Source organism: Falco peregrinus, chromosome 9, assembly GCF_023634155.1.
Source record: "Falco peregrinus isolate bFalPer1 chromosome 9, bFalPer1.pri, whole genome shotgun sequence".
Lineage (NCBI taxonomy): Eukaryota > Metazoa > Chordata > Aves > Falconiformes > Falconidae > Falco > Falco peregrinus.
Genome location: NC_073729.1, coordinates 24,009,425 through 24,152,665, shown reverse-complemented (window position 1 = coordinate 24,152,665; position 143,241 = coordinate 24,009,425). Strand labels below are relative to the sequence as shown.

At 49.1% G+C, this 143,241-nt stretch overlaps 2 protein-coding genes and 1 long non-coding RNA gene across 5 annotated transcripts; 2 read left to right on the top strand and 1 right to left on the bottom strand.

Moving 5' to 3' along the window:
• Positions 1-21,313: 21,313 nt before the first annotated feature.
• On the top strand, positions 21,314-22,358 carry NPBWR2 (neuropeptides B and W receptor 2). The gene has a single exon (XM_005239942.3). It carries the CDS (start codon positions 21,357-21,359, stop codon positions 22,353-22,355), a length of 999 nt encoding a protein of 332 aa, XP_005239999.1. The 5' UTR covers positions 21,314-21,356; the 3' UTR covers positions 22,356-22,358.
• An 11,446-nt stretch (positions 22,359-33,804) lies between these two features.
• OPRL1 (opioid related nociceptin receptor 1) lies at positions 33,805-129,374 on the bottom strand. 3 transcript variants are annotated; one of them, XM_055814180.1, is made up of 9 exons: positions 129,029-129,374; positions 99,304-99,395; positions 98,213-98,299; positions 50,475-52,547; positions 47,524-49,275; positions 47,003-47,314; positions 46,316-46,569; positions 36,948-37,303; positions 33,805-36,677 (listed from the first exon to the last, which is right to left on the bottom strand). In XM_055814180.1, the coding sequence occupies exons 7-9, from the start codon at positions 46,540-46,542 to the stop codon at positions 36,154-36,156; spliced, it is 1,107 nt and encodes a 368-aa protein (XP_055670155.1). In that variant the 5' UTR covers positions 46,543-46,569; positions 47,003-47,314; positions 47,524-49,275; positions 50,475-52,547; positions 98,213-98,299; positions 99,304-99,395; positions 129,029-129,374; the 3' UTR covers positions 33,805-36,153. The 3 variants fall into 3 exon arrangements, with proteins under 3 accessions (XP_055670155.1, XP_055670157.1, XP_055670156.1); XM_055814182.1 differs by lacking the exons at positions 47,003-47,314; positions 47,524-49,275; positions 50,475-52,547; ... (1 more) ...; positions 99,304-99,395; positions 129,029-129,374 and adding an exon at positions 43,900-44,146 and having other exon boundaries at positions 46,316-46,449; XM_055814181.1 differs by lacking the exons at positions 46,316-46,569; positions 47,003-47,314; positions 47,524-49,275; ... (2 more) ...; positions 99,304-99,395; positions 129,029-129,374 and adding an exon at positions 37,924-41,106.
• Positions 129,375-129,479: 105 nt separating this feature from the next.
• LOC114012854 (uncharacterized) lies at positions 129,480-140,267 on the top strand. Its single transcript, XR_008748733.1, has 4 exons — positions 129,480-129,589; positions 130,127-130,234; positions 136,620-136,940; positions 138,725-140,267. It is a non-coding gene; the product is annotated as an uncharacterized LOC114012854 (long non-coding RNA).
• The last annotated feature ends 2,974 nt before the right edge of the window (positions 140,268-143,241 follow it).

Here is a 143,241-nt window from a genome sequence, read left to right as displayed (position 1 = left end):
TGCTGATTTTCCTCTTCCTGGGGAAGCCAAGTCGCCCTAGTTACTACAAGCAATATTTTCTTCCTCCTCCCTGCCAAATAACAAGCCCCTCTTGGCAAGTGCTCCCGGCGTTACCTAATGCTCATCGCACCTGTGTTAAAAGGAAGAGCACAGGTTCATTTATCGCTTATTACAATGATTAACTTCCCCAGCTGCTGTGTTCAAGAGCCCTGCGATGCCTCAGGTTACAAATGATTGCAGAAGGAAAAAGCTCTGCTGAATTAAGCCATGGACACACCAGTCCTCTTTGCCTGTCAAATACACACGGCTGCTCTTTCACTGCCTTGTGAAAATCCCCTATAAAATCCAATTTATGAAACCCCTCAGCACCCCAGGGAGAGTGCAGCAGGGTGCTGCTTCGGTCTGCATCACACCACTGCACGGAATATCTGTGATCTCCCCTTGCAAAGGCAACATCTCCAGAAAACAGAATGTTTGGCTTGTTCCTCCCAGACCTAAAATTATATCAAACTTATCAACAGGCTCAGAGATATATTTCTATTAAATATCTACATTTTTCAAGAAAAAGCATATAGTGAACCCTCTTTTGTTTGCATCCAACTCTTCACAATCCACACAAGCTCTTCAGAAAGGGCTGCCACCCCCTTTACTTATTTTTCTCCATTTGGTGGAACATTTTCTTTCTGTTGTTGTTTATAGCAGTATATTTATATATCTGGCTGAGGCAGCTTAAAATAGTACGATGAGATGCCAGGGTGCTAGGGATGGAAAACTCCACTCTTGCACATCCAGTGTTTCTGTTGTTGGAAGCCTTAAATCCCACCTTTCTGGTGGGATGAAATAGGAGCTACTAATCCGATTTCTAAAATATCAGGCATCGAGCTGACAGTATTTTAAGACCGAAAAAAGCCAATTTAATCAAACCTCTGCTATTTTCCCTTTTCTCTGTTGCACGATTTATGACAGAAGACAGGAGAAGGAGATTGTTTAGGGAACAATGTTTTCAGAACTCCAGAAATATTACAGAACTGCTCTGCCACATCCTGGGCTGTTACAGCCCCGGCCCCAAAACTGCTCCAGCTGTGTTTGCTCGGGGAGCTGCAGCAGTCATGGTGCGACCCTACCCAAAGGTACCAGCCCAGCGGGCAGGTTGCTGCTTCCCAGGAGGCAGCAACTGCATTTGCACCTCCCCTATGACATCGGAAGGGGCAGAGAAAAAATTGCCTCACCTTTCAGATCTGAACCCCCAAAATCTCCCAGAGGCACACGTGGAGTCAAAAAAGCAATCTTCGAGCCTCTGCTGAAATATTCATCATCCTGTGCCACAGACTCCCACTCCATCACCACCGTACTCCTGTTTGCACGGAACATTGCAAAATCAGGTTTCTGCCTTCATTTAGTTAGCCACGGCACACTGTTCATAGATCTGCAAGGACAGAAGGTAACTGGAAGCTAGATACAGGGTGGGTATAAAGCAGAAAAGAAATTGTGAGTGGCAAATAATTATTTAATAGCTGGTTTCATTGCTGACAATGAGAAAACGCAATGGAGCTCCTGATGTGATAACCAGGGTCTTTGGTACACCTCATGTGGATACCACTGAGGTTGAGAGCAAAAAAGCCACTGGTTTGAAAGAACTGGGATTTGCAATTATGAGCGTGTGGAAGAAAACCCAATTAATTCTGACTGGATGTAAAGTCACAGCCCCTGGCCCACGAGCAGCCTTCACAGCAGCCCAGGGAGGCAAGCCCAGCACCTTCTGGCAGTGGTCCATCGATACCCAGGTCAGAGCTCCCCGTTCCCCCTCTGACAATTTATTTCTAAAGGACTTTTGCTGTACTGATGTTGGCCCATGAAGGCAATGATGGGAGCAGGTGGGAGGGTGGCGTCGGGGGGTGCAGAGCCACACTGCGATGAGGGGCTGTCACTGCCCAGCTCTTTGCAGCACCTGGGTGCTGCGTGGTCTGGTACGCTCAGAAACATCAGCAGGGAAACACACGGCCTCATGTGCGGCTGTGCATTAATTCCTCCTGACCTTTGCAGCTTTCAGGACTGGGATTTGTCTCTGAGGTGGCAGAAGGGTTGGGGGCATAGTGGCCACTACCAGATTTTGCAAAGCAAGAATGGTAACACCACCAGTCTCAGGTCTGGGTGCATGGCCAGGAGCCCACATGGAGCTTCACCCTCCCGAAGAGGAGCTGTAATCTCAGGAGGGTGGCAAGCATCCCTGAAAACCAGGGCCAAGCATGGGGAATTTCTGCAAGTAGAGACTGTGGCAATTCATGAAGATTTAGCTTGCTCTCGTGCACCCATCCAAATAGCAAGCTCACAAAGAAAAGTTTGCTTTGAAATAGACTTTTCTAAAAACAAAGAGCTAGATTTTGGGAGTTGGGTTGAGGCAGGGACTGCATGCTTACTGAGCAGGAGGAAAAAAAAAAAAGATAAAAAAATCAGAGACTTTGGCAGCCACAATTCTCCCTGCAGGACTCACCATCACCCCATCCAGTGATGCAGTTGCCGTGATTTACAGTGTTGGCAGCCACAGTCACCTGGGGTCCTCTTTGTCCCCAGATGTATCCAGCTTCTGTGTGACCACACCAGTACCTGTACATGGGAGGTTACTATGGAGCTCCCACGGGATGGTCATTTGTTGTTCTGCTGTGAATAACTACAGCACTTCTGTGGAGCAAAGCAAACACGAGCCTGTTTTAATGGCCCTTGAAATTGGGTGTGTGAAATGAGGTACATGAAATCAGAGGCCAGCTGAATCTGTGGTCTCTGAATAAGTCTTCACATTCCTCCCAGGAAGATGAGTTGAAATCTCTGTTTTCCAGACGAAATCGCATCAGCTGGGAATCTGGTTTATAAAATGTGCTTTCTGCTCCTTGCAGAGCCAAAATTCCTACAGGTTTCTCATCCGGTTACACGAGGATCATGTTTGTCTGAGTGACAGTGAAATAAAATGACAATCCAGGAGTATATTTTTCTATAGATAGTATCATCCATATGCATGATTCATTACTCACAGGCTCATGTGAGTAAGGGGAGGAACCCAAACGCATCGCCGTACATAAATAAAGCCATTTGTTGAGGGGAGAAAGAAATCTTGCAGACAGACTGGGAATCTCCCATGAAGACCTGATTCAGGGAGAGCCTGGGCTGTTTCCTCATTCTGGGGGTGAAGATGCTCAGGACCTTCCATGGATGCTCATCAGCCAGCAGGATTGTGCCCGAATCTCACTCTGGAAATACCAGCAGCTCAACCAAGAGCTGTGGGAATGATTTGTACTGCACTAAGAGGTGCCGAGGACACGCAAGAGCCTTTCATCAGAGCAAACAGCTGTCTGGAAGGTGGTGAGCACTGATCCAGCCCAGCCCATACCCACCTTCACCCTCACGCGGAGCCGCCGCAGCTGGGGCTACCGTTCACCCCCGGAGTCACCATACATCACTTCTTGTATTTCTCTTCCCATGTTTATTTTTGAGCAGCTGGTATCTACAGCTTTTCATGATGATCCTGCGGGAAGCAGCCATTCACAGGCTGCAATACCCACACAATTAATACCAACACCTGATTTATTTATTTATTTTTTAAAAATGACTGGTGAGGTTTACACTGCCAAACTCATGAAAATGTAAACCAGGCTTGAATCACCAGAAATGACTTTTGGCTGGATTTAGCTGCAACCCCAGGTATAGCCAGGCTCAGGATCACCAACGTATTCGCAGTTTTGCTCTAGACCATCAGCCTGCCCTCTCCATCTGCGCTCAGCACTGCACAAAAGGAGAGGGAGACAGACATTGCACTGAGCTCCTTTTCAAATGGCAAAACCTGGGTCAGCACAACGGCAAAAGCAGGAAGAAAATGACGATAATATTAATCAGCTCAGAGCAGAGAGATCACTGCACCAGCTGCCCCTCCACTTTTATTAATTTTAAACATTTTGAGTCACAACCTGGGTCTAACGCTACCAAGTGTCCTTTCAGTTTCCGATACTATTTCCCACCCTCCAGCTTTGTTTCCCACTGATGTAACTCACCGCTGCCCACATGGAGCACTGGAAAAGCCCCACCAGGTCCGCCATGGACCGAGTCTCCCTTTTAAGCCCACCTCTGTCACTAGACTCTGGTACGAGCATAACACAACTTGATCCTCCTAGTTAAAGGTGCGAAGTTAATTGGCATGAATGACTTTATACCACAACAAATGTCCCTGCTCAGGCACCAAAACAGATGAACCCCCTGGCACTGCTTTAATTAGCACTACCTGCAGACAGCTACAGAACACACCACCAGCTACACAGAGAAAGAAAATACTTTGCACTGATAGTCTGGGTCATAGCTGAAACCAAGGAGAGAGTATTTTAACACCAGGGAAGGAGTTTTTTTAACGCTGAATTCATTCACCAAGAACAGTAAATGTAATGAAAGCTTTAGGTGTCCTCATCTGCCATGAATGCGTATTGCAAAGGTTTGCTCCTGAATCATAATTGACTCTTATTAGTAGGTTCGGGACTCTAATATTGTTCCTGGTTAAGATGCAGAAGTAATATTTCACAGCAAGATGAGCTCAGCATGGCTTCTGTAACACACAGTGTGAATTTTCAGACATTTAGGCCGTGCAAACTGATACTTTTTCATCCCAGTGTAAAGATAACGCTTTGGATGTCACCAGCGTGCCATGCCCTTCTCAGAGCTGTCCCTTCTGCCCAGCTCTCCCAAGTCCCTTCACAGTTCTTGCTCCCAGTCAATGACTGACAGCATTAATTAGCACATGGCATTTCATCCCGGCTTTTCTCCTTCTCTTCCTGAGCCATCTCCAGGCATGCTGTGTGGGCACTGCCCAACAAGCCAGCAGCAGCAGCATTAAAGCATCTCCTCATTGACACCAAGGTGTGTGTCACAACTTTTCATCAAGAGCAACAAACAAACGATTCGCACGGGGTCACACGCAGCCCCGTGGGGACCTTGCGTGGCTGCAGCTCCAGCACAAGCCCCGGTGCATGGGTGAAACCCACCCCAGGGACGAGGGGGAGCCTGGCCCGAGCACAATGCTGCTGGGATGAGGCTTCCACTGGTAGTGCAGCCACCCTGTGGCACAGAGCCGGAGCAGCTGGTGGTCTCCTGGGGGAAACAGCAGCAATGCTAAGTTCTGCTGGGGTTCCTGCATCTCACACGCTTTTATATGGTTTTACCTACTTTTTAGCAAACCGTTATTGGAAAATAAGTGAATAATAATCAGATTTTGGAGAGACTAATATTTCAAGAAACTTCCAAAATGATCAGCTGACCCAATTGTCCTTTCTTGGTTTACTGTCCTGAGAACCCTGCCAAGGCCCAAGGAATCCACTCAACGAGAAGTACAGTTACAGTTACAAACCCCCAATCTCACAGAGTCAGATCTGACAGACTAGCTAGAATTAACCTCAGTGTTAAACTACTGCTTTAGACTGAATTACACTCCGAGGCCACTTCCACCAAATAGCTTCACTACAGCCCAGTGATCCTCCTTCAGGAGCTGCCTCTGACCCGGGTCCTCACTTGGCACCAGTGGCTTTCCTTGCTCTTCTGCCACCTCTCCTCCTGCCTGGAACCCCAGGAGTTAGTTGCTCCTGGGCTGCTCCCAGGACAACACCTTTCTCCCAGGAAATATTACTTTTGAGCAGCAGAATAGAAAATGCTTGGCATGCAAGTAATCTCTGAACACAGGGAAAGAGATCAAATCCACAACAGTTTTTCCATCATGAATTATTTGACCAAGCCGAGATGCAGCTCTTTAATGAGACCCCTGCAGCACCACAGCTCTGAGCTTGGTGCACGAGCCAAAACTCAAGGCAGCACATCCATGGGATGCTGCGTCTGAACTCAGATCCATGACAAGGAGATGAGTTCAATTACAGCACTCTTCCGACCTAGACTAACATCTGAGCAGAGTTTCTCTGCATGACATGCATTAGTTCAAGCAGAGCTAGCTCAGAGCTCCCCAGCACAGCAACTTACACCCACCCCAGTTCCCCAGGACTTAAAAATACATTTATTTCCTTTAAGCAACTCCTTGCGACTGCCCAGGGAAGCTCCTCAGGGAGCAGAGCTTGGGGACAGGAGCACTGCAGTGCTTTGTCCTTGATCGTTTGTCCCCAGCCCTTCTGCCGCAGGAGACAGCCTCATTGCCCGGCACAGCCACCTACAGCTTTCAAAAATCAGCCAGTGACGGGCTTGTAATGACAGGTAATTAGCGGGAGCCTGAAGTGCCCCAGCAAGCTCCGGTCTCCAAAATGGCACATCTCAAGGGGTTTGCTATTTGATACCAGCAGAACAAAGAGCTGATTGCAAAATGTGGGATTTTTTTTTTCTTTTTCCAAGTACTGGAGACAAAATACAGCCATCTAGCAGCTGGAAATTGCCCTGTTCTCTGTGTGGAGGAGGGGGCTGTTCAGCAGCATGAACCGCTGATGCAGGGCACTGTGGCTGCAGCAGCAAGGGGCAACAGCAGGGACCCCTTCGGAACTCTGGTGCAGGGTCCCAGCATACTGCCTGCTTCAGAAAAAGGATGACAAGACTCCAAGACAGGCAGTATTTTCACTAAGAAGAAAAAGTTATGCCAAAAAGGTCAAGTAACTCTTCATCTGCAGAAAAAGAGCCAGACTTGCTCTGGAATAGTTCCCAGGATGAGCTGAAAACAGCCCAGGTATTTTTACCCATTTAACATTTAGGTATTTCAACTACTTTCCAAAAGGAAGGATGCATTAGAGGTACACGGGCAAGGGCAAGAAGGTGGTAAGTCTTTAAACACACCAGGCTCAGGAGATGCTCCTCCGTGCATGCAGGATTTCATCCTTACACCAGGCTGGGAACATCTGCTCCTGGTCACCTTCGGACACAGGGCAGGGACGGGCTGTGCTGTTCATTGGGCTCAATTCACCACCTGCGGTAACGGTAACGCACTCACATCCCATTGCCGTTTACGTAGGAATTTCAGGAGGAGACGGCACAGGAGTCACCAATTCACGGAGAAAAGCAAATCCCCACAGTGGCTCACACTCAGCAACCCAGGTGCTGCATTCACACTTTCACCTCTGTGCCTTCCCCCCCAGACCCTGACATCACCATCAGCTCCCCCCATGCTCAGATTCCCAAGATAATTAAAAGCAGCATTAGGAACAAGGATGGGCAATGTGTGCACATCCAAGCCTCAGCAAAATTTCTCTTCTCAGGGCTGACGCTTCCAGCCAAGGAGGGAGGAAAAGCCTGTATGAAAGGTGTGAAGTCAAAGCAATAATCAAATTTAGGCATAATGAGAGAAGCTGGAGAGGTTTTCAACGTTCAGAACAAGATTAGCAGCTCTGGGCACAGGAGGAACACTGCATTTCCCCACTTCAACGAGTCTGGAGTGCAAATTACATCTCAGAACCTTATCCCCAGTTCTGGGGCCCATTCAGCTGCCAACGGGGTGCTGAATCTTTAAAGCGAAGTGAAGGCTGGTAGGAAAGACGGTTTGCAAACAGAATAAATCCAGAGGACAGCTTGGAAGCACAAGCCAGTGCAAAAAGCAGCAGAGCCTGGGCCCTGGGGTGCAGCACAGCCACCAAACATGCCTGAAGCTCCAAGAAATTAAGGGCTTTGCCACTTGTTTCCCCTACCGAGGAGATACAGAAGGTGCTTTACAGAATCCCTGCTTCCTCCAGGCAGCATCAGCATGCAAGAGAACACAAGGATGAAGCGTAACACCATCATCTGCTGCTGCTTCCATGTCCTGCCTCAAATATCTCCCAAACCTGACACTACCAAGTCCTCCCAGAGGCCCAGGTTTGCTTGGTCCTTACAGGATTTCGGTGCTGAGCATCACGGGAGGGGGAGGCACTTGCCCAGACCAGAGAAGCAATTGCTGCTTTAGGTGCATTTCACCACCCTTCAAAAGAAGGCCTCTAAAATCACTAAAATCAACCCCTTTGACAGCATCAAGCCAACATCAGAGCCTGCAAATGGTTGGAAATGTTGTTACTTAACAATTCTATCCCAGTGCCCCATTCCATGGTGCCACTGCAGGGGGTTACCCCATTACTCGGCAGCTGCAGCAGGGCTCAGCGATCGGCTTCTGATGGATTTTTAGTGCCGAGCAAACACGGGGCGATTTTACTCAGTTCACAATGAAAGAAATTTCAGCTAAATCAGGTAACCTCTTTGCTCTGAAGCTGGCCAGGCAGTAATCGCTGCCAGGTCCCCGTGCCAAAGCTGCCTGGATGTCAAAGTGCCATAATTTCATCCTGAAGTGGAGCCAATGGTGTCACTTACCAGCCTGACCCAGGCGCTGGGCTCTGAGGGAGAAGGTAGCCATGCCCCTGGGCACAGCTCCTGCAGCAAGGGGGGACCACGGCAGGAACAGCCAGCATCCCTCTCCTCCTGCAAACAGGAGCTCAGCAAATTGCAAATCCTTCCTTTTCTCTCCATGAAAGGAGCAATTCAATCCTCTAGTTTTCCCTCAGATTCAGCCCTGCCTCCAAGGATGATGGGGACCCGCCGGGGAAAGAAAGGAGTGATTAATAAGCCTGTCCCGAGTGGGATGTGGACAACAAGGATCCAGCTGCGCTCACTGTCAATCACATCCAGCCACAGCACGTTTACAGCCCAGCGAACAGGCATGGCCCAGCAGGACAGCTGATGCCAGGGCATCTCGGCAGGCTGCTGGGGAGCCGGCAGCCAAGCAGGCACCATGCCATTTAAACCAGGCCAGGAATTGCTTTTCCAATCTTTTTGTCTCCTTCCTGTGCCACCAAATTCTCTCTTTTCTAGATGATTTTCATGCATGGAGAGCTCCCTTCCAGCAAATCAAAGACTTAGCATAGAAGCAGGTTTGTTTGATCCTCAGGACATGCTGATATCTCCTTGATCCCTTATCTCACCAACAAACAGGATATAACACACACAACAGGGGCTTGAAAACTTAAAAAGAAGCATCAAAAGAAGCGATAAGTCATTTACGTAAATTCCATCCACTCCAATAGCTCACACACTGGCAGAGCCAAAGCGCAGGCAATCTTGCCATAGATATTACTTCCACCTGGATACCCTTCCTTAATATGCCTGCTCCTTCCTCTGCCCTCCATCCGTGTCTGTTGGGCTAGAAAACAGATATGGAGAAGGAAAAAAAACCCCCAAAGAACACAGCTCAACTGTTGGTCCTATGGTACAAGGAACAATTACTGAGTTACTTTGCATCATGCTTTTCTTCCAGCCCATAGCTGCAGGGTGACCCAAGTGATAAACACCCACTCAGAAAAGAGCATCCACTCATTGCTGAGCCCTGCAACTCCATTACCAAGAACAAATCAGAGGGCAAAGGCTTATAGCCACAAGGATGATGGGCAATGCCTCACCCTCCATCATTCTGTGCCAGGGAAGGATCTGCTGGGCACGGTAGTTTTTGTTTGTTTAAATAAATGACAATAAGGGCATGAGGCAGGAATGAAAACTTGCCCAGTTAAAACTGGGCAATCCCAAACATTGTAAGTTTTAAAAGCGACTTCAAAATACTTGGAAGGTTCAATTTGTTTGATTTTACATACAAGATTCTTCCATGTGAAAATAATTAGGAGCCATATAATTGCATCTCCAAGCACTACATTCAGACCAGCCACAAAGACCACGAGCACAGAGGCATAACAAGCAGGCAGGAGAAGAAACAAAGACAACAGGCATTGTTACACAGGTGGAAATTGAAGTCTGGGTTTCCCAGCCATTGTAGGAAGTTCCATAAATTATCACCTGCCAACTCCTTCCCTTCACTTGTGTGGCCATCACTGAATACACTCAGGACTACAATCACGAGATAAGAAAATGGCTGGCTAGCTGAAAACTGGGGCTGGAAGCAAAAAAAGTTGCTCAACTGAATTAAAGGACAACATTATTCGGTGAGCTGCCTTACAACAGAAAGGTATGATGGACAGCAGGAATGTCTGAAGCCAATAGATAGAGGAGTACGTGAACTATTCATGCTACAAAGATTTCTGACAAAACCCCCAATAACCCAAAGGCAACATTTTGTCCAGTAGAGCTGGTAGTAACCACATGCTATAATTCGGTCGTTGACAGCAAGTGAAGATCAGCTTGGAGCTCATTTGGTCCACTGCATCTTTTTTTTAATTTTTTTTTAATCAAAAACTATAATTACATCTGCTGTTTGGAAAAAAACTACTGCTTTGAGTGGTTCGAGGCAAAGAGTTTCATTCCATATTCACTTACAATCAGTTACCAAGAGAAATATTTTCTCAAATAATTTCTTCAGATTTTTGGAGGGTTTTTTTAGCATAAATAACTTTGTTATTTTGTTCCAAATAAGGGAATTCAGTTTGGCTCCATTAGCCTTTAAAAAAAAAGTGTTTCTTCCTGCTTCTTCAGAGGAGCAAAATGCTTTGTTGCAGAAAAATATGAAGGGAGGAAGAAGTTTCTTTCCCCCTGAGCTGCATGATACCGGGAGAGAGCAAAAACCATCCAATTTTCAGTTCTTGTAGTTCAAGGGGGAAAAGTCTGACAATCAGAGCTGTGGGAGAGCAGAGTGGAGGCACAGCGGGTCTGCTGGGGTGTTTGGGGGAGCAGACTGGAGAAATAGCACTGTGTTCAAGCAAAACCAGTGGGAACTCAAGACTCCCCCCCCCCCTCAGAGAAGAAACGCATCAGTTTGACCCCAGCGCCTTTCAAATCTCAGCAAGTCAGAGAGGCTGGGGTACTTCCCCACAAACTAAACCATCCCTGTGGGGCCAGACCTGCCGCCGGCTGGGCAGCAGCTCCCTGGCCATGGTGCAGGGATGCTCCCCTGGGAAGATGCCTGCATCAGCCGTGGGACTCAGGAGATCTGTGTCTACAGCCCCCCACAGCCAAAAAGCTCCACCTTAAAAGGCTTCAGTTGGGATTTCACGCCTCCATCTGCCTGATGTCACTGGGCAGCGGCTCCATGTCAGCACCCTTCTGATGGGCACGAAGTTTCTCTTTGTTTCCAGCCTAAACAGCAAGGTACTTCCATTCGTTCTTCTGCAAATATTGGGGTGTTTGCACCTAATTTGCTTTTCCTTTCCCTGGCACACGTTTGTATGCACAGGGTGCCAAGGCCAAGAGCATTTCATTGCTTAAATTATGCCATTTCTCCACATTATTTTCTTCCCAGATCATTGTATGGATTTGGTGCTGGCTCAACATGCAGAGACTTGACACCACAAAGTTGACAGTTTTCCTACTGATCTCCCCAGTCTTTGGATCAAGCTCATGAAGAAGAAAATACAGCAAAGAAACTCCAAATAGAAGCCCTGAAAAAACTAATAAAATGCTGCATGCCTGCATTTGCTGCAGGGAAGGATCAGCTTCCCTGTTTAAAGCTGCTTATTAAGTCATTACAAACAATTAAAGCAGCAGAGGGGAGGAAGATGGAGCTATCGTTTCCAGCTCCCCAGCCTGCCTCTCTGCCCCCCGGCATGAATTTCATAAAGCACAAATCTCTCAGTGGAAATCCCTCAGCAACTGATTTCCTCCTCATGAAATACAGCAGACAGGCTTCCTGGCTTTCCTGGTGAGAAAGGGAGATGAAAGGGAAAATTTGCCTCCATGTTTTTTCCAAGCCACGTGGCTGCGATGGCAGATCTGCCCCTGCCAGGGGGTTCCTGCAGGGACACATTTCTGTGGGGTGACGACCCTCTGGAGGTGCATGAGAGCATCATGTGAGCGTAAGTGATGCCCCCGCACCTCCCTGAGAGCAGATCCCCACTCAGGCTCCATCTTTGCTCACAAACAAGTCCCAGAAGAAACTTGCAGTGACCACGTTTGCCCAGAACAGGGAATTTCCAGCCCATTTTTCCCTGTGGCTATCCCACCTTGGACAAAGGCAGCACGCCTGGCATTGCTTCGGAGCAGAGCAAACAGCCCCATCACGGGTAGGGGTGCTGGGAAATAACAAACCACCCAACAGCCAAGACAACACAAACCCACTTACCAGCCCATCCCCACATCCCCTGGACTCATTTGAATGCCCAAGGGACTTAAAAAAGCCGACCTATTTTGGAAGAACCGGCTGTGCTATTGAAACATAAGTGACCAGCGCAATCAACCAAAACGCAAGCGCCTCTTGGCAGGCGAAGGAGCAGGCGCGGTGGCGATCAGAGATGCTCCATTACTGACAATGACACCAGCTCAATTGATGCTCGCTCACTATTTGGGTCACTTTTGTTGCTTTTATGTTAACGATACATCACACACACCGCAATTGCAGCCACATGAAAAGATACGCTGATCACCCTCTTTTTCTAACCACTGTCTGCCCAATACCACTTTTCCCTTATACAATGGGCAAAATAGAGCTTGTTTTCACACTGGAAACAAGTCCATAAACTGTTCTACCGATTTCAATACAGACAACAAAACTACACCACCTCCATTATCCAGGTGCCCTAGTGCGGCAAGGGAGGGAAAAACTGAGAGGAGTGGTGGGAACACCGGCCAGGGGGTAACGGTATCATACTCGGACTCTCTCTTCAATGTTTTTCTTTCCAGCTCAAAAAATCCCCTGCCCCTTGCAGGCTGTAGAAGTGTCCTGGCTGCCCCACACAGAGAGGAGCAAGCCACACAGGAGTGCTGCACGGCTGCCTGAGGAAAACAGGGGAGATGCTACTACAAGCCCAAAAACTCTTCTCACCTTAAATCCTGGCCAAATAACAGGGAGATTCAAAGTCTCAAAAATAAAAAGCACTTCTATTCCTGCACAATCTGGCTGCTGAGCATGGTGTTATTCTGCTGAGCCCATAAACATGCCAGAGGATGGGGACTGCCAGTGTCTGGTTGCAGAGCAAGGAGTTCGTCACACCTTCCCTGCAAATTGGGATGTATTGGAGATACATAATTCATTGCCACGTAACCTGCAGAGACACGCAGCTACGCTGCAGTTATCCAGGACTCACAAAGCAACACAAAAAGGTTATTGATGCAGTTGGGGAGTGTTTCTGCACAGCACGTGCTCCTGTACCTCCTGACATCCAAGGCGGGGAAATCCATCACTTATCATTTACAAGAAGAAAGCAACTCTTGTTACCGAAAAATAAAATAAAAAATAAAAATCAACTTTGTGGCAAGCAGCCTCAGTGAGAGTTTGCAGAACTCAGTGGAAATGGGCCATTTACAAGGAAATCATTTTCCTCTGTCTTCAAGTGGCATCGAGAAGCAGGTAGAGATCGAGAGGTCTCACAGAGTGTGAGTGTGCTCCTTATTGATAAAATGACACTGATATTACCGAGGATCGCTGGCATGAGAAGTGGAAAGGCTTACCTGGTCATAACTCAGCCCTGCAACACAAAACACCTTCCCCACTCGGTCAGCTCTTGTCTGAAATTACGTGGCAGGAGGCCCTGCACAGCGTTTTGTGCTTCAGAAATCATTCCTAGTGGAAGATGCAGGAGGTATGCATTTATTTCTTTTCCTTTTTCTGCTGCTCCTCCACAAGCATCTGAAATATTTTCTCTATGGCGTGGCTGTCTGTAATTAAATTTGCATCAATAGGGTTTCTGACGGGGACGTCTTTTTCCCCGGCACGCTGTGAAAACCCCGGTCAGCAACCTGGCAGCTTCTGTTCCCCAGGGAATTAAGTTTTGGGGCTTTGCTTTGGGGTCCAAATTAGAATGTAAAGAGAGAAGAGCCAGGTCCTGCTGACTGTTGCTGCTCTTTTGGTTATTTTGGTGCACACACTGAACCTGCTACACCCCTGACCACGGGGTGCAGATGAGCAGGCAGCACCAGCCATGGACCTCGCTGCAGCAATGCCTTCCCTTCCTTTTCCCTTTGATTTTTTCCTTGGGGTTTCACAGCACACCATTTCCTACCGAGTTCACCTCAATTATCCAACTTGCATCTTCTCCATCACACTGACGCATCCAACAAGGATCATGCTTTTAAAAACTGAGTTTTCATTAGCAGGTATTTGGCCACAAGAATTGTGATGGCTTATTTAAGTAGGTCAGGCTGGTTTTAATTACAAAAGTGAGCTGTAATAAGTGATTGCAGTCCAAAGCCACAGAGTCAAGTTTCACTTTGCTGAAGTCTCCTGCTTTTCCCTTTTTTCCTTAAAATGGCCAATGGTATTGTAAACCTTGTACTCTGCTATGTTTGTTGGCCAGAAGAATGTACGGAGAAAGGCGCGAGCTCTGTGTATTGGCACTAGAAAATGTGCCAGAAGACAGATTTCCTGTGTTTTTTTTAAACAATGAACATTGTAGAAAATATTAAAACATTTTTTGAAAACACGATATTAAGGTGAAGATGAGTCATTTCACTGTCATAACAGAGGAAGGAGGGGAAACTGGAGTGAACAAAGCAGCAAATTCATTCAGCAGCAATTTGCACTCCATAACCCTCCGATGATTAGGCTTTTAGGCCAGAGGAGCTCTGCTACTTAAGCAGACGAGGTGACACATTTAGCTGTTGCTTAGAGATATTGGAATATATTGCACAGAGCCTGCTCCCCAGCAAGCATCCCTGAAGGGCTCCGCACTGGTTTTCAGAGGATGCGTCCCAACCCTATCACAACGCCCTTGTTTGCCAAGCCTTGCAGCTTTCAAGGCAGGCCAAGCAAGGACAGAAAGGGTGACTTCTCAGAAGCAACAGTTCAGACGCCCTTAAAAAAGTCCAAGTGACAACGTGTGTCACCTGGAAGTGGCACAGATACCAAGGGCTCTTGGCAGCTGTATAATAACCAGATTAATGGCAACTCAATAACGTATAGGTCCTGCATGGGAGGCCAGTGGGTTGCAGCACTGGGCAGCACGTGTGTCCTGCCCAGCCCTCATCTGCCAGCAGCACAGCACCGGGAAGCACTGTGTGGATGGGGAGCAGGAAAGGAGCAGATCTCTGACCTGCTGGCTCATGCCCATTTCTTTTCCACCCAATTAGAGCAAGGAACATCCTTTTCTCTTTTACTCTGATCCTTTTCAACCAGGATTCTTCTTCATGTCTTGCTTGCCGGATTGCAGAGCTAACAACTGTGCTGGAGAACTCCCTTGCAGAGGTGCCATACACACCTACTAAAGGCAACCAGTGGGGAAACAGAATCCTATTAACAATGCAATGGTCATTGATAGTCTCAAGAGTTAACAGCATTCCAAGACAGCCGCAAAAGCAAGCAATTGACTGTGCCCTAGAGTACTGCAGCACAAGGTACTGTCACACACAATGTTTGTTCCTCACAGGCACAGGTCCCGCAGGCAGATTACACGAAAGCTGTGACTCACCTGGGCTGATGGATAGGGATGAGACGGGGCACAGTGCACAGCGAAAGCTCCAAGCACAAAAAACAAATCAATCCATAGATCGATCCAGATTAGTTTCCCCTGCTCCCAGATGGAGTTAAGGAGGAGGAGGCAGCAGCATCCTGCAGCAGTCGGAGCCCTCAGAGGACAGGCTGTGGGGCAGCCTTTGCCCACTGCTTGTGGCAGCACCGACACAAGGGGAGCCCCAGGCTGCTCCCAGCACCTCCAGCTGCTGCCCCGAGCCCCACACCCCCCGCAAAGGAGGTGAGCGGCACTGAAACGGGTGACAGTCCCCTTCCAGAAACCTCCCCCTCCCAAGGGGCTCTGGGCTGGCTCAGGGCAGAAAACAAACCTAAGCACAGGCTCACTTCCAGCCCTGGGGAAGAGCAGGACAAAATGCTGGAGAATAAAAACATCCTGGACTCAAAAATCTATAATATCTGTATGGAACAAGGCTGTTCAAAGCAGACCAACAGCAACAGAGGGGAGAATGAAGGCGTTCAAAGAAGCTGCATAGTGTTTTGCCTGCACTCTCTAAATTCTCATAGGTACATATAAATTGCAGCAAGATGGGCACTGTGTCCTTGCTCATATGGCCATGGGTACACTGCCAGAGCTCTATTAATTAACACGCCACTACCAGCACAGCAGAGGCACTCTGATAGCACAAGATCCTTGCTGGGAGCCAGGCAGCTTCTTGCAATGCCATTCACCCTCCATGGGTGGGTTACACCTCTAGGAACATGACCAGGCCAGGGCTGTGCCAACACCATGGGGCTGGGGATGTCCTCCAGAAGAGCCAGGGTCTCCAAAAGCTGCTGGGAGTGAGGGCTGACCTATTGCAGGATCTTCACAGCCTCCTTCCTGGCTCGCAGGAAGAGAGCAAACAGCTCCAGCCATGCACCCATCACCTCCAGGTGCTCCAGCTTTATCCTCATCACCTCTGGTCTGAGGAAGTTACTGGCATGGCAATTGTCTGGATTGCTCCCCTGCAGAGGTGCTGATAGGGCAGTTATTGATACATCCCTTGCCTGACAAAACCAGGCTGTTTATAATACTCTGATTTTCTTTAAAGCATGTCCAGTGCCACTTTGCTTTCACTGCAGCTTGTGGCAGGCTGGATGCGTCACTGGCTGCTGGGTCCATTGCAATTGGTATTATCGTTCAAATGCACTTTCTTCACCCACAATTCGCCAGTTCACTGATGGAGACATCTGCTCTACCCTCACCCCCCCGAAAAATCAGCTCCTACTTGCCTGGTTCCCAGGAGTGTCCCACAAGGTGAGCACCATCATCTGCCTAAGCCAAACTGGCTCACCGCAGCTGGGAAGGGTTAGGAAGGAGGACATGTCCCAGCTTGTGGCAAAGGGGGAAGGGCCCAGCACAGGGGTAATAAGCTCAGGTTTCTCCTCTCCAGCTCACCCAACACCCACCAACTGTTCCTTTACTGAGCCAGCACCACGCAGAGGCAGAGCAGGTTTTTCCTGGGGGATGCAGTGGCCAACCTCCGCACATCCTCAGGCTGGGACCAGAGCAGCAGCTCGGGGGGATGTAGCCCCAACGCAGAGGCTGTGGAATGGTGAATGTTATCCTACAATAAATAACCTGACCACGTACACTGGCTTTACTCACCAGAAGCTATCACTTACAGACCGTTCGACATAATCAGCTCTGGATATTAACCTGCAGTGCTGTGCCACCTTTTGAAAAGCCTGAACACCTCATACAAATAAATCACCCTAATAACCAGCAACTGCAAGACAGTCAGCCAAGAACATTTTGTTTTGGTGAGCAAAGAGTATTGACTGTGTATCTGTGTCCTTGAGATGAACTTGACTATTTGACAGCAGCAGGAGCCCAACAAAACAGGGTTATCTCCTCTGCTAATCCCTGGGGGGGGCAGGGGCAGGGAAGCAGTGAAGCAAAGAAGTTTTATCAAATTGGACCCAGTCACAGGACTTATCTGGTGGCTATCTCAGGGGCTGATCCAAAATAACTCCTCCTCTTTCATTGCCCCTTGGGATTACCAAGGGAGGTGAGGTGGGCTTCACTCCTAAAGACCTGGTGAGATCCTCACTGGAAGGACTGACACCTGGTTAGAGGCGGCAGCTTTCTGCCTTAGACAACATGCCCTCACCAGAGGGCTGAAGCATCTCGGAGGACTCAGGCAGCATCATTGTTGGTGGGAAAATGATCCCCGCATTCAAGCAGACATTTTGCAGAGCTCTCCAAAGGCAGCTCAAAGTCAGCTTCTGCCCTGCCTGTCCCCAGTGAGGTCTGAGCTGCTGCTGGGGCTCAGCCCCGCCAGTGCCAGGCACCCCCGATGCCCCCTGGCACTGCCAGCAGCACAGCTCTCTCTAACACCAAAACGATGGATGGCCTTTTTCTGGCATCAGCAGCAGGTTGGCTTTATGAAGGCAGTAAAGCACCATTGATTTAGCATTGCAAAGGATTTTCCCCTCCCCAATATACTGCCTCTTCTTTCTGTTTGCACAGCTGACTTGAGCTGCATAGTGTGAACGTGAGTTTCAAGAGGCAAAGTCCATCTCCACGGCATGGATTTGCCAGGAGTAGAAGTTCATCCCTCTGGCACAGCGCTGGCGACGGAGCTGCTCACACAAGGGTAGGTCCAAGGGGCTCAGAGGGAAAACACAGCTCACGTCCTTTGGATCAGCAACTTCAAACAAGCCCTTGATTTTCAGGGCTTCGTGCCACCATAGCATTTATAATCAAGTGCGAGGGACACCCAGCCACAGAAAACAAGATGAATAAAACATCCTCTCCACCTTGCCTCCGGGCACTCCCCTTTTCACGTCATGCCAATACACACAACGAGCATCTTCGGTGCTCAGCCACTGGCTCCAGTCCCATCCAGAGCCAACACAAGGGAGAGATTTTCTCTTTGTTGATGGAAGTGCTCCTGCTGCAAAGCAATTTCATGCACAAGTTTAGATCTGTTTGCAACTGTTCTTCCCAAAGCAGGTGAGTTTTACTGCAAATCTGTTAGAGGAACTAGGCGAGGAGCACAAGGCAGGTGCTGTTAATTTGTCTGGGGGATGTAAGAGAAACAAAAGCCCCTCTACTCACACCAGGCAAAATTAAATTCCTGGTCTCCAGCTCATCTCTGACAAGGTTGTTTTAATCAAACACATCCTAACCACGGCACGCAGGAGGCCGTGCTCACTACAGATAATGAGGAGCAAGGCAGCACAGGCAGGCAGGGAGGGACGAAGCCCCAGCGCTGCAGGGTGCCACGTGTGACCCGCAGCAGCGCAGCCAGCCCTGCAGACCCAGCCCCTTCCAGCACCTCCCTGAACACACAGCACCCGGGTGCTCAGCCACCAGCCAAGGCAACCAGCTCCAAGATAACCTCGTTTGGGGAGCAAGAGGACAGCTTCCAAGCTCTCCCAAAGAGCCCAGAGATTGTTTCAGCTTTAAGCTGAAAAACAGAAAGCCACCATGGGAGGATTTTCAGTGCAAAATACTTCTACACCCTTTTGCCCTGCGGAATAGTTACGGATCAGCGCATTTAATATCACATTCTCCTGAAATCCTGTATCTTCCAGTAGTTTCTTCTCTTTGACAAAGACAACAGCAATTCCTGGAAAACTGCCTTCCCCCCTACAGACCTATCAAAACCTTGATTCCCTTACAACTGCTTACAAACTGTGCCAGCTTTCCCAAAACAGGCGAGAGGAGGGCTCCGGCAGGTCTTTCATCTAAAGAAATATCATCCACATCATTCCTATGCATCTTCTTGGGCAATCTTTAATTTCTGCTTAATTTTGCTTAGGCCTAATGGCTGGTCAGATTTTGGGTGGGATACAGAAAATACCTGGAAGAATTGTACACTGGGCTTAAAATAATTACCGTCTGCTGAGAAGTCAGTTATACCCATGGCCTTAAGGAGTTACAACTGAGCGCAACGAACTGTTTTATTCCCACCCAGTCACCGGTGCACAGTAATCTTGCCAGAAAGGGGTAGACGCCTACAGAAGAGCTAAATCAAACAGCTCTCAGCGACACGGCTCACACCGTGAGCTGACCCGCTGGGTTAACTGACACTGCACCCTGGCAGGCACAGCGCTGACGGGTGCCCCCATCTCCCCTTGCCTGGTCTTGACACAAAGGTCAGGCAACCTGCAGGTGAGCGATACATCTAAAAGACTAAAGGAAAAATGAAGAGACCCTTGATTTCCCTTTTCCTCTTTTTATAGGAACATGAAGGTAAAGCGATCTGACATTGCTGCCAGGTTTGCTCTGTAACCTGGGGTGCCTCTCTGTCAGGCTTCACAGGACTCCTGCATCTTGTGATGCACATCTGAAGGATGTAGCTGCATTTCCAAAGCTGGACCAGAGACTCAGCTGGGGAAAACCAGCTGAGCTCCCCCAGAACAGCTGAAACCAGCCCAGATCTGGCAAGGTAAGTCTGTTTATTTGTTCGTTTGGAGCACTGTAATGTTTTGTTCCCTCCTCCCACTCCCCCCTCCCCCCCATTTGCGCATCTTCCTTTGTTAAAGCCAGCCAGTGTTCTCTATTGAAGCAGTTTAACCCCCCCGTTCCCACTGTTTCACGCATCCCTCATGCAGCCAGGCACAGCTTGCCAGCCCTGGGTGCTGCCTGTGCCCCTCCACGTCTCCCTCATTCCTGAGCAGAGCAGCCCTGGAGCACCAGCTGCTCGCCAGCACCTACCTTCTTTACTATTTCTATAGCCCTGCGGAAAGAAAACTTTGTCCCCCCCTTCCCTGGTGTGAACAAGTGCTAATTGCTCAGCCACGCGAGGCGCACACAGAGCCACCATGTTGATATGTTTGCAGAGCTGGGTAACGTCAGCATCCCAGAGACCCTCCTCCAACTCGGATTAGAGAGAAGAGGCTCAGCAGTGCGGAGCAGCAGGTGCTGGCGGAGGCAGCGGAGCCGCTCACCAGGTAAGGGATGCTGCAGCCCTCCAGCCAGCCCAGTGCCGGCGGTCCCGCTCGCTCCGCAGCTGCGTGACAGCAAAGCGCAAGCCAAGCGAGCTTCTCTGTGCCGAGCTTGGGGAACCAGGTGCCCAATCTTTGATCTTCACAGGGGGTGGTGGGCTGGTCGCTGCCCCGCAGAGGAATTCCTGCAAGTATGGATCAGGTGATAGTGAAGTGATGGATGTGGCGACTGCTACAGATGTAAACAGATGGGCTAACTCTGGCGTTGACTCTGAAGTGGATTTGTTTTCAGGGTACTCCTCCCCCCTGTCTCCCTGAATAACCCTGAACTTTTGAGATTTGCAGGTTTGGCCATCCCTGCCAAGTTCTGTGTGCTGACACCGTCGTTTGCAAGGGGGATGGTTTTCGTATTGAATAAGTTGATAACCTACCCTTGCTTAAAGGGTGACTTTAATTGGGGGTTAAGCCCCTTTAACCCTTAGCTTTGGAAATACTCCTTGAACTCTATTTCCCCCCCTCCCCTCCTTCTTTTGCTAGGGAACCCTGGGAGTGGGGAATAGCCCTGTCGGAAACTTCTTCATTGTTTGTGAAATCTCACTCAATGAAAAGAGCCTGAACTCTGACACAAAGGCAGGCACTAATTAAACACTGCAACGCTTCTGCTCGAGCACGGGAAAGCCAGCGCTGTGCGAGTGAGGCAGCAGCCATCCCTCAAGTCCTCTGAGGGCTGCGAACAGCCACCCAGGCACAAAGCATCCTCTGCCCAACCTGTTCCCACCAGCCCCAGGACTCCTGCTGCGGACAGTCAAACTGAAGCCACTTGTCTTCCCCAGCAGAGAAAAGCCAAGGCTCACCGGGATGCTTCCAGAAAGGAGAGCCTCTTGATTTACATAGGGAGTTATAATTCTCTTGTTTGCTTTGTTCATGGAACTTTATCTGTCTTTCAGTCCCCCCCATCCCCGATCACTTCAGAATGTAACTTCTCCAGTGGTGGGGGACAGGGGAGGTAGGTTAGATTGTTCCTGCTGCCTCACAGCTCCCTCTTTGGAAATAACCCACTGCTAAATGAGATAGCAGCTGCTTCTCAGGAGAAAAGGCTCTTCCTTCTGGGCTAGCGAGGCTTTCAATGACATCTCAGGGTAGTCTGTGACCAGCAGGCATGGGAAACAGCTCTCTTTGGGATGATCCGAACAGCACCTGCAGCAATGCAGGCAACAGCTGCTACCTGGGCAGCAGCCTGAGGTTCAACTTAACCTTCCAAGAGCAGGCAGCCGATTTCTACGTTGTCCTCCCCGTGATTTACTCCGTGATCTGTGCTGTTGGGCTCACAGGCAACACTGCTGTCATCTATGTGATCCTCAAGGCCCCCAAGATGAAGACTGTAACAAATATGTTCATTCTAAACCTTGCTATAGCTGATGACTTGTTCACACTTGTCTTGCCCATTAATATTGCTGAACACCTCCTCCACTACTGGCCCTTTGGAGAAGTCCTCTGCAAGGTCATCTTGTCCATAGACCACTACAATATCTTCTCCAGCATTTATTTCCTAACAGTGATGAGCATAGACAGGTATCTGGTAGTACTGGCTACGGTCAGGTCCAAGAGGATGCCACATCGTACCTACCGAGCAGCCAGGATCGTCAGTTTGTGCATCTGGATCCTAGTCACCATCATAGTCCTCCCTTTCATCATCTTTGCCAATGTCTACATAGATGATCTGGAGATCAAGAGTTGTGGTCTCAATTTCCCCAAGCCTGAAAGGTTTTGGTTCAAAGCCAGCAGGATCTATACCCTCATCCTTGGCTTTGCCATTCCAGTATCCACCATCTGTATCCTCTACACCATGATGCTCTACAAGCTGAGGAGCATGCACTTGAATTCTAATGCTAAAGCCCTGGACAAAGCCAAGAAGAAAGTCACTATTATGGTCTTCATAGTCCTAGCTGTGTGTCTTTTCTGTTGGACCCCCTTCCACTTGGCCACCATCGTGGCTTTGACCACTGACTTGCCCCAGACCTCCATGGTCATTGGTATATCCTACTTCATCACCAGCCTAAGCTATGCCAATTCATGCCTGAATCCTTTCTTGTATGCCTTCCTGGATGACAGCTTTCGGAAAAGTTTCCGGAAGATGCTGGAATGCAGAACTTCTTGAACAGTGGGTTGAGGGTCACAGATCCCTTCCCTCCCATGGCTTTGCAGGGGCAACTTTGCAGACTGAAGGGGTGGCTAATGAATGCACAATGTTCTTTCTTTCATTTACATTTAATATATGTGTCTGTATATTGTTATCATTCACATGGTTTGTCCTGCTTACTTGCAACTCCTGTGTTTTCCCCTCTGTGCACCTCCCAACTTCTCAAAGTTGCATTTCTATATTGTGATTACACACGTTGAAGCGTTAAGGACAGAAAACTTCCTTTTCAGAGGTGTACTTCTACTGCACAGTGGTCCTTTATTGCCATCTGCTGTACAGCACAGACAAGCTGCAGACCAGTTTTCAGATTAATGTAATGCTCAGTTCTTAATAGCTGTGTTATGTGGAGGATTGTTAATGCTCAGTTCTTAATAGCTGTGTTATGTGGAGGATTGTTTCACGGAGCAGATCTAATGAGCACTTTCAATGAAATGCCAATAAAATGGACAGAGGATGCAAGATGAGCATTTGGAAGACAAAATGAACCATTTTCATGTCCATGTATGTGCATATGTGTTATGGCTTTGGTTTTGATTTTGAAGGATGCCTATTTTCCACCTCCACCCCAAACTCCTGAGCAGTTGACACAAGTTAAATTTAAACCAAAAGCAACATGTGAGTCTCAGAAACGGTGTGAAACAACACACCATACAAATATTAAGGCAACTGTGGGAATTTGTGTTAGAAATTATTTTTAACCAATTGTTCCTGTTTTGTGTCAAATATATATTTATTTAAGAGTGATTAATGAAATAAACCTCATGGGGAAAAGAGAAAAAGACTGGTCCTTCTTTCACCAGAAAAGACTTATGCTACTCGCCCCATCTCTTTGCTATATATGTTACATTTTACCTATTGTAAAATAAAATATTGTAGATTTGTAACAAATTTAAGGTGTTTTGTAAGCTACAGCGGCCACTGCAGATAAAGTTCCTTCTTTAACAGGTAAACAGTAAAAGCACTTCAACAGAACCAGAACTTGTGAGGAAGAATATGGAGATCAGAAACACCACACTGCAAGCTTTGAGAACTACCAAAACCACGTTGAAAGCTCACCCCTCTCCCAGCAAGGGCCCCCCTCCCTCACTGATAGGCAGTGGGATGAGCACACCACATCCCCCAGCCTTCACAGCCACGGAGAAGTCTCACCTCCACCACCCACCTGCAGAGGTGAGCAGGGCTGGCGTGGCCGTGTTTGGTATTTACTAGCAACCCACTGCAGCCTGCATGTGTGCCACAGCTCGGTTATCCCGGCTCTAGATCCCACAGCTCAGTTATCCCGGCTCTAGATCGGCTGCCAAAGCACCTTGTTCCATGTGGGTAGACATTTTTGGTCAAAGCAATGCCAAAGGCTAACTCCCCTCCACCTCCACAAAACCCAAGTGCTCCCGGCCCTTGCCCTGGAGGGGGATGCCCAGCACAACACAGCAGCAGCCTGCCCTGTAGGGCTGCAGTAGGTGGGAGGCTGTGGAAAGCTTGTTCCCACACCCCTGTAGGGTGCACGTATTACTGGTTTAAGGAAGGCTGTCTCAGCTAAAATTTTTCTCTCCAGCTTTTCCCAGAGCCACAGGCACCAAGCTGAGCTCTTACCTGTCCACACTCCACCAGGGAAGCACAGAGCAGGTAAAACAAAAGAAAATGAGGCTAGCAACAGGACTAGACGCCAGCTACACCGCACATGCCAAAGCCCCCCCCAGGAGACAAGCTACTTACAGTGGTCTTCCAAGGTCGACCCAGAAACCGGGGCTGAGGACAAGGCTGCACCATGCCACAAGGTCCATCCAGGAGGCAGGCCTGGAGCCAGGTCTCTCTCCAACAGAGCGGGGCTGGAAGCTGCAGGGCTCAGGGTGTGGGGGGAGACCCCAGGTGAGGCCACTTGGGGCAATTCAGTCCTCTCAGTGCCCTTGGAGCCCTGCCAGCAAAATGAACAACCTTCAATACATCACAATGACAATTTCATTTTTCCCTTTTAGAAAACTGAGAGGGATTTGTGAATACAAGATCACTTGTGTTGCCTTCTCCCTATCAAAGTTGTTAACTTTGGAAGAACAGTGAAGGAGAACATGTTCTTCCAGATGAAACTCCTCCAGGAATTTCATTTTTTTATACCAATTGTAACAATTTGCTGTAAGGACCGACAGCTGAATCCCCAGCCTCAGCCAGAGAACAGATCACAGCAGCAGGTCCTTAATCCCATGATCTTAAAACCCCAGACTTAGTGCCCGTGAGGTTCCCTGGGCCGAGTTGCATGGTTGGTCTCTATTTCTCATTAGCTGCACCTTGCAACTATTAGCAAACACGAAGATTTTTCAAAACCTGCTCCTGACAGCATGTGTGTGTGTTGGCATGTGCAGGTGAGTGGGGTGATGCTTAGCAAGACTCAGTCACAAGGGGAGGAAGAGGGAGGCACCTAGAGAAGAGATCAGCTCCACTTAGAAGGCGCTGATGGCTCTCAAGAGGTACCAAATGACCCGAAGAATTTGAAGAGGAGGAAGAGCTGGTAGATCAAGGACCGGGGGCCATAGGAGTGGTCGATTCTGGAAGAAAGGCTGGGTGCTGTGGTCCTGGTGGGTCCTTGATAGGGAAGGTGGCAGGTGCCAACAGCAGGTGATGGAGTGCAGAGGTGCTGCATGATCCCTTGGAGCAGCCCAGGCTCCAGGATCCCTTGGAGCAGCCCAGGCTCCAGGAACAGAGAGCAGAGTGCCAGGCACCCTGTGCCAGGGAACAGGGGCGGCCCGGCAGGTGGGCACCCGTGGCTTTACCATGATTGCCACCTGCTGGCCATGGGCTCCCCAGGCGGAAAAACCTCTCTGAGTGCAGAAAACTGGCTCAGATGATGCCACCTCACACACAAACCGGTTAGCTGCAACACCACTGTTCACTCCTGTTAGGTCTGCAGGAAGGGCAATATATTTTAATAAGTGGAAAACTTAATAGATTTCATTAGATGGAAAGGATCTTTTGAGTGTAAGTCACCCAGTTTCAGACCTGACAGTCATTGTTGGAGATTTTCCCATTTGAATCAAATGTCACGATTGTCACAGAATCAGAGGTTGGAGGCACTTCCGGAGACCACCCAGTCCAGCCACGTAGAGCAGACCTCCCAGGACCATGTCCACTTGTGTTTGAATGTCTCCAAGGCTGGAGGTGTCACAGCTCCTCTGAGCAGCCTGTTCCAGTACGTTGCCACTCTCACTGAAAAAGTTTTTTTCCTGTGTTTAAATGGAATCTCCCATATTTCTGTTTGTGCCCCCTTTGCTGCCACTGGACACCACTGAAAAGAGTCTGCACCCTCTTCTCTGCCCCCTCCATCAGGCATTTACAGACACTGCTTACATCCCCCTGAGCCTTCTCTCCCAGAGAACAGCCCCGTCCCTCAGCATCCCCTCCTACGACAGCATCCTACTGCATCTATTCTCTATTTGGAATGCTTAAGACGGGAGCATCGGCTCCTCTTTGCTCTTGTGGGGTGCAAGGCTGCAAGGAGGAGGGGGCTTGCACTGGCCGAGGTCTCCGCCGGTGCTTCGGGGGGGTTCTGGCTCTATGGGTGCATGGGGCTGGCCGGTGTGCGGGCCGGCAGTGGCCGGTGGGGCCGTGTGTTTCAGCCTGGCAGCACTAAGGGGCACTCTCTGCTTTCAGCTCAGCATCTCCTGCAGCACCGCTCAGGCTGGTACCCTGCTGCCGCAGGGAAGCTGGCAGGCTCGGGCTGTCAGACCCTCTGAGAGCGGCACCTGAGGCCAGGCTGCTGCGGCTGTTTCTGGGGGAGCATAAACCACCTCTGAGGAGACACTTGCCCACTCGTTGCACAAGTTCACCCCAGGGAAAACCTGCACACCGGCTCATTCGTTTGAATTTCATCAGGCTGCTGGGGCTGGCTTGCTGTGGATCACACCAGCCCACGTCAGCCACATATTGAAGGCTGGAAGTGGAGTAATAAGTCCCCCAACAACTCAACAAATAAATCCCCTTCTAAACCAAGCATCCCTTCCCAGGTCTGCAGGGTCGCAGGAGGCTGAATTAGGGACTTGTACCGCTCCCTCCTGTCCTAACCCCCTTCCCAGCTGGCCATGCATTGAGCGCAGAAGCCAGCTAAGCTACAAAGCCAGGGAATTTCCTTCCAGGGTAGTCTGGGATGTCTCAATGAGTGCAAAGGTGCCAGGTGAGCTGGCAGCTCCCTGGTTACAGCAGGAGCAGAAGGCTTGCTGCTGGCTCCTGCCCACTGCAGCAGCACGGGGAACCACAGGCTCCTGCCTGCCTCTGCTCCAGGAGGGACATCACCGTCCCCACTCCAGCTGGGCCTGCGAGGACATGCAGCCCTAGAGGACTTTTTACAAGGACATGTAGCTATAGCACAAGAGAGAATGGCTTTAAGCTGAAAGACAGTAGATTTCAATCAGATACGAGGAAGAAATTCTTCCCTGTGAGGGCGGCGAGGTGCTGGCACAGGCTGCCCAGAGCAGCTGGGGGTGCCCCGTCCCTGGCAGCGTTCAGGGTCAGGCTGGACGGGGCTGGGGGCAACCTGGGCTGGTGGGAGGGGTCCCTGCCCATGGCAGGGGGGTTGCAACTAGATGGTCTTTAAGGTCCCTTCCAGCCCAAACCGTTCTATGATTCTGCTTCATCATCCCTGGGAGAGGTATAAGAAGCTGTTTTCCACCCCAGAAAGAGGAATTAGGGCTCACCTAGGACTCATATTCCCACGGCAGGCTTTAAATGCAGGCATCTGAGATAAGAGGCGGGGGTCGGAAATTACTATTCCTTTTTAAGTCTTCATGCTGCAGCAAGTAATAATGGCTGTTTCAATCAATTGTCCTCATCCGAGCTGTGCTGCAGTTTGTTCCCCCACGAAGCCGTAATCCCCTGGTACTTACACAGTCTCACACTGTCTCTTACTGCTGGTCACGACTTTGGGTGAGAAAAGAAATAATACGGCACTGAGGGATGAAGGCCCAGCACTCAGAAGCATCTTTAGATGGGAAAAAAATGAAAAGACAGAATAAAAATGGATGAGAAAAACTTGGAACGTAGAGGATATGAAGCAGAAGGGTTTCTAGAGGATACTGTTAAAAGCAATCCCAGGGAGAGAATTTGTCCCTTTTCTGTACAGCCTGACTTATCTGTAGCACTCGCCTTGTCACCTGCGGGATGCCGAGAGCCCCTGGTGTCATCTCGATTAGGGATGATCGGTGCTAATGTGCCAGTGATGCTCATGCTGCAAAGCCGAGGAAGCGGTGGCCTCTGTCTTTACTGCTACCTCTGGGAGAAGCCAGCCCCATTTGGTGCCCTCAGGGGGTCTCAGCACCTCAAGGTTTGACATTCCCACCTGCTGCTGGAGAGAGGGGGACTCCCCAGGCTGGGGTACCTTTCACAGTGAGTCAGGAGGTCGTCTGAGGACCTTCTGTGGGACGTGGGGACACGGCACTGGCAGCTCCCTGTCCCATGTCTGGGGCAGACCGTGTTGGGTCTTACCCCACCTGCAACACCACTGCAGCCGAGGCTGTGCCTGGAGCCAGTTTTGGGGTGATAAACTCTTGGTTTGGGGCAGCTCTGAGGCCTCCAAAGGAGCTCTGCACTTGCTGTCACCGTGGAGTGACAGGACACCAGGCACCTGCTGAAAAAAATGTATCTTTCCAAAGAAACCCCTCTGGAAAAGCCACATGCCACGTTGCCACACTTCTCTGCCCCCACCTCCCTTTTGCTGGGAGGGAGTAAGAGGAGTTAAAGTTAATTTAAAGGCAAATACCATGAATAGTGACAGTAAATATTGCCAAGAGCTTCACGTTGGCATTTGTGTTTGGTAAGTGAAAATGCAGAGGGAAAGATCAAAGCTGTCTGAATAGCTTTTAATTACAAGCCTCAATTGCTCTGTTTTCTCTCAGAAAAGTATTACAATTATCTAACAAAGCTCTTCGAGTAGAATTAGACACTAGCCCAAAGCTTCAAGGGCTGTTCAGTGGCTATTTTCCCTTTTTTAAAAAAAATAATATTTGATGTCTAGATAAAAAACAGGCACTCCCATAAGTGCCTACAGCCAAGTCTGGTGCTCACTGGATGAACTGGGAGAGGCTGGAAAGCTTTCCCTGGGAGGAGGGGAGCAGCCCGGGCTGCACTGAAGGCTCTGCTATAGCCCCCCACTCGCTGGACAGGGCTGGGGGCTCTGGGTGCCTGGGGAATTCCCAGCAAGGGGAAAATAAACTAGAGTTTGGAAGTAAGACATCTGTCAGCGAGGAATTTTGCCCATTTTCAGTTTTCATGAGATGCAATTTCTTTCTCTGTCTTTCACCAAGACTTCTGTGCACCTCCATCATCTCCTTTGCTCCGCCGCTTCCCCTGCGCCGCTCACGCCTGAAGAATAAGACACAGTGGGAGTTTCCAAGGTCCAAACCATACACTGTACAAACCTCAATAAGGCAGCTGAATAAGGAAAGCAGAGAAATAAGGATTCAGTTTCATAAACTTAACCCTCAAATGAGATCAGAGGCTGGTAATTAATAAAGTCAGATTTCAACGCAATGAAAAACCTCCCCTGAGATTCAGCCTGCTGCTGCCTGGGACTGATGGAAATGCTGCAGAGGTAATTACATTGCTCTCAGCCCTGTGATGGAGACAGCGGGCTCCTCCGTGCCCTGGGTCACTCCCGGCTGAGCTCCTTCCTTCCAAGCTGACCAGAAGCTGGGTAGATGAGACTGAGGCACTTTTCCAGCCAGGCACATCCAAACTAAACCTCAGTGCAGATGCCAAAGCAAACTGCAGGGAGAGCAGCCCTGGTCGGCTTTCCATACCCACCTCTCAGCTGCCGCAGGAGTGCCGGGAGCAAGGATAAACACCAGCACCAGAGACTGGGCTCATTTTCTGCTCTTTTAGGCTTAATCCCAGAAGACAAGTAATTATGTTCAGGAATTTTCTCTGTGGTTAAGCAAAGCAAAAGCAGCGCAAAGCTGAGATGAGGGAAAGTCCAAAATATATGAACAAATGACCTGGGCACGTGGAGAAGTTGCTATTAATGCATAACATTGAATAAACATTAAATAGCCAAATCACAACACAGGATTCATTTCTGGCAGAGGAAATCAAACCGAAAAGCCATTAATCTTGATTTCATAATGACTACATAGCTTGTGTTCTTATTCCCCCTCACTGAATGAATCAGCATGGCCTGAGCTTTTTGACGCACTCACTGTACATGGCAGGCTGACAACACCCAGAGAAATCGATGTTGATAGAATGGACAGAGCCGGTTCAGACTTTGCCTGGTCTCCTCTCTGTGCCCAGGAGAATGGTGATCTGGTGCAACCAAAAACCAGACTGTGGGAAGATGTTAATTCTGTCAGTGGTTTCCTTAAAAAAACCCCAACCAACCCCAAATTTCCTGCTTAGTTTCTTGCAGATTCATCCTTCATTACGAGGAAAATCTGCTGTTTGGCAGGGCTGGTGCTGCTCAGCTCTTGGCTCAGCCCATCCTGCCTGGCTGCAGGCCCACAGGGAAGAGGTGGATGCTCTCCCTGACCACTGCAGGCAGGCAGGACTCCATCTGCACAGGAGCTACATCCCCACGCAGCAATGACATACACTGAAGGATAAACACCTTTTGCTGCAAGGCTGGGCTGGTTCCATAGGTTACAAGCCCTCCTGGTAATAGCTGCCTGCACGGGCTCTGTGGGTAGGATTTCCCACCCAGCACCTATATAACTGCAAAAGGCACAAGGATCTGAGAGCAAAGCAGGAGTAAGAGGCAAGGACACATGTAACACCACACTATACCGACCCACAAATGAGCCAACCTACTCGTTACTCAGGAAGATCCCAAGTGATGCCACATGCCAGCACGGAGCAGTGGGGTTTGCTCCTGGGGGCTCTTCCAGCAGCTTAACCACAGGAGGATCAAATTCCCAAGAATCTGAACATGAGAGATGTTCTCCAGAGGGGTGAAGGTGATGCCAGCTGGTGTTGGATATTACTGTGCACCTTCTACCCCAGGGAGCATTCAGCGAGTGTTTGGGTTGCCAAAGCAGAGACCTGGTGTGCAGGAGGAGGCAGCAGACGGGGAAAAGGTCTGTTTGTGTCCCCTAGCGCTGCAGAGAGCCAGCATCAGAGGTCAAATGGAAAAACCTGAACCTTCTAATAATGGGATGATTATTACAGCTGCTTTTAGTACTACCATAGTAGTTCAGTTTGTGCAGTCATTTATCTTCAACAAACATTGGATTCTTTTGTTTTCTGGTTTCTGAAATTTTAAGCAGATTGTAAGTGCAACCCTGAGGGCTAGAAACATCCTACTTAAACTGAGATCATCCCATAACATCGGACTCCTTTACTGCAGCCAGCTGGGATTTCACTGCATTAAGGGGGGGAGAGAGAGCAAAGTCAGTTTACATGGTTGATTAGCACCGTCGTTGCCGAGATACATAACCATGTTGCTCTATTTATTGATTATTTCATTCTGTCATGCAATTTATCCAGGCCTCAGTGTACCAAAAAAAAGGAACAAAGGGAGTTCATGAGCGGTGGGGCTTTTTGACCTTAAGTGCGCCCACCCCACCAATAGCAGTCCCTTTGCTGGGAAAAATCCTAAAATTACTTCTTTCAAAATGAGTTATGACCTTAACACATCTGTTATCACGTGTTTTGAGCAAAGGCGGCATGTAGTCCCAATGTGAACGGGCAAGAAGGCAGATGCACGCAGCCGCTGTGGGCTGCTCAAAATAGATGGGTGTCAGCCCAGCCATGGCAAGGAGGGGCTACAGATCCTGTAACGACACATCCCCATCCCCAAAAAACCTTTCTGCCAAACACCCATTAGCATCACAGAGCATATGCTCTACTTTCTCATAGTCCACCTTTGTTGCTCACACAAGACCCTGACACTTGGGTTATGGGCTGATGCTGACGCCTCAGGACCACCTTCTATTTTCTTGCCCTTCTTCCAGCCTCAGCACCTCACAAGCCTTTTTCACCACAGGGATTGAGGCAGCTTTCTTTCCTGCAGCAGTGGCTGCCAGGTTTCTACCCTCTATCCCTCCTGTCTCGGCTCCGTGGCTCTCCTCAGCACAGGGGAAGGCCAGGGAGTAAAAACTGGCCCTTCAGACAGCCCAGGGCAGGGCTTGGGAGCTGAGGAACAGGGATGCGAATCACCAGCTGATTCTGCAAAGTCACAGCCAGGAAGCTCTGCCGACACCGCACTTCATGTGGAAACAGCATGAAGCCATGAATGCACAATCAGGGCTACAGCTCGGGATCTGTCCAGAGGAGGTTCTCTCTGTTGAAGGAAGGAGAAATTTGCTTATGCATAAGTATCCACAAAAATAGCTGAAGGAAAGCACAGGGAAATGAGTGGGAAAGCAAACTGGAGGTTTTATGGCAGAGCCTGCTCTGCTGCCAGTCTAAGGATCCCTCTTCTGAGCAGCCAGGAAAGGCTGCACCAGCACCAGCAGCTTCTGGAGCTCCTTCTCATTTAACATAGAGGCTGTAACTATGGGGAGCCCCCACCTTCCCTATAGAGCACTGCAGGGTGAGAGGCATCCCTCTCCAAGCACACATTGTCCCACCCGGCAATAATATCCCAAAGTACTCAGGCAGTCATCAGAGCCCAGTTACAGCTCTTTAAGGAGTTAACAAATCAAAAAAACCCCCAAAAAATCAAAAACCAAAAACCAAAAAAAGGACAGGGCGGGGAGGGGGGAAGGACATATTTGCATTCTAGCTGCTCACAAAAACACCTTGGAAAAATAGATGTGGAAACTGCTCAGCATCAGATAGTGGCCTCAGCAGGGCAAGTCCCGAGCTGCAGGGCAATGAGCACCGCGTGGGGCAAGTGCAGCTTTTGCCTTTCTGCAGTGGGGTTCCTTCCACCTGCTAGAGCTGGCGTCAGCGCTGGGCGCCAGGCTCAGTGCAGGGCAGAGGCAATTAGAGTGGGTTTTCTTGTTGGTTTTTTTGGAGGTGGGCTTTTTTTTTTTTTGTTTGTTTGGGGTTTTTTATGTTCCTATGAGCGGCAGGCATGAGGAGGGTGGTTTCAACTGAATACTCACCCAAACCAACTAACCTCAGTCTGCCCTGTAGCACAGTGAGAGGATAACTCAGAACCTCCCTGGGTAAGTTCTTCCCATGGCATAAAACCATCCAAACTTCAGTGAGGGTGTAAGTTCTGCACCTTATTTCTGATTGTAGAAACCGTGATTTGTGTTGGGGGCAAGGTGTTGGCAGAACAGCCTGGGCAGGGGGAGAGGAAGGGAGATGCGGCACTGGCAGAGCCAAGCATCCCTCCAACGCTCAGCCTGCCCAGAGGTGACAGTGCTGTGAGCCACGATGCTCCTCGGGGAGAGCTCAGCCCCTGGCTCATCCTTTCCTCGGCCTTTCCAGCAGTTTTCTCCAGCCAGCAGCAGCAGGGAGAACACTTGGTACATTAATAAATCCCATAATACTGAATAAAGCACTTTGGTTTATGGCTTTGTTATAGGAATTCACCCCTGGATACTTATAATTAACTGAACTAGAAAAGAAATAAAGATTTCCATTTTTTTCTCACCGATTTTCTTTCTCTTTTTTTTTTCTTTAAAAAAAGCAGAAAATCACCACTGCTAGTAAAAATCTTCTCCTGATCTTTACCTGCCTGGGTAGGAATATTGTTCTCTGTGCAGAGAGAAGGTGCTTTCCTTATAGTACATTTCACTGGCTAATCCATCTTTCCTGGCTACACAGTGTGGCTTTGGCTTCATTTTCAGAGCAGTTCTGTAATTCATGGCTCTCCAGGATGACGCCCAACCCCGTAACCCCTGGGAGGTGTTGGGAAGGCATGTGGGAACACCTCGTTTTCATCCTGCATCAAGTTTCACCCCCAGCAGCAGGCAGCTGCCGGCACCGAGCCCCGGGCACTGGGGAGGCTGGCACAGCGCAGGCAGCTCGTCCTCAGCCCCAACCACCGGTTTTCCAGCATTTTCACATCTTCCCTTCCCTGGCTGCCTGCAAAGTCGCCCATATAACCAAAGCTCCCACTGACCACAACAGAGGTTGGATGCTTCGATGTTACTGCACGTGCTCAGCAGCGGGTTTAGCTGGAAAACAGTGCCGCTGCTGAGACACCCCGTCACCCTTGCAGATAAGTCTTTCAGACTCCACATCATTCAAAGTCCAGGGGGGGTTATTTTCCTTTATTAAAGCACACAAGTAGCCACCTAGGAAATTGTCATGTACACTGCGGTAATTGTAAAATCATACCAACACAACCGTTTCAGAAGAGAATTAAAGAGCCTGCGCTTCAGCTGGCCAGCTGATCGCAAGCCTTTAACTCCATAGGCACAGCACAATAAAGCTTTTGCTTTCAGGTTTTTGTTGCTTTTCTTATAACAAACTCCACTGAGCATTGAACAGAATGCCTAAACACATTCACTGCAAGGGCCACAGAATTACCCAAAAGCTGAGTAAACACACATTTATTGAGTACTTGATTATGTAAGATCGTTGCAGCATAGTCATTATAACCAAATCCTTATTTAAAAAATGCCAAACACCGGTATATTTTTTTCAGAGGACATGAATCTATTTAAAAACCCAACCAAGAACTACAAAGGGAGGTGGCTGGTCCTTAGCCCACCACTAACAAACACTCTCCTGCTCCCTAATGGCACTGCAGGAAGAGCCCAGCAGCTGGTTCCCAGCTTCATGCTCAACCATACCCACCACGGGTACATACAACAGCCCATGGGCTGCAAAGACTCAAGGTTGCTCAATGACCAAAGCTGTTATTGTGTCCACAAACACAACAGCCCACCAAACTCATTGTTTCAAGGGCACGGATGCAGCATGCCAGCAGTGCAGTTCTTGGGGAGTTTTTCTTAGCATGCTTGGGGGTTGTGTGAGATTTCCTGGTGAGTGCTTGGGGACAAACATCCATTGCAAAGTGCTTAAAGTGCCGAGATTTCCTCTTCCTCTTCTGTTATTCAGGGGAAACGTAATGGCAAAGTTTGCTCTGGTATCCCTCCAGATTCCCAAGCAAATGCTAATCAGCATAAAAATGCCCCCAGCTTGAGCAGTTTACAAGGGATCTGGGTCCTAGATGCAGGACACTGGAATTGCACCTATATTTTAAGCCCAACCATAAGGGAAACACTCTACATAGAAATATAACATTGAATTCTTTTTTACAGCATATATAAAGAACATGACACCATTAAAATATTGGCAAATCAATACATTAAAAATACAGATTTTCATAGACCAGAGCACAAGAAATATATGCACATGGAATCTGTACAGTCCGGACGACGCTGCCAGTTCTCGCATCGGAGTTGCCCTCCCATCCCCAGACGGAGGTGGCCGCCTTGCTCCCCCACCAGCACCACTGGCCACCACCGCCCCAATTCCCCGGGGCTGTTGTGGTACAGGGAGAATACCAGTCTGCTGTCCCCGCCAGCACGGAGGGCACTCCGTGGTTAAACTCCTTGGGAATGCTTTTGTTATCAAATGAAATGGCAGGGCATTTCATTTTCCACAGAGCTCTGGCCTACTGGGAGAGGAAAATCAATCTATGGTTGGCAGGAGGGGTGGTACCCCAGCAGCATTTCCCCAGTGCTCTTGGCATCATGGATCTCATTCCATTAAAAAGAAAAAAAAAACCAAAACAAAAAACTGGGAAAAAAAAACAATCAACGAAACAACAGAAAATGCCTTTTGTGATGTTTGCACTGTTTATCTCGTGTGGAGCAGATGGGACTGTTTCAGGCTGCCCTTCCTATCAGAAATGTCCGTGTCTTCTGGAGGAGCTGCTGTTCTCCAGAACAGTTTTCCCCTATACATAAATACAAGTATATATAGGCCACTTCATTTCCTTCCTCCTCTCACCGAGGAAGATCCCCAAGGCATGCTTGGCAAGATGAAATCCTACAGTATAGCTATACCTATAGCACTATAGAGATGTGTATATAGAGACACATTCTGTCCATTATTACAATGGAAATACAAGGTTAAAAAGAAAAGCAATAGCAGCATGTAAACAAGGATAGGTGTTCCTTTCGTCCATCTTTTCCACTTCCTCTTCTGAGCTACATTCATCAGTTTTGACAGTCCCTTCCCACCCCCCTGCTCCCCCCGCAAGGCGGAGGGGTTTACCACAGACCCCGTCTGCAGGAGCCAACGTTGTCCTCCCCAGGCTCCCAACCATGGGGCAGTTTGGATTTCCTTTTCCACCAGCTCCCTCCTCATCCTCCCCGCATCCTTCCTTTCGTGATGACTCATCCTGGAGATGATCTGGATTTTTATCTGATGGCTGCTGCCCACTTTGGCTTCAGCAGAGTCTAATTTCAGAGCGATGCCACAGGAATAAAACCTGCACGCGAGTGCCTGGTGAGCCACATGAGCTGTTAGCATCTTAAACAACTCAGGGAGGAAAAAATAAATAGAATAATTTGCATTTTCTCTGTCTGCCAGCAGCAAAACTGTAAGTCCCAGGAGCAGTGCCTGTTTTAAACCCTTAACTCCCGAATTCTCAGTAACGTTGCAAACCACCAGGGTTTCGCAGGAATCAAAGGGCTGATTTCAAACACGTTCCTTAGGACAGGTTGCACTGGAATTAAAAATGCATCAAATGGGCTCACTTTTTTTGCATGCTCTTGCAGTATCCAGTTTTCCCAACCCCCAAAATTGTTTCCTCAGTTTCTCACCTCTCAGTTTTAAGGTCCTGCTAAAGGGCCGTTATCTGAGTTAGCTCTGACGTGGGGGTGGTTGGACTCTGCTGGGCGACAGCCACCATGGGAATTTCCATGCCTAGTCAGGCCGGATTGTTAGTCCCCTCCGAGTTCTTGCAAGCATAGGCCACATCCTTGGCGATGCTGCACATCCTGTTGGACATCTGGAGCTCGGTCCTGAAGGCAGTAGGGAAGCAGAACTTCTTGAAGCACGCCTTGAAGTTCTCATCTAAGAAGGCATAGAGCACAGGGTTCAGGCTGCTGTTGGCATACCCCAGCGCAGTGCAGAAGCAGGAGATGGCCAGCTCAAGCTCGCTTTCTGCCTTGGCACCCAAGCACTGGACCAGCACAAAAATCTGGATGGGAGTCCAGCAAATGATGAAGACTGCCACCACCACCAGGACCATTCGGGTGATGCGCCTCAGGTTTCGGTCCTTCTCCTTGGAGCCCGAGAGGACACGGACATTCTTGAGTCGTCTGATCATGAGACTGTAGCAAATGGTGATGATCAACACGGGGATCATAAAGGAGAAGAGAAAGACACAGATGCCAAACACTGGATCCCAGTAATCCACGGGTGAAGGGAGTTTAATTAGGCAATCAATTTCTGCAAGTAAAAAAATAAAATGCAAAGGAAGATCAGCAAACCTGTATCGAGAAGAAAAGCAGGTGCACATTCAGTTTAGTTCAGGCATGATTAATACTGGAAGAGCAGTAGCAGTGATGGAGAGAGGCACGGGCAGAAAGGGAAGAGCTGGCTTTACAGCAGAGAGCTCACCACATTGATGACACTGGTACCCCCATCCAATGGCTTCCCAAGCCCACGGACTCTCCTGGCCGCCACCACCTCCCACCCGTTGGATGCATTTTTACTGACCATTGTTTTCATTCTCTGCAGATCCCATCACCATCGCTGGGATGCCAAAAACAGAAGCCAGCGCCCAGATGCAGACATTCACCACCTTGGCCTTGTGGGGAGTGCGGATGTCTAGTGCTTTGATAGGGTGGCAGATAGCAATGTAGCGGTCCACACTCATCATCGTCAGGGTGAAGGTGCTTGTGAACATGTTGTAGTAGTCTATGGAGATGGCAACCTTGCAGAGGACATTGCCAAAGGGCCAGAAGCCCAGGAACGTGTCTGTACCCTGGAAGGGTAAGGTCATCAGACACAAGGTATCAGCCAGAGCAAGGTTAAAGATGTAAATGTTGGTTGCTGTCTTCATCTTGGTGAATCTGAAACGTAGGAACGAGCAACGGTTAGAGCTCCACCTGACCATGATGGGTGAGACATCGTAGTCTACTGCAGAGGGCATTCTGCCACCTCAGGAAGGAGATGCTGCATTTTTCTTACATAACAAGATCGAACACCATCCTTTCCTCTCTACCTCCCATGTGCTTATCAACACACAGCTCAGCCCAGCTCCTGCAACAACACACATGGTGCCTTCACCATCAGTTTCACGGGCAGGAGAAGCTTATGCCCTTAGACTGCAAGTGAGGACCGTGAAAGCCTGACGCTGCCAACTCAGACCGTGCTGTTTTAAAAATGACTTCGGGAAGGCCAATCTAGGATTCCATGGCATACAGCTGCATTATTATAAATATTGCTGAGAGTTTCACCCAGTAAGCTGATTCGAAAGGCATCAGATGGTCCAGGGGTCAGCTGGTTCACCATTTTACGCTGGCTCATAACCAAAGACTGTGGCTAATGTGAGCTACCAAAGCAGAATGGCAAGATGGCCAGTGGCAGCTAAAAACGGGTGAGGAATGGGCTTTGTATCAGAAATCAAAATATCACAATGCATCTTTTTAAAGAAAAGGGTAGTTTGCAGATAAAGTCAAACTTTACTTACCCTTCACTGCAAAGGAGTTTTGCCATTTCTACATTACTTTATCGCATGGACTGACTGCCTGAAAGGAAGGTTCACCTTGCTCTAACGGTACTCATCTCCTTTTTACACATGGGAAATGATGCAAAGAAAGATGTGATCACTGACCCAAGGATACACGCAGAGTCTGCAGAAATGAAACCCAGTGGTGACCCTGTGACTGAGTCTAACATTTCAGCCCCAGGATGTTCCTCTCATGGGCAAAATAAGAGCTCAAATAGTATAATTCTAAAACTGCAGCTCATCTATCATTTATGATCCTAACAGCCTTTGCAGAAATGTTGCCAGAAATGGCAGACAATGATGTGTGTTATTAACAGAGGGCAAGTCCATCTGAGGGTAGCAAACCCATAAACTACTGTGCTACTTTCAGCTTAATGTGTTAGAATATTATGAGGTCTTATTTGACCTAAAAAGCTCTTTTTGTCAAACTGATTCAGAACAGCAGACCCACGACTGCACTCCTCAATGCAGCACCCTCCCCTGATGATCCGAGCTTCAGCTCCTGATAGATGATCTCAGTGCTTGGAGGAACATTGTCACTGCCACGCTCTGAACTCTTTTGACACACATGGTGACATAGCCAGCTTGGCAAGAATGATAGCCAGGAGATCTACAACCCAGAATATAAAGTCGATTGGTTTTGCCCCTCTTAGAGCTCTAAGTTGTGCTTGTAGTAGAAGTCAGATGTTTGAAAGTGGCTTCAGAAAGCCAGAACAACCCACCCTACATTTGACCCTGAGAGCCAAAGGAAGCTTTTGGAGGTGAATGTTGATGGAGACACTTGAGGTCCCCACATCAGCCTGAGTCAGGCTCCTCCTGGCCCAGAAATCACAGCAGCCAGGCAAGACAGTGGGTTCTTAGAAAGTCAGCCCAGGTCAGATAAACTACATAAATAAAAGCAGTAGAAGAAAAATACCAGTGTCTTTCCTATTGTGCAGGGATGAAAAAGCAAAACACATTGCAGATCCAACACAACCAGGCAGCTGCCAGGGCTTTCTGGCTTTGGGACCTTCTAAGCAGAATTAGGCAACCCCCAGACTCCAGTGCTGTGAACCCCAGAGCAGCAGCACCTCAGGATGAGCGAGTTTTGCTTTTTTGTTTGAATTCTTGCACTTGGCATAGATGAGGCAATGCACACAGGGGGCATGAGATGGGTCTGTGAACGTGTTCAGACACTTCCTCCTTTAGGTCAGCAGAGGAGAAATTAAAATTAAGAAATGAAATCACTGTTCTTTATCAGCCCACACAACAATAAGTATTGTCATCTCACGCTTCAGGAAATTATTCAGTCACCTAAGACTGTTAGCAAAGGTCTCCTGAGAGCTGTAGTCTTCCTCTGCAAACCACAGACCTGGCTTGCTCAAGCTTCCCAAAGTTCAAGTTTGTTCCAGTCCACCCTTCCAGGAGGACTGGACTCAGAGGCAATTCATCAACATGCCTCTAACCCCGACTGATTTACTGATGTTATAACTTGAGGGAATAACAAGTGCATTTTTGAACAGCAATGAGCAACTTTACTGGGAAACAGAAATAAATTAAAGGTTGGATGTTTTTTTAGTGACTAGTGGGAGAAACAAGTAGCAATGCACCCACCTCTGCCACCCATCCAGCATCCACAGGGGACAACGTTGCCTCCATGCACGCACCTGCGTCCCCAGCACAGCGAGATGCTTGGGGCATCTCAGTTAACTCTGAGCTTTGGGCGTGCAGACTGCAAACCTTCAGCTCCCTCCTGCACCCCTCCACCCCAGGAGACATCCCTGGACCCTCTCCTCCAAGATGCTTCTCAGCAAGATCTCAAAGTCCAGGTGCAATTGCTCAGCCTGGCCCTGCCAAATCTGCTGTCCCTCGATGCACCGATCCCTCTCTGCGGCCTCTTTCCTCACCACCCCCTTGAGATGGGGGACCCACCCCATCACTCCCTCCGATGCAGGGCTTACCTCCTGCAACCCACCCACAAGTGGATTTTAAAGTTGATTTTTGTGCTCTTGAAAGGTGGGGAAACTAATTTACACCCAATTCATTACTTCTAGCTCCACTTTTTCTGCATACTGAGAGCTAAAGTCATTATCCCCACCAACCAATGTTCCCAAACATTTCCAGAATGTTCCGTACAAACCAAAATCAATTAATCACTTCTCTGTGGATTAACCTCTTTTTCTTGTCCTCTGGGAACTGAGAGTGTTCTCTTTCTTAACCTGCACAAAAGAGAGAAATTAAACTCTCAGGCTTTAGGAGGCACCTCAGGTCCCCCCCCATGGCACAGCTCCGATGCCGATAAGCCTCCATGGAGGACATCAGCTTCCCGCTGAGCCACTTTCTCGTGCTCGGTCACGGAGGCAATTTCCTAATGGAGCATCTCCCACAGGGCAGTTCTCAGCTCTCCAGCCAGCTCCACCTTTGTCACGAAAGTAATTGCTTTGCTCTGCTCTCTGGCTGCCGAAGCCTAAGAGGAAAAACGTCTGGATATCAGCCCAGCACCGTTTCCCCCTCCTTTTTGCTAAGCAGACCTCAAGCAGCGTTACCTGGAATGAAGCTGCGCTTCAGCAAGGGGAACCTGCAGTTTGGGAGAGGAGGAGATGGGCAGGGAACAGCTCATCCACATACTGGGCTTTGAGGTCCTGTTTTTCACCAGGATGGATTCTGTCCCTGGCTGAGCAAACCTGTTGCTTTAGCAGCACTCCCCTTCCCACCCCGCCACGGCGAGGCTGCAGGGCAGCAAGCAGCTCCGATGCCCCAGGGCTAAGGGCCAGCGGGCTGCAGCAAACCTACAGCCTGAAATGGGGCTGTAGGCACCAAGGCAGAGGGACCAAAGCAAAGCCTTCAGCCCTGGAGAACTATGAGTACGATCTCCAGGAGCTCTCTGCCTCTTAATTTTGATATTCATAGCTCCAGCTAATTGGGATGCAGACAGTGCTGTTCACCTTGAGCAGCTCCCTCCGTCCTCGCGTCATGCCCTGGCATCCATGACCGCCTTTGCCGCTGTCCCTGGACACACACAGGGAAGCAAAACAGCAGAAAAGGCTCAGGGGGATTTTTGCTGAGCTGCTCCCACCCTCTGAGAGTGGAAATCAGTGCTGGTTCACCGGCACCTCTGCTCACAACCTGCTCTTGGCCCACAGGTTGTATGAAGCTGATATACAATCAGCAGGTACCCACCGGGATGTGTGCCCCCCCCCCAACATACACCCACACAGTGCTCTCCCCATTCCTGCAGCTCTGATCACCCTCTCAGAGCCCTCCCCCCCCCCCCCCCCCCCCCGAAATTTCTACCCATTCAGGATGGTTTATTCTTGACAGTTCAACAGGACATTTAAAAAAAAAAAAAAAAAAAAAAAAAAGAGACAGACTCAGAGAAGAACAAATTTAAATCACTTGGGATTATGAGGCCAGGCGCTACAGCAACACCAGCACATAAAAGCCTATTAATTACCTGGCAGAATGGTGACTGACTAGCAGGGGTTAAGGAGCGTGCCGCCAGCCAGGGCAAGCACTGACACTGTGGGACAGATTATTTTCTCGCCCTTTCAGTCCCACTGTTGAGTCGAGGTGACAGCTATGAAAAACGAGCCCTGCTCACCCTCCCTTCTCCTGCTGCTCTCTGGGGACCAGTGTGGATGGGGACATTGCATGGCCCTGATTGCTGCCACACCAAAGGCAGAGGGTGGGTGGGTGCTGCTGCAAAAGCCTCCGCAACGCACCCAGGGGCTCGCAGGGATGCTCACACATCCCTGAGCAGGTGCCTGGCTACCAGGAATGGTGCTTTGGTCTGAGGGCATTCGTCAGCATCCTCCCTGCAGCAAAATGCTCTCACCCCTGTTCATGTGCCAGCTCTGCCTCTGCTGAACTGCTCATGTCCTAAAAGCTGCTGGGAATTGCCCAGTCCCTGAAAATAAAAATCAAAATCACTGGGTACAGACTCCCACATTAAACACCACAGAATTACAGCTGCACATGGGTAATTAACTCCCTTTCACTCGCCCAACTAAGGCCAGGGGGAAGCAAGAGCCCTCCAGCACACACTGGAGCTGCAGGACCTGTTTCCACGGGAGCCAGGCACAGCTACCATGAGCCGTGTGGCTGAGCCCAGCTCACCTGGGCTTGCAGGGGATACCCCCCTTGCTCACCTTGCCATCCTCCCCCAGCTCCGATCGCTCTGCACGGCACAAAGCCCTTGGCATAGGTTTCACTTCTCTACAAATTGCAACAATTACCTTTTTTCTGGCCAAAAAAATCCTAAAAGAGATGAATCTGGAAAGAGCTGAGGTTTCAGATGGCCCCGCTGGTGTCCACTGGATCCACGCCACATTAAACACTCACTTGATTTTAGCTCTGAGCCACATAGCTGGTCAAGGTTCTTCACTTAGAAAGCTTTCTATTAAGAAATCAGTATCTCTGCAATGTCATAATTAACTTCATTTTCCCCATCTCATCACAGCCAGCTGCCCTCACCCCTGTTCTCAGGGACTGATGCAGTTTTCAAGCACAGTAACAGCTGGCACAGCCATACCCAGGCAGCCACCCTGTGCAGGCACCTCCTCACCACATCCCTTCTCCTAAAGCTTCACCTGGAAGCCGAAAATGGAAGGGCAGGGGCCTAACAGCACTAATCTACTTAGAGATGCTTAAAAAAGCGTTCTTCAGTAGGGAGAGCCAAGCATTTCCAGATCTTGCTGGGCTCCCAACAAAGAGCTGCCATGGCTAAGAGAAGTGCCCAAGAAACAAGGCATCATTCCCGTGTGGGGCTGATCCAGGTGAGCAGAGCCAACACTGAGGGAGGGAGGGAGTCCTCCAGAGCATCAGGGCTGAGCATTGCAGCAGCATGATGGAGCTGGGGACAACAGGGGACCCCCTGGACCCAAAGCTGCACGTTGCCCTGGTCCCTTCCCTGGCACACCAGTGGCTGGTGGAAGCTGGGGGGTCTCTGTCACACCCCATGCAGCAACACCTGGGTCAGCATCACCTACGGTCCCATGCGTCAGCCACCCCCAGGGCCATTGCAAGTACAATATATCCACCTTCCCCTTTGCTTTTCTTCCTAAAAACAAAGCTCTTGGGCAACTGGCCTTGCAGAATTCGGTTAATGGAGAAGAGGGACCTCTGCAGCCCTGTTCCCCAACTCTCCCCCCAAACCCTCTCTGCCTCGTGCTGTTCAGCTCCTTGTTTTGCATTCATTAACAAGCGGTACAGGAAATATATGCAGAAGAGAGCAAGCAGCAGAAGGAGGGAGGGGAGGCGTTATCTCCACTGGCAAGGAACTCCACAATGAGCAAGCAGAACAAAGCCGCAGACAAGGCAGGTTTCCACAATAGGCCCTTCACTGTCCAGGAAATAGCGTTCCTGACGAGAGCCCTTCCCGGTTTTATCCAATTAGTGCTGCTCTGCACTAGAAGGGGATGGACAGTCACATGATGACTGTCTCTGTAAATTAATCATTCCAAATGTTAAATCGTTCCAAATATGATAGAGATATAGGCTGGGTTCTACAACAGAGGGGGGAAACCTAGAGGAGGCTTTGAATTTGTATTTTTGTGTGAAATACCAGGAGATTTTAAACTTTTCCCTGGGTGCTGTAAAACACACAAAAAAACCAGCCTTCCTGATGCCTCCATTTTCCTCGAGTGCTGATATTAGAGTCTGCATTTCCCAACTCCCCCAAAAACAGGAAACAATTACTGCCTACATGACTATACCATTCTTTTTTTGGAAGATACACCATTTCCTTACACAACTCAGGTTGTGTAAGATGCTGAAGTCTTGTTATCCCCAGTGAAACGTAAGTATGGAAAGAAAAAAAGAAACCAAACACTATAACAAGCTTTTGTAGGGTGCACCATATCTACAGATGACGGGGTGCAGCACAGTGGATCTGCCAACCTTTTCCCATTAATGCAAGAGACATACCATAAAGAGTCCCAAAACCCCATGTTGACTTACCAGCAGACAACTTTCAACCTACTTAAAAAAGATGTTGTTTAAGGCATAAAGACCAGAAGCACCAATGCTCCAGTCTGGGGAGAAAGACCTGTGCTTGAGAAGTCACCAACATCGTCCTCGCGTGACCACTCATTTGGCAGCTCTGCATGAACCTGCCTGCATGGCCAGGGTCAAGGGTGTGAGGTGCTGAGTCCAGTTTATCACCACATCTGCTCCTGACCACAGACAGGGCAAGGAGAGGAAAATCCTGGGCAGAGATAACAAAAAGCTGTAGTTACTCACCAAACCAAGAAGGGTCATGTCCTTGGGTACAACTCAGTGTTGAGCTCCCAGAAAACACTGATGGGGAGAACGAGGGGGAAAGAGCAGCTCCTTCTACACGTGCTCTAGCTCAGGTAGAACTTCCCCAGCACATATTATTCAAGGGGCCCCTCTGGGCTCACATATAAGATTTTATGAAAACACAGAGGTGAATCCCCAAACTCGATTTAAATTCTCTTGGCTTTTTTGTACATACGAGGGTTTCTGGATAAAGGGGAAATGGAAGAAATGGAAAAGACCTGGGGGAGATGGGGGTGAAAACTGAAGACAGGTGTCAATTGCTTAAAACCAGAGGACACAGGAAAAGTTACATTCCAGGAGAAACTCCAGTGCCAAATCCCACTTTCTTTTCTTGCATTCCATTTATCCAACTGGAAGGTATCAAAGCCAAAAAGGAGCAGAACAGAACCCACCATTTTAAAAGCACGGCCCTGCACAGGCACAGCACATGTCCAGCCTGCCAGGGATGCTGGTTTGGGACATGCCTACCCTTGGTGATACACCAGCCACAGCCCTGGGCAGGTTTCTGCTGGCCACATCCTACCAGGCATTTGCAGACAGGGGGAAGATTTCTGCCAAGGCTTCTCCTCCTTACATGCATCTATGGTTCATGCATGGGGCACGGAGTCCCTTCCCCTGCATGCACACTGGCTGGCATTCCCAGGGAGCTGCATCATCACTGTGGGACAAGGACTTCTCACTCGCAGAGCCTCACTACTCATTACACTTACATGCACCCACAAACACCATGCCTACTCGAATGATTGCTACTACACTGAACAGAAACATGAGCTCGCTCTCCAAACGTGGCACTGGTGCACTACAAGCCTCCTCTCTGTCTCCAGACTCCCCAGGGCTAACGTGATCCCTTCTCCCTGCCATAAACTCCTCGGCAGTAAGAGCACGAACAGGCGGCCTGATGAACAATCATGTCACTTTGCCCTTGTGGCAGAGATTTAACCGCTGTTCACCGACTTGTGATACCAAAGACTTAATGTTGCAGCATCTTCCCCAGCCAAGTTGTGTATATTCAAGGCAAAGACGCTTTGGAAGCAGCAGGGCTCCTGGCAGGAGCGAGACTTAATCCCATCGGTGTCTGAATATCTGCTAAGCATTTTCATCCTCTGTTGGAGGTGAAAACAAATTCAATGTCTTTTCTGTGCTGGCAGCATCCACCTGCACCAGAAATCTGCTCTGAGACGTGTATAAAATGGAAGCTCACTCCTTAACATACAGAGTACACAGATCAGAAGGGGGATGCTGGCATTTGAGATGGAATCACAGCCTAATTTATTCTGTACTTAATGGGGGGGACAGGGTATCTGATTCCAGGAAACAGCAGGGTTTGAACCACAATAAAAACCAGACAGGGCCACGTAAAATGCCAGCAGCATGCAGGAGGGCTGGATGGTGCTGCTGGAGTGGTGCATGCTCTGTCCCCCTGCAAAGGTCCCCCCACTCTGACTTCAGCACGAGGAGCCAGAGAAGTTGCCCTCAGCTCCGCAGCATCCTGTCACATCTTATTTACGTCTGTAGCCTGCGAAGAGCTGCAGGAGTTACATTTGTGATTCTTCCCCGTAAAAGTCAGGCTGAGCCTCCCAGCAGGCTCTTTCCCTTGCAACTAGTCAGCTCTGGAAAGCGCCAGCTCCCAGATGGAGCAGCACCTGCAGACACAGCTGGGGTGCTGGACACAGCGCAGGAGGGAGAGGTCCCGTTAAAGATGCAGCACCCTGGCAGCAGGATGCTCCCGGCACATCACCCTCCCCAGGGCCACCCAGCTCCCTGCCCAGCGCTTCCCAAGAAAGCCCCAATTTTGGAGCAGAATCTGATCGCTCTGTTCCATTCTCTGGGTTAAACTTTAGGAGGCACCAGAGGGCAGCTGAAAGCTGGTGGGAACCTTCATCACAGCCTAGGAAGGGGGAAAAAAACCCAGATAAAACCAAAACAATAAAACGAATACCTCTAAAGCTCATCGCAGTCCCTAGGGAAGCGCCTGGCTGCTTCACCCGCAGCAGGGATATTTAGCGGGGGGGCAGCGTGCCCCACTCACAGCCCCCCCTCCGAGCCACCCTGGGACGCTGCCTGCGTGTCCTACCTGACGATCACATACATGACGGAGCAGTTGCCCACCAGCCCCACAATGCACACAATGGAGTAGACAACCACGATGGTGATCTTGATGCTGAGCGGCAGGAAGCTGTCCCCCGTGCCGTTGTTGAACCAGTTACTGGGGAGAAAGCTCAGGTTCAGCATGGAGGAGTCATTCAGCAGCTTTCTCAGGTCAGGGTCTTCCAAAATATGGGCAGGGAAGAGCGGGTCCATCCTGAAGCACCAGCCTGTGCCAAGGACCTGGGGCACCAAAGAGACAGGTTTAAGATCTGCTGATCAAATAGGTGGCGTGGGACCGCAGCAAGGCATGTGCACGAGAAACGCTGGGGGAGAAGGATGATTTATTGCCAGGGAGAGCACAGCCTCCCCCCCAGACATCCCCCAAGAGCATTTCGATGGGATGCAGCCCCGAGAGCTTGGTGCATCCCGAGCAGTGGGTGACCTCACGCCTGTCGCCACCCCACTGCACACCGCCAGCCCCTCCAGTGCCGGGGCTCCCACCCGCCTCTCCAAGCCCAGACCCCCCCAGATATCCTCCAAAACCCGCCGCAGCCTCCCACCAGGGCTGGGGGCTCGTCCTGCCGCTGGAGCAGACCCCCTCCCCGTGGCCCCTACCCAGGTAAAACGGCAGGAAAAGCCCAAAGTTGGGAAAAATCCCCCGCTGGTTGCTTACCTGCGGCGGGGGTCTCCCCTCTGGCAGGGGTCCTGCCCCGCGGCCGGGCACCCCGGGCCGGGGGGGTGGGGGTGGGGGGACGGGCAAAGCCGGGCTGCGGGCACGGCCGGGGGCTCCGGTCCGGCGGCGGCCGGTGGAGCGGGGCGGGGGGCTGCTCCGCACGAGCAGGGATGCTGCCAGCGCGGGGGGCTGCACCTCGGAGCCCACGTTTTTAACGAAAAGGGAGGGATGGGGGAGAGGGAGGGAAGGAGGGAGGGAGGGAGGGAGGACGGCGGCTGGGCAGAGCCAGCCCCGGCTGCCTGGCTTCTCCCACTGCGTAATTGAAAAGCCGGGGGTGGGGGGAGAAGAAGGAGGAGGAAAAAAAATTAAATAAATAACCAAACGGAAAGCGAGCCCACGGGCAGCGCCCCCCCCCCCCCCCAACTCCGCCCGCCCCCCAACCCCGCGGCCCTCCCCGTCCCACTCCCGGAGCGGGGAGGGGGCTCACACCGCCCCAGCCCTGCCGCAGCCCCCCAGCCTACCTGGGGTGGGCTCCCACTGCTGGGGAGCAGGGATGGAGTGGGGCACTGGGAAGCAAATTCCTCCCTCCCCTGCAATTGTGCAACCTGAACGCCGTGCTAGCGCAGGAGCGGCAGGATGGGGGATTTGACCTAGAAACTGGCAAAAATACAAGGAGTACTGAGAACTAGGGGGAGAAAATTGTTATTATTTCATATTCTTGTAGTGGCATTCGCTAAAGGTCATTTTTGTAATCCAAGACATCCTGCACTTTGGATCACAGCAGCACATTTATCTCTGGAAGCTGCAGTGGAAAATTCATTACCTTCGGGTGGGGTGATGCACGCAGAGCCCACGGGTCCCTGACATTCCCAATCCCACCATGGGACATCGACTCTGAGAAACTCAGTGCCCAAGAGCTGCAGAGCGCGTCACCCCCAAACAGGGTGCAAAGAGGTTTTGGGGGTCCGTACCCAGTTTGATCCCAGATCAGGAGCACGTTGGCTGCCGAGAGCCACAGCCTCATGGTCCGGTGCCCCCGGCTGCCTATGGCACCTCCCTGAAGATGCCATTTCCCAGCAGTTTGTGTTGGGGACATCAGCAGCCACACACAGAGGTCAGATCCAATTGGGGGCACATTGCTGTTGCCCAGGAGGTGGAAAAACAGAAAGTGAGCTCTCAGGCAGCAAATACTCCTTTCTCCAGAGCCCACAGAGAGCCCACCACAGCTTGGGCCCAGCAGACACACTCAGGGCTAGCCCTTCCTGCTCCAGCTCTGCTTAGATGGATGACAGGGATATTTAGCACAGAAGCTGCACCTTCTTTACAAGGAATGTAATGGCATGGTATGGTAATGCATGGTAATTTTCCTGAATGCTTCCATGAGCACAGGTCTCAGCTCTAACAGGGAACAAGAAAAAAAAAAAAAAAAAAAAAGAGCATGACCCAGAGGTACAGCCTTCTTGGTGCTTGAAGAAAGTGGTGTGGGTTTTTTTTTTTTTTTTTGGACAGTCCATCAACGAGAGAGTGTGAAATAAATACTAGACTAGACATTACTTTAATTGTTAATGCATTGATTTTCAAAGGCTGAAGGAAGGACAGCAGTTAATCAGCATGAGACCGTCTGGCTGGACAGCCCAGGAGTCTACAGAAGAGTGTTTGCAAATTCAGCTTTGCTCCTCTCTGCTGGCTCCCACCCCAATAAATGCACTTAGCCCTTCACATACACATTTTATGTTAATTCAGTGCAGCAAATACAGCATGTTCATCTATTTATCTTGTTGCAGCGCTTGTTTTGACTTGACACAGCCCAGTGTTTTGGACTGCTGTGAAAGGGGATCAGGATTGGCACCTTGAGCTACTGACAGCCAAGGCATGTTCTGTCCTAGGACAAAAACTGTTCCAAACACTTTCTTCCCCCATCCATCTAGCATCTTCACACTGTTCAGCCCTGTCCTCTTGCACAGGAAAAAGCCCAGGATGTTCATGCTGCCCCTTCAGTCCCAGTCCTGCTGTTTGACATCATTTCCCAGCAATCCTAATTCAACCATGAAGAGATCTGTCCTTCCAGAACATCTTATGGTATGTCATCTTCTGCTCTCCTCAGGACCCCTGGGGTGAAAGGAGGACAGCCAGCCATCTCAAGGGCAGGAGACTTGCCAGATTTCTTCCTCAGAAGTTTTCCCTCTGCCCATTGGGGTCTATGCACCAAGGCTGAGAAGGAAAGCCACCAAAATTTTATCTGCGTGACCCAAAAGGACTTCTCAGCCTTTTCCCTGGGGAAAAAAAAAACCCCAACAAACAACAAAAAAACCCAACAAAAAATCCAACAAAAAACACATACCAAAACACCACAGCTCGGCTCTTCTGCTTGAAGGTTTCTATGCAGACAGCAAGGTAAAAGCCAAAAAAAGAACAAGCCAAAACATGCAACCATTCTTCCAGGTGATGATTGTCCAGAAAAGCACACGTGAAGGCAGCAGGTGACACACCAATAGATGCTGGATTTACAAGAAAATGCCCAGAGCATCAACATGCAAACCAAAAACATATTCGTGGTGCAAATATCCTTTTTTTCAACGCCATTTTCCATTCAGTATCCCCAAAACAAGATTCAAACCAAAAACATACCAAAGTTTTCAATGAATTGGGTAACTACTTAGAATATCTATTAAAAAAATTAAAACTTGTCTGAAGATGAGCTTTGTGCTTATTTGGAGTTTGCAAATTTTCAGAGGCTTATATTAGACAGAACCACAGCTGGAGCCCAAACAGGCTTGTTCTCCTCCCAGTTAGTGGATATACGTTGCCAGAGGCAGGACCCTGGGCTCTCCCCACATACCTATAGCACATTTATCTCCAGACTCCTGGAGCACCAGTACAGTCTATCCAGCTGTGGATGAACACACCTCATCTATTTCAAGCTAATCTAGTTCAAGCGTCAAAAATTACATCTACAGCTATTTCAAACAGGTTAACTTCACAGACACTGTTCCTAAATGTGGAGAATTTTTGCTGCTTTTGCAGAAAACAGCCCACAGCCACCTGCACTTCATAATAGGAACAGCCCACAGGGTTTTTTGCCTTTCAGGAGGTGAAGATGTCTGCATGTCAGAACTGTTTTGCCACCTTTAGCACAGTTTTCCAATCTGTTTAATCAAGGCCATCATGAGCAGAGAATTAATTTTGCAAGACGTGAAATCATTTCTTATGCAGGGAACAAGTGTCTGGGCTGGAGAAGAGAGGGAGGAAGGCTGGGGGGGATGTGGAATGTGCTGGAAAGGCTGGAAAGCAAAGGTTCAAAAATGCAGCCACCACTCCTGGGATGATGGGCACCTGCCAACCACATGCCAAAGGCTAATTAGCTAAATTTGTACCACAGCCACTGGCAGCGGGCAATATTTGTTCTTTGGATATTAACGATCACACATTAATTTAGCAACCAAGAACAGGCATACAGCCTCATTTCTCTCACCGTTGTCCACACCATAAACACCAAGAATATCTCTGGTTAATGCAGACATCCTCTGTCCATCAAAACCAATGGTGCTGGCAGTGCATTATCACTGGTGAACCTCTTCATTCAGGTATCCTAGCTCAAGCTGTTCAGTAGGAGGAGAAACAGATATGACATGCAGGTAGATTCATTATTTGCTGTTAAACATTTATGCAAAAAAGCACAAAAGGTCTTGTACCCCGATCAGCGTCACGCTTTTCAATAGTCAGCTGTTGGCAGCTCAACACAACCCCCCCCCCCCCCCCCCCCCCCCGATTCACTCCTCCAGCAAGAACTGCACCCTTGGAGCATTCCCTCTGGTTCCCCATTCCACCCTCCGTGTCACAAGTGCTCCTCTGAGCTCTCTGGTTTGGTTACGCATCTGTACCAGTGAAGGAAAGCCCAGCAGTGGCTCGGGCTAGCCATGGCTACCCCAAGGCCAGTGTTACCAACAAGCACTGGGAGGTCCTTGAGCATTGCTGCTCTCTTCACTGGGTCAGGGCTGAGATGGGACACTGTCTGCAGCTGAGCAGGCAGAGCAGCACCAGATATGCTGCATCTTCCGGCAAACCATTAAACACCAGCCAGAGCAAGTACTGGGTTGGGTTGGAGGTGGGGGGAAGGAAGGAAAACTGCATTACAGGTACAGAAGTCACAGCAAGAGCTCTTTGCCAGAGCTCGAAAACCTGCAAAACAGACATGGAAAATGATGTCTAGGATGGTCAAGCCATGGAAGAGCATAGAGAAGTCACTGCTCAGCCCTGCACCAGCACCAGAAGAAAGGACAAGAGATGCTGGGTTCAGTGTATGAACACTGACTGCTTTACATGGTATCACAGACCTGTGGCCAGAGAAAGTGGCAGGAAGGAATAAATTAAAAGTCATAGCAAAATGAAAAAAAAATTGTCTTCTGAGCCCCAAAACCCACTTCCCCAGAGCCCTCTCTGCAGGGGCATTCAGTGGTACTTCAGAGCAGTAACAAATCCTGTTCTTTCCATGATGTTATAAATATGTAACAACACAAGGCGAGATAGATTCCAGAAGTGGATTATCTGGCCTCCATTGCCGACAGACTGGTTCAAAGAATGAGAAATAACATCTCTTAAGAAGGGGGACATTGGCTTCTTCAATATTTGCAATAATACATATTCATTGTAGCTCCTGTAGCTGCTCTATCGGACTCCTTTTAGAGATGGCAGAAGTCTCCACAGACCCTTTTTTGCAGTGCTGAGCACCAGAACAAAGAAAGAAAAATGGAATAACTGTTCACAGGAGCAAACAGGGGCCTGGAACAAACACACTCTGGGGGAAAAAAAAGATTCCTGCCAACTTCAGCTTGCATTGGGACTCTACTTAAAACCCAGACCCACCGAAGGGAGTGGGGTTAGCAGGATGTCACAGGCCACGTCCCCACCTCTTTCAAAGTCCCCGTTTCCCTTCCATCATCATTGAACTTCTCAGGAAGAGCACATTAGAGACGGCAGGGTGATGGTGAGGGTCCAGTCCATATCACAGGTGACTGATCCCAGTACAACCCACCGGCTTGTCGAGCTAGCCATAAATATAAGCCCAGACACTTCCCACAGCCTTTAGCACAAGACAGCAGAGAAAGGCAGCGGAGCTCATCCATCCCCACATCCCTGAAAGGCAGCTCCACCTGCCTGCTCTTGATGCTTGTTGTGCCAGAGCCGAGGGGTCAGCACCTGCTTCCCTGTATCCTGAAACCCCAGCATCACTGCTGGCTGGGTACCTCCCTGCCAATTCCTGGGGCTTCAAGCAAGGAACTGATCCATAGAAACAGGCATATTAGACAATGAAACAATTTCCTGCAAGAGACAGCTGATCCCCAGGGGCACCTAGCTAACACAGCCAGAGTCAATTGATTCCTCCTTCTAAAATAGCAGGACAGTGAAATAAGTATAATTCACACCCATTTCAAGCACAAATCCAAAGGAAATCTCTTCTACTCATCTTTTTCCTTCAATTTGCTCTTCAGCTCCCAAAGCCATGGAGTTACCGTGCCAAGAAATACATCAGCACCCGCTACATTCCCTGGGAGCATGCGATGGGAGAAGAAAACCATTTAGCTCCCCAAACCGGAGCACAAGTTCACAGGAAGAGTTGCTTCAGCCCCATTCCACTTTCTCCCAAATTTCCATGACTTGCTCATGCCCTTCAGTAACATCCAAAGGACAGCAGCCTGGTCAGGGATCCTACACCCCCTTAAGCTACCAAGTCCACAATAAGGGGAATAACCAGCTGCAGTTAATGCCAGCAGCTGCCCACATTTTAAATAGTAGTGTGCAGTGGTGAGCCTGATCCTCACGACTTACAAATAATTAGAGTGGATCCTGCTTTCACCAAAAATTCATTTAGAGCAAAATCCCTCAAGCTCTAACAGGAAAAAAAGAAAAAAAAAATACATGATGCTACCCACTTCACTGATATTTTATTGTTTGCCATCATTATTTGCAATTTTCCAGGGACTGATCATTTCAGAGGATTGTGGATGAGACCATTAACAACCCTCTCTGCAACATTAAATTCTTTTTTATTTAATAAGTATAAGTAATAAGTATAATAAGAGTCCTATTCCTCTTTGCATTTCAAGCCCATCTACCTTAAAGCCAGCAAATCCCTCCACTCTTACAAGACAGGAACCCCACCTCCCCTTCCTATCCCCTCACCCAGGACACTTTTTTCCTCCATTCTGGCAGTGGGCACCCAGCGCTTACTGTCTGGGCATCCCCACAGCTCAGATGCTGAGAGGAAGGGTCTCTGATTTAGGGAAAAGCAACGTCAGTTGCAGGATTTACACAGGTAACTCCGTAAGAGAGGCAGATGATGAGTTCAGGTCCTCCAGGCTCCATCCCAGCACTTTAACCTCTTACCCTCAAGGAGGAAAACATCTCTGTGCTTAGTGATTTTCACAGAAGCCTTTCAAAGTAAGGATCTGCTTATCACCTCTGTGCTGCAGTCATTTTACATAGCGAACAGCTTTAAGAGCAACAAATTCACTGCAGAAAAAGTCTAGCACAGAGATAGTCAGCGTCCATTTGCTATTTGCTTCCCTCTGAGCTTGCTTTCCCCAAAGAGATGTCACTCGAGACCTTGCTGTTATTTGGATCGATAGCAGCTGATGGCTGATAAACTGCCCAAAAGCAAGCTGTTTTCACAGTTTTAACCCACCTAAACAGTCTCAGAAGCCTTCTCTTGTTCCAGTTTCTAGCAAGAGGAGACAATGGATGTTGACTGAACATTTCAAGCAACCGTAGAGGGAAATATATTCCCATCAGTTTTTCAAAGGCTTGAATACCTACCGTGAAAAACCTCCAGTCTTTAACAAATCCGTAGCTAGGAAGAACCATCAGCTAGGTAGAGGGTATGTATGTAAATAATATGCAACAAGCAGCAGATATGTAATGCCTCCTCACATATGCTATTTATGCAGCTGTCATGCTTGTTCTGAAGATGTCATGCAAAGAGCCATGCCAACAGCATACACTCCGGCTCCCCATAATTTTATGTGGAATTGAGAGTCAACTGCCCTGCTGGGATAAGCTGGTTCCAGCAAAGCTGTGCTGCTTTACAAGAGCCAAAAACTAGGGCCTGCAGGTTTGACAGAATAGGAAAACACCCCTAAGCATGTGTCACAGAGATGCCAATGACTGTGCCTAACCATGCCTGCCCACAGGCACTCATGCACCGAGCATGCAGAGGTGCTCCAATAACCATGAGAGGGGCTGTCCAGCACCCTGAGATGCTCAGCTCTCACGCCCAGGTAGGCAAATTGTACCATTCCCCTACAAAATTAATATTTAACCTCCAGCAAGGACCTCTCCTGCCTTTCTGCAAGCCAAAGCCTTACCCAAGAAGCTGCTCAGCCCCACCGGAGCTGATCTGGCCCCACACACCTCTCACCCTTCACAGTACCAAGCCCCCAGCCCCACAGCCCTTTAACTCACTCACCCAACCTGCATCACCTGCACTCATCACAGGATGAAATCGCACCACCTGGGGCTGACCCTCTCAACGGGCCCTTCCAGCCTCCACAAAGTTTGTCACACAAGTGACGCAGCAGCTTGGGAACTGGGAGAGGTTTTCAGACCTGGTCCAGCAAAAGCACCGATGCTGGGACTGAACGTGTGTGACTGAGCTAGGCTGCTGGATGTGAAAGACTGTGTGAAAAGACCCCGAGAAACACAGACCCTACTACAATTTCCTCTTCTGAACTTGAAAACTTCAGCGAAAGGTCTTCAAGAAATAGATATCCTACCACCATTTTCACTACCAGGCTCTCAGAAACACAAAAGGAACAAATCTGGGGCTGGTTTAAGTGTTTTCCAACCAGGAGGCATAAAGCTTCTCAGAGGTCTTCTTGTGACGGGGCAGCCCTCAGCACAGCATTGCCCAGCATCCAGTTTGCAGTGGTTGACTCGAGGGCTGGGATGAGGCGCAAATGAGAGCTGGGCACAGCCATGGAGCTGGGACATTATGGGTGGCATGGGAATACCTTGCTTCTGGCATTAACGAGCACAGCATTGGTCCTTCACACAGATGTCCAACACTGGGCTCCCAGCATCCTTGCAAAGAGATCTGGACACTTTGGGGTGGATGTAGGGACCCAGCTCCCAACTCAAAGGGAATTGGGAACCCCAACTGAAACCCTTCGGTGTGTGTCTGCATTACCCTGGGTCAGGACTCACGGCTCGGGTCCCTGGTGCAGCTCCTTCCATGCTTTCATGGGCAGCCCGCACAGAACGAGCATCTGCAGGACCAAGGGGATGCCAGCGCCGAGCACAAACAAGCCTAGATGTGTTGGCAGAGCTGGTTAACCACCAGGTTAGGGATTTGAGAGACATGGCTGTGCAGAAGGGAGAGGAAGGCAAGGTCCCTGCCTGCGCTCGTGGGTGATTTCTTTGACAGAGGGGCAGGGATGAGGGACAGCTCTGCCCCGATCAGATCTGTGCGTGAGTGTGCTGGGCTGCAGGTTAGCACTGGAGGAGGGACAAGAGGCAGCAGAAGGGATGAGAACAGTGCTCTGGAATTGTTCCTGGCAGTGGGAAGGGATGGACGAGCCCCTGGCATTGCACCCAGCTCTTGGGCATCAGCCATTTCACACCTTACTCTGCTCCCCACTGCTGTCCCCTGATTCCCCTTTGGCTCAGCCCAAGGAGCAGCAAGCAGTTGAAGAAGATGCTGGAGGTGCCGAAGATGTGCCTAGTCAGAGCAAGGCAGCCTCAGAGAGGAGTTGTAGCACATGCTTCTCAGAGGGGAAGAGACTGAGACCTTCCTGAGGAGTGACCCACTGCAGAGATGGTTGGATCTGTCACTAACCATCGCCTGTCTCAAAAGCCACCCCAGGTGTTTGGTGGGGTACAGATGCACTTTGGCACCTCATCCCCTCCTTCAGACAGAGGGAGTTGCTTCAGCCAGGCCTGTCCCCAGCTCAGTCCCAGTTTCTGAACCTCTCATTACTTCCCCTAAATTGCCCTCAAGACCATTTTGCTTCATATCTTCTGCTTTTTCCAAACTTGCACCCTCCATCACCTTCACTGAGGCAGTGTTGGGTTGAGTCTGTCTCCCAGAGCAGCGTGAGCTCAGTGCCGGAGGCAGGATCTGCCAGCTACACTAATCACAGAAATAAGGATTGACTTTTTACACCATGCTTCTCCTGCAGAAACCCAGACAGTGCTGCAAACTCTGCAAACTCATTTACAAGACGGATGGAGTGGGAGAGATACCAGGAGCCTGGGGCTATAACGCAGGAGGTGAGAGTAAAGGAGCATCCCAGAGGTAAAAATGTCTCAGCCTTGAGAAGTGCTGTTGCCATGCCAGAGGAGCTGCAGTCATGAGAGTTATCCAAATCGAGGGCACCCTCATTTGAAAGCACCATCCCACCAGGGACCCGGACGGACAACAGCACCCACCCCCAATGGCTTTCCCACCCACCCCCTCACCAGCACCAGTGCCAGCACCAGCACAGCCCTGAGGATCCCCAGTGCCTGTTTATCACATCCCCTGCTCAGTTCACATCACAGCTTTTCAAGGCATTTTTATTTGCTCTGCTCGAAATGGTCCATCTCTAATACAAACCTGATCAGATTTCCCCTGGAAACCATCCCAGACTGCTGAGAAGTGCTGATAGCATCCTCAAGTGCTAAAGCTTTCTGAGACCACAGACATGCCCAGATACCATGTGGCTCAGCTCTCAGCAACATCAAAGGGTGGAACAGCTGTGACACATGAAACTGGGAAATTTCACATGTTTTTGTAAAATCTCACTGTTAATTTGGGGGGTTTTGCACTACCTAGAAGTGTCTAAGATTCTGTCCACTAAGGGAGGCTTTCTAATCATTCAGCATACTGAGTAGGAGAGGAAACCTCTTCTCTCCCCAGGTCTTATCTCACCATCTGAGCACCAAATCTCCACATTTTGAATTGATAAAGTAGGGTCACGGCTGCCTTGGAGAATGCAGAAACGGTCTTAGACAGCTAATTCCTCTGGGATCTCACTGAATTAATTTCTGAGGAAACTTTGGGAGGCCTTTGCCACATGTCTTTTATATTTGATTATTATTATATATGTTGAAGGCTTCCAGCTACTACTCCTTATGTGTGATCGAAGCTTTCTACTTCTAACATCATAAAAATGCTGCACAGGTCAGGGACAATCCCGGGAACAATTTTTCCTCCCTGCCCTGACACCCTCTGTCTCATGACTTCTGGATCAGTCAACACGTGCTGCCTGACTTACACTGCGTGTTCACATAGCAGTATTTCCCCAGGACTGGCTGTTCCAGAAAGATGTTCCTACAAATTCTTCCCACGGTTTCCCCGTGGCTGAGGTTTGATGCAGATGGATTAGGTCCCCATTCTGCACTGAGGGTCAATCCAGGTGAGAAGACAGACTTGAGAGAAAAAAAACTCTCCAGAGTTTTCAAGAACTCTGAAATAATACAAAAAAATCTAAAAATGATAAAGCTCAATTGAGATCTTATCTTTGTATGAGATCACCCTACAAGCAGGAGCATCATCTCATGCAATCAATTGGTTTCATTAAAATCTGAATCAGGGCTGAAGAAAGGGAAAAAGAAAGGGAATGGCATTTTTAATATTGCTTCTGGAGCTCAGGGGCAATTCCACTTTTGGAGGTTTGGATTTGTGCTTTTCTGCAGATGTTGATCTTTCAGACAAGATGGGTTAAATTTTACAATATATTTGGAGTTGCTTTTACTAACTTTAAACTAGATACTAAAGCTGTTCAGTGCCACAGTCACCAAGGGTGGTTGTTAAATTTTGCCCGAGGATGCCTTTTATTGCCTCCTCATTGTGAACCTCGGAGTACAACAGTAAAATGTAAATGATTTAACAAGCCTGCCTTATTACTGTCCTCCTTGCCCTTGTTTTCTTCATTTAAGTCTTTGAGTAGTGAGCCATTACACAGCAGTGACCACATCCCAATAAAAATCTCAAAGCCTGCAGAATGGGCCAGTCTACACCTCCCGCCCAGCACCTCTGAGCTCTTTCATAGGTTTGCAAATCCCATTGGAACCAGCAGGTGATGCTGAAGCAGAAAACATGGGACTTCATTCTGCCTTCTATTAGGCTTTTATTTTCCTTCCATAAAATTCCAAAGTGAGAAAAATACTGTGATCTCGGTGGGGGATTTAGAAAGTGTAGGATATAAATGATGACATGTAGCATATGGCTTTGTTCTCACTGTCTAGTCAGCTCCTCAATCCCAGTGAATACACAGTGGCTTCTTCACACCTAGGATGGCGCAGGGAACACCTGGAAGAAAAGGAGAACTTTTCTCTAGTGGAAGGTTAGCAGGGTCTAGGCTTTCCTTGAGCTGACCTCGCAGCACTTGCAAAGCTCCAGAGCTGCACTTTCCTAACCTTGCTTTGGCATTCCCAGTGTGTGACAGACGCCACGTGTCCCCTTGCAAGGTTGCAGGTGTCGGAGAGAACACTGCAGGAAGCAGCGGTGTTGGGAGAGGAGGATCGTGCTCAGCATCCCACCGACTGCTAGGGCGCTCCTCTGCAATCACAGGGTGGCACAGCATGTGACCCCCTCTAAAGCAAGAAGAGATGCTTTTTTCCTGCATCAGCAGCAGTTTAAGAGAGTCACACTGATTTGCAAGTCTACCTGGCATATCATCTTGATGGTCTTCTCTTGAAGCTTCACCATCGCAAGGGTTAGCAGAGCTGCAGATGCTCTGGGTTGATTCTGACTTCTAGTGCTCAAGTTAATTCTGCATCTAAATGTTTCAGCTGAGATCTCTGCCTGTGAGAGAGATCATGTTTATTAGACAAACAGAAGAAATGGGTACGTCATTACTACACATCAGCAGAATCCCTCACTGTTGCCAATGTTCCCTGAGAGACATAAACGCTCCACTGTCCTTCTCCAGCATCCCACCACTGAGGGGGAGCCTGGATACCTGAACAAGCCCCTGCTTACCTCCCATCTCCAGCCAGCTAGGGCACACAGCTGGTCAGTCCTGGCGCCATCCAGATGTGCAGCCACCCCCTCATCCTCCCCATTTCCATGGCAGTTGATACCCACCAGCTGCCACCAAGGGCAGGCACAGCCGATGCAGGGGCATCCTCACCCTGTGAACATTCACTCCTACAACTGGGGCAGAACCCATCCCAATGCCTTACTTGTCATTCACCTTCTGTCACTGTCATCCCTGATGTGCAAAGCAGGATCACATGGACCAAATGGCTTTTGCCTTCTCTGCTTGGTCTGCTGATGTACCCCCAGGAGGGATAACTTGGTTTATTCCCCTGACCATTCCTTGGCTTTTCGCTCAAGCATGTGATGTGTGCCAATTCCATTCAGACAAAATCTAAAAATCAAATCAGTACTTTTACCAGAAACATTAAGCTGCGGAGAAGAGACACTTGATAGGCAGCCTCCGCTCCAGGGGATGGGAAATGCAAAAGATCTTCCTGACAGGCAATGACACTTACAAGTGTTGCCAAACTTCAGTAGCTGAAGGGGAAACAATAATCTTCATTACTTCAAGGGAAGAGTTTGACACCTTCAGTCCTGCCCCACTCACCGTGGGGACCAAGACTCAAACATCCAGGAGAGCGTGGAAGTGGCCACCAGCAAACTGACCAGTGGCTCCACAACACCCCAGTTTCTCTGTACTATATTTACAATGCTGTGTGTAAATTGGGAACGGGGGGCTGCAACACATTGATCCGAGCATGCTAAGATTGTGCACACCAGTGGGCATGCAGAGGGTATATGCACACGTTTTCACCCCGTCCTGCTGGATCTGATGGATTTGCACAGGGGATTTTCAAGTACCTGCATCCCTCATTGCTTTGCCTCCATACATCCTCTTGTAAGGAAGTTCACTACTGTACCCTGTTGCCTTTCACATCAAACTAACCGTAAAATTTGGTAGTTTGAGTCTGGGAGTCTGTAGGATACCTTTATTTCCAGCATGGAAATGTACTGGGCTTAAAAGTTTTGCTTGATGAGTATTTTTCTAAAAAGGTTTTAGTTCCTTTTACTTTCCTTCCCCTGAGGATTTAGCTCAGTTGATAGGCAGTCATTGCCCTGAAAGCACATGCAACACGAGGAGCCAAACAGAACAAAGACCACAAGTTCAAAGCAAACTTCCATACCCCCTTTTAATTTCTAGCTCAATCTGAGATGAATTTCATCCAAATTGTCAAGCAATTTCACTCAACCTTGCACAGCATTTTTTCCCAGAAAGAAATGACGACACTAACATAGTCTTGAGAGCTCCAGCTGAAGAGCCAAACCCTGGGTAAGAGACACAGTGACCTTGATGGAAAATAAATAAATGTGAAACAGAAATGCTCAGAATCCTCCATGGCATCCCCCCATGACATCGGCTACCTCGTTGTGGAAAATGTCACCTCTGGCAACCAGATGGCGTGACTGAAAATTAATTTCTAGGAAAAAAGGAATAAACAAAGAAAAATGTTTGCTTTCATTCTAAGAAATGTACAGATGCAGCTGCTGCCCTCAAGGAGAGTGCTGAAAAATCGTTTCCTAGTGAGCTGGAGGGCTATTGGGTTTTTTGCTCCTTGGCAAGACACAGCAAAACCTACGGAGGGACCCGAACGAGGCACCGGAGCCCTCCGGAGCTGGAGGAGAGCTCTGCTCTTCTGGCCCTTGAGCAGCAGGGCTGGCAGCTGCCTGCTCTCGGAGCGTGCCCGTGCCCATGCGATGCAGCCAAGGTCTCTCCAGAGCCAGCCGTGAATTCCTGAGTGCTGGAACTGTTTATGGCAGCTGCAGAAGCCGGCAGTAAACACGTGCTGCTATAAACCTGAGCCCTGCTGGCACTGCCATAAACACGCACAGCAGTGACTTCAGCTTCTTCCCCCTGCAAGCCGACATTCATCCACCTTCTCTAACCTGTTTGTAGTCCATCATTTGCTTTGGGCATCATTTGCCAGCACCATCTTCTTCCTCCCACCCCAAAATGACAACAGGGACCTTTTCATCCTCAGCAATCCCCTTGCCACTGCTGAGCCTACGCACTGGTGCAAGCACCAGCCAGCTCTCTGCTTCCTCGCAGCCCTAGGCCATGGGGCATATTTAAAAAGCAGAGGAAATCCTTCAGGAAGTCATTTAGGAAATGAGGTTTCTCAGTTCCCAGGTCCTCCTCAGGCTGTGGATCAGTGCCAGGAGCAGCCAGTGTCCTCCTGGCTCCCAGTGGCATCTTCAGAAGGGTGCAGCTCTCTGGAGATACCAAATGAAGCCCATTCCCTGCTGTGGCAGACCTTCATGTCTGGGAGGAAACACAAGCAGTTGTACAACCCTGTAGGAACAGCAAAAGCCCCAGGAGCACCAAGGTTCAGAGAAGCCCCTGCATGTACATCGGTAACACCAGCCACATGCAGCTGCCAGCCCTCTCGCTGGGTCAGGCTCGCTTGGGCACCCCTAAGCCTGCAGGAAGAAGCTGGCTTGGCCCAAACCTTGGAGCTCCCCTGAAATTTTGCAAAGGCGCAACCCAACACCACCCAGTGCCTTTGCATGGGCCACAAAGGAGCAAGCAAGGAGCAGTTCCCCACCCACACCATCTCAGAGCCAGTTGGGGACCCTGGGATGTACCCACTGATGGCTCTGGCCCCATCCAGCAACTCTGACTTGCTGCCCTGGGAGCTCCCTTACCCTTGGAGGTGAGCAGGACTGTTGTACTGACTTACCTGGGATTCTACCGAGGGATTCAGGCAGAGATGAAGATGCCCAAGATGATTCCTCCTGGAGTCACGCATTACATGCTGCCCTGCTGAGGGACATCTCTGAGCTTTTCCCAACCAGCTGAGCAGCTGCTGCTCTCAGTTTGCTATCCATCCCCTCAAGGGCATCATGCGCTTGAAATGTGCTACATGTCTTTTTTTCCTGGTTAACTCCTGGGTTTGTCTTTTATGTGTAAAGTGAATCGCACTCAGCTCTGAATCACAGACTCACGTTCCCTTTTCCAAACCCCTGTCTCTCAGTGAGGCCAGAGCACATGTCTCAAGGTTGTTCTTCAGATCATGCATTTATGTGGCTTTGGGCTGAATATCTAGATGGGCTTTTTGGAGGATTTCATCCTTATGTGTTAAGATGTAGCTGCATAAATACCACTCCTAATTTTTATTTTTTTTATGTGAAAACATTAATGTCTGAGGACAGCTGCTGTCCTTATGACTGACCCATTTTGAGACTGCAGCTGTATTTTTCTGGCCTGTCTCCTTTTTGCCTCCTCGTGCAGTATTTGTTTCCTGAGAGAAAACAACAGATCAATTTTGCTTCATTATGTTTACTACACATATTAAGAGATTTCTTACAAAATTCACTGCACTGTTCCACCCTGTTTATCTGAAAAGTTGTAGGAACTTGAAGCGTCATTAGATCCTTGACAGGAATAATTTTTGCCTACGATTTACCATCCCTGCTTAGAGAAAAGCCTCAAATCAAAGGCAGATGAGCTGCCCTGGAGCTTGTTAGCCAGAGGAGGCTATGCTCTTTGTGCGGATCACCAAGGACTTCCGCAACCTCCTGATGTTTTGCGAAAGAAACCTCCACCCCCGAGCTCTGCTACAGGATAGTCCTCCCTCTGCTGCCCACACTTTGCTCCCAAACCATCTTTCCCCAGCTCATCTGCAGCAGCTTTTTTTCAACACCGAAATCCCGATGGAAAAAAAAACTTTCCTTTGCATCATGATATCCATTTAACTCCACGTTTTACATAAAAGCTTCCCAAACCCAACTGGATATGAGCATGTCCAATACCACTGATGAACATAATGGCTCATACTTGGCCACGGATTCCTCAGGCTCTCCCACTCCTCTCCCTTCCATCGCAGAGCCCCGGGCACAACGCGCTGTTTGGTTTATGCCTCTGCAGCCTCCACCACGGTGTGGCCTGCAACTCGTCCCCTGGGTGCTGCCGCCGTACAGCCAGTGCTGGGAGCTGTATCCCATCACCTGGGCTTCAACCACCACTTCACCCCTCTGATGCCTGTAATGAGGGGAAACAGCTTGAAAACATGATGGTTTATAATTTTTTCTACTTGGCCAGAGAAATTCACTAAAAGTTTCCCTTTACTTTGCAGTATGATCTTAAGAGAGAGCACTTAGACATCGAAATCATTGGCTACCATGGACCAAAATCTCTCTTCTTTGTCCCCTTGGAAGAAATGACCTTAAAAGACTTGTTCATCAATTCACCCCTAAAATCACCAGGCCACTGCCAAAAGAGCATTTAACCTGAGATCATGTCTTACGTGTGAAACCACAAGGAAGATAAACCAAACCACTTTTTTATGTTACACTAGAACTGTCTTTAACTTGAAAAACTAATTAAAACCCATGGAAGTCCACAGAAACGTCCCAAGTATTCCTTCCCTTGCACACCCAGAGGGGTCGATGCCTGCAATCCCAGTCCTGGCTGCACCTGGAGCAGGTTACGTCACCTTCCTCCCTGTATCTCGCTCTCCCCATCTTTACAGCTGGGATGAGAAAGGCTTCTCAACCCTCCAGGGACAGTGCAAAAAAATTCAGAAAAGGTCTTTGATAGTCAGCCAAGGAGCGCTGGCCAAGAGGCACACCTGTTCATTGCTGCTGCTCTGGCTTGTGTGCCAGGAGCAGCCTTTGGCAGGTGACTGGGATGCTCCCTGGGGCCAACCCCAGCCCCATGGGAAAGGTCTGCTCTGGGGACCGAGCACTTCCAGGGTGGCAGGAGCCTCTCTCAGCCACCCACATAACCCACTGCTCCCAGCAGGAATGACTCAATAAGCAAGACCCAAGTGACAGCATTTGTGTCCAATGGATGTGAAGGAGACGCATTACTCATCCTGGGAGCTGGCGGTACTGGGGGATCGTGCCCCGAGGGCAGCAGTCACCTAGCAACTCCGGGAGGCTCTGCCTGCACTGATCAGCTCTCCTGGTGCATCTTTCACAGCAGCATTGTGTCCTTTCAAGTGAATGGTAGAAACGAAGCGCAAACACAAGAATGAATAGCTTGGGTCCTGTTTGGGGGTGAATTTGTGTTTCTCCTTGGGTTTCATGGCTTACTTCTGAGTTATTGCTACTAGCCAGGGTGATGCTGGGAAGAAGAGCGAGGTTTGGGCAGCATCGCACCCTGCTTCCAACGGTCCACAGCCGGGAGCAGCCTTTCAGCAGGCAGAACCGCTCAGGGAGGGACGGCTCTGAGCCAGGACTGAGCCTGCCTTGGCAGGGTCAAAGCGACCCCGCGCAGAAGAACTGCAGGTTTGGTTAATCGTGGGCACGCACGAGGGGAGCCCTGCAAGGACCATCAGCAGGGCTGGGGGAGAGGGGGCACTGACCCCTGCAGCAAAGCCCAGCATGCCCAGCAGAGCCTGGCTGAGGAGCCAGAGGGCTTTACTCCAGTCAGTGGGTACGTCTCGGTCCCCAGAGAGCCACTGGGACGGTCGGGCAGGGCTACTCCAGCACGCTCCGGCAAGGTCCTTCCTTCCAATGCACAAACACCATCCTTGAGGTGTCAGAAAACAGATCGTGAGATGAAAAGCTCTGATCCAAGTCCAAAGATCTCCTGACCCACCAGAACCCTGAAAATTTCAGCTGATCCTCTTGTCCACATGGAGCCCTCAACATCTTTGGGAAGACCTGTGTCCTGGCTTTGGAAGATGCTGTCTGGGGTGCTGCTCTGGTCACTGTAATGAAGGTACTGCTGGACACAGATCCTACAAGAACGCTGCTATAAATACATGGGTAAGTCGGGTCCTGAGAACTTGTCCAAGTGCCTTCTTGGATGGAGTATAGTCACCTGTGTAGACTATACCATTATTTTTTTAATAATTTTTTATTATCTTTCAAAAAAATGCTCCTTTCAATTGGATTACATCCTCACCCACAATTCTTACAGATTACCATGTCGTAGGAAAAAACAAACAAACAAAAAAGAAAAAGCTCGATTTGACAACAAATAGCACAGCTAGAGGCTTTATGACCTGAAAAGGCCAGTGCTGGACCTGGTGGAGGCACATGCCAAGCCCTCACCTCTGCCAGTCCCCCAGCAAAGCCCCCACCGTGGGGTAACGGGCCCCCTGCCCTGCAGTGACCCACTCCCCCCACCGCTGCACTGTGCCTGCCCGCGTGGCTTCATCCAAATGCCACCTGAAACTGTGTCAAACGCTTTGCAAAACGGTGTGAGTATTACAGCTACCTAATAACCATGACTAAGCTAATGAATTCAGACTTCTTCTAAAGACCTATGTTTCATAAACCCATTAGTTTTATTCTTAGCCTTTAATTCTTCGTCATTTGAATTCCCTTTCACCTATACCATTATTTTGTCCGGGATTACTCGCTTGTAGTTATCGGGGACATAATGACAGCCTGTTTAAAATATAAACTAGCCTTTTCCCAGCTCTTCTGTTGTTGATTAAAAAAGAACATCTGCAGACCTCAATCTTCTGAGCCAGCTCTTCTGAGACTCCCAAATACAAGTTATATGGACACTGATTTCTAAGTGTACCCCCTGACAACACAGATATAATTTACTACCCTGCTGATTAAAGGTGGAATGGGAAAGATTTTATCACCCATTAGGGAGATAAAGCACATCGTTTTGTCTTTACAAATGCCACAAAGAAATACTGAACAGATATTATTGTGCTGATTGAACCTTGTCATCCAGTGATGAACCCACCAGCTGGCATCATTTTTTATTCTGTTTAAAGATATTTAAAGTTTTTTGTCCTTACTCCTGATAGCCACAGATTATTTCAAGCTCTTTTAATAATTGTCCCTCATCAGCTGGCCAAGCTTTACAATTTCTGATACACATAATTTGCTATCTAATACCTTTTTCAAACCACTGCTTTTTTCTCTTTTTAATATCTGCTCTGACTTGGCTCCTGAATCTGGGAGATCCTGGAGGCAAAGCCAACATCTCTTTATGATGAAATCCAGGGGGCTGTCCACATGATGATCCCTACCTAAAAATTCCCAACGTTCACTCACCCTTTTCTGCCCGTACTTTAAGTTTCCAGACAATTCCAAGCACAATTTTCCGCAGCTCTGGAGAGTCAGCCCTTTGGAAGCTGCCATAGGACGTGTGGCCATAAACAACGATGATATTGATGAAAATGCCTTTGTCAGCTCATATTGGCTGCAATCAGGCTCTGACCACCGGTTCCTAAGCAACCACAAAATTCCTGTCCAGCAACCAGGTCCAGAAGAGGCTTGGGATTTGTTTTGGTCAAAATACCTTTTCTGTTAGAAAATTATTAGCTATCATGAAAAACTCTTACAGTGTTTTAATTGCTGGCTGCACAGGGCTCCCAGCAGAAGTCACTCCCAGTGCCCCCCATAATGACAGTGGGTTTCCTCCTGCAGATCATCAGCTGGGACAGCAGAGCCCACCCTGCTCCACAATGCAGCATCCCCTCGGGCACAGGACCCCTCTCCCACTCCCCTGGGGTTTGCTTGGCAACGCACCCACCCGTGCTCACTCTTCATCCCTCCAGCGTGAAGCAAGAGAACTCACAGAGCTACAGGCAGAAGCAATCCCTGCTCCTGGAGCTGGCAATCTCCCTTCCCAGGCAGGTGATTCCCAAATTTTCAGCTTCCCAGCATTCCCCATCACATTTCTGAGCAAGTACTTATTTACAGAAGTTGGATATCTCTAGGTTTCTGTCCCTATCTGCCTGTCTTAAGCCACTTCTAATTCCCCCCTGGACAGAAATTAAATCTGAAAAAGGAAATTCTTGATGAAAAATACCATTCTCTCTCCAAAGCATACATTATTTTTTCTTCAATTTATAAAAAAGTGAGTTAGAGTCATCATTTTCCACAACTTTCTTGAGGTCCTGACCAGTCTGGAGATTGTGGGCTACTTAAAAGCTGCAAAGAAGTCTCAAAAGAGCATGAAACAGCCCTCTGCAGCAAGAGATGAAACAGCCAGCGCGCACAGCCAGTGTCTCAGCGCATTTCAAAGGACCTGCAAAGGACCCAAGTGTCAGCAGCCAACCTCAGAACATAGAGCACGGGGAAGAGTTTGTCATCTGAATCTGCCCTCAGATCCTAGCAGGGCCCCAAGAGAATGATGTCCTGAAATAGAAATGGTCCAGACACAGCAGTCAATTGAAAAAATGTACCACAGCTGTTGATGGCCACCATATCAAGTCTCCTTCATGACCTCTGTAGAGGGCACATGGCCATCACATGCTGGTCACCAGCAGGTAGAGTCCACAGCCACCCACAACAAAGACCAAACCAACCTACCTCTCCCACCATCCTCAAGTTCTCCTAGGCTCAGTTTTAGGGCAGCCATCCACACAGCTGTCTGAGCTCTCTCTCAATCTTCAGCACATCCAAGGCTGTCTTTCTGTCTTTCCTTCCATGTCCTTCCTCCCATATATCGGAGATCTCCCAGACTTGCTGGACTACGAGTATGGTCCCCAATGAGCAACACATTGGGAAGCTTGGCTCATGCTTGCCTCTCTCTGTTGTCCTCATTTTGGGGGCAAGGGAAACGGTCCTCTGAGAACATTTCATACCACAGCCTGTGATGTATCTGCCTTCAGAGCAACCGAGCCTTTCTTTGGGTTGTGTGAAACCCCAAGTCTCGACATGTCCAGGGACTACCACTGTCAGCGAATTGGAGATTGAACCCGTATTTCCTCTGGAAAAGGCCTTTTTCAGCCCAGCAGGCAAAAAGCAAGACAAATATCTCTGTTAAACCCACACTGAATAAAAACTCAGCTTTTGCTGCGGTATTCCAGGTAGGTGACAATTCCTGGAGTCCTTCTCACCCAAAACACTTAGTAACTTTGTTTACTTATTAAAGAACTCAGCTCCAAAAGTGGGGATTTAAAGATTTTCTGCACCATCCCTGAGCACTTCCCACCTGTTAGAGTCACGATTCCCCAGAGCAGCGCACCTGGAAGGCAGGAGTCAGTGTGCAATACCCTGAACTCAGCACAATGCTATTTATCTAAGCAGAGAGCAATAATAACACAGCAGAGATTTCATTTCCTTTCAGCACATAACAACTCCGCTGAGCAAAGGTGAGATTAAATAATACAATAGACTGAAAGAGAGCAAGGCAAAGGAAGGTTTTCAAGTCCTTTTCCCTTGCCAGGAGGTATGACAACCGCACAGGAGCCTTCACGTCTAAAGCTCCCTGGATGCCTTCAGCCTCTTAATGAAGATGGCACAAATGCTCCCCGCAGAGGCCCACCACCTGCCCCCCTAGGCAGCACCGGCAGGACCCTGCCTCACACCTAACAGAATATAGCATGGACCCGTTCGGGTTTTGCCACTCAAGCCGTTGACCCAGTTCCTTCATTATATTGCAAAATTGCTTGCTTTTTTCCTCCCCTCCCCGCCACCCCCCCCACCCACCCCCCGGCCCCTTTCACATGTCAAGGAAAAGGTGCTGCTTATTTCTGGAGGACAATGAGAAAATAATCTAAATTCCTGATACTGCTCCCAGCAAAACATCACGAGTGTGCTGGCATGGGACACAGCACGGGGCCATGGGGCCTCAGTTCAGTGAAGAACTTGGATATGCATTGAACTCCACGCTAACTGGGGAAAAAAATATATACATATATATAGGTGAGATATAACCATGTGCTAAAGCAAGTACATTCAAGCTTTGACAGATAGGGTGGGCAGCTGAGCCCACCCAGAGCTGACAAACTGCGAAGCAACTGATGCTCGCAGAAGTGGAAGGCGTACACAAGCAAGATGCACAGAAGGAGGAGTGACATCTTGGCACTTGATTGCAATCAGAAACCTGGGTTTTGGCTGTGGCTCATCGCGTTACGTTCAGCCAACACAACATAAACTGCCATGCCTCCTGCGCGAGCGACTGCAAGAACCCCTCAGTCCCATCTGAAGCCAAAATACTCCTTATCAACAAAGACTTCTTGAGATCTGAATGTGAGCCAAGGACTGCAATGAAATGTAGGACTTAATTACGTCTGACAAAAGCAAGTCAATTAAAGGCTGTTTCACATCTGTGTCTTTTGATCGGTGCTTCTGCTTTATTTCTTTTCTGCTCCTTTGCAGAAATTTAATATTTATGGCCAGGGATTAGGTGAAAAAAACAGGAATGAATACATTTGCTGCTCTATGCAGGTGACAAGGAAAATTTCAGATTGCTAAACAGGAAGCAAATTCCACTTTAATTCCCAAAATGGTCAGATAAAGCCTCCATCAGTAAAGAAGGAGCCTCACCTGAGCGTGTGCCATACCTGGGAAGTCCAAGCTCTGCCGAAGCGGTGGGACCGAACCAGGACATGCAGAGTAAGGCTGTTCGATCCACAGGGCTGTTGCCCATCTTTGGGTATTTTAGTTCTCTGACATCCATCAGATTTGCTTTTGAAATGGATGTTAGAAATAGCCCTTTTAGAAGAGTTCAGGTACTTTGCAATTTAGAAGGTTTTAAATGTTCAGCTTCAGACTTCAGGGATCTGTGCGTGAAGTGCTAGTTTGGGAAGCAGTGCTCTTAGAGCAAAGCTCTTCCCTGCTGTAGGGCTTGTGTGCAATAAAATCCCCTTGCTCCCATCCTTCCAGCCTCCTCCCGAGACCTTCTTCCACTTCAACATCCTTGACCCCCATCAGCCACTCAAAGGAACAGAAAATTGCCCAATTTAATAACTAGTTATTTACTAGGCAGGGGTACGTGCTCCAAAAGCAACCAGACTTTGTTTGAACATATCAATAGGGTAAAACTCGTGTTCTTGGTGCAGCCACCCAGCCCTGACCACCTGCGCTGTGTTGTGGGAATCAAGATCACATCTGCACAGCCCTGACAGCATCGCTACACCTTCAAAACCCACCTGCTATTCCCATGTGTTCAGCACCCAGTAAACTGGATAAAATCCATAAAAGTAACTCCCAAGTTACTTTTGAAAACTCATAGGCAAAAAGTGAAAAAACAACAGCTTTCTTTTTGATGACTGCTAGCAATTATTTCCCCATATACCTAAACGTAAGGTCTGAATTAGATTTGGCAGAATCCTTTTAAGTGAATTTATTGAAATGTAATATTTACCTATTACTCCTTATACCATTCAGGGATTGTCTGTCTTATATACTTTTCCCTTGACAGATTGATATTTATATCTATATTAAATTATTCACACTGCTTTTAAGGCACCTTCTGCCATCATTCAATCTTTAATAACTTGCCTGCAACAAAATGGTTGCCAGTATACTTTTTAACCCTACAGCAAGACCTTCAGTGAAGGTTTGGACTCAGAAATCCAGCAGGAAGGATCCACGTGGTCCAAAGGAACATAACAGGATCCTAACAAAACTGTGAATCAAAAACCGCAAATCACATTCTGCCTTCTGGCTTTTATCTTCTGCGAGGAGATGATGGCACAGACGTGGAGAGTGCGTTGGCAGCAGCACAACCCACCAGTGCGGGGCTTGGCTTCGCGGCGTTTGGGAGGAAAAGGTTCTGACCCAGCTCAAGGGATGCTGCTGGTTACCCCAGGGAAAATGAGAGCAGCATCTTGCAAACCCCCAGCCCCCACAGGACGTGTCACACCAGGGGTGTGCAGCGCCCACCACCCCTCACATCAACAGTCTGTTAAACTCGCCTGCAAGGAAATAAATATTGAGATGTGTAAAGCAACGCGCTTCCAGTAAGGGTCCCAAATATCCTGCCAAAACCAGGTGGGTATTTTCTGCATCGGTGGAGTTCGTAATGGACAGGAGACGGGGGCCTTTTGAAGCCATCTCCTTGCTGAGATGATTGCTTCATGTTACAGAAAGAAAAAAACCAACGTAACCTTGAGAAAAACTACCTCTGTAAATGAACCCCAAGTGAAATTAGCACTTGATCCTTCTGGAGCCATGCACAAAGGCAGGAAAATAATCCATTACTCGCCTGGCTTTAACTCCAGTTTCTCTGGAGCTGAGGTCACCCCACCCTTTATTAATCACAAATGGTCTCTGTGTTCCACAACAGGCAAAGAGGTAAAAGCTTTGTTGACTGGTATTTATGCTGCCTTCCTTTCAAAACAGCAAACCCGAAGATGAAGAGGCAAGAACCCAGCCGTGTCCTGAGGGGTGCTGTGCAGGAGGGGCACACGCTCCGGGCACTCAGGGATGGGCACTTTAGAGCTGCCTCTCCCATTTCCCACCACCTGCTTTAAAGCACATCCATTCTGTTGTATTTTTAAACATTACATTCCTTTCCTCAGTAAAGAGCTCAGCTCACTGCAGAAGGAAGAGAGGAACAAAGTGCTGGTGGGTTAAATGAAAATGTCCTTGGCTGCTGCTGTGCTGGAGCCACTGAGGCAAACCAGAGCATCTTCCCAGGTTGCACCGTGCTGGTAGATGGTGACTGCCTGCCTCATTGCTGCCTTTAGCTTATATTTTTTTTATTATTTTAAGAGCTTTCCATTCTCACCCAGCTTTTCATTCCTGATGCTCCTGGAGGAAAGGGTCCCTATGGGACACGTCGTCCCTGTGTTGCCCACCTCCATTAAGGTCTCACTTCCCCAGGGGGGGATCACCAGCCCCCCGGGATGCTGGACTCCCACTGCTAGCTCCTGGGAACATCTTCTGATCTAGGGGGTGGAAACAGCACAGCACGGCACGAACCACATCTGTGCAATTACTCACTGCACAGAAGGAACAGTGTGGACCTGTTTTGCAGTGCTTTTTCTTTCCGTGCAAGAAAAAGTCCAGCAAAACCTTTTCAGACCTGCAATTTGAATGCTGGCACAGTCAGACTGGGCACGAACCAAGGTTTTACTCACATTCAAGATCATACAACATAAAGCATATCACCAAGAGAGATGGCATACTGATGAATATTTAATGTTTCTAAAAGCAGATTAGAAGTCTTACAAAACAAATACCCTAGTTCTACTAAAGTGAGTGAACTTTTCTGTTAGTGATATCCAAGCTGGATCCACTCCCTTTCAACACATGCTCCCCAAAGCCACAATCCAGGGTTGGCACAGGGCTGGGAACAACCTCACCTGGAAATGGGGCAGGGAAGACTTCAGGGTACCAAATGCTGCTCCAGCTTCCACAGCATCTCAAACCTGGGAAATTATTTCTGCTGCAGAAAGTCCCCAGGTATCTGTCTTTCCAGCTGGGCTTATATCAGAGGCTGTCCATGGGCCAAAAGCCATCAGAATAAGTCAGACCCCTCTCTGCCAGCCAAACTGAAATGCTGAACTCTTCCCTTGATGTTTTGAGACCCATTAATACAACAGGCTGTCCATCACCTTCACGCTCCTGCTCTATCCCCTCTCTCTACAGTCTTGTGTCAGGGAAATATCAGCTGGAGCCTCACAGAAGTGATCATCCTGCTGGAATAATTATATCTGTGTTGAGCTAATTCATCTCCTAAAGAGCATGGCAAACGTTAAGCAAAGGCAATGCAGCGTGCTTCATCACCCAAGTGGATAGGACAGGGCTCACACTAAACAAAAAACAGTGCTGACAGCATCGCTCTCTGTTTCACATGTATTTCTCCCTCCATTTATTTTTTTAAAGTGCCAAATGGAGCGGGATTTTATTTGCAGGCAGGAGCGTTTCTCACACCCTGCCAGCCAGAGCCAGCCAGGCTGCAGCTGGGGAGGCACAGACACATGTGCTAGCGGTGGCTCTTTTCCAAGCCACCAGCCCTAGGGACAAGGGCACATCCCTGATCCAGACCTGGGGACGAGGGCAGCTCCCTGATCCAGCCTTGGGGACAGGGACACCAGGCTCCGGTGCCCGCTCAGCTGGCAAAGCTGTGCCGGCTGCAAGTGTTTGCACAGGTTAATGGTACCAGCAGTTTGCTGACCTGCTCTGTGCACTCAATAACTCCTTAATGCATGGTGCAGTGTCAGCCTCAGTTGAAATGAGAACCATGACCTCCAGAATATTAATTCCTACAAGTTTCACAAAATTAGGCATTTGGATAGAGGAGGAAGCCTCACTAATACCCACCACCAAATGGAGGCTCGACCCTATTATTAGACACAAGGGAATCAACAAGGGAGAGAAACACCACAAGCATCCCAGACGTGGCAGGCAAAGCTGAGACACCTGGCAGGTCCCAGCTCTATGGGAGGTGATGTCCCCTCTGCTCTGCTGTCCTGACAGCCCTATTTTATAGCCACCTTGCTCCTCCTTGAGGCTTTCTGTGAATGACCTACAGAAAAAGCAGCGGCGGCTGGTTAATGAGCTGATCCTACAGAGAGGTCAGTGAAACCAGCTACACTGGGAAGGAACTGGAAGGGGGAAAATAAAGGCAGATGGTCTGGGTTTTTTTCTTCTCCTTTCTCAAGTATCTATCAGAAATAAGGGGCTCCTACTTTATTTGTGCCAACAGTAAGTAAGCACTTGTGAAATACAAGATGGTTGGTCCTTTTTTAGCTCACAACTAGGTCTCCTTCGTATCACTAGAAATCTTTCAAGAGAACAAACCAGTTCCCCCCCCCCATTCATCTCTCTATTATGGCATTTTCCACCCTTTGTAATTTACAGCTCTCTCTATCCCAGCAGGGTTGAAAATTAGCTCTGCCACCTTGCCCATCCAAAAGCACCGTACAGCTGGCAGCAACACCAATTGCCCAATTTTCTTCAACAGTTAACTCCTCTGCCAAGAGGAACAAAACAATTTGTAGCCGTGCTGCCTGTGCATGTTATTATTTTATATATCTTTCTGTCCTTGTCTTGCACTGTCCCTGACAAATAAGAGTTGGTTCCTAACTGGGGGTGCAGTCTCCTGCAAGAAGTGGTCCACAGCTCTGCAGTGATGCTGCGGGGGGAAATACGGTGGGAAAAGGGATAGGCTACAGAAAGGAAACCTCCCCTCTGGGGAGAGGATCCCCTCCTTGAGGGCCACCTGGGTGACCCCCAGGATGAGCTGGGATCGCTGACCCCACAGCAAGATACCTAGGGGAAAAACACGGCAAGGAGGACCCAGATAACCTGGTACCAGCCCGCTTCTGTTCTGGGCTCCTTCCTGCTCCCAAAGCCGTCAGACACCCCTCTGAAGCCAGAAGCATTGCACCCAGAAGGCTGTCATCAACTCGCATACAGTAAAGCCATTTCAGCTAATGAATCCCCTCTAGAATCTGAATTAGCATCTCTCGGTAATAACAAATCACTCCTGATTTCTGATTGCTTATAAATAACCTACCAATGACCTCGGGAGATTTTAGACAAGACTCAGGAGTGATACAGCCCCACTGAGCTGCTGAATTCCGCTCCATCCCATGGGGCTCACCCATCCCCAGACACAATCCAGCCTGGATGGAGCTTCAGCCTTAGGAAAATCTCTTCAGCCTCTTATCCTGTTGCTGGCAAGAGAGAAAACAAGACCTTTTTTCACTCCCCAGGAGGCTAGCAGAAATATTTATGGCACTACCCAGTAATTAAACTGTTCGTGATTTATCCCAGCTTCCTCTTCCATACATTTGACAGATCTTTACAGATTGACGAGTTAAATGGATACAACAGATCCCGTCCTCCGGTACATTCACAGTGCTGCACCTCCCAGCTGCGTGGGCAGCAAAGGGCACCCAGCACCGCGCCGAGCCAACCTCCAGCACTGCTTCCTCCCTCTTCACAGAAAACCATGCTTTTTGACTAAACCTTTTGATTTCTCTGTCCTGCTGCCCTCACCTCATACCCTCACCCTTATTTAATTCTGAAAAACTGCTTTTGGAAGTCTTCATATGTAAAAAGTGAAGGTACATTCTCTTCTATTCAGTGAGATGATTCCCCATGCAAAAATAATTCATCCTTTCACACCTAAAGGTGCTGATGGGTGCTGCCTCAAGAGGAGCTGGGTAGGAGGGAGATTACAAGGCTCTGCCACGCTGGGTGTCAGAAAAAGCATCTTTTAACTCTTTTATTTTAATTTAGTAGGCCCTGGCACAGTAACATAATCTGTCCCCTACAGGTACCAAATCACCTCATCAATGCACGTTAATGAGATTCCACATCCCTCCAGGAGCCCAGGTTTCCACACCACAACCAGGGCTGGGCTTTGCCCGGGTCTGCCCAGGAGCCAGCAGCACCACCTCCGCTTCCCCATCTATCACCAGTGGGTCTTTTAGGTGAACCAGTCTCTGCAGCTGGGTTTCTTTGGTTTTAGAAAAGGCAGTAAACAGTATCACCAAACCTAGCTCTGTAATTACAGAAACACTTGACTGTTAATCACGGCTTAATTGTTCTGTATCTTTTGTTAAGTCCTGAACTACTCAGACATTGATAATTCCTGTCATTAGAGTAGGAACCTTGGGGCAATATTATTCTAACATCTTAACATTTGCACTTTCTTGTTAGAGAATGGCATCAAACATGCAGAACAGAAGCCAGGGTGGAAATGAAAGGCCTTGTTGGAATCACAAATGTTCTAATCAGAGTTAACAATCTCCCTCTCACCCCAGTGGAGGACAACTTCAGAACCAGGATTGGCACCGCTTTCCACACAGGTGCTCATCCAAGTAGCATCTGTTCATCTTCTCCCCAAAAATATTGTATTCTTCATCCTCCAGCACCAGCCCATCCATAGGAGGAGGGGGAGAAAGGGTACCCCACACCCAGCTGCAGCATCGAGGGAATATCACCCACCCACACCACACCAAAAGTAATGTCACTTCAATGGTGCTGCCCCCGGATATGTCCGGACCAAGGTGGAGCACTGGGTGAGTGCCAAGGCATAGTAGGTGAGCTGGTACCCAGGACACACAAGGTGTTTCATGGGTTTCAAGAGCCAGAGAGTCAAATGCCAAGTAATTTTAGCTCCCCGGGAAGGCCTGTTATCTCTCTGATTCCACTTAGTTTGATGTAGTGTCTTTCATACAGTGTCGCTCAGAACAATTTACAGCCAGAGAGGAAAATAACAACTTCAAGCTTTGGTGAATCGCACCCAGCAGCCCTCTGGAAGAGCAGCAGAGCTTTTTTATCCAGCTCTCGTTACATTTTTATAATGATGTGGTAACACACCCCAGCCCATGTGGTTGCACAGATCGCTCCATCCGCAGAAACTCAACGCACAGATGAGGCAGGATTTCTCTCTGTTAAAATGCGTGTACAGTAATACCCTTGAACTAAAACCGGCAGCAGCTTGTTTTAAATGCATTGGCTAAACAACCAGCTCTGGGCTGACAAGGGCTTTGCATCTGATTAGAAAACATGCTGTCAGTGCTCACAACGTGCTACGGGCTCCAGCCGCAGGGCTCCGCAGGACTGAGAGGGTGTCTGCGCACAGACGGTCGGGCAGATCCCTGTTACGGGGGTTGGGAGGTGTGGTGCAAACCTGCCTCTTGCTCATCAGGGGTTCAGCACCTCCCTCCAGGGTAGGACAGCATCCAGTAGTTAGTTACGCAGCTGCAGGTTGGGCACATTCCAGGGGGAAAGTCAAGTTGCCCAACAGCCAGCAAGGAGGTGGAAAGGGGACATCTCTGCTAGGTGGGCAGCGCTGCAGGCTCCTTGTTCCCATGGCACCACCTCACACCTTCTTTCCTTTTCAGATGACAAAAAGAGATGCCCAGGTGACAGTTAGCTACTGTTCCACCCCTAATCCAGCTGCAGCCCCCTTCATCCCCATACCCCACCGGCATCTGCCTCAACACCCTCCTCTGGAGCAGGTCTCCCATTTATCACCTGGATAAATGGTGCTGTATCTCCCTGGAGCAAACATGACGTGAGACCTCCACTCACCGTCTTGCAGCACAGCACATGCGTTGAGTTATTCAGAAAGTTTTGAGGCCACAATGTTCTCATCTAATTCCACTCTCAGCAGACAAGAGCCATCTATGGTGCCACAGCTCTTGACAGGAGCCTGGTGTCCCTGAAGACCTTGAGCAATCATGCCCGCAACAAAGGATGTCACTGACAGACTGAAGGTCTTTCCTTTAGCAACTTCACCCACTCTTCCTAGGAATATGTTTTCAGTTGCCTTGTATTTAATCTTCCTTTGTCTAAATCAATAGACAGTGGCTTTTATCAGAAAAATCTGCAGGGCATGTATGGTCAATGGCTTCTTAATAATGTCTCTAACATTATGTTCCCAAAGGTTCATGTAAAAAAAAAAAAATCACACAAAAAAACCCCCAACAAAATCAAAGAGTGGAAAAACCAGAGCAAAACAAACAGCTTGTGCATGGTCTCCTTGAATTGTTTAATAATCCACCAAGTGAAAAGCACCGCAGGGGAGAGGCAGGAGCAGCACTCCCAGTTACACCCTCTCTACCCTCCTAATAAACCAGAAAAATGAGGCTATTGCTGGTATCTGGCAAACCCTAACACTTCTTAACCGCCTGCATTTACTCTGTGTGGTTATTATTGTGGTTTGAAAGGCAAGCCCCCGATGCACGAAGCTCAGGTGAAAGCATGTGGGAGAGTGAATCCCTCCTATGCCCCAACTTCCATTTGGCCTTTCTGTTCCCAGCAGAAGTGTTCACAGAAATTGAAGGCTGAGCTCAAGTTCCTCAGGTTTTGCCAAAGGAAAATCTGAATCTTTCAAGTATTAGTGAAATTTGCAGCTCACCCTGTGGTGGCTCAGATCACAAATGCATCAAGATGAGGGCAGAGCTGGTAGGCCGAGATGTTTCCAGCAGACCCACAAAACCTGAAATGGCTCAGAACTGGAGAAGGACCGCTGGGACACATGTGATTCTCACCATAAAGTCTCCAACCCAATCCCAAAATGATCTAAACTTGGTGGCAGGAGCATTGCTATAGCCATGATAGCTCAGCAAGAGAAAGGCACTTTGCAGCTTGGGATAGCGAGACCAAAGAGTTTGCTGTCATTTACAGGACCTGGAGGGGACATTGAAATTTTCATTGCTCTTTTGATTCATAACACAGCTTCCATGGGAAGGCCATGCGGCAAATGCACCAATAAACTTTATTTCAGCTGATTTCTCCCCTGATTACCATAAAACTCCTGCAGACACACACGACTGTCCGCACCTCATATCCTGGGACCACTTCTGACTCCTCCTCACAACTTTTAATGTTTCAAATATTTCAAGTTTAGCATCCCTTCGCCTGGAATCAGCGATAAGGAATAATGAAGAAAAAAAGTCAATTTCTTGGAAAACAACTTTAAGCTTCCTTGGCAAAGAGTTATCTGTTGCTCATACTGTACTAAGCAAGGCAGGCATTACATGACATGGACCTTTTAGGAAAATTAAAATGCTATTGCTACTCCAACATTGCTGCACTGAAAGCCAACACCATTACTCACTAATAAGCTTAAGGGATTTTACAATTTCCTTGCAATTCCCTCAGTGTCTGGACATTACCCCGGTCTCAGTCACAGGTACATGCCAAAGTCACTTCATGCAATGGAGAAGGGTAAAATTAATTTGCAAATTACATGAAAGCCCAGAAACATGTCAGGAATAACTCCCCCAGGCCGGGCTGCTGGTGATGCTCAGCAGAGGAGCCTGCTCTAACCCTCTTCCCACTCTGCCTGCTTCATCAGCTCTTCACCACTGTATGCAAGGGGAGCAGATCATGAGAAAAGGTACATTTTTGTTTCAGACTGCTCTGACATTGCACCTCTCTCCACAAGGGACCATCTGGCTGACATCCTGCTTACCCGCACATGCTTGCAGAGCTGCTGCAGGTGGGAGAAGGTCACAGGAGGATCAATTTGCCACAGAACGTAACTTGTTTTTACAGCTACTCATGGTATGTTATAGTCACCGTGGAGAGGGAGGAAACCACTTTCTTCAGCAAAGAGGAATTGGAAAAAAGCACCTGTATTAAACCAGGAATATTTTGCTCTATAAAGCCAGGAACAGCAGAAGTTCCCCATGCCCAGCTGGCTTTAGGGAAAAGGCCAGTGCAGAACAGCACAGACCCAGTTTTACAAGCACCTACCTGGCTCCCAGGAATGCCCCATGGTCCAGCACCACACCGCGGGATGCAATCCTGCTCAGGCAGGATCCGTCCTTCCAGCACTGCCAAACCGGGACTAAGTCCAGAGGGTCTAGACCAGGACCGCATTTGTCTAAGGGAAATTTTTGCAGCTGTCTTTCTCCAAAGAGCCACCTCACACAACGTTTCTTCCAACACCAGCTCCTTCACCACAGACGAGCAGCAGCAGGACAGACAAGGCTAATCCCTTCTCCGCCTGTCACCGAGGAGGCAAATCTCCTTCCTGGGGAGTTTTACCAGCTTTTTTATCAGTCGTTAATAACAATAATGATAAATAGCCTGGGCTGGATGTGCTTGCAGGGCTGGCAGCTCCAGCAAGTCCCCATCCAGGCTGCATCACAGCCTTGCTCAGCCGAGACGAAGGGCGAAGGAGGTTTCGCCTCCTGTTCATGGGGAAGAAGGGAATGGGAGAAGCTGCTCATTGACTCGGTGAGATTCAAGAGCTTTCTCATGCTTGCAGCAAGTTGCCAGGACCTCAGCGGGACCTTCCTTCATCCCTTGATGGTCTTGTGGACTACCTGCCTCATGAAAGATAACAACCTCGGTGAGTTCCCACCTTTCTGTGGTCCCCTTGAGCTTTGTTCCCACCCTCCTGAGAAATGCCAGCGAAGCACAGTAACTCCCCATGGACCTGAGCAGGGATTTCTATAAATAGCCCCGAACTGGCACCTCTGCAGCCTGAGGCTCTCATTAGGGGCCAGGAGCTTCTGAGACAGGGACACGCTGGAACAAGTTTCATCCCAGCAGCAGCTGTTGGCACAAAGGTAGCACAGAGGAAACCACGGCAGGGCTGGTGAGACACCAGAGTACCTGCACAGCCACCTCCTCCGCAGAGCTGGGGAGGGTCTGGCAGCACGGGTAGGCACAAGCCCCCCCCAGACCACCCTCCTCCTCCTCCCTTCCCTCTCTCCAACCTCTTCCCCGAACTCAGACAGGGCTCAGGGCTCCACTCGGGGCAGATGCAGCCATTCAGGAAGGCAATTTCACCTTGGGATGCAAAGGGAGTTGCCTTCTGGATTCAAGCCCTGCTGCAGAAAACTGTGCTGTATCTCAGATGTGGCTCCTGCAGAAGCCCAACTGATTTCTTCCACTTGTACATGCCATTCACTAAATGTCCCAAAACACTTCCCCACCATCAGCTCCCCCTGATGCCCAGACTGACCCAAGCCAGAGACACACAGCAAAATGCAGCAGGTCCAGCAGGCTCTGCCACACTCATCCCTCCATCCCACGTCTGTGCTGGACAGTCCTGCCTTCCTCTGCTCGGAAACCACGCGCTGATTGGGATTCACCCCACTTGAGGCATCCAGAGGGGCCCCCAGGCAAAGCCCAGCGCCTTTGTGGAGCTCAGGACAGCACGGTTTGTGCTCCCAGCTGGGACCTGATGTGATAACTTTTGCAATTTCCCTGGTTCTGGCAATTTGCCTGTGAAGTGCAAAACCAGTTATCAAAACTTACAGATAACCAGGCAGTTTGCTTTTGCCACAGTAATTACACATAGAGATTAGAACCTTAATTGAATATCTGCTCTTCTCCTTGCAGATGTAAGCCAGGTGGGTTTGGTGGTTTTTTTGGTTGTTTTGCCTTTTTTAAGCAAGGACTCCTTGTGACCTGCACAGACATTAATGTCTGCTGGGAGTCTGTAAGTTCCAAGACTCCACCGGACTCGGAGCAGGACGTATCCTGCCAGCTGCTCCCACCCACCAGTGCCTGGGGCTGGTAATTGCAGGACAAAGCAGAGAGCTTGCCTAATTAGCTAATTCTGTTAATTCAAAACATCTCAGCAAGACATATGATAACATGTAATTTGACCTGCCCTCACTTCAATGAGTCATTTTGTGGATCCATTGATTTGTTTTTCAGGATGATGCAAAATAAGAGCTATTGGAGAAAAACAGGAGGCACGTTTCCCCTCAGAGGGGGACTCCCCCCCAGGGCAGCCCCTTGGACCCAGGGAGAGGTGTGGGTCACCCCAGCACCATCTCAGGGACTCCCACGGTTCTGCTGCTTACGCCAAAACACACTCAGCTGCTGCCTGAAACACTTGTGGAGCTTGAGACAGTAGAAAAACAGGTGGGACTTGAGAAAAATCTGGAGAGGTAACAACTTTTTTGATGTCTCTCTACTATGTGTTTTGTGGCACCCTTATTTATCTCAGGCACACATCCTTGCACTGGTTTAAACAGTAACGGGTTCACATTGCAGTGCCCCTGCAGGAGGGATCCCACCCGTGTCAGCTACTAACAGGAGATGCGGTTATGCTGGCTGGGCTGCTGGACTTCAGGACAGAACCTCTAGATACCACCTACAAGAGGTGGGTTGTTTTTTTTTTCTATTGTTATCTACCTCTTCCATCTCCAGTTTTCTTCACAGCCATGTGGAACAGCCCTAGCTATATATTTAGTGAAAGCAGCAATAATTAAATAAATATATTTGTTGTTTATCAGCTGCAGCTGAGGTGCTGAAGGTTTCCAGAAGCACATCTGGTCCTGCCAGGAGCCAGGTCCTGCCTGCAGCAGCTGGAGGAGGAAGGTTGGGGAGCACACGCAGATCGAGTAGGAGAGCTGGCGTGCACAGCTGGAGCGTGAGCAAGTGACCTGCCTTGCTTACTGATCTTTTAGAGAGGTGAAGGATGAAATAAGAAGGGAAAGCCAAACAGAAGGCTGTCATCAGTCCACCATTAATTTAGCTGCAATTCATATTTCAATTACAAATTATTTCCCCCAGGATGAGCACCAAGCATAGAAGTAGTTGTCCACCAAACATCTCCTGTTGAAGACTCTCCTTTCAGCTTCTGGGCAGAATTAACCAACCTCACAGCCCACCCAGCTTTCTGGCTGTCTCCTGCCCTCGGGTAGCTAATGAAGCGACCTCGTGTAGCTTTGCTAGCTGGCACAACTGACACTTGCCCACCAGCAAAAGAACCCAGCTGTCCCTCACTCAGAGACAGCACTTGATGCTTTTCAATTGCAGTTAAGTAGCAGAAAACTGGGGGAAAAAAACACCCAAAACACCCCAAGGCAGCCTTGAGCTGGGAGCACGGTGGTATCATCCAACCAGGGAGCAAATCTGAGATCCTGCACTGATAGCAAAGGCAAAACTTGAGAGCCAGCAGCTATCCAAGTGACTGCTTTCATCTGCCTTGCAGTAGGCTTGGAATTTAAATCGGCTATTCCAGCCCGCTCCTGCTTTGTAGCTGCAATTGCATCAAAGAGCATCTCATGCCTGCTACATCAAACGCCAAGCGTGAAGAATTGCCAAAGGAAAATTAAGGTAGAATTAGAGCCATAAGCCAACACACACAAAAATAGCTCAGGGAGAGGCAGCTCTTCCATACTCACATTTCTCACACGGGAGCTGCATCGTACCTGTGTGGTGAGCGAAGTCTCCAGGGACGGAACATTTCCTCAGGCCACCTAACCCAGCTCCTTCCTGACATCAGCTTTTCACATTTATTATAATTACTTCCAGGTTCACCAACTCAGAAGAGCAACAAGGACTTTGGGTCTGGTGGGACTGGCTGATCCCTCCTCCCTGTTAATTTGTCAACTTTCACACAACTGACCCTTTTCTCCTTAACAGCCATTTCAGGTGTTTCAAATTTTGTTCACGAAAATACTCAGCCACTTCCTTACTATCTGAACAGGAACATGAGATTCATGGTGGTTTGTTATTTATTTTTGTAGCTTTATAGAAACATTATTTAATTCACAGATCTATGTTAAAAAAACCTCTTGGAAGGTCAGGACTTGCTTGAACGTGTGAAGGTGTTCACGTTACAGACTGTTTATCAGCTCTCGAGAAGAAAACACTTTCCTTGTGATGAATCCATCGCTCCCACGTGACCCAGGATGACTTAGTGCCATTTCACTAAAAATTCCTACTGACTTCAAAAGAAAATCCTTTTTAAAGTAAATTAATTTCATTAAGCCGAGTTTGAAGGAAGAAACAATTGAAAGCTGAGAAAATGGCCAGTGTCTCCTCAGGGTCCCACGTCAGGAATAGTATCTGATTTATCCTGTTGGAAACTCCCTGCCAGGGAGCTCCACAAGCTGAAAATGTTTCCATGCAGTAGTCACAGAGGAGATAAAACATTAATGACAGTCAACAAATTCCATCATTTTAAAGTGCCTTCCCTTCCCAACTGCCACTGCTGGCAGAGGGGAGCGTTTGGGGATGTTCCCAGCTCGTTCATAGTAAATAAATCCCTTTCCTCTCCATCTGCCGTGCTGGAGGCGGCGCGGCAGGTCCCCCTCATCGCTGGAGAGCTGGAAACCCCCGCAGCAGCATCGAGAGCAAGGACATGGCGCGGGCTGGCCGGGAGGTCATAAATATTCCTGCCCAAGAACCAGGCACATCTGGGGAAGGCATGGCTGTCTCAGGAGGCATAAATCTGCTCTTCAACCCAGACCGGTGCCAGAAGCAGTGTCACATTCTCAGAAACGTGAATATGCAAAAAAGTAATTACAGAAACAAAACCCCTTCAGCACCTCCTGGGTGGGTGCACTGCTCTCCCAGCTCTCAGCCTACGCTGCAGCAACAAAATACTCTGCCCGTCGGAGGTACAAGAGCAGGAGGCAGTTTCCCACTTCAAGTGGATAAAGGGATGGTTGGAAGAGGCAAGGTTGCTCATTCTGGGTGGATGCAAGCTGTGCTGCATGCAGCCACCATCTCCCCACCACCACCACTGTCTTCTTGCTCAGCACCATCTTTTTCTCTTGGTCCCACCACCAAACCCCACCAGCGTGTCCCTGTGCCTCCTGGGGAGTCAGGGATGGGGCGGTGAGTGCCACCTCCCTGAAGGGAAACCTTGGGACTTCCCAGCAATTTTCCTGCATTGGTAAAGTCTGGGAAAACGGGCCCATTTTTCTCCACTGGAGGGATTTTTGTGTCCACCTGCAGCAAGTTTCCAAGCCATGCTGAGCCGCAGCTATCACAGGTATGCACACATCAAGGCTTGGCTGAGGACACACGGAGCTACTTACCATCACTCCATCACTAGGACTTACGGACTCATCCAGACACAGAAAACAACCCGTGGAAGAGCCAAAGCAAGTGCAACCCCGTATCCAATGGTGCCGCCAGCCTGGGGGTGGGAATCTGATAGCCAGCCTCCCCCTTGCACGCCGCTGCATGGGACAAAGTGCCACTCATTTGGTTGCGACACCAGGAAAGCAGAGGAAAGGGCAAGGCAGCACAGAAAGCACCTGCAAAATCAGTAACAGGAGCCCTAAAGCTCTACTTTTCTGTTCATGAACAAAGTTGCCTGGAAGTGTTTGATTTATATTATACGTAAGGGGAAATAAGAGTGGAAGAGGTGCTGGAGATCAGCATCTTTCTCGGAGGGGATCCAGTTGCCACATCTCACACCTCATGGCTCATTAAGCCCATCCTGATGACTGGTGTTGCCAGTCTCCATCCCTCCCTGGCCACCTCGCAGCAAACCGCTGGCAGGCCTTCCTGGTGGCTCTTTAGCAACAGAAAAGGGAAAATAAAGAGTAATTTCAGTCCTTAGGAAATACAGCCAGCAGGAGTGAGTCCAACAGCCTCACCAGCAGCAATGTGTGGCACCAGGGTGGTCTTGAAGGTGGCAGATGCCTCCTGGGCTGCCGGGGGTGAACAGCAGCAGGGCCGTGGGCCTGATGGCAGCAAGATCTGGTCCATACACACCCCCATGGGGCTGCAGACTCAGAAGGGTCATCCTTGCAGGATGGTGCAATGTAAGCTACAAATGTGAGCTGCAATGCTGGCACCACCAAAGCCTCCCCACATACCACGAAGGTGGGGGAAGAAGGGCAGGGAACTGGAGAGCTGGGCATTAAAAAAAAAAAAAAAAGGAAATTAAAAGCAGAGAGTGTGAATACGACTTGTTTTTCTCTAGAGATAGGATTGCTTGCTACGAGCACAAAGGCAAAGGGGAAGTCTTTCAAAGGGGGAAGCACATGCTGAAGGGTGAGGGTGGGATGGGAGATAGGGCGTTATTCATCAGAGCAGTGGGGTGACAAATCCCACTGATTCTGCCACAGCACCAGAGGATGGGGCTCTGCCACGGGCAGAAATGGCTCAAACACTCCAAATAACGCGGGCTCCAGCCGTCCTGGCCTCTGGGCAGGCTTGAGGCTGCAGGTTTAGTTGGGAGAAGCACCATTCCTGTGAGGCTTTTCCCTCAAAAGAGCTCTCCTCTCCACTCCATGCTTCTGCCGTAAAGGGCATGGCAGGGCTCCACGTGGCCCTTGGCCTTTGTTCTGAGCCGCATGTGGGTTGGGGCAATTAACCATCCCAACGTGAGAGAAACTCCCAGTGCTAATTGCTCTTGGAGAAGAAGAATTTCAATAAAAATTAAAAGTCCAGGAGTGTTTAAGCACAATCTCTTCGAAGTACAAGGCAGAAGACCTTTATCCACCAGGATGTGGTGTTAGTGTAGCATCCCTGGGAACTGTGGGCTGCTGCATAGAAATTAAAGGTCATTCTTTTTTATTATTTCTTACAGATATGCAGCAGAAATATAAGATTTTGAGGACAGAGGAGTGATAAAAACAACAAGCTATCAGAGCTGCAAAGTTCAAACTACACTTTGTTCCTCGCTACTCTTCATGCAATAAAAAACAAGGGAGGCAGCACAGCTCATGCAAGGGGTGGGAAGAGCCCTGGTGCATCTCAGCAGCCCTGGGGACCACAAGGCCTCTTTGATGGAGGAGGAGGAGGATTTTCCTCCCCAGACCTCCTGCTGGGGGTAGCAGAGGCAGGACCACAAACCCCACGCCAGACACGCAGCTCAGGGCAGCAGCAAGCAGCAGGCAACCACGTGGCAACCCAGCCTTGGCTGCGCTTCGCCAAGGCACCGCTCCAGTGCACACTGCTTAAAGTGACATTTTTATCTTTCCAGTGAGCCTGCGCGACCCCCTCTGGGCTATCCACCTCCCCCTCACCCCATTCCCTCCAAAGTCCCCCAAGGGAAAGCAGCAGAGAGGCAGGGAAGGCTTTCCCGAGGCGGTGGCAGGGAGAGGGGCTGTCCCAGCTTCACGGCAGCCGTGCTCCTTCACTGCACTGCCTGCTCACACCTTGCGCCCAGCCCGTCCCCTTTGCTCCTCTGCAGGCTCCCACCTGAGACATGTTTGCAGGGAACTATTTTCTGCAGTCTGTCTGCCACTCCAGAGCCATTAACATCCTCCCACCATTTGGGCTGTCATTTTCTCTAATGATATATTTAAAGAAAATGATACTACAGGCAAAGCATTTCTCGGTGATTGTAACACATGGCAAGTAACACCGTCAGGCGTGACTCAGCCCGCCGGAGCTGTGTTTTCGCTCAGCACCCCAGCTGCTGTCTGCTCCCCCGGCAGGCATCGCAGGGCACAGCCGTGCCTGGCACACCCGGAGCTGCCGTGACCAGCACTGGGCTGCTGCCCCTCCGGCTCCACACCCCGACACGATGCCGAGCACACGGGGCAGCCCATGGAGAGATGCCTCCCGAAAAAAACCCACTGAGCTGGGGGGCTCCTGCTCCCGCAGCCGTAACCAGCCTGTGTTTCTGAAGGATGCTGCCACGAGATGTATCTCCAGCCCAAATGGAATGGGGGCTAGAGGGTAACTCCTGCACGTTTAAACTAGGGCAGGGTTTATGTGCAGTGGCATTTGGTGAGGTTTTTATATACAGCTGCAGCTGGTGCATTTGCTAGTCAGATAGAGCTTTTCTTCCTTTATGGCTGAGCTACAGCAACCACACAGCAAAGCTCAGGGACTGCATGGCACTTCTAACCCATCCAGCCTTGGCGCTGCAGGGCAAACAGAGCCTATTTTAAGTCTCAACACCAAGAAGATAGAAAAGAAGAGAGAAACCCAGATACCCAAGCAGCTCCAAAGCACAGGGACATCCCAAAGACACTGTTAAGACCACCTGGGAGTTCATTTATTACGATTAAGTTGATGAGCGGCTGTATAAAACCCAGAGACAGGCAGCTGTCATGTGCATGTCTCATTCAAAACCAGGTTCTCTCAATGGCAGGTCCCCTCAAGAGAGTCACCAACTGTTCCAGATTTGTCTTGCATACCTCAAATAAAACTACGGGAGGGGAGAGAAATGCTAAATCTCATTTTAATAGCTATAACTGAGCCCACCAGAGCAGACAGGTCCATGTGACAAGCCCCACACATCCCATGCCTGCCTTCTGGTTTGCTCCACCACTTCCAGCCCCTCATGTACCTGCAGCTCCTCTCCAGCAGCACGGTCCTTTCTCTTGCACGTCTCTCCTGGTGTAATTGCAGCTGAAATCAATAAGCCGGACTAGTCTAGCTGGGCTTTTTTTATTGTGCTGCAACAAGCGAAATTGCAGCCTCCAATCATTTGCCCATCAATGGCTCTGAGCAGCCAAACTTTGGAGCAGTAACTCAGAGACTGATCATACACAAAACAAGGGTAAGGGTCCTGCACAATAAATAAGTTTAATAAAAGTAATCAAAGGAGGGTCAGACCCCTTCCTGGACTGTTTTCAGTCATCTCACAAGGTGGATCAGTGCCCTGAGTGCTCCCAGGCATCTGCTGAGCACCAAGTTACTCTATAGTTTCTCAAAACTCCAGATGAAACACACGCATTTGGGTGAAAAACCCTCAATTTTTATTAAAAAGAAAAAAAAAAGAGGAAAAACATTTCAATTTCCTCCCGGCATTTCTCAGTGAAAGGCACATTTTAACTGCTGCAGTTGTGAGGAGCAGCTTAAGGAGATGACAAAACATGGTAAGAGCAAACCTGGCTGCACCCAGCCTTGACTGAAGCCATCACAGGGAGCTGCCTCTGGGCTTTGGGAGCTGCAAGCTGGCAATATTCCCATGTGCCATTTCCCAAATGGGAACGGTAGGGGAGGAGACTACTTCCTCTCCACCCGAAAACCCGCCGGCAATTTGGGCTGCCGTGTCCCGATATGATTGCTGCTCTTGGAGACAAATGTGGAGTGAGGACACATTTATCGCTACCCGTCAGTGAGAGTTTCTCCCTCTGCATCGGGTGCTCCCCTGGCCAGGAGAGCAGCCAGGAGGATGCAGGGGGACAGGCAAGCACCTGGGAGCAAAGGGACATAAGCGGGGTACAAAGATGAACGTCCCTTTGCAACCTGCTCACAGCAGCTCCGCAGAGGCGATGCCTGCGGGAGGGCTGGTTGCACCAGAACCGGCAACAAAAGAGGCGAGAAGATGGGAATTAGGGACTGGCAGCTGCTTCCAGGCAGGAATCTGCTCAGCAGAGGCGGGGACAGGGGATTGAGCTGCAGTCCCTGCCTCGGGGTCCATCTACCTCTAGCCAGAAAAAAGCAATGGAAGTGGTTAAAATTCCAGTTCGGAAATTGTACCGATGAACCCAACACACAGCAAGTCGCTGGTGCCTGCTTTCCAGCATGGCCCCGACAACCCTTCCTCATGATTAATTTTCCCTTCTGTTGCCTTGGCGAGTTTGGGGAGACACATTGTGGGCAAAATCTGGGAAGACACCCCCAGGCTCCCATCCAGCGCAGATGGAGGAGGGCTCTCTGCCGCCTTCGCGCCCGCTGCCAGCCCTGTGCTCACCCACCACTCATGCTACAAAAACCCAAAAACCACCGTGTCCAGACGATCCAAGAAGTGGTTTTCCTCTGCGCACGCTCCCCTGGGTCCCCGCAGCCTTGAACCCTCAGGGAGGGTAACGCATCGCCCAGGGCTTTCCTGCGCTCCCGCTTCCCGCTGTTCTGCAAAGTTCTTAATTATTGAAGGGGTTGGCAGTGAACTCTCAGGCTGTCAGCCTGCTGAGTGTTTGCCCTTCTTAAGTATTAATTTCTAATACACAAGTAATTTAGAAATATCAAAAGTATCGGGTGTGTAATTTGGAGCAGTGTGTCACGAAATAACAAGCTCATCGTCAGGTGGATTTCAAGCAGATTGGAGCAATTTAACTTGCAAACTACAGGTTGCAGTTCTTGAAGGAATGTAAATGTCTCTCTTAGTCTGAAATACGGGGCTCATATCTCTCACCGGGAGCTGCTGTTGTCAGTCATTCCCATTGCAGAAGGCATTATTATTGCTAAACACTGTCTTCTGCTATTTTGGGAAGAAAAAGCAGAATTTCCATAGGGCTCTGCAGTTGCACGGTGGCTCTGCATTGCTTTGTTTATGAATCTCAGCAAAACGGGGCTGGGCTGGGCAGGGCAAATGCGGTTTGCACCAGGCAGGCTGCAACAGAGGAAATGCTGCTTTGGCTCTCCAAAAACCGGGATGTCAGGTCCCTGGCGGGTTGGAAGGGAAAGTGGTGGGAAGGGAGTGGCAGAGACCAGCCACCCCCAAAACAGAGATCAGAACACACAGATCCCATTTGGACAGCTGATAGCTTGTGGAGGTATTTTCCTCCTTTTTTATATTATTTTTGGCAAACCAAATGCCATGGGAAGGATATACAGGAACCAAGCACGGAGCAGCACAACACTAAATGGGGTCAGCGTTCCCCTCCCAAGCAGATACACCTCGGGGCATCGCCAGAGACATGAGCAGGGTCTTTTTTTGGCCAGGAATTTCACACACACGCAGTGACACAATCGCTGACTTCACACCCACCCCAACTCCGTCGCAAAGTAAAATCTTCGCCAGAATCTAAGATTTGCCTCAAAACAAGCCATGGAGACCCATCACCCATCGCACGCTGGGACTGCAGCACCACGCACATCCCCTACACGGCCCAGGGGAGATGTCGCTCCCACTGATAGCAGCGCAGGCAGGCTTTGAAGCATGCTAATGAGGCATGACACAGCTGATTTGCATTTCTACGGCCTTGTTTGGATCAACGTAAATTTTATACACTGTGTTTGCACTGATAAGTGTGTGCCTGCACCCAACAATGACTACGTAACGCCCCATCTCCCCTCAGTTTCCCTCAGTCAAGCTGACTGAGAGACGAAGCCAAGCTCCAAGCGCTCCTAACTATCTCCAGAAATAGCATGAGGCAACTTCATTAGAGGCCGAGAAAAGCATCCGCCATCGGGATGAGTGGCAGAAGCCAAGGGCTCAGGGACCTCGTGGGGCACCAGCAGCTGCTGTTTGCTCGGTGAAGAGCCACTTCTTCACCAGGTCCCAGTAGCTCAAGTCCCAGCACGCTCCCCATCATCATCCAGCCTGACTCCACATCAGGGTCTGCTGCCATGACCGTATTTTTCTATTTCTCTGCCTTACCATTACCCATGGCACCTCTGTGCATGCAGCAACCAGCCTCAGAAAAGGTTATATTCACTTAGAGATAAAAAAACATAAAGGTGTTTGGATTCTGTCAACACTGCACTGCTGGGACAGAAATACCAGGATCATTTTTGTCATTTCCCACCTTCAGCCCCAGGGGAGGAGCGAGATTTTGGCAGGGCTGCTGCAGGAGCGGGGCTGATGCCTGGGTCAGCATCAGGTTCTAAATACCCAAGAAACCAAAAAAACAGTTCTCCAGGCTGAATTAGTACGAGGCAGGGTTGGAGGGTGGAGAAAAATAAAAAAAAAGGCCGATCTGGCAGCTCAGGAGCCCTGGAATTCAGGATTAAAAGCGCATGGCTGGAGAAGGACCAGAGGAAATCAGTTTCCCATCCAGGCACTTGGGGAATAACTGACCCAAAGACACGGTGAGCCCACAGCTTCAGCTCAGCCTCCCCACTCCCACAGCAGCAGCTCAGGTCAGCCACCCGGGGATGATGCTGAGGGCTGGATCAGCGCTATTCCTTTCCCAAGAGGAGAGAAATTTGTTAAGAAGTCACAGAAACCGAGACGTCACAGGCTGCCTGAAGCAAAACCTCCCACAACATTCAAGTATCTGTGTGTGCACTGAGCAGCTCCTGAAAAAATCTGATGGTTTTGGCAGCCCTTGCCTCTTCTTGATGCGCCCGTTAGCAAAAGCCAGGTCTGGAGGATTATGGCCATGATGCTGTGGGGGAATTGGACTTACTTCTGCACACCTCAGGCACAGAAAGCTGGAAATCACAAACTGCTCTTGCCATCACACAAAGCCTGCTCCTCTCCCCAGCTGCTCACCATCCCTTCCCTGCCTACCAGCCTGGCCCCTGCAGACAGCGAAGCAGGCAAGGAGGATCGCTCAGCAGCACCAAAACAATCCAAATTACAATAAGCAAAAGGCAGAGGAACCGTTTGCAGCATCTTCTCCCCAGGGGGTGGCAAACTAAGATGACAAAGGAGCTAGGCACTGCCCTGGGTGCTCAGGGAAGCGATGGAGCAGCACAGGGAGATGCAATCAGCAAGAACAGTTACTGCCTAAACCACAGCAGCACATCTTGGCCAGGAGGAACTGCCAGCCACCACCACGATTGCTCACTGCTTCCAGGTGCTTTTCTCCCCTCTTCTTCCTCACCGACACCTCCCCCCTCCAGCATCATGTGCTCCATTCCCTCTGCTCTCACTGTTTATATTCAGGCACTGTCAATGAAAGGAAAGAGGTTCTCCAGCTGCTCCTCGCTGAGCCCATTTGGGGACTTCAGAATCCAATTAAAAGTGCTTTGGTCCAGGCTGCAGAGTAATTTGTAATATAGTCGAATATTTGTTTTAATTATTTTGATTTGTTTTATTCTTCGTTTCCTCCAAGATCTTTCTCGCTATGAACTGGCAAAATACATACTTGCTACAAAGTACTCTAACACCAATTTTGCTTATAATTTGCATAATTCTCTCATTATAATAAACTGCCAATACTTTCATAAGCCTCTGGCTGGCTGAGCTGAAGAGCAGAGTCATCCCTGTGCCCTGGGCAGCACGGCATCGCCTCCTCCAGCCGGGCACTGGCCCCCAACCACCAGCCACCTCCTGAAAACCCTCTTCAGACTCTACAAACATGAGCTGGGTCTGAGATTTTCCTTTTATGCAGCTGCTGAGGCTTTCTGGGAGCAAAGCGCACTGTCCCCATGGGTTGAGGAACAAGAGTATCCCCATATCAGCCACACCAGGGGGAGGGCACATCTGCGACCCCCTGCTCCCCCTCCCAGGTATGCAAGCTGGACCAAACCAAGCCAGAGCTTAAACACTGATATTACTGGTTTGGCCAGGCTGGGTCATTGCTAACCCTTAGGAAAATGATTTTGAGCACATGGTTTGTTAGGAAAACGCAGGCTCCTTGTGCGCATGATACATCCCTGAACAGCTTTTGCTTTTCTCAGAGTCACAGCCACTAGCTCTCTCTTTTGCGTAACACAGAAGTGTTTCAGTCTATACACTGCAGGCGCTTTGCTTTGCCTGAGCTGGTGCTCAGCAGCTTTGCCGTGCATAATTCAGGACAGGGCTGCTGGTGCTGCTCCATGGCGAGTGTCTTCCAGCATTGCTCGCTGCTGGTGACAGTAGCAATGCCATCTTGCCCACCAGAGCTGCAACAGCAGCATCCTGTACCACAGATGCAGATTCTTGCCGAAACACTTGTATTGCATGGTCTGGTTGCCAGGAGGGATGGGGGATATTTCACAACCAAAGCCAAAAGCACAGCTCTGACAGCGCAGCACCGTTACCACAGCATCACTGGCTCAGCCCACCAGCAGCAACTTCTTAACGCAGCCATGGTCTCGGTGAGAAGGTATTTCCAGCATCCGGATGAGATGCTGTTCAAAGCCAGATGGCCACCGAAACTTTTCCAGCATAAGCAGGAGGCCCCAGCAGCTGCAGGCAGGGCACCCCAGCTGCACCCCAGCACACACGCAGACCCCAGGCACATCCACTGGTCTCCACCAGCCATCTGAGGAGTGCTTACAGTATGGACCCCCTTTTCAGCACACCCTTCACACCTTCAGCATCTCCCAAAGCTGGCAGCACCAGGACACCAATTCCCCCGCACAAGCACCAGCCCTGTCCCCTGTGGGCACAGGCCACATGTCACCACGTGAGCCTGCACAGCAGCACACAGAGGAGATAGCAGTCACATCCAAGGGGAAAAAACACTGTGTGCTTTCTCCTTCCATAAATGCTTCTTTTCTTCTTGTGGAAAGGGTAACACATACAGCAAGGTTTTCTTAACAACAGTACAAGCCAGCCACAATGCTGCTATAAATACTGCTTGAAACACCTGGTACAACATCCTGCAGTAAGAATTGCTGTAAATCCTCTTCTTCGGTATCTCTTATTTCTGACTCCAGGTGGACAGATTTATGGCTGGGATAGTCTAAGCAGCACCTTTTCCTACCTGCCAGGAAAAGCTATAAAGCCAGATCCCCTCTTTATTGCAAGAGATCCTCTTCAGAGCTAATAACTACTTTCCACCCTCAACCCCGCTGTGAATATTTTACTGCCACTTAAATTCATTCATAGCCCTGATTTTGCTGCTGGCATCGGGTTTAGCCTGCTCCGGATAATCACCAGGCAAGTGACATGTTCTGTTCTCATTTTTGTTTGTGAGGTTGACTACAGAAGTAAAATCATGTTGCTGTCATGCCTAATGCAGACAGGTTTTGTACAAGTGCTTCCCCACAAAGCCCTGCCAGTGGAGCTCATTTCTAGTCCTTCACATCCTCACTCCTCCCTGGGGATGCAGGGCAGCTTTCAGAGCAGACACAGCCAGTGGGGCAGATTTACATCCCTGCCTCCAGGAGACCCTTCCCTGCTATGCCAGAACTGGGTGGAATAATATCTTTTGACTTTGATATCCTTGTCTTTGAAGATACCCGTTACCGGAGCCATCTGCCTGCCGAAATCTCTGTGGCTGCACAGAACTGGGCACCTTGATCTCACCTCCAGTAGCCACTTCCCAGCCTCCAAGCGAACGCTCCGCTGCTAGAGCCACCGTTCTACCCAAATACACTGTTATAGACAATAGGAGGATCAGATGGCAAGGCGGAAAAAAATTCAATTCCCTTGAATATTTAATATTAATTGAGGAAGTGGATGGGAATGTCGGGTACACTCTGCACAAACACTTAATATGCCAGATGGGTTGGAGTAATTCTAAGCAGTGGTTTAGTAAATGTCTTAAGAAGAAAATGAACACAAGCACAGAGCTGCATAAGTGGCATCCAATAAATACTTCAATCAACATGCATTAAAGACCAGAATAAAGGCTATTTACAAAATTTCAGTAGGTAAAAAAAAAAAAATGAGACATGAAGGCTAATTAGTAACTGGTACTTAAGACAGCAATAGCTGATGGAAAAAAAGGAAAGCACCCATTTGAAAGCATCACTTCTGTGTAACTGCATTTTTCTTATAGCATCATTCTGGAACAGTTTCCACCAGAAAAAAATGGCAGGCAGATGTTTTTTTACTCGTTTAAGCAGTAAGCACCACTGCAATGGTGACAAGGAGGAAGGGTCAGATTCAGGCTGCACATCCATGCCCACCCTCAGTGGCACAGGCTGCCTGCCTGCCCCACGAGGACGATCAGAGACACGAAGGGATGTTCCCACAGCCCCATGGGCAAACTCATCCTTTCCACAGCAAAAAGCAAACATGGACTTTTCTCTCTGATCTAGAGACACATTTCTTCTTTCTGTGACAGACAACCTGCTTTTCACAGCCTTGCCTCCCTTTGAAATTCAGAGTAAGAAATGCCATGTGTCAGAGGACTTAAGTGGGCGCTATGAAAAGTGCATTTCCAGACAAATGGGTTTCTTGCCAGTTCACATCATTGTCTGCATTCATCTGTGCAAGCAACAATAAAAAGGTTGTATTCTTATTACTATTTTGAATCATGCTGTTGCCACACTAAACAGTACTCCATGGCAGTAGCAGTAGTCCTTGCTAAAGAGAAGCCAGCCATGGCACCGGGAGGCTGATGCTTATGCTGCTCTTGGGAGCATTCTCCACAAAGGGAATTCAGAAAGACTACAAGCCACAAGCATCTCTTGCCCAGATATTTCATCAAGCAAACCACTTGTGCATCTTCTCTTTAGGGGCTCCTGTCCTCACCATACCAAACACCAGGAAACCCTTGTGCTCTCCTTGTTGCCTTGGTGGGTCATCTGTGCCCTCACTGGGGGTCTCACCACACAGCTCCAGCGTTGTAGGACATCATGGCAGCATTAAAAAACCTCCCAGAGAAACAGCAGAGAGGCAGATTCCCCAAAAAACCCTCTGGGAAACAAGCAGTCATCTAGATAAGAAGAACAAAACCTTAAAAAGCTGTCACTTAGGCAAGGCTGTGATCTAATCCCATGAGTCACAGCAGCAGCGCCTGGAAAGCAGTGCAGGCTCTGCCTTGGCAGTTAGAATACTTCAGGTTGGATGAGACCTTTAAGATCACCAAGTCCAACTGTTAACCCAGCACTGCCAAGCCCACCAGTAAACCATGTTGCTAAGCTCCCCATTTTTTAAACACCCCCAGGGATGGTGACTCCACCACGTCCCTGGACAGCCTGTTCCAGTGCTTGGCCATCCTTTTGGTGAAGAAATTTTTCCTAATACCCAACCTAAACCTCCTCTGGTACAACCTGAGGCCGCTTCTTGTCCTGTTGCTTGTAACTTGGGAGAAGAGACTGAGCCCCACCTCACTGCAACCTCCTGTCAGGTGGTTGTAGAGAGCAAGGAGGTCTCCCCTGAGCCTCCCTTTCTCCAGGCTAAACAGCCCCAGTTCCCTCAGCTGCTCCTCACAAGACTTGTGCTGCAGCCCCTTTCCCAGCTTCATTGCCCTTCTTTAGGCACACCCAGTTCTTCCCTTCTGCCACTTGTCCCATGGACTTGCCAATATCCTAGCAGAGCCCTGGAGATTCCGCCCCATCCCACCCACCCTCCTCCCCAGCAATGAGTACTGGCAGCGAGCAAGTTAGGTTTTACAGGGGTGATTCGCTACCTGCATCCCTCCCACACACCCACTGACACCCAGCAAATCACCCATCCTTCCCCCAGTGCTGTGACGTGAGGCTACAGGAGAGATGCTCCACCAGCAGCTGCCCACGTGCACTGTCCCTCTTTGGGTAACGCACACCTTCCAGCTGATAGATGCCTATTATTAATAATTAATTCCAGCATGTAGAAGAGTTATTCAATGAGCACCAGGATTTGAGTTGGCACCATTAGAAAGAAGTAACACTGCAGAACTGTGAAGGCACAGGAAAGTTTGAAGGGAGAAAAACATGAGGTCACAGGAGATGCCCATGGGGTGTCAGCATTTCTGGGAGTTAAGCGAGGTGGAACATAATCCTACAAGAAAAGGTTAAAATTAACATCCTGATTAAGTTACAGCTCACAGAAATCAGTTCATAAAAACAAGGCAAAAAGGAGGATTTGAGTATGAATGGAGCCCTGGGGGAAGGCTTGGGTGTAAAGGTTACAAGTGTCTAATCTTCAGCCTCTTCCATGAAGGAAACTATAACAACATCCAGCTGACGTCAGTACTAGATCCCCAGCCAGTTGGCTGGGTGAGCATCCTCTGAGCTGGGAAATACAGAGAGGGAAAAATGCTCTTGAGCATATGGAAGCAGAGGAACATGCAAGCATGACATTACTCCACTTCTGAAAAGCAAAGCCTACAGAAGCCTTTTACATTTACTTACAAGTGACAATTTTTGAGTCCAGTTATACAGCAAATCTGTCCTGAATTGTGCCAGAGACACTTCAGGATCTCAGATTCCCCTCAAACAGGGACTGTCCTGGCTTTGCTCTGTGTCCATATGGAGCAAAGCATCTCACCTTGCACTGAGGTGACGGCTGAGAACGGGGCTCCGAGGGGCTGCTCCAAGCCATCACCATCCCATGCATTACCCTGCCTCATACGTGGGGATGAGCTCAACACGGGATGATACATCAGCACTATTAAAGTCTCAGCTCTTTGGAATAATTGGTCTCATTAACTTTGGGATACTTGTAGAAAACAAATATGACTTCAGCAAAATTAAATCACCTCCTTCTGTGGGACGTCAATTATGGAAAAGTGTCATCTCAGTCTGCAGCAGACCACCCAGCACAAGTCTCGATGAGGGATAGCTACAAGTTTTAATCAGGGATCGTTACAGGATGTGTAAAATGCAGGATTGCTTTCCAAACAATTTACTCAGGCTATTCTAGCAAGGAGTAACTCTTCAGTGGCATTCATGATCAGAACACAAAATAGGGATGCTGCACAGGAGGGAGGGGAACTGGAGGAAAGAAAGGAATAAAGAGAAGTGCTTTAGAACTGAGCACAGTTATCTGTAATGGAAGTAATTAGCACAGGGTTATGATTATCACAGGGATCAGATCATACAGTGGGATCCTTCCAAAAAAGCACTCGAGGACTCACAGTGAAATTTAATAGCAAATTGCAGTGTGGAAAAAAAACACACAGGCCAAGGAAGAACTACCAGAGGTTCTAGATATTAAATAAGCCCTGTAGAAACAGTCTAAAGAGCTCTGCATAGTAAATCCTGGAGCAAACACATGCACTAAGAATGCAAAATAAGATTAAGGAAGAAAAAACCTGCTTTAGCCTACTTTCCATGGAGCACAACGGCAGACACTTGCACTTGACTTTTTTTTTTTTTTTTTGCATCGTCTCAAAGCTTCTGCCGAGTTTCCCCTTGTCTAGACATCTGTACTCTGCATGCAAAATGCGAGCACTGCTTATGGCAGAGGGGAGATCTGACTTGCATTTCCCATCCCAGTTTGCAGGCAGTTTGCAGAGACATAAGTGATGACGCACTCTGCAAGCCAGGGAGGAGACTCGGGGTTGCTTCACTTTCTGCTGCATAGACACACTCTGAAATCGCTCCAGTGGTTGTAAAAACATTTGCGAGCCACCAGGCAAAGCACTGCTTTGCAGTAAGAGGTCCTGAGCCCCACAGTCCCACGTCCTCAGCTCCGCTGTGACACACAGGGAAAGCGAGCCAGCACCATACCTGGATAACCATGCAAAACATCCCCAGGGATACACCTTCCCCTTGCAAGTTGAGCTACAAAAGCGGATGGTGCTAACAAATCTGGGAGATTAACGGGTCTCCAGTGACCCCCAACATTGGCTTGCCCCAAACTGCACATCCTTTGAGCTCCAAGTTTCCCTCGCCAGGACTAACAGAAGTTGGACAGAGAACAGATCATCTCCTCCTCTCGGGATGGTGCGAGTGCATGTTCAACTCCCTTTTCCCCATCTATCCTGCTCTTGGCAGTCAGTATTAATTGACTCCATCCAGCAGCCTCCGTGAAGGCTGTTCCCTCTTCTGCTCACTGTTTTTTAAGAGCAATGTGAGCTGCCATTTAGTCGATGGGAAAATAACTTAGTTTAGCTTCTTCCCCTGTCATTAGTGGGCATCACATTAAGAACATGGCAAATCACTGAGAGGAAGAAACACTTGTGCTAATCAGATTTAAACAGCTGACAGCACAGTGCATCAAATCGAGTTACAGGCAACAGATAACGGATGACACTCACTGCCTGATGGAAAACCCCAGCATCCCTCTGGATACACCATTTCCTCAGCATCCAAATGCAAAGTCCTCTCCACAGCACCACAGATTCCTGCACACATCCATGAGAGTTTGGGTTAAATAAAATTTAATATCAAATTATCAGTACATGCAGAACGTGTATATCGTAGGCAATCACAGGTCAGCCTCGAGCGACAGGACGGGTCCGTAATGCACGATGCTGCTGAGGCAAGCGCTTGTGCCCTGAAAGCACAGCAAAGGCAAAGGAGGGAGCAAGAGAGCAGGGAGTGAAAACATTTTACAGGGGCCAGAGGTGACACCCAGGCTCCCCTGGGCAAAGGGAAGCTGCTCCGGCACGTGGGTGACTGAAGGAGAGAACAGAGAAGGGACCTGTCTGCAGCATGACGTCCAGCCCTCGACCTCCAGCCCATCCTGCACCACTGGCTCTGCGGACAGCACACACCAGCTCAGCACGGTGCTGTCAAGACTGGCAGCACAGCTCCAGTCCCACATGGATTCAGATTTCCCCATAATTTCAGCACTTTAGCTTAATCTCTGCTCCTCATGGCTACCACTGTCCTTGTAACTAGCTGGTGGGAGAAAGCAGAGCATCACCTCTGATCTTAGCATCCCCCATCCCTGAGGCTCCCCAGCATCCTAGGAGTGCTCACCTGCCCCTGGAAAGCAAACAGGGTGGTTGCAAAGGGCCACGTCGGGCTAAGACAGACATCAGTGGCCTCAGTATCTTGTAGTAACGCTGCAGGTGTTATTGATTGCCAGAGAGCAGAGATAAAACAAGGCACTAGTTATCCAGCCATGTAACAACACTAACAAGGTAGGAAAAAGGCAGATGGAAAAGCAAAGCAGCCTTAAGCAAGCAAGAGATGGCTGAGCCTTCATGCAAATTCAGGACGTCTGCAATGTCCAGCATCATCAACCGGATGAACTGAGATCCATGAAAGAAGAAAAAGGCTCCTACATCAGGCCCCCATTACTTCATACGCTCCCTTAGCATCCACCCCTATCTGCTCCCTTCCCAAAGCAGCCTGTGAATCCCATTTACTAGCCCAAACCATTCAGTCACCTCCCTCTTACCTCTCTGGCTCCCTGGGACAGTCCTGTCTGGTGCTCTCCTGATAACTGGTATCTCTTCACGCAGCAGGGAAAGCCATAATGAGCTCCCGGCCCTGGGAAGCAAAACAAAGTAAAATTGGAGCTAGAAACACACAGGCTTTAATTGCAAGGGTAATTTCCAAACTTAAGGACTTTCAGGGGTTTGCTATCATGCATCACTCAGCCTTGAAATTAAGATGCAACACATGCAAGAGCTCAGACAGAAATGTGGGCTTGGGGCAATGATGGGGTAAAGCCTTACGCCTCATGGGATGTCAGACTAAATAATCAGTGATCCTTTCTAGTTTCAAAGGCAGTGAACTCCCCTAGCCATCATAGCAACCAAGTTTAACAGAGCACAGAACCTAATGGAATTAAACCAGAGCCAGGGTTTCCAAACAGAAAGGTTTTAATCTGGTACAATTTAACACGAACAGTCCTTCCATGCATATCTGCAGACTGCACATGTAACCCCCCAGTGTTGATGTTTTGCCAGTCTCGGAAGACTGGAGCACAGCAGAGGAAGCATGAAGCCCCAAGCATCCCACCTCAGCTCACAGACTGCATGTAGCAAAAGCTGGAAGGTGTGGCCAGATGCATCAAGCATCCTGAATAATGGGATACATGAAATATGTGACTTGCTTTCCAATAGAAAGGTTAGCAGGAATAAAAAAAGGCATGAAAGTACCAGCAGTCCAGCTGCCTGGGAGGACAGCATACCTGTATTTTGGCTGATGAAGCCCTAACCCAGCATTATTCAGAACAGCCACCAGCTAGATTTGAATTTGCAGTAGGAAATCCAGTTGGGCTTTTGCTCCTTGTCCCCCAAGCAAAGAAATGTTGACATTTCAAACACCACTACATCACAACCTCCTCAGCCCCATCCTTGGGGTGGCACAGACCCACCGCGAGGCTGCATCAGCTCACGGGGCTCAGCATCACCTTATCCTCTGGTTCCCCATGCGCTTTCCAGACTCAGGGCAACCTCCTGAGGTGTGACAGACTTTGCATCGCTCCTGTAACACAGGGCTGTAACTGCACAAGAGTTCCTGATTTATAAGACTAACAGGAAATTAAAGCAATATATCATCTGCCATCTAACGGTATTAGGTATCGTTAATCCCATGAGCACAAAGCAAGGAGACGCAGCTGCAGCTGTGTGTACCCAGCCCACAATCCACCGGTTCCTCACAACCCGTCACTGCATTTACTATGGGCATTAAATGGATTGGGAAAGAGTGTGAAAATCCACATTCTGTGAAAGTCTCACCCAGCCTGCTTTTTCCATCTTTCAGCCAGCCAGGAGGAGCTATTCACTGCCATTGCAATTATCTGCATTAAGTTATCTCCTTAAGAAAACCCACCTGCACCAGGGCTGTGGTACCCCAGGTGCTGTACAGAGATGCACCAATGTTTCCCTGGGGGATTATCCTCACCCACATGCCAGATGGAAAGGAGCACAAGGTTCAACAATAAGGCCCAGCTAGACCCTTGACACATGATATGGATCAAAAAAAAAAAAGGAGTACTTCAGACACCTGATGTCCACCGAAGTCCCAAAGTCCTTTTGATGGCAAAACCTCAAACCGGTGACTTCAGCCCCCACTGCCTTGCTCCTGCTCTCCCCACCAAAGGGGATTAAGCAACAGGGCTGTCTACTGTGACCCTTCACGGGGCTGAACTCAACCACATTTTTCGAACAGGAGGGCTCAGGCTGGTCTGCCCTGGGACTCAGCTTGCTCAGAGGCGTGTTGTGCTGTGCAAACAGCCTGCAATGCCGTGCAGGGATGTGACCCAGGGCTCAGCACCCAGAGCTGCTGGCCACGGTGGCCGTGCTCCAGCCCAGTCCCACCCAGATCCCCAGCACATGCTCACCAGCCACCCCACACACGTCTCCACGCAGCAAACATCAGGTTTTTGTGCCAAGCGCTCAGTCTAGGTGTTTTCCTGCAGCTTTTTAAACAATTTGTCCAGTCAATTCTTTAACATATCTTCTCGGCCACCTGGGGACACAAAATTTGCCAGTTCAGCTCAGAAACATAATTTCCTTTGTTTCCTTTACTCAGGGGATGCAAGTACATTTTATACATTAACCTGAGCCTTTCACCAGCACAATTAATTCAGCAGGCTAGGCTATTCATAGGGCCATTGTTACTGAAAGATATGCAATATGAGCTAATAAAATAAACAACAACATATGGGATTGCAGGATGGATTGGCAGAATGTAATTAAGTGAACTGGAAACCGGCCAGGATAGTAAAAGGAATTATTTGGATATTTCATTTTATTTTTTTTTATGGCCAGAAGTGGTCTGGGCTTTGCATTCCTTAGCCCTGGGTACGAGCTGGGGGACAGGCCCTGCTGCAGGAGAGCAGCAAGCCCAGCTGACTCAGCCAGCCTTTTTGCAGAAGCAAAGGGACCCACTGACCATGACTCCATGGGCTCAGTTCTGCTTGGTTAACTGTCCACATGAAGAAACTTCCCAAAGGAAGAAGTCCATGGATTAAAACCCCAAGAATCTCACCTGGATTCCCATCCTGGCCCTGTTTATCACCTCTGACACCCTCCTTCACAGGGCAGAGCATGACCTTTAAACCTCCTTCCCCTTGGAAGAACACAGGCAAAGGACTCAAACATTTTGTATGCGCAGCAGCCAGCACAGCTGGATGTAGATGTCATCTGGGGTCTCTAGGAGAGCAGAGGATGGGATCTGTAACTGCTGAGCCACATGGCTGGCACTCCCATTTTTGTCAATTCTTGCAAAATCAGGCTCTGAGCCCCATAAGACATCTCCACAGCTTCAGCACATCCCCACCACCAGCCCCTACCTCAGGAGCTACACCTGGACCAGCTCCTCCTGAGCTGCCCCTCAAAAGCCTCCTTGAGCCTTGGCTAAAGCATCGCAGGAGCTCCTCCAGCACCTCCCCAGGCTCAGCCCCAGACCCACTTGAAAGCCCCTCTGGTGATCAGAACTCCAGTCCCTTCTTCACGCCCCAAAACATCTATAAGCCAGTGTCAAAGCTGCTGCCTGCTCTGCCCAGGAGGAGAGACCAACACCCTCCCAAACCAGCTCCTGTGACCCATCCAGCTTTTATTAAGGGGCAATTGGTGCCCAGTTGGGTTCCTGCAGCTCTACCTTCCCAGTGCAGCCCCACAGCTGCATCTGCTCCCACCTGGAGTTAATTAGCCTTTAGAAGCCCTTCTCCTCCCAAAATCCCACCCAAAGATTTTCCCTGCCCCAGAGCAAGGCTGGACCATGCTGCAGCCCATCTCCCCCAGCCCTTTCCCCTTCCTCCATCACCCTGCGCAGCCATCGCATCCCAGAGCTCCATCCTGACCCAAAATGCCCCCCGCTACTCCCAGCCCTCCTCCAAGCATCCGCAATAGTTATATCAAGTTGTCTTGAGTGGAGGGAGGGGGAAGCAAAGCACCCAATCTGCAACTCAAGAGGCTAAAATACTCAGAAATTGCTGTTTCTATGGGAAATAAACAGCCGCGAAGAGCAGTGAGGTCACCGTGAAAGGCAGAGCCGGGGAAAGTGAAGCTCTTCTTGACTTCTTCTGCCTCTAGAGAGCATTGTTGCATTTTCTTCCCAGCAAGAGCCAAGAACAGAGGCATCTCCCCACGCTGGGAGCAGAGGCACTTGAAATGCTGCAGTGGCACATGGCAATCTCACGTTGAACGTCTCATCCATGTCTCCTGCAAGCTCTGAGGACTAACAAATCCTCGCAGAGGAGGTCATTGGAGTTTCAGATCCAGCTCGCTTTCCATCAAATGTTCTCCGCTGGCTCACAGCAGAACACTTCTGGGGAAAGGGCAATTGCTCCTTCTTGAGGACAGCAAAACAGCTCCGCACCATGCCAGGGTGTGGGCAGGGAACCAAGAGGAAGCTGCTGAAACAGCTGGCAAAGGGACGAGGAAGAGGAAGAAGGAAAGCCCTCTGTGCGCATCCGATGCTCACCAAGGCCCTGTCCAGATACAGCCCTTGCTCAGGCTCCAAGAAAAAGAAACAGCCCCTGGTGAAACCCACAGTGAGCCCAGCCTGCTAGCGGTGCTGCTCTGCCTCTGCTTGTGTCCCAGGACCAGCTACCCGTGCCCTGCCCATACCTGCCCATGCCCTGCCTGTGCCCTGTCCGTGCCTGCACGTGCCCTGCCCGTGCCTGCCTGCAGGATCAGGCCCACTGCACCCCTCCCCACGGGACACAACAGCCACCTCTCCTTTCCACTCCACTACTCCCCAGCCACCCATTCCTCATCCCTCCGCTGCCCACTCCTTGATAAGCCCAACTCATTATCCAAAATCAATTTAAAATATATTTTTAAAGGAGCATCATTGCTGTTACAGAGGCAAAGGTTATTACTAGTCCAATCTGCTGTGGCTGAAATAATTACTTTCTCCCACACAGTGTGAGTCAGGCTGCAGCTACCCAAAGCCTGGACTGCGGAGGTGCGAGGCAGCTCTGATGGCAGCTGAAAGGGTGACCTGTTTCGGCTGATGGTCTGATAAGAGGGCAGCAGAAATTTGTGAGAACGCACTGTAATAAGCTGAATTCAGTGAACCACTCACCACTCCGGCAGAGCTGTTCAAAGCAAGAATTTCTTCCATCATTTTCTTCTTCAAACCACGACCAGATCTGCAGCCTCCCCTGCCTGCAGGGCAGGAGAAGGTGAGTGATGGAGCCAGACCAGTGCTGCGGGTAGGATGGAACTGCAGTGACAAGGGCAAGGGGTGGCATGTGAAAGGCAAAGGAAAAAACACCATTTTGCATTAGCTCAGCTACTGCAAAAGCATTTAGAAAACTCCCACCTGCTCATCCAGCAGGTCTCAGGGGAGGACAAGAGCAGGACTTCAGCTTCTCCAGGTCACGGCCACCTGGCCAGATTAGAGGGAAGCTGGGCTGAGCAGTTGTTTGCATTCAGCAGCTGGCTATCTGTGCAGCCAAGAGCTGAATGCAAAGTGTTTGATTCTGCACTTATTTGCCGAGAAAAGAAAAACCATAGCAGGTCTGCAGAACAGTAAATGCCTGTGCTAAGCTTCCAAGCTGCTCCTCCAACTGCCCCCCTGCACGCTGTTTTCCCACTGTCTCACACCGAGCAAGCCAGGCTCTAGCTCAGCCCTTGCACACTTTGGTGCTGAGGTGTGGGGCTGGCTCTCACCCACTCCCTCCACCTGCCAGCCTGCAGGAGAAGGGAGCTGGGATCCTTTGGGGACAGCGAGCTGGCCCAACCAGCAGCTCCCATAGACTTCACTGCTCCAGGCGAGTAGCTGAGCCCAACCTCTCACTGTTTCTATAGCATTGGGAATGACTTCTTCCCCTGAAAAGGTTAAACATCCTCCAAAGCCCCCATGCAGCTCCAGGAGTGGAAATTACTTGGGGCACGCCTGAGCAACGCCTCCGCTGCAGTTAAATTTCAGAGAGCATCTTCCCAGCCCCTGGGGAGGAGGCACCTGCGGTGAGCAGGCTGGCGCTGCAGGACTGCCCAGGCAACCGGAGCCTTGCCGGTAATGAAAATCAACTCTCCAAAACCTTTGGATACTTGGAAAATATCCAGCTCAAATTGAGAGCTGCTGTCTCTCATGCACGGCCATCCAGCATGAGGCAGAGCTCACAGGTTTCACGCAGCAGCTCTTAAGTGTCTCCGATCTTTTCCCCTGCAATCTGCTGAGCCGACTTCTTCCCCAGCTGAGATCTTAATCGCTGTGTAAACCCTGGCCTCGAGCAGGGAAGCCCAGGCCACGGTCCTCCTGCCACCATGCAAGTGCTTCCCATCTGGGATGATTAAAGGTTTGCTTTAGGGGCTCTGGGCACTGAAGAAAGGGGTGGCTCTGGGTTTTGGCTACCAGCTTTCCTTTCTTCTGAGGTTTTATTTGGTTTCACTCCTCCCCAGAGGCCTGCTGCCTTCCTTCACCCTGCTGTTGAAGCAGATGATCTGTTACCCTGGTCCCAAAGATGACAGTCCTGCCAGCACTCCTGTCAACAGCCTCCCCCTCCACGGATGCAGCACTCATTTACAAGCACTCTGCTCATTGCACCACTTCCCCATCACACTCCAATTATAATGTGGCAAAGGAGCAAACACCTTTTTTCTTCCTTTTTCTAGATGCACTGGGGTTTTTTTTCTCTAAGAACACCACATTTTTGGCTCGATACTGTAAACTGACAGCAACTTCAAAGGCACAGTGCTGAGTGCTGGGGCTGCAGAGGTTTGGGGCACAGTTTCTCAAATTCCAAATGTTTTGTCTTTTAATCCATAAAGTGGATTAATGACCTCAGCATCCTCCCAAAAAGCGAGGATGTGTGTCCCCGAGGTGTGCTGCCATGAGATGGTTGGGGTGCCAGGGCCGGGGAGAGCACATCCACTCTGTCCAGCAGCCAGCCAGACCTGCAGGGGGAAAACAAGCTCGCGGCTGGGCAGGAGATAGGATGCGAAGTACCTCTTAGAGACAGCAGGATGAATCTCAAGGTCCAGTGTGTGCTTTTTCCAGGCAAGCAGCTGCCACTGAGCACAGAAGAGGTGGCAGGGTGCCCAGGGTGCTCACCTTTCCTTCTCCTGGGGGCTCTGGAGCCAAGAGCTGTCAATCCATCCAGAAAATGAGCATCTGGGAGCCTGCATGTCCCTCTGATGGGCTGACAGCACCCTGTGCCCAGGACACCAATAGGACTTGCCATAGAAGTGACAAAACCCTCTCGAGCTTTCCTATCCCCCTCGCCCCGGGCACTGCACGCACTCCTGCTGCCCCAGCTCCCGGCAGACCCCAGTAGGTACTGTGGAGCTCGTGCCAGCTCCACCATGAACAAAACCACCACTGAAGCACCAAACTCATTCCCCAGTTCTGCAGCCTCTCCCCAGCAGAGCTGGAAACACAAGCAAGCCCCTCGCAGAACGGCAGCAGGGCATTCCTGTGCTTCTCCATACTGGAGCAGGAGCAGGGAGGCGGGATGCAGCAGTGGTCCTGCACAAGCCCTGCCCTGCAGCTGTCCCAGCTGATGGCTCACTCACTCCCACGGGCATTAAGTATTCCTTGCTTCTCCCTCAAAATGAAAGCCATTCCCTTGGTAGCTGGAAAGGCTCTGGAAAAAGCAATGAACTTGTCAGAAGGAGATGGGCTCTGAGTCAGAAGACTTTGCAGGAGGCAGGCGGAGGGGGTGGGAGATGCCAGCAGTAGCAGCGATCCCGCAAGCCAAGGTCAAATCTCCTCTGCGATGGCAGAGGGCTGACAATAGCAGAGCAAACCCCAGACCCACATCCAGGGGGTTTCTCCCTGCAGGAAAGTCACCATTTCCCAAAATCCATGCTTGCAGTGGACAACCATGCAAAGACATTTCACCCTACAAAAAACGCTTCAAAAAATCATCTGTCTGGGGAAAGACCATCACCACACCCTTGTGGCCGCAGGCAGCCCCCGGGGCCAGTGGTTATTGCTTCCAGTGAGTCCGCCTGGGCAGTGCTGGAAATCACCACCACATGTCAAAACACGAGCAAGGAAGAGGGTAATTCAGAGGTTGTTTTTGTGACTTTTGTTCTGTTATTTTTTACGGTGGCTGTTCTCCAAGTATTAAACAATTGGCTGACTGAGGGATACTGCTGCGAGGTCAGGAGTTATATTGATGTTTCGGCTTTCCCAGCAAGGCTGGGACTCACCAAGGAAGTAGAAAGGATTAGACACCTCTTTCAGAGGAGTCCGCAAAGGCGCAGAGATGGTCCCGTTGCACAGCCAGGCCAAATACACCCCAACAAAGCCATGTCATCCACGCAGAAATTAATGTGCTGCCCAGATGCTGCAGCAGGGCTTTTCTGATGCTTTATGAATGATCGCAATGGCTAGAGAAAGCCAGAAAATCAGCTTGGACTGCAAATTCAGGTGGGCAGGCACTAGAAAAAGGTTATTTTTAGGCAGAGAATAGAAAACACTTTCCTCTGTTAAACTGCCCTCTGGTCAGTATTCAAAGCCCTGTGGCCCCTGCAAGCAGAAAAGAAGTCAAAGAGCAAAGTCTTTGTCCTGTGACTCCTTTTGATGCTGGACTCAGCAGGAGAGCCTTTCCTCAGCACTGCACGGGTTTTGGCGAGCTCTCAGTTTTCACACTCGCTCAAGCAAAAGTGTATTTTCTAGCAAAGGAAAGTATGTCAGGCCATTGATTTCTTGGGCAACTGCACTGCAGAATAGAGCGAGCTAAACTCAGGGAGGCATTAGGTTGTTGGCTGCAAACCAAACACCTAGTAAAAAACACTGTAAAACAATTTTTGGTTGTTTTCCTGGTACATTTGGAGAATAACCTGCCAGCTCTCAGGCCTCCCCTTCTGTCCTTGGCTACCCCATGACAAATAGGAGAGGGATGTGTCACTCGGGCTCCCTCGGCATCACTTCATGGGGGGTTGTTTCCATTCAAAATTAGGCAAATTGGTGAGAAAAGGCAAAACTATATGACCCGTTAGGAAGTGGCATTTGCAGCCAGTGGGAAGTGAGAAATCATCCCCAGAGGTATGTCCCAGGGAGCCCAGCCTGTCCAATATCCAGTGCCACTGCCGGGAAGATGTCAGCATCCCATCTGCATGGAGCCAGAGGGAGCCTGAGCCACATGCAGAGTGGGCTGATGCACCGGGACATGTCCTCCTCACCACGTACTGTCACCACTGGCCTGGGGTCAAACCGTGATCATTCACGCACTGACAAGCGAAAGCCCATGGCTCCCGATGCCGAGGAGCTCAGCACAGGAGCCTGGCAGCTGAAAGGGCTGCAGAAGGCAGCAGACGGCTGCTGATACCTTTGTCCGGAAGGATTTCCAAGCCGGCTCTCAGCAGCAGCGCTATGAATATCCAAAGAGGATAACGTCAGCTCTGGCTCTGGGAAGCAGCAGAGGATCAATAGAGAGGCATCACATTTAATCACCTGCCTTAATAGCTTTGCATCTGACAGAGGCATGCAATGAAAAGAGCAGCCCCAAACACCAGTAGCTGCTACGAGCCACCAAGCAAAGAGCCAGCTCCCCTGCTTAGGGAAGAGCAGAGTCCTGCTAACATGCTAATGACAAGAGCCCACCCTTCTGGAGGGACTGAGGAGGGCTGAACACCTCGTCTTTCATTTTATGCAGCATTTAATTGGTAAGTGTTTACTGTGTAGCTTTGTAGGGCTTTGCCGTGCCTCTGATGGAGGATGAAGCTTGGCTGAGTTCCTAGCAGAAGCACCAGGCACTGCAAACATCTGAAGCCCCCCGCCAGATCTTCCCCCCATTGTGTTCCTCGCACCTCACAATGTCCTGGGATTTCAGATGCTTTGATTATGAGCTTGGGGAGTTTTTCCTTCTGGCCTCAAATCCCTCTCGGCAGGTTTGGCCAGATGGAGACACATGATCACAAGAGCAATGGCTGGCACCGCTTCTCCATCCCTTCCACTTGAGTTTGCAAATGCTGAATAACAGGAAGCAATTGCCTGGCGAGATTTGGCCACCATGGGCTCCGTCTGCAAACAGTGGCACTTAAAATACACCCATCCATGGAAAGAAGGCAGCAGCAGGCCCACCTGCAACCCCACACACTCGGCTCTGATGCTCTGTGTACTCAACAAAACTGCAGCAAGCAGTTTAGTTCAGTCAAGAGATGCCGAGGCTGAAGTTACACTGGTTTTCCAGGGCGAATAGAACTGAATTACCCTGGAAATGTTTGGTTACAGGAAAGGTTGTCCTTGGAAATCTCTAGAAAGTGGCCTAGATAGAGAGGGCAACCCAGACACACATGCACCTTTGCATCTAGCAGGCACTGGAGGCACCACAAAACTCAGCCACCCTCCCAAATTTCAGTGAGATGATGACTGGATGGACCACGCGCCTTTCCCCTGGCACCACTGCCCACCTCGAGTTCCCGACCCTCCCAGGCTCCTCTCCCGAAATCCCAGTGCATCCCAGCACCATGGGCTTGCTCACACGCAAAGTGAAAACCACTCTGGCTGGAAGGGCAAAAGGAATGTTCTCCAGCACCAACAGGCAGCACTGGCATAGATGTTTTAAGACAGTCGTAATTTCTTTAGAGAACATTTCCAGGCATGCTTGGATAAATTATTCACAAAGAATAAGAGATGAACCCATCTGAAAAAAAAAGGAGAAAAGGCCATTGGGATCAGGCCAGCAGCTTTTTCCTGTAATGCTATTGCCAGCTTGCAACATTCGTGTTTACTCTGTGAAAGAATATAGCAATTATTTATATTGGTTTAATGGAAATGGTCTTCATAACATGAAATAAAACACGAGCAGATTGTGAAGCAGAGAATAATGCCATACTCCTGGGTAGGGAGGGTCGTAGGGAGTGGGGAATCCACCTCACCACTGCAATAATACAGAAAAACCATGTCAGAACAAACGCAGCTAATTTTTACTCCATTTCCATGATAGCACTAAGAACATTAAAATCTTGTTGCCGTTTTTAGAGAAGAAAACATATTTCAGTAATGTTTGTTGGAAATATCATTAGGATAACAGTCACCCCCGCAATGTTTTATTGCAGGCATTTACTTCCACACTGCCATTCACAGTGATTACTCCCCAAATTACTTCTAAACATCCAAACTACAAAGGGAAGGAGTTAGTCTAGAGCTGGGATTGATTGCTGTGGCTTCTCTTGCAAGACTAATAAGAATATATCTATCTCTTTTGCAGCATTTTGCTTAAAGAGGTTCTGGAGCACTTGGTGAAGCGGGGTAAATGTTTCTCCAAGACAGCGGAGCTAACTGCAAAGACACTACCAGTCACCCCTCTGGTGCAGCCGAGCAAATCAGAAAGCAAATCAGAAGGACAACCCACTAATCCCCTGTTAACAAGCCATTTATCTGGCACGACTGTACTCAGAAGGGGAGGAAAACCCCTGAAAATTAAAATGAACACAAGGCAGTTGAAGAGTGCATCTCACAGCAGTGTTAGCTAACAAACACCTGGGATTTCTGCTTCTTTAATCAACATTTAGTGCAGGTTAATAACGTGTATTAAGAGCAGGCAGGCAAAAGGAGTTTGGGAAACGACAGGAAAATAAAGTAGATAAATGCGCTAATTGCAGCTTATCTGACAGCTCCGCGTTCTCCTCTACAGCTGAGACTCCAGATCTAATATTTATACATTAGGCAGGATTGATTCCCTGGGATAAAGCAAGACTCTGTGTAGGGCGACAGCAGCTGATGGATGGGCATCGTATCTCACCACAGCCCGGCAGACTGCTTTGTCCAGGTACTGCAAATTGAAAAAGAAAGTGTCTTGCAGCAGACATCGGCTGTTTACAGCAGGGAGGACTTGAGCTACTTGATTTCACAACACAGCTGAGCAGGATGGCTCTACACTCTGAAGTAGCAACAGTTTTTTCATATATTTGTGTTTAGGAGAGGGGAGGTGGGCTCCACCCTTCTGAGAAGCTGCTGCCCAAACAATCTGTATATAAGTAAGAGGCCCCAGACTGGAAATCTGTATCTCAACCACATCTCATGATGAAAAAAAAGAGCTAAAAATGGAGTAGGCAGATGCTGATGGAAACAGCCCCGCAGAGGTCAGGAGGCAGCAGCTCTGCCTTGCCTAGAGTGGCAAAGCCCACCCAGCTCAGCCCAGCAAACGACCATTACCCCAGGGTCTGGCAGGGGACACCCCGAGGCTTTAACCATGCAGTTCCACATCTCCATTCATCTGGAGCTCCCCTTGTCAAGGGTCCAGAGATTACCATCTCTGCAGCTCATTTTTCATAAACAGCTCTATCACCTCCGACACTGTAAGCCAGGAGAGGTCTGACCAAAGCCCATCTCCCTGCATTTAAGCAGCCAACGTGCATTTTGGCTCTCCTGCCCAGTTTCTCACCGAGCAGCGTGTCCAAAGGGGCTTGCTAAAATGTTTGCTTCCATTCAGTGCTTCTGCGAAGAAACAGGCAAATCTGGGGTGGCCTCAACGGGTTGTGCAACTTGAAGGGAAGGCCTTGGGGGAGCTTTATCCAAGGCAAATCCCAGGAAGACAGCATCTTCCTCGACCACAGAAACCAGCTCCCTGTTGTTATATGTAACCACAGCATCTGTAGACTCTTTCACAGAGTAATCCATCACAAGGAGACTTGGTGGCAGAGCCCTGGCAAGGACTGAGCAAGTCAAAGTTCCCGAGCTCACGCATTTCCACAGAGGGCAGGATTTATTAAGGAGAAAAGCATAAATTGAAATAACCAACAGCAGCCAAAGCCCTGACCCAGAAAATTCAAAGAGAAGCTTTCTTTTCCTTTTTGTCCTTTTTTTCTTTTTTTTTTTTTTTTTTGGCAAGAAACATGTGCAGAAATAATTGTTCCCAAAGCTCATCACTGACAAGTTCATCATGGGTGCTTCCAGTCCATCACTGATAGAAAGGAGATGAAAATGCAGGAGTGAAATCATTCTGCTCCTTTGGGCTTTGGGCTGTGCTTGACAGTGGATTTCTTCCCCTTGAGAGCCACTACAGAGGATACATGCTGGTTAATTCTCCACGCTCCACTCCTGGCAGAGTGCAGTTGTTACAAACACACTCTCCTGACTGGCCGCCAATAAACGTGAGCTACCTAAACTCAGGAGAAATCTAGAAATAAGCCAGCCTCTCCTCTCTGAGTGATTTCCCCTGCAACTTGTGCCAGTATTTCAGAAAGAAATTCTCTTGGCCAGCTCCTGAGCCAGCCTTGGAGAGAGCAGCACCCTTTCTACCTTCCTGGTTTCCTTCCTCTGCTTGAAGCGCAGTGGCACCCACTCCCCTGGGAAAGGTAGCCAGATGCCCAGAGGAAGTGGAGTACAGCGGATACACCGGGCACTGCCAAAGCACTTAGCAGATCAGCTCTTAGCTTTTTGATATCTCCACTCTCTGCGTTAGCCAAGAGAACTGCTGTGCTCCCAACCGATGCTATGCTCTTCTCCTTCTAAAGCCGCAGGGAGACCATGCCAGGAGGCTGCAGAGCCCGGTGGGGCAGTGGGGCCTGTCCCCTGGTAGAGCTGGCTGAGGCCACACATGAGCCTGTGCAGCGATGGGGCTGACTGGGGGCCAGGCACACAGCTGGGAGCCAGCACAGCCCGCTCGGTCAGTCCTTGCTAAACTGCAGCACAGAACATTCCAGCTCTGCTAACCCCACCTTGCTGCTTCCACCAACCAAGCAAAGGAGGCCAGGCTCTGCCGGGCTGAGATTCAGCTCTTCTCCAGCGAAACCAGCCCTCATTTTCAGGAGCATTAATTTCACAGTGTGTGCAAAACAATGTGAAATGTAATTACAGTGCTGTGTGGACCCGTGCCTGCAGTGCCACAGAGGCAGGGATGCTCCTGACTGACAGAGCTGCCCAAATGGACCACTGGAGCCCCCTCTGCCCTCCCGAGGGTCAATCACACCCCTGCAGACTGAGGATTTTTGCTGGTTTTCCAGCCAATAAATCCCCTCCTTAGTGAACCTGTTCTCACAGTCACATTGGTGCAAGCTAGGGATGGGATGTGGGGATGCGGGGGCTGGTGATTAGCAGGCTGTTACACATGTGTTGCTGGACTGATGGGAAGCCTGTATGGCACTCATTGATCAAGGCTTTCCAAGAATGTCCCAGCTCTCCTTAAAACCCCTGCAGGTACCTGAGATGTGTTGGGACCCCCCAGGCTGTGCCCTGTGCCATGGTTTGTCCTAGGCATAGAGTTTGCTAGGTAACTTCTGAAGGTGGTTGCAGCCTGCTCTGGTGCAAAGTTGCACCCTGGCCTCTCTGCCATATCTAGCCCAAGCTCGTGGTTTGCAGAAAAGAAAAACTCAGGCCTTGCTCAGCTTTGCAGGGGATCTCCCTTTCCCAGCCACAACACTTCCCAAAGCCCTGCACCCAGCCCTACTCCCCATCCCTGCCTGGTCCCCAAAAACCAGTTTCCTCCGCTCAGTTGCCTGGGCTCTCCAGCCACATTCCTGGTGAGAAGAGAAGCCCAGTCTCCCAGGCCATGATTTTCAACCCAGAATGATTTTCATTATAGCTGTCCCAAAGGCGCAGAGGGGGACAGGCCACACAGGCGCTGAGCAGCCTGGAGGTTGTTGGAGTCAGAAGAAAATGAGACAGAGCATTGCTTGCAAAGTTAATTTGAACCAACCGGCGCCTGACAGAGCAGGCAGGAGAGCCTGTCCCACAGCGACAGCCAGCATTTTCCAGGGATACCACAGAGCTGGGATGCTAGCAGGGAAGGGAGAGCAAAGAGCTTAGACAAAATGTTTGGGCACAATTATTTCAAGAGTGCTCCAGGCATGTGAAGATGGGCTCTGGCACACGCGCCAGGGACATGGCCTCGTCCGCGTGTGCAGCTCAAGGCCAGGCAGAGGCACGGGGAGGGCTGGAGGACACCAGGAGAGCCCCACGGGGGGGCTGCAGAAAGCTGAGCCTTGACCCCTCCTGTGGGCAGTGCTAGTGCCAGCGAAACATGACATCCTACAGGGGACATTGCAGTTGTTCAATGTGCATCCTCTTTCCAGCCTCCACTGCTCTCATTTTGTGCCTAATCAATGGAGTTTTATTACTTTGCACAATACAATAGCTGCCATGAAGGCAGAGTTACTCAGGATGGAACTTGTACTTAGGAAAAAAAATGTATTTCAGGACTAGTGAGACACGTCTCACCGTAAGTCGCTGGACAGGGAGCATCGCAAGCTGCAAAGAAACCAGGTTAAGTACCAGGTGGCTGGATCCACAGCCAGGCAGGGCTGGGGCAGGTTGGGCTCCCACAGCCAGGGCAGATGTGCGACCAGTGCCCAAAGTATCCTTCCAGCTGGGTTAAACAGCCAGAAAAGGAGCCCCAAAGCCACTGGGGCTGGGAAATAGCAGCAGATCCCCAGGCCAGGATATCAAAGTGAGTTTCCTCAGGGCAAGGGAGAGAGATCGAGAGTTTGGATCTGCTGGGGCAGGGAAACAGCAGAGCCAAAGATTCTGGGCACCCAGGCAAGGTGAGTAATGCTTGGGGTTATATCTGGCTGCTAGCAGGATCCACATGGTAAAATGCATCTTTCCAGCATCTCTCCTGCCTTTTTCAGCTCTGCTCCCCTGGCTCCCCTGTTTGGGTAAGGACCCATTCTCATCCCAAGCAGGTAAAACACCTAGCATGATGCTCTGTGCACATGGCAGAGGGCTTCACTGCAGGGCAAGGGAAAGCAGAGCCTCCCACCAGCCGCTGCAGCTTGCAACACCACCAGGACATAGCCCAAATTACCTGGTTCATCCCAGCCTCTCACCCCAGGCAGACACAGCATGCAAGGGAAATCCCAGGGGCTGCTGCAATTGGCTCTAAACCACTGGCTCTGCCAGCTGGTTTGAATTTTCCTTGTGTTTGGAAAAAAAAAATATTAAATAGCCTTGTAATACTTATTCAGCATCACTCTGAAGGCTTTTTTAGCTAAACTAAAACGTATCACCGATGCCTCGCCGGTTTGCATTAATAGCCCAAAGGGGAGTTAAAGCTGGCTCCACTCGTGTGTCAAATGCCCCAGAGAGCTCAGCAAAGGCAGCCAGGCACTCTGCATGGGCCAGCAGCTCTGACAGCCCTTTCCCAGTTTATTCCCAGCTTGCTGACATAGCAGCCAACTGCTGAGCCTGTGCCGCCTGCCCGGCACCACTCCTGGCCTGGTTTAGCTGCCCACACTGACGGTGGAGCTGGCCTCTGAGCTCCAGCTTGTAATGGTCTGCATGTCCCCAGCAGGCTTGGTGCAAAGGCAGCAGCTCTTCTTGTTTTAAGGCCAATCTTACCGAAGCTCTGTGCAGTGATGAGGCTCTGGGTGCCAGAGCTGCTCCCAGGTCCTGTGTGGCCCTGCCTTCCCTCAGGAGCTTGAGCTGGGTACACAGCAAAGGGAAGAGGATCCCAAAACGAGCCTGGAAGCACAGCATCAAGGGGGGCTGCAGCGGGTGGATCAACCCCATCTGCACCACGAGGAAGTGGCAAAAATCCTGCAGCAGCATGGTCCGTCCTCCTGCCAGCGTTTCCCTTCACACCCCATCCTCCTGGTGCTGCCAGAAACTGGGCAGAGCTTCCCGGTGCTAATTTACTTCCAAAGAAGGTGTAAGGAATTTGTACAAAGCACAGTATGGTTACAGCTCACTTTGGCATCTCTCTTGACCCAGCATGGTGGAAGGACCCGTAGCCCTGGCCCATGCACCCAGAGACATGCAAGTCCTCCTAAACTGCAGCAGGTCAACAGTATTCACCAAACAGCCTGTTCAGCATCTTTATGCCAGCTGGCCTCAGTCTCTCCCCTTTTCCTCTCAGGCTTTGTCAGGTTTAATTAAAATTCCTATACATGGCTAGTTCTTTCACTCAGGCTATTATGTCCAGCATGCTCTACTGCCTGCCTCGTCGAGCTCATTTCATTATGGAATTCACTCACCAAGGAATCCATCTCTTGGTGAATGGAGCCATATTTAGGAGGCAATACCTGGCCTATGTTTGTATCTGAATCCGTCTATTCATACGTCCCCAAGACAAGACAGATGTCCCAATGGCCCGTTCTCAGAGCTTCCAAGGATAAATCAGGTTTCAGATTAGAAATGCACCTGCTATGCATTTACTTCCATCAAAGCAATGGATTGCTTCGCCACAGGAAACTACAGTCAGGAAAGAGAGGAGATGGAGGTGAACCTGCCCTGCCTCTGAATTTATTGCCATTGGAGTTGCAGGTCACGCTGCCCAGCACACCGCTGGGACCCAGCTGTGCCCACTCTGAGTACACCAACTGCGTGGATCTGTTTTAACCACCCCGAAGCCAACAAGCACCTGCAGAGCTTCTCTCTTCCTCCCTCCCTGGGAGATCAGTTCTCACACAGAGGAAACATTGACGCTGCCTTCTCTGGCCTCACACATCAAACCTCTGGGGAGTTCCCCCTGGTGCCTCTCTGATCCAGAATGTTCAAAAGGGTGTTCTGCTGGGCGTGAAGGAAAAACCCTCCAGAAGAGAGGAAGAGCATAGATTCATAGAACCACAGAATCATTTAGGTTGGAAAAGACCTTTAAGATCATCAAGTCCAACTGTTAATCTAGGACTGTCAAGATCACCACAAAACCACATCCTAAGCACTGTATCTACACATTTTTGGAACATGATGATTCTGCCACCTCCCTGGGCAGCCTTCTCCAGGATGGAGAAGAGCCACAAACAGCTTTCAGAGGAAACAACGCCTGGAAGAAAAAGCAACACAGAGGCTGAGCCAGCTCCCATGGCCATGGGCAGCTACTCCTCCTGGGCCTGCAAGGCAGAGCAGCACTCCCACACCAGTCAGCCATGGGGTGACAGGCAGGAGGTCCCCCAGCCTTGCAGGCCAACAGCCACCAGCTCTTGGAGATGTTCAGCTGGCTCATGTAGCTTTCTTGGCACACCCAAAGGATGCTTTTCCCATTTCATGCTTCTCTTGTTTCCATTCTTCCAAAGAGCCACAGCTGAGCCACAGCAGTTGAGTCCAGGTTTATGCAACAGGAGCGTGTTGCCTCCTGCAGACTCCCAGAAGCAACATGGAGAAGCTGGGCTGACATCCCCAGCCAGCACGGGTGCTTCCAGAGCCTCCAGCTTCCCTTCAAAAATGGCAAAATTCCCTCGTCATCCAAGAGGCCATCCAGGTAGAAACATGCAAGGAGGCACTGGAAACCTGGCTCAGCACCAGCCATCTCAGTGTCATCCAGCCCAATGCCACTGATTTCCAGAGGCTGGGACTTTCCCAAGCACCCGGCGCTTCCCAAAGGGTGGCCCCAGCACAGCATGCAGAAGCTGGTGAGCAGGAGCCATCAGCGGCATGCAACAATGCTGTCCTGTGAATGCTGACTGAGCCACGCATCTTTATCCAGCTCTCCAAGCAAAAGATGTCTCTTTTCTAGAGCCTTACAGCAAAACATTAAAGTCTCTAGCCCTACAGAAATGGTAAAATGATGAGCAAGATGAGAAAAAAAGCAGATTGGACAGGTGAAAAGAGCACGGGGAAAGCAACTGAGAAAGTGGCACCATTTTTGTTCAGTCCCCAAGCATCAGTCCTTTCATCAGACACCTCCAGCTCGCCCTAGCTGAGACAGGAGCCATTCTGCAGCCAGGGCAAAATGGAGCTGTCTCAAACAGCACAGATGTGTTGCTGAAGCAATAGGGACAAAAAAGGTGACATTTCTAGCACTTCATCCCTTGCACTCAGTCATTTGGGATGGGCTGTCTTGCAGGACCACACAGGCAGCACTGTCTAAGAGCAGGGGTGACCCTCTCCCAGCCCACGAGCCCCAGTAGTATTAAAATTAACCTCCTACTTTGGAAATAGTTAAACATGGCATTGAAACATGTTTATACTGAAATTACTTTTCTCAGTTTAAAAAGATGTGTCCATTTAAGAGAAAGAGGGAGAAAAAAGGACAACAACACCCTCCAAGTGGAACCAGACACTTCTTCTGGGGAGCTGGGAGCTGCTGTGTATTACAGTGAAATGAACTGTTCTCCATTTTGCCTGAAAAGCCCCAAACACAGCAAATATTTTAGATTTCAACTCAACCCAAAATGAATTTTCCCCCGAATATTTTTAGTTCAGTTACGGCTCAAGGAAACTTGCTCTTCGCTCCTCTCTGCTGTTCCCAACTCAAAGAGTTCAAAAAAATCTCTCAAATGCAGATTTTTATCACCAAAGGGGTCTGTGTTGGGTTGGCAAAAGTAGGGGAGAAATGGACCCAGCACTGAAGCGGCAAAGGTACAGTGGTAAGAAAAGCAACACCAAAGCAAAGCAGCCCAGGGCTAATCCTGGAGCCACAGTGCAAACCCAGGAGCCTGTCCCAGCCATGGGCTTCGCAAGGGCTTGGCCGAAGTCCCCAAGACACCAGCCCTCTCCTGCTGCAGGCAGCGGAGCAGCACCAGCAGGAGCCTCAGGCCAAGCACCTTGGACACAAAGCGCTTTTTGGGCTCTTGTTCAGGCTTGAGCCCAGACTTCAGACATGTTCCAGATACAGAGCAGTGAAGTAACACAACAGTCCTCCTCCTCTTCCTCCTTCAGCTTGCAATGCCCATTGTCCCTAAAGGACAGATATTCCAGCAGGCTCCTTTGGTCCTTTGTCCCCATCCCATAAGCTGAAACACCCCCAGCCCCCAGCAGCCCCTTCCCCTGCCCCCTCCAGCTGTGCTGCCCCTCCACACACCCTCCGCTTGCAGTAGGAGCTGCATACTCCTTTTGGCCATTCACTGCCGGTTCCCATCCCATACATTCCCTCCCATTTAGAGATACTGTCAGTTGAAAGTCAGAGCTCAGATGTTTGTTATTTCTAATGTAATTCCAAGCCAAAATACAAGGCAGCACTATTTAGTCTTTCCCTCCGCTCTCATCGCTGAAGTATGGCAGCTGAGTCAGCACTCTGCATTACCCATGGCGCGTTCCCCACAGACGGCAAACTCTTAACTCTTCCAGCAGCTCCTAGATATTTTTACTGTCTATTGCTTTTTTGCCTCTGTTTATTTTTTGAGCTGAAATAAGCAGAGTGATGGGAAAAAGAAATCTCCTGCGGAGCATTGCATCAGAGACCAGATTCCCATAAGGATTAATTTCAGTGGAAAAAGCAAGACCTTCATTTTTCAGCAGGGTGAACTCAGCAAGGGCTGAGCCATAGATCCCCAGCACAGCAGAGCTGGTTTTCCATGTTGAGCACCTGTTGGACCATCCTTTGTTCTGGCCTCCCTGCCAGCACCTTCCTGATGACACTGACACCCTCCTAGGTCCAGTTTCTTCTCCTGGCGGTGTGAGCCTGTACTGTCCATGGCGTTGGCTGGAAGATGAGTGGGGATGGATGGACACCACTCAGCTCCCCATTGCTGGGCAGCATCTGCCATCCTTCCTGCAGACATCACCCCTGCCTGAGCTGTATCCCAGCCCTCGTTCATGCCTGGTGTGGCTCCTGGCTTTGGAAGACAAGGGGAAGCTCTCCACATCCAGCCCTGTCCTTCCATATGAACAGGCTCTGGCCACCACAAATTGCCCTACAAGCAGCAGAGCAAGGGACCAGAGGGAGCCATCCTGGAGCAAGCTGTGTTGCTTTGCCTTCATACAAAGCACGAGAGAGCAACCTCCAGAGCACTTTCCTGGAAGATAACGTAATGCTTAACAAGGAACCTTGCTTTTTTATTATTATTATCTGTGTTATATGTCAGAAGAGCCAGGTCACTTTTGACTCACACTAAGTGAGCTGCCTGAGCAGCAGAACTGGCTCTTGTGACTGATGAATGTGTCTTACTTAGCGCTCACATCTGTGAACGAGGTGCTAATGCTAAGTAACATCCTGCAGCAATTTGTGCATTAGGAAGCTGGAGAACATTAGCAGAAACTTCCCTACTCTTGTCTCAGGAAAGGGAAGAGCTTTGGCAGGCTGGGACAGACGTGAGAGCCCATTAGCCTACTTCTCCTTTACTTAAAAGACTATAAAGGGGAGCTTGGGGGCTCTTAAGCAGAGGTATTTGTGTCAAGATACAATCAGAAGATCTTGTTGATTCAGATAATCACTAAAGATGCTTCAAGCGCAGACCCCAGATAGCCAAGAAAGCCCTACCCTGACTGGTTTGGGCTTACTTCAGCTGTCCTGGTGCTGGTCAGACAGGTCACCGCAGGGGTGTGAGTGGCTCTGGGCAGGCAAAGCTGACCCAAGGAGCACACCTGCCCACGCCATGGTACCCTTCCCCAGCTGGAGACAGGCAGACCCACAGCCCCCCTCCAGGCTGGCACTGCAGGAACATTTTGGGGATTTGGGAATGTATGGGAATTTCCCATCCAACATTTTTACTGACTTCTGGGGTGGCATCACACAGCCCAAAGTCAAGTTCTCCGAAAGTGGGATTGCGTCACTGACTTGTGTCTCCAAGCAACTGTGCTGTGTTATGTGCTGCAAAGCAAACTGCCCATGGCCCAGCAGCTATTTTTAACCCCAAGCAGGCCATGGCCATAGGACAAATTCCAAGGAAAAACAAATACCTGACGCTGCTTTTGCTGTGCCATAGCCAATACCCACTGATGACAGAGAAAATGTGGAGAAATCCCAGCTGGGAGGATCTGCAGAATGAAGAAAGAGCACAGCTCACCAGCAGTAAGGTTGTGTTACTGTTTCCATCCTTAAATCTCAGAGAAATCAATAAAACCTTCCTGAACTGAACCTTTCCCCAGGAGATAACAGAAAGGATCACAGCAAAAGGTGTAGACGTGCCTTTTCTGCAGCCACTTTAAAACCGTCCTTCATCTGGAATGCTCACCTGGGAAGGGCAGCTCTTGCAAGAGCTGCAATGAGGCACATGGCATGGGGGCTCAGAGAGCTGCTGCGAACATCGGTGCACGGGGACGCACATCAGCACCGGCACGGAGGAGCTGGGGATGAGCTGCTTTAGAAATAAGCTCTTCACATGTCAGTGTAAAACTCCTGTTGACACATACCTGCCTTGCTCCTGCCAGATGAGAACAAGGAGCTGCTTTTATCCTTCTGTGTGAGCAGAGATGAGGCTGGAACCCAGCACCAATAAATTAATGGAAAGAGAGCTGCCTTTGCCTTCAGAGGCGCTGCAGATCTCAGTAGGCTCATCACAGCTTTCTGCTGTTGCCTAAATGAATATTCAGCTGACAGGGAAATTGCAAAGATGGGCTCTACCGACACCTTTCCAGGACACCATGGCAGCTCTGCCCTGATTCTGCAGTGTCCCCTTTGCAACAAGCTGCCTTGAGGCTGCTCCAGAGCCATTCTACAGCATGCCACATTGGTAGAAACAACCTCCTCACCACCCACCGTGGGGGACCAGATCCAGGAGTCCAGCCAGCTCTGGACCCTCCATCATTTCATTAATGCCCATCAGTGCAGCAAGCCCCTGTTGACAGCAGGAACCCTGGGGCAGAAGCCAGCTTCCCAGCCTCGCTCTGTTCACATTCACAGGCAACAGCTCTACCCCCAGCTTGCTGCCCTGAAGCCGTCTCCCATTGCCAATCCCCATTTAGTGGCTTATTTAACCTCTGGGATAGCTGTGCTCCTGCAGCTGTAAGGAAAAGCCATGTCCTCTGTGCTTGGGGCCAGGACTGTTTATTTGTACTTGAAATCCCATCCCTTTGCTGGTCCATCCCAAACCTGGGCAGCGCAGTGGGCTGGCAGGGATACAGCATGCTGCTGCCAGCAGCCCGTGACAGCACCATGTCTCCCAGCCTCCTGACCAGGTACCACCAGGCACAGCTGGGCAGCCCTCAAGTCAAGTCCCAGACTGGGGAAATACTCTGCCCTGTCCAACCACCAGCCTCCTCCCTGCTCACAGGTAGGGTGTTTTCCCATTTGTGCTAGTTAATAGGACCTTGGCTCAAATGCCAGCAGCCTGATGGTCTAGCGATGATGAGAAGAGGAACCAACAAAGCTGCCTCTGAATTATTATTAAGAAATAATTGCCAAGATTGGCACCAAGACACAAGGGCTGAGAAGGGCTGCAGCTCCAGCAGCCGGCACAGCCAACAGGGAAGCAAGGGGAGGCAGCCAGTGGCTGTGGGCATGAGGGCAGCCCAGAGGGGTGAGGCAGGAGAAGCAGGAGAGATGGGAAAGCAACGCCTGAAGCAGCACCCAAGCAGATGCAAACTGGCCCATCCTTTTGTTGAGGCCAAAAAAGGGATATTGCAGCAAGCGGAGGGAGGTGTGATGAAAGAGCAGGTGGGAGTTTTAGCTTTAGGAAAGGCTTAGTGAGGTTATGCAAGCCCTTGAGGTGGCCAGGAAATGAAGATGCAGTAGGAGGCAGAAGAAGACAACAGCACTCAGATTCTGGCAGAGGAGCAGTGCCCTGGCGTTGCTGAGCTCAGGGAAACACTCAGCTGAGAAGGAGCAGTTAAAAGCTCTCATTTTGGCACGTTGTGCTTGAGCGGGTGGTGAGACATTCACGAGATGTCAGAGAGCTCCTCTGAGACACGAATTTGGACAGGGAGAGAGCCCGGAGCAGGGATGCATGCCTCTGAGTCATCACCATAGAGATGGTATTCGAGTGTAGTTGCAATGAGATTACCCAGAGACACAGCGCGGAAGGAGGGGCACGGCTCTGTGAACTCCCACTGCAAATGAGCATCTGACAACAGTCCAGCATTAGCCACCGAGGGGGACAACAGGTGGCCAGAACTGGGACACCAGGCAAGGCTCAGAGCCAGACCACAGCTACGGCCCTGCCTCACCTCCAGAGCACAGTTTGGGCCCACTTCAGAAGATGCCCATCTCTCCTCCATTGGCCACACAGGAAATCTGCATCCCCAAACCATTAGACACCAAACTCAAGCACTTCAAAGGGGACAGAGCTGAGCTTCAGTCCTCCCCCTGTGCAAAACAGGGGGAACCCCAGGCTCACACCCCACAGGGGAGCCACAGGGAAAAACCCCAAGATAGTGAAGTGACCACTGGGGTCAGGGTGAGGGGGAAGAGGGACCTCAGAGCACTGCCAAAACAGCTACGGTGAAGTGACAGCAGCTCCGTGGCCACTCAGCTGGGAACTGGAACCCCACATGGAGCACAGCTGATGGAGAGACTGAGACCTCTTGGCCTCCTCCTGCCTTATTGTCCTCTCTGATCTCCAGGACTTGGAAGAGCCATGTCTTCTCCCCCCCCAGGCAGGGGTAGGAAGAAGGGTGCATATGGTGCTCCGGGCATTGCACCCAAGCATTTTGCCCCCAGGCTTCATTGCCCCAAGCTGTGGTTAGTCCTGGAGAGTCTGACCAGAAGGTGGCAGGCTCAACTCGTCCGTGGGCGACGGCTCTTCTGCAGGAGGGTCTGGCCTTGGGACAAAATCACTGGTAACACAGCTCTAACCCATCACCTCAAAAGGAAACCAGAGCATTCAAGCACTGGAGGAAGAGGGAAAAAAAGAGGCTGTTTGAGCTGCTCTGAAAAGCAACCACAACTTGGGAGAGCCGTTCCTGCAATCAAGGCCGGTGCGTATCAGGGACACAGTCGTGCCCAACACCAGGGCTAGTGTGTGGAGAACGGCCAAGCTGGTATCGTAGGAGACTGTTTCTCTCTGTTCCCATTTCAGATAACTAACATGAATCAATGGAGAGGAGCAATACGTCTGCATTTCCAGCTGTCCCTCCCCACCCCTGGCGTTCTGGTCCCTGGGAGAGCATTTGAAAAATCGCAATCGCTATAATTAGAAGTAACACTCACTTTCCAAGAGGAAACTGTGCAAAAGGTTGACTTCCTCTTTAATGCCATTTCTACTCGTTAACAGCTACATATCTGCAGCTCCAATGGTGAGGGGGTTTGCAGAGCAGCAGTCTGGATCACTAACAAGAAATAAAGAGTTTCCTCCCACTTAGACGGGGACTACTGGCTCCAGGCGCGAGACACCAGGTGCGAGGACACAGAGGAGACCCGATTCTCTGTCTTCTCTCTTTGCAAAGTGCAGAGGCCAGAGGCATGTTCAGTTACTCGTTATCTCATCACTATTATGCATTACCCCCCAAGGCTAATTAACACTGCTGTATACAGCACTGGCTTGGGAATGCCAGACTTAGGGAACTTCATTGCTAGAGCTTTCAACAGAGCTACAAGTCACAAGCAAGCTCCTTGTGATTCCATACAAGGAAATATTCACAACATACAATAAAAATAGCCTCCATCACTACACGTTATAATCACATCAGGGAGTTTCCAATCTCTGCAGTAATAAATGATGCCCTCCCTCCTCACCAAAGCATTCACCCAGAGCACTTTGCAAACACTGATTAACCCTCCTGACACCCAAGGATGGGCTGCGGCAACTATGGCACGGACCGCAGTCAGCAAAAAAGCATGGCAGGGAGTCAGTAGCAAAGCCTGGACTCCACATCCACTTTCTCTTCTCCAATAATCTCAGTAACACAAGGCAGGTTTACAGTGTGCCTTGCCCTTTCCAATCTTTCTGAGACCTCAAGGCCAAAAGAAACTGTTCCATTTTCTCCCATTCAGAGTTATTTTTGTGCTGAGCCCAGGAACTTGTGATGGATAAAAGCACCTCCAGAAAGGTGGTCAGCCTTAACTCAGAATTACCAAGAGGTAAGGAAATTCCCCACTCCCCTTGACAGAGTGCTCCAGTGGTTAAATCTCTTGCTATGCAAAATGTTTGTCTTTAATTTCAATTCATCTGCTTTTTGCATCCAGATGTTTGTCCTTACGAAGCCTTACTCTGCCGTATTATAGAGCTACCTACTTCTGTGCAACGTTATTCAAGCACACAATCAAATCTTTTTGATAAGCTAAAGGCAAAGGGCACTTTCATCTCTTGCTGCAGAAAGACACCAGACTAGTTACTGGAAATGCTCCTCCAGCCATGGCAGCTCACGATGATGGTGCCTTGGGAATTTCTGCAATGCGCTTTTTCACTCAGACCCCCCAGACCCTCATTAAATTCACCCAACAAACTCAGGTTCTCTTTTAAACCACCGCTGACACGAAGGGCCTTTCAGCAGCCATGGTTTACTTAATGGTTTACTTTACACGATGGTTTACTTAAAACAGAATTAGGCTCAGTTCATTTATCTATAAAAATCCCTTAAAAATAATTTTCCCAAACTTTTTCAAACAAGTAATCGGGCCACATTTTTTTACTCATTTAAATCCAGCCTCCGAAGTCAGATGTGCCACCCCCATGTTGTTTGTCGCCTTTGACCTCCTCCGCAATGCCAGAATTAGATGTGTGTGTGACAGCCCAAGTTGCTGGTTCCTCCTGCCTCCTCCCAAACACATCTGCAAGGCAACAGGAGTTTCTATGGAAGCCGTGGCTCCCATACAAGGCAAATGCTCCCAGGAGCGAAGGACAGCTGGAAAGGCTTGACCAAGTAAGAGATTTACTTGGCTGAGCATCATTTAGTTCTGTACAACGGGGCGGGGGGGGGGACGGGGACAAAATACAATTGGGTCACCTAAAAAAGCGAACTATCATCTTGTGTTGCTTGTTTCCAAAGGGCACTTGAGTTTCTGCAAATGTCACGCTCATCCCCAGACAAGTAGGGAAGAAACTCTATCTGGTGGTAAGTTAAATGTCTTCCCTTGTCCCACCCACTTCAGAGGGAAGAGTGCCTTGGTGGCTAAGTTCCTCCACCAAACCTGCAGGTGTTTGCTTCATGGGTTGTACCGCACCCTTACAGCAAACCTGCATCGCCAGGTGTCGGCAGGTACAGGCTCCTCTGCAGCGAGGCTGAGCATCAGTTTGTGCCCACCACTGGGCAGGACCCCGGGGAAACTCAGGTCACTCCACACACGCCTGTGCAGACCTGGCCTCATAGTGTTTTGAAAGAGAAAGGTGATTGCACATGTCAGGCTGATTAGAAGGTGATAGATAGACAGGCAGTCAGGCAGGCTGCCTCTTAAATAGTCTTCATATTTTTCCCATGACATCTGTCTGCAAGAGTTTAAATTACGATTCTTACTTACAGCTTTGAAAGGATTTAAAATGCTTAAATCCCTGTTAAAAACTAACCAACCAAAGCTTGGCTGAATACTACATTTTTAAATCCACAATGAAAGCAGTGCACCCGATGTTAAGGGCTGCAGAGCTCTCATGGAAATACCCTGCAAACACTAAGCTCCTCCTAATGACCAGCCTGCTCTACAAGTGGTTTGGTGCCAGATTTGGATCCCAGCTATATCACAGCTATGCTGAAGTGGGTCCACCAAAACTCCCCCCTCCTTCTACATGAAGGGTCAGAGCCTGGGTGTGCAGTTGTCCTGTTTTGAGACACTACACCAGTAATAACTTTGATGTAGAGGGCCCAGATGCTGGCAGTGATATGGGAGACATCATTTAGCTACCTCTCACCACCGTGAGTGCAGGGAGAGAGCAGCAAGTCCCAGAGCTAAATGCTTTCAGCAGGACAAGCTGCTGCTGCTCCCCAAGCAAAACAGCCATACAGCCCATGTGCTCTGCTTCCCCTACACCTAACTGCGGCAGCACGATGCTCCTGCAGTGCCTCACATCTTCCTAACATGACTAAGCAATGCTGGGGTGCTCTCCAGCTGCAGCCGGGTCCAGAGGGTGTCCGTCTGAGCAGGAAGCAGGAGGGTCTGCAGCAAGCCAGAGTAGCCCTGCCAGTCCCCCCATGCCCAGACACAAGGGGGACGTTGCAGGCGAGGCAGGTTCCCAAGGCTATCACTAGCCCAGGCCTTTGGAAAAGCCCAATTTGTAGCATAAACTATAGACAATGAAGTCCCAGGGGAGACCTCCAGTTCCCGTTAGTCTTTATTTATCATTCTCTTTAAAGACAGCCAGTTTAACTTCCACCTTCCAATGCTGAGCACAGCCCACTGTCTGCAGGAACTGCACTGCTCACAGGCAAGCCCCAAACTTCCCAGCTTCTGCCCAAAACCCGAAGCACGGCCAGAGCACAAGCAAACGCAATGCCACAGCAGCTCTGAGACCATCACCCTGCCTATCGCCTGTACTCATGCCCTTCACTTGCTCTAGTGCTGCACCACGGGAGAGGAAGCTCCATTCTGGTTTACCTAGGACTGTTGTGCTTTGATGGGGAGTTACAGAGGTGGATCTACCAAGAAGGGTGAAAAACGGGACAGGGGTCCACCCTTGCCAGTGGCAGTGCCCTGGGCGATACACGGGGACATCCCCACCACAGGGACATCCCCGCCGGAGGAACATGATCGCTGCCAGATGCAGTGCCTGTTCCCCATCCAGCCTACAGCTGGATCTCATTGCCTGGGAAAGGCTTCTGACTTCTGACTATTCTGTTTATTCTGCTAAAGACCATAATCATTCTGCTAATTGTTTGGGTTTGTTTGGGTTTTTTTAGCAAGCTCCTATTTTTGTGAGCCCATGTGCTGCGCTCCCTCTGCTGGCAGGCTCACTTGGGCTGGAGGAGAGGATGCTGAGGAACGGGAAAAACAAATCCCTGCTCCAAGTGCCTGCAGAAAGTCACACCACAAACCCTTCCCAGGGCCCTGGCTTTGCTAAATGTACGTGTTAAGACCTGAGAGTGGCATTATTTTGCCATATTTATTCCTTACAGCCTGGTTATGCTGAGACTTGTCAATAAAAAGAAATGGGTGGCTTCGTAAAACTCGGGTAATGTTTGCTTTAGATGGAGAAACCCTTACACTTGAAAGTCACGGCAACAGCAGCAACAGGCTTGTATTGCTGATGCTGGTTTTGAGCTGTGGTGTTCAAAGGAAGACCCTCCGCATGAGTAATTACACCCATATCAAATTGTGAGCAAAAACATGAAAGCAGATCTTAAAAATCTTGATTACAGAAACCCTCCTGAAGGGCAGGAAGCATCTCCCCAGGAGAAACAAGGGGATGCTTCAGAAAGGCGCTTTCACAAGCCTTGTGCCAGGAAGCATGCTTCACAGCAGAATCTCAATGGCATGTTCCCCAACTTCAGGCTGCGTGATTGTTTCATGTATGTGACAGGCAACCATTAAACACACCACGGATGGCTCATTGCCACTGTAAGCAGCAGCTCTGACACACCTCACACTTCTCTGCCCCATCGCACAGCCCAAGTGCGGCCGACCCTTAGAGCCCAGCACCACGACTCAGTCCAACAGCTGGAAGCAACATGCATGGGAAGTGTTAAAAACATTGCCAGTGGATTGACGGATATTTGGGGGTGGGAGCAGGACCTGAGGGTCAAGCTCTTCCTCAGGACTAAATCAGTCTTAAGCTTGCAGCATTATGCTATCCTAAAAATGACCCCACTGCATCCTGTTTTCCTGTAGGGTCCTTATTTTCTTTGATAATTTGAGCAAAGCCCCATGCAAGAAAATCTCTTACGCTTCAAAGAGCGTTTCTCAGGCATGAAACTGCTATTGAGAGCCTTGGAGCCGCCTCCCCTTTCTAGAAAGCTGGTGAACAGGATTAAGCCCAGGTCTTGCAGCATTTACAGTGCTACTTTCATCATCAGAGGGGCAGAGAAATCTTTTGATGGCCATTAGTATAAGCCAGCAGCCAAGTCATTAACCTAGGAGTAGGGGAGTTGATCATCAACCCCATTCAGCAGGAAAGTTAGGCAATGGTAAGGGCAGTCTTAAAATCAGCCAAATAAAAGGCAAGACATCCCCCCCCCCCCCCCATATAAATAACTTTCTTGCTAAAACCATTAATAAACATCGCACATTGTGTCAATTTCTGAAGGTCGAACCAATCTTTTTTCCTAGTGGAAACTTACAGAGATTTCTGAGCTGCATTTTAGGCCTAAATGTGCTTCTTTAACGAGTGCAATTTTACATCTGCTCAGGTAAAATGCATTGTTGTTCATGCGCTTTCTTCCATGGTTTTATTATACCTATTTGGCTGATGATGCTCAGCTAAAAGAAATGAAAGAACCTGGGAAATAGAAATGGAGCTCCTGGAGGTTATCTGTCTTCATAATAAAAAACCCAAAACCAGACATATGAAGCAACATACTTCAGCACTTGTTTACTGAGATTTCACTGTACACCTTTTCCCAATATAAAAAGCACACTTGAAGTAACATAAAAAAACACCTTAATTCTTCTGCTAGACAAGCCATTTGCTTCCAGCTATAACATGCAGAGGAAAAACAAGATGGCTGTGAACTGCCCAAAGGGATACAAAGTCTCCCCGACACAGCCACCCTGCTCCAGAGCCTCTTAGTGAAATTACCCCCCAGCTGAGGCACGGAGCAGAGAGTCAAGAATATTAAACACAGCCCAGGCCCGCACGTGGGAGCCGCTGGGGGAAACCTCTCTAAGAAACACCAGTATGCAGTAAATTAAATCATAAAGTGGCTCTTACCTCTGTCAGCAATGAGGGGGCAGCAGAGAGAGTGACAGATGAGAAAAACTCACACTAGTTCACCCATGAAAATAATGATAATTATGAAATAATTATCTCAGCTAAATACCAAGAGAGGCCCAACCGGAGGTGGGCCACCACACTGGGGCCTGCAGAGCACTTGAGGGGCGGCCTGCCCTGGCTAAGCCCAGAAATGTTCATCAGTGTTATTACCAGGGTTACGCTAAAGGCTCCAGGGGAGCACTTGGGACAGGGCCAGCGGGACAGGCCGGCTGACCAGGCACCACACAGCACCAAACCCAGCTTCGCCCCAGAGCCCACCGCCATCTTCCCCACGCCGCCGCCATTTCCCCACGCCCCTAGCAACTGCCCCCTTAGCAACGCCAGGCCACGCCCCCTCCCCGGCCACGCCCCTCCACTCTAACCACGCCCCTCCGGCACGGCCCTTGTTGCCCGGCTGCCGTCAGGCGGGCGCTCCCGCGCGGCGCCGTTGCCATGGCAGCGGCTGTACACAGGCGGAGGGCGCAGGCCGCGCCGCGGCGCAGGCGGGCAGGGGGACGGGTAAGAGCGGCCGTCGGGGACCGGGGGAGCTCCGCACCCCCGGCCGGCTTTGAGGGACCGGCCGGCGGGACAGAGGCCACGGTGAGCGGCGCAGAGGCCGCCCGGGCCGCCGCGCTGCCGTCCCCGAGGCCCTGAGGCCTCCTTGCGAAGCCCTGAAGCAGTGGAGGGTAGTGGGGGAGTGAGGAGGGAAAACCCTGACAGAAAATAACCCCTTTGGGGCCGGGGGCAGCCCGAGCCCTGTGCCACCGAGTGCTGCAGCGGGTGGGCCAGCCGGGAAGGTAACAGCTAGTGCTGTGACCATGCCTAGACCTCAAAGGAAACCCCAGATCCGTGTGTGGGGAAGGCAGGCCGTGGGAAGCCACCAGGGCCAGAGCTGCCAGCCTGGCGTGGGCAGGGGTGCTGGGGAGGGGTGTTACATGGCGCTGCTGTGCCAGGGTCTGCCCACGCTGGTAATGGGGGGCCAGGACCCGTACCAGAAAAGGAGCATCCTTTTTGTCTCTTTTTACATGAATTTATCATCGATGTAATGGTGAGCAGCAGCCTCTGCAGTTACACAGCATTTCAGCCCAATGCTGGCAGTCAGGGACAGGTCCCTTCGATGCCTTCTCCCAGGACACTGAACTGTGGGGCATCAGGATTCAAAAGGTAATTCCTTAATGATTTTGGACCAGGGTGTGTTCCTCAATCTGCAGTTTCTTCCAGGCCTTCCTGGGGAAAAAGATAATTTAAAAAAAATAATGTATTTCTTCAGAGGCCATGAGAAGCTGGACTCGTGATGTTTGAACCCAGGTGTCAGCTCTTGGGGTTATTCTCTGGCAGAATGAGCATTTGAGTCAACAGATGAGCTTATGAGGTTGCCTGTGGTCATCAGCTCCAGCAATGTGTTAGTTACAGAGGTTTTCTAGAGAGCTTTGTTGGTTTGGTTTGTTGGTTTGGGGTTTTTTTGATTCTTAACATGTTTTATTTAGGAGATGTACTTTGTGTAAAGGATTCTTGAGATAGAAGGGACTTTTTGCTGTCAAGAGCAGCATCACAAAAACTGGATTTCAGCAGCTTTCATACCATTTTCCCTTTGTATTCTTGGTAATTATGTAATGTTAAAAGGACTTTAAGCAGAAGATGTAGGAAGACACAATCTCAGCTCCCAAAACCTACTGTTCCGAGTTACAGAAACAGAGTGAGTGACAGGTGGCAAATGTCAGGCGGGCAGAAGGCTAAGAGAGATCTCTAATTCTATCAGTTTAATGAGTTCTTTCCTTATCATCTTCAGCCTTTCTCCAGATCTGCTAAGTGGCTTTTCTTAGAGATCGAATGACTATGAATTAGTGTGTGACAGCTCCTTTTGTTACACAGCTGACCAGATTTGCCACAGTTCAATCTCTAAAGAGCTGAGCTGTTTTCAAAGCCTGGCCACTGAAATGAGCGTGCGGATGGCAGCTGAGCTCTTCTGAAAATCAAGGCTCACGCAGGGCCAGACTGCAAGGCCATGAGGCCTCCACACACCCAGGCAATACCCAGGACCTCACAGGGTGCCTCCAAGAAGTTTTCACCCTGAGACTTACCTGGGGTGGAAAGCCAGCTGTGGGAGCCAAGACAGCCACCATGTTCACACTGGGAGCCTGTGTTCAGGTCAAACGTGCATGGCTGCATCCACACCAAAGGAGCAGCAATCCAGACAATCTTAAGTGCTTTGCACTAGCCTAGGAAATGTGATACAGTGTTTTTGGGGAAATCCATCTTTACTTCATTTGCAAAAATGTTTTCCGTCTGGGAGTGCAGTGCACTGAAGCAATCCTTGCTCTCCGGGACTCTTCTGCCCAGGGAATGGATGGAGCTCAGGAAAGGCAGCTGTGGGGATAACCTTAGCCCCAGGTCTTCCTGCTCCAGGGCTTTTCTTTGATAACTTTTAGAGTGGTGTGGAACAAGGAGCTCACTTGTCTCATCATCATCACAAAAAACAATGTACCACGAATACCAGGGGCTGACCTCTTCTTGAGAAACTGCATAAGCACTAAACCTCAGTGTGCAACCATTTATAAAGCTTTAACCCACACAAAGGCCTTTTCCATCAGCGAAGAGAAACCTTGACACTAAAAAGCCAAACTGCAGGTGGGCCTTGCTTGTTAGGCAAGGGTAATTTTTTTTCAAGCTGATTGGAAATTGAGTTGTATTTTATAAATTGCTTATTTAAAACGTGACCATATATTTTCCTATTTTCTTGTCCATAGTATTTTCTTAGTGTTGAAAAGCTGTTTCTTGCTTCACTACAGAAGTCAGGAATTAAGCCACATTTTGCATGGAAGGCACACAGCACACTTCACCTGCATGAGGACAGATAGGGCAGGTGTCACTGAAGCAAGGGACCCTTTGAGCCACACAGCTGTGTGGGGTTTTTTCACCTCTGAAACTCATTCCTCTGATGCTTAGGTGACACTTAGCAGGAAAATGCATTTCAGTTTTGTACTAGGAGTTGATAGAATTGATGCATTACTGCATTTGGCAATTCAAGACCAGTGAACAGGCAGTTAGATCTGCGCTGGCTCTGATTAAGTACTGTGGAGTCAGTCTCCTGAATTTCTGATCGTGAGTTAAGAAACAGCATGGAGGTGAAAGACTGCATTTTGTTATAGGCTCACCAATACAACGTTTTAATGAACTATTTATGAGTGAGCCTCATGAATAACTATTTTACTCTGATTTGGATTTATTTAAGGGCACTGATAGAAATTTAAGATTTTTCAGCTTCATGTGGCTATTGAGCTGAACTTAACTTCCTAAAAGCAGTATAGGTTAGCTGAAAATAATCTAAGCTACATTTCCTATACAGTAGAAGAAGCACAGGCATGGAGTCTGTGCAGAAATACACAGGCACCTTCACTGAAAGTATGCCAAATATATATATAAAAATATATATACACATACAAAAATTATGTAGGTGTATCTGTATGCGTTGTGTGCAGTTATTTTGAAGTGTATTCAAAATGGTAGCAAATGACTAGCTAGAACTGAAACTGTTTTCATTTGCAGTTACAGTAGATGCATACGCTATCACAGCAGTCACGCAGGGCTGAGCACATGCAGTCTTCTGTTGAAGCAAAGAGGTATTGTGCTGGTGCCTTTGAACCTGCACACCACATCAAGAGTGAAAGGAAAACAACACGCCAAGGAGCACAATAAACATGGATTATCTTGTTTACTGTAACCACTTTAAAATGGCAAAGGCAGCCTTGAGTTCTGCAGAAGTCAAATACTTTGCCCTATTTCTATAGTAAGGCCTTCTCATACGTTGCCTGCTTCCCATATGATGTGTCTGAGTCAAATGGGACTCAGAGTGGGTGGGTCCTTCACCAGACAACTGGGTAAGACTTCAAAAGTTTCAGTTCCTGACAGGTTTTGTAACCACAGCACCCTGAAGCAAGAGATTACGAGACAGATTGGCCCTGTTTAGTCATGAGCCACAGAAGCTTCAGATCAAGCTCCCTGAGTTAACTGTAGTGTGCGCTGCTCCTCTGCCTGCAGAGGCAGAGAAAGCAGAAGCAGTTCATGGTATATTAACGGGCAGAAAGACATATGCTTAGGTATGTCTGGCATCCCACTTGCAGAGTCCAATGTCATCCTTAAAACCACTTCCTCCTCCTCATCAGCAGCATCCTGTGTGATTTCCTGCGTTGTTTTGTAAGAGCAGCACAAATGACAGGATTCTTCATTTATAGAAAGCCATTTTCTGTCTTTAGCAGCTTTTCTTTTAAATCTACTTACAAAACCCCTTTTCAAGTATCTTTCTAAGAAGTTTTCTTTTTTCTTTGGTTGGGGTTTTTTTTTGGGGGGGGAGGGGCGTGTCTTCCTGGTTTTTTTCTTTCTACAATCAAATTCCGGGCTTTTTGTTGATTTGTTTTGTGGGTTTTGTTTGTTGTTGTTTTTTTTTTTTAAAATACAGTTATTGTTAACATAGAAACCCCAACATTGACTATTTCTGTTACAAAACATGTTTTCCGAGCTATAATACAGCAGTTTTTATTGCACAAGAGGTAATTTTTCACTGAAATCACTCACTGATCTTAATAACTACAAACATCTTGGGCTTTATTTTAAAAAGAAATTAATTTCCTTTCCATCCTCATACAAAATCCACTGTGAAGAGCAAATGTATTCAGAGTAATTTGCATGCACCATGCACCACTCCTACTATTGTTAGGGTATCACTCCCTCCCACAGGCACATAAAGCTGCTTACTCAATGCTTAAGGCCAAATTCTAATACTACTTTGATGGATCCTAAATTGAGATAAGTTGGCATCTTCTGGCAGCTCCTGAAACTGAGCTTTGGCAGAAATTTCACCTCCTTTACACTCAATTAGATTCTTCTAGTCTCACTTAAACTGCCACCCACCTTCCATTGTGTGTTATAAACCCTCCAAACACCCTAAACTTTCTTCTTTTGTATTAATATGTAAATGAAGTCAATTTATCTTCCTGCTAGTCATGTTCATCAGGGTACAAATCAAGCTAAGGAGAACCCAGCTGAGGCAAAGGCAGACTGCTTAGACTCCACTATATCCCTCTGCTCTGAACATGTTGCTCTCCGTGTCTTGTTAGCTTGTGTGTAAGTCAATGGATTTACTTAGTCTCTTTTGTTACTAACAGCGTTGCCAATGAAATAAACCCAAGGATCTTTGTAGCACAGACAAAGTCAAAAGCTTGTTGGTGCTGGGGGACCAAACACATTTGTTCCTCCTGACCAGCAGCGTTTCCTGTGATAAGAATAGTCTCTGGTTACCACAGGCTGTCACATATTTATGCATAAATTCCAGTTTCTGAGAGCTAAACGAGTATGCCTTGGGCTGCCCTTCGTGTGAAACTTGACAGGTTTGGTTCACATAGCTTGGTGAGAAATAGTCTTGGCTCCCATCATTTGCCCATGGGTTTGTATTCGTTCTCCCCAGGCCTTTCAGCTTTGGCAGGCACCTCACCAAATTTCAGCCATATCTGTGTTCAATCAACCTTTAGTATAATTTTCACCTGCAGCCATTGGCCACCTTGTGTTAATCTGCAATCAGCTATGTTTTACACTGAGGGCTGAAACCAGGAGCTAGAGTTCAAGTTGTATCCTACAATACTGGTGTTACTCCAAGGAACCTGTTCAGTAGTAACAAGCTAAATTCAACAGTAGTTTTTGTTTTAAACAGACTGTTTTCAGAAGTGTTGACCTAACCCTGCCTGTCTGGGCTTCTCTGTCATGGTGACATCCTAAATGTGAGACCTCTGTGTTTGTGTGGCAGTCCTTTATTTGAGAGCTGTGGTTTCCCAACATCAGGATTCTGGCCAGTGCTCCCTAGCTGCCATGCGTGCTACAGGTACATATCAGCAGCAAGTGGTGAGGCTAAGAACTCTCCAAGTCTCAGTTTTAATATGAGCGCTGATGTTTGCAATCTTTAGTCAGCTAGTTACTCTTTGTGGCCTCAGTAAAATGAGAATTGTGCTACTTGGGATCTTCCCAGGCCTCTCATAAGGATCAGTTGATTGATATATGTGGAAGGTTAGAATCTATATTGTGCTTTCTGAACAACAGATGTATTGGGATTTCTTGATCACCCATGTATTTGAGGCTTGTACCTTGTACCTCCTCTATTGCTTTCAGCCAGAAGTAATCAGCACACACACGACAGTGTCTAGCATCTTTGTGCTTTTTGTACTTGGCAAGGTCATGGCAGCCTTTTGTGGCTTTGACTCATGCCCTCAGCTCACACTGCAGATGGGATGGCCACTGGTGACCTCGATGTTTGGACTGAGATTGAACTGCAGTTCCAGGAACACGGCCTGGCCTGGCTTCTACGCTGACTTACTCTGGTCAATGCCTGGTCACCTAGTTCCTTTTTTTTCAGGCTTTTGTTTTAGGTTACAGACTGCCTTGGCATTGAGGGAGGCCACAAATCTCGCACTTGACAAGCTGACATGGTCAGAGCTACCAAAACAAGCCACTTTTCCCATGATCCCTAAACACTTACATCTTCTTGTTTTACTGTGCAGGTGAAATTATTCCCTGTTAGGTTGTTTTTCTGCTGCAGGTATTCTGCTTCTATCCAGAGACAGCTTTTCTCGGAACTTGAAAACATCATTCTTTAATCAACTGAATTGGACTTTGAATCTCATGAAGTGTCAGGGACTAAGTACACTGCATCTGTAATGCCCCATCTGTCTTCTATGAAGCTGTACAGAGCATAGCCAGAGGACCTTTGGGTTCATGAAACCTGAACTAAAAATAGTAATTACTGGAAAACAAAGGGGACAACCTGACCCCACAGTTGGCAGTCTTAGTACAATAGCAGTGATACGTAATTGTCTGCATATTTCTAAACTACATTTGAGAAGAGCTTCCAGGGGTTTCCAAGTAGAGATGGCACACACAGCTCTCGCAGATGGTTTCTTCTTGCGGGAAAGAGGGCTCCTTGGACTATCCAGGCCCCATCCCAACTACAGACTAGGTTGTCTGGCATACTGCAGCTCAACAGCTTGCAAAAGCTCTCAAGTGGACCAGACCTGACTCCCTTCCCCAACAGCAGAGAGTTTTAACAAAACAGTGAAGCTCTAAATAACCAGAATAAAATGAAGACTGGGTCATTGTAAGAGTGATGCCCTACGAGGTGGTAGAAATCGCAGTGTAGGTCAGGGTCCTGTATTATTAGGCAGTGAACAGATGTCCTGCAATCAAGGTGGAGAAAATGGGCATAGTATGAGAAATTACAAAGATTTGAGTTTGCTGGTGTTAAAGGACAGGTCAGCATCAAAGCCACAAGCAAGCAGCGTATCTTCTGAGCTTGAAAGCAATACTTTTATTCACTGGCCATATTAAAGAAACTGTTGGTACTGCAAATCAGGACTAATGTCAGCTGACCTCTTCTAGCCACTCCCTTGGCCAGATAGCCTTTGTATTTTTTCATTTAAAGCACACCAGGTAACTCAAGAAACCTCTGTCCTCATATACAAATACAATTCTCCTGTCATCTTCCTCTTTTTTTTTCTTTCCCTTTCAGGTTGCTTTGCAATTCACAGCTGAAATAAAGATAGCTTCAAGACAGTGAGATTCGTACACACAGAGGACTATTCCCAAACCAAAAGCATCCCTCCATTTAGCACAGCCCAAGAGAGGACAAGGTATCTGGTATTTGCTGAATCCACTGCTAAGAAAATGAAAACCATGCTGGCCTCCCACATCATGATGGGTAACAGTTACTTCAAAGAAGCTAAGCCTAGCATAGACAGAGCAAAAGAAAGAAGCTGTGGTCCTCAGGCTGCTCAGAGCTGCAGAAGCCTGCAATTGCCTCAAAACTTGAGACTGCTATCAGGAGCTGGGGGTAAGTTAACCACCAGAGAATCTATCAGCAGGGATCAGGCTGTAGCAGTGAGAGGCAGGGCTGATGAACACAGTGTATCAATCAGTCTTGTTCAGCTTATGCTGAAATGTCACTTTTCAGGTGTTCTCTGTATGGTTAGAGGCAGGAAGAGCAGAAATAAAAAGTACATTTCTTTTTTAAAATTGCGTTCAAGCTCTTCCACTGCTTTTCACGGGGTGGGGGGGGTGGGAACCCTCTAATCTGTGCTGCGAAATGGCATTAAACTGAGGTAAAACATTTCAACAGTTATCACAGACATTTGTGATATAATATATATATATATAACAGACATAATGTGGCAAAATTCTCTTGCCTTACATTAGAGAAAACATGAAATTTGAAATGGAAGTTTGTACCGCAATTCTATGGTCCCTTATACCAGGTTTGAGCACTACTGGATCATTTAGCAGGACAAATTCAATCCAGATCATGCCTGGGCACACAATTACGTTTCTGTTGAATTAGCCAGAGTACATAATACAGCGTTTATGCTGGCTTTATGCCGGCAGCAGGAAGAAAGACAATATCTAATCTGGCATAAAGCCTACCAATACAGATTTAATGTCATAACTTTTTGAACAATTTTGAATGGGATCAGTGCTTTGGGTTGTGTGGTCTAGCATTTTGTATCCAGGAGCCCTAGAGCCAGATTTCCTGTATCATCAACCTATGACCATTTTTTCAGTATTTAAAGGGCCTGTTTCTCCAAAATTCTCTTATTATGCCTCCTCACGAGCCGCTTGTCCCATTTGAGGTTCTTGTAGTCCATTATAATGCTGTACTATAGTAACTCATATTCAGGATCTCTCTCACAGCAGCCTTTTCACTGTTGCTCCCAAGGTCCTGCAGAGTGGTACATGCATGTAATTGTGTGTAGATTTTGTAATACAGATATCACACTTGTTTGTTTGACTGGACCAATGGATGCACGCTAGCTGTCATTTGCTTGCGCAGTTACTATAATGTCCATGCAGCCATGGGAACTGTCACCGCCGATCTCTCAATCCATCTTTCTAATGGTCAGTAGTGGCATCTGATTTCTTAAGGGGCCTGTGCTTCTGCATGTCTTCATAATACAGAACTCTGGTTGGAAAAATCTACACTTTCTCTCATTCACAGAAGGTGCTGTTTTCTAAGAAAACTGACAGAGTGCCAGGCTGTCATTCACTGAGGAACTTAGAAGAATCTACCCTCTGAGCCATTTTACCTGCTGACACTTCTCATCCAGTCAGTTTTACCAAAGTAATCCTTGTAATTTACAGCTACAGGCTGGAGTTTCTCTGTGTAGTCTTTGGGAGAAAACCCATTCTGGAAAAGTTGCTTATTTTAGAACCCACAGCCTCAAGGAAGATATTTTTCCCTAATCCTAAACTAAATGATATCATACTTGGCTGGTGCTGTAACCATGGTACTGAAGTTATTTATGACTCTGAAATTAATGCTATAGTTAGCAACACTGGAACAGGGTTTCTTCTATGCTACTGTCCAACTGCCTCCCTCCCCCAGCCCGAGGCTACTCTGGAAAGCAAGACAGAGTGTCTCCAGAGGGTCTTTAATTTGCAGTAAACAATGTCAGCCTTTGCTGATTTCCAAAACTTGGCAACACACAAGTGGATATGCACAAAGATGCATCTTCTAAGCAAAACAAAGCACTTGGCTATGTTTTTATTGATCTTATTTTATTAGGAGATTTATTTGGTTTTGTTTATTTTAGTTCTTAAAGTAAATGTTAATTTCTGTGAAAGGACCTGGAACTCCAGCGTGCAGAGCCAGGACTGGCAGGAGGAGGGAGAGCTTGGTTGTACACTACTCACCAGCTCTATCATCAGGGAATCACCGCGAGGGCAAAGAGGAGAGGTCAGCTTTTATGCCTGGGACACTCTGCAAAAATCACCTTATAGAAGTGGATAGCCTGTGTATACAAGATGTCTGGGGACCAAACCAACGTTATTGTGGTCTGATCCCTCTGCAAAGATCCCAGAGAAGGTTGGGAAGAATCCAGCAAAGCAGAGAAGAAGAAACAGAGAACCACACTGCTGAATTCCTCCTGGCCAAAGATCAGGCAGCTCCCTGCTTCCATGGCTCAGATCACTGACAGAAAAGCTCAGGGCTGCATCCTGAGGCTCAGACGGCAGCCTGCTGACCCAGGCATGTCCCTGCTCTTCTAGGGCATTTGCACCAGCAGCAGTAGCTTCTGCATGCCTTACATAGCAGATCCCCTCTCAAGTCAGGGAATGAAGAGAACCGTAAAACAAGACTGCAATAAAAGCATTGCAAATAGAAAAATAAAGAACAAAATGCAAAAAGAAGGAAACACAGCGGAAAGGAAAGACCAGGGAGAGCCAAGAGGTATGAAGAAGTGATGGGATACTGTAGAGGAATGAAGCTGGGTTAATTAGCATTGATAATACACAACTGTGGGTTGGCTGATGTAGATAAGGTGCAGCTGTGGCTGGTTAAGTTAAGTGGTTGAGAGCCAATGAAAAGAGAGCAGCTGAGGAAAGGAAGGTGAGAGAGGAAGAAGCAGAGACAAGACACATGCCCTGGATGAGGTGAGACAGGAGAAGGCAGCAGAGGGACTGGCACGAAGAGTATGTTGGTATGAGATGGTAAAAGACCTTGTTGCAGCTTGATAGTTTGGAGAGTGCTGTGACAGGATACTGTACTGGGATGCAAGGGTGCAAGGGCAGCGCATCTGCTGATCCATGACAAAGGGTGGATGGAGTGAACTTAGAGAGCTCATGTCACAAAGTAGGCAAGCCTGTCTCTGTGGTCAGTGCCTGCTTTTGGATAGCAGACTGGCAGACACAGCGTGGCATTTTTGGTCACTTGTGCCAGGACAGTGCTTCCATTTGAATTAACAGTCTGACTCTGTGTCAGTTCTGCTACCTGAATTAACCTTTTTATGCTGCCTCTGAACATCAGTTGACACAGCAGTCTAATTTTGCTCCCCCTAAGAATAACAAAGAGCCAAATTGTTACCCCCTGATTTAAGGCTTTTCAGATACTCTGGCCTTGGGCCCAATCTGATTTACAACTCAAGTTGGTAGAAGAAAGTCTCCAGACCTTCACTGAGAGTTAGATAAGGCATTCTGGGAAAATTTATTGGGGGAGAACACAGCATTTATTTGGGGTTTCAGTTTTATTTTGGTTTGCAGTCTAAACTCCTAATTCCCAGAGCCACAGTTCTCCCATTGCCTTCATGGGATTTATATTGGAGTCACTTGACTGTGTTTTGCTATGTCTAACATGATTGCCTTCTTTATTTTTTGCTTTATTTTTTCTCCTTTTGACCACAGGCGAAGGAAATAAATCATCTGATATCCTGCCAGCAAACTGCCATAGGCACTTTGAGACTGGAGGCATTTCTCCTGCCCCAAAAGAGCATTAAAAAAAAAGACTGGCTGATAACTTGGACAGAGTTCAGGTATGTTTGTGCACATACCAGCAGTTAAACTGATTTCTTCTACTATCTTATCTGTCCATTTCTGGTTTTAAAGGGGAGGAAGTTTGGCAGGCAAGTTACTCTTGGAATGCACTCAGTAAACCATGGGCAAGAGAAGTGAAGAGCATAAACAGAAATAACCATAGGTACAGCAGCTGGGAGCCTGACTGCTGGCTTCTATTCCTAGCCTTACCCATGACTCACTTAGTGACCTTAGAAAGCCACCTCACCTCTCCATACCCCAGCTTTCTCACAGGCAAAATCACCCATTTCACAGGTCACCCCCGGCAGAGGGAACCTGTGTCTCCCAGTGGGTGTCCTTGGAGGAAAAGCCTCATCCTACTCCCTCTGCCAGCCCCAGGCTGTTCCACCACATGCAATGAGTGCATTGCAGATGTGGCACCTCTCTCCCCAAGGGGAGCTGGTGATTTTAACCAAGTGCATTTTGTGAAGCTTTTTGGGATTCTTCAAGGAAAGAAAAAGCACTATAACAAAATGTTGCTAATTATAGCGTGACAGCATGCAGCACATTCCTGCTCTGGACAGAGCTCTGCTATCAGCCAACTTAATTACTTACTGCTTTTGCCCCATTCCCTTATTAATTGTGGCCAAAGCACTGAGCAAAACTGACTTGCTGCTTGCTTTCCATTTCTCCTTATTCAAGACCAATTCCGTGACAGTGACAGCTAGACCATGAAACTGTTACACTGGGCTGTGTCTGCTCCCCCGCTGGTGCTCTCTGCCCGCCCCCCCCCGCAGTTGTAAACATGTCTCTCTACTTTATTCCTGCCTGCCTGGAGCAGATTCCTGGGATGTTAATGTCAGATACAGACCTGGCCTTGGATGGGCAGGCCCATAGCTGGAGCAGGATGGAACTGCATTACTGCCCCAGGAACCTGGAAACACCCTGCAGTGGGCGAATGGAAAAGCAGACCCCTTTTTGCAGGAAAAGCTTTTTAGTGGTGCTTGGGAGCCTCCAGCGCTGGTCAGAGGGGTGACCCTCTATACATCTCAACCCCAAGGCTCTAGCCATGGTGCAGGGAAGGGAAGGTCAAAGGCTTGATGCTAGCAGCGAGCAGGAAAGCTGCAGTAAAAGCCACAGAGCCTGTGTACACACACGGTTAGCCCCTTTGCATGCATCAGGACCAGCAGCAGCACAAAGGCATCCTGGATCAATCTAATTTCTGTATAAAAACAGGAAACTGCCCCTCCCTTTGCCAAAACAGAGGAAGAGCTGCATGGCCTATATCTGTGTCACCAGGAAAAGGGGCTGGGGAGGGAGCAAACAGCTCGCTTCATCTTATCCCAGGAGCATGTCGGAAGGAGGATGCCTCAGTCAGTTTGTTCTAGGGATACTTTTAAGTCTGTCCCTAGCACAGGTCTTGGAAAATAGAAAGTGAGGAGCTCCAACAGGGCTCAGACCAGAGAGTCTCTGACCTCTCCTAACACCCATTCCCAGCAGGAGAAGCAGACAGGGGGTTTTGCTACAAGCAGCAGGGCAGGAGAGCGTCCCCAAGGCACCCTGGGCGGCAGGCATCTTGTGCAGAGCCTCTGGGTCAAATTCAGTTGGGGCTCATGGCAGCTGAACCCTAGTGCTATCTGATGGTTGGTTGGTGACCTGGAGGAAATGAATCCTCACACACAAGCCTGCCAACCCTCCCCTCCTCCTCCAGCAGGCACAGCAGGGAAAGCCGAGATTGATTCAAGACTGAGAAAAAATAAACCCTTTCCCTTCAGAAACAGTGCCTCCCACACTGAACCAAGAACTTTAAGGCAGGGTGGAAGCTCTTATTTTTGACACTTTTACTTCTGTAATGAAAAACATCTGAAGAGTGCAGGGATGTCAAATAATACCTTCCCTCTGTCCCACATCCATTACAGAAAGGGGAAAGTGAGAAAGCATCTATATTCCCCTCGACTGAGGAGAATCTAACATCGAGATATAGCTTGAGAAATAGCATCTGAGCCAATGTTCCCTCAGTGCGCAGCACCCTGCTCTCCTTTACTCCATCTCACACCACTTTTGTGTTACAATGGAGTCATAGAAAGGCAAGACTAGAAGATGAAAGAGGCAGAATATTTATTAGAAGACCCTGAAACTTTGAGGAACTCTTTAGAATAATTGAAGACAGCTGATGAATCGGGATGGAGGACCTGGAATAGCCTGACGTTTCAGCTACTAAGTTAAATAAATTGTTCCCCAACCCATCTAACAGCTTCAGCTACGGTAGATGGGCCTTCAGTGCCTGCAGTGTGCAAGCGCTAGAGGAACAGGCGGGTTGGCCACATGACTTAGCCCAGGATCTTGCTAATGGAAGAAGTACGTGTAAATGTAAATCCTTCAACTTGATTGTGTTTGCTCTGAAATTGAAAACACGTAAGTCGGGACATAATTGAAGCTTTATCCATTTCAGTGTCACCTGATCAACTAGAAATAGGGATTGTACAGTGTTAAACCAAAAATCATATACAAAGGTTCTTGTTCTGCATATAGGAGTTCTCAGTTTAGCCTGCAAGTGAGAAACCTCACAGTCGTGAGCAGGTTTTCCTGACAGCGAATCGTGGACCTTGCTGCATTAAAACAGAAATATCAGAACGGTATTTGTTCACACAGTCATAACCATAATTTTCTGCTGTCTTGTCACGAGCAGGTCATGTACACTTGTGTTTAGATGTGTCTACAGAGGAATACAACCTGCAAATAAAGAACTGCAACAGAAGTTGTGGTTTTGTTATTACTGCTCAAGACTGAGATTGTGTGAGAAAAACACTTTCCAGTTCAGATGGGGAAAATGGAAGCACAAAGATTCATTACTT

What these genes read in the sequence shown, in the direction of transcription:
- NPBWR2 (XM_005239942.3), top strand. Translation starts at nt 21,357, where the DNA reads ATGGGAAACAGCTCTCTTTGGGATGATCCGAACAGCACCTGCAGCAAT.
- OPRL1 (XM_055814180.1), bottom strand. Translation starts at nt 46,542, where the DNA reads ATGGACCCGCTCTTCCCTGCCCATATTTTGGAAGACCCTGACCTGAGA. An exon ending in GTCATGTATGTGATCGTCAG is followed by an intron (nt 37,304 to 46,315) that starts GTAGGACACGCA and finishes CCTACGTTTCAG; the next exon opens with ATTCACCAAGATGAAGACAG. An exon ending in TGCAGAGAATGAAAACAATG is followed by an intron (nt 36,678 to 36,947) that starts GTCAGTAAAAAT and finishes TTTTACTTGCAG; the next exon opens with AAATTGATTGCCTAATTAAA.